General features: G+C 38.8%; 4 protein-coding genes across 11 annotated transcripts; 1 reads left to right on the plus strand and 3 right to left on the minus strand.

Annotated features, from left to right (window-relative positions):
• Positions 1-9,568: 9,568 nt before the first annotated feature.
• Positions 9,569-41,329, minus strand: TRIP11 (thyroid hormone receptor interactor 11). Of its 4 annotated transcripts, none has more exons than XM_084288129.1 (22): positions 41,026-41,329; positions 38,616-38,692; positions 36,828-36,938; positions 35,164-35,436; positions 34,253-34,321; positions 33,382-33,547; positions 32,277-32,642; positions 31,627-31,667; positions 31,059-31,154; positions 30,392-30,598; positions 28,562-29,512; positions 26,483-28,054; positions 23,807-23,947; positions 23,391-23,584; positions 21,713-21,876; positions 21,281-21,384; positions 20,846-20,945; positions 15,879-15,960; positions 15,011-15,125; positions 14,327-14,449; positions 13,526-13,673; positions 9,569-11,481 (listed from the first exon to the last, which is right to left on the minus strand). In XM_084288129.1, the coding sequence occupies exons 1-22, from the start codon at positions 41,162-41,164 to the stop codon at positions 11,273-11,275; spliced, it is 5,448 nt and encodes a 1,815-aa protein (XP_084144255.1). In that variant the 5' UTR covers positions 41,165-41,329; the 3' UTR covers positions 9,569-11,272. The 4 variants fall into 4 exon arrangements, 2 of the variants coding, with proteins under 2 accessions (XP_084144255.1, XP_084144254.1); XR_014618517.1 differs by adding an exon at positions 13,043-13,286 and having other exon boundaries at positions 11,403-11,481; positions 26,483-29,512; XM_084288128.1 differs by having other exon boundaries at positions 26,483-29,512.
• Positions 41,330-44,566: 3,237 nt separating this feature from the next.
• ATXN3 (ataxin 3) lies at positions 44,567-59,799 on the minus strand. Its single transcript, XM_084287396.1, has 11 exons — positions 59,747-59,799; positions 56,090-56,254; positions 55,510-55,554; positions 54,105-54,190; positions 53,597-53,663; positions 51,180-51,267; positions 50,796-50,928; positions 49,275-49,450; positions 48,712-48,835; positions 47,873-47,961; positions 44,567-47,275 (listed from the first exon to the last, which is right to left on the minus strand). Exons 1-11 carry the CDS (start codon positions 59,768-59,770, stop codon positions 47,181-47,183), a joined length of 1,092 nt encoding a protein of 363 aa, XP_084143522.1. The 5' UTR covers positions 59,771-59,799; the 3' UTR covers positions 44,567-47,180.
• Positions 59,800-60,236: 437 nt separating this feature from the next.
• Positions 60,237-63,269, minus strand: NDUFB1 (NADH:ubiquinone oxidoreductase subunit B1). Of its 4 annotated transcripts, none has more exons than XM_084288384.1 (3): positions 63,139-63,269; positions 62,358-62,502; positions 60,237-60,558 (listed from the first exon to the last, which is right to left on the minus strand). In XM_084288384.1, exons 2-3 carry the CDS (start codon positions 62,495-62,497, stop codon positions 60,522-60,524), a joined length of 177 nt encoding a protein of 58 aa, XP_084144510.1. In that variant the 5' UTR covers positions 62,498-62,502; positions 63,139-63,269; the 3' UTR covers positions 60,237-60,521. The 4 variants fall into 4 exon arrangements, with proteins under 4 accessions (XP_084144510.1, XP_084144511.1, XP_084144513.1 ...); XM_084288385.1 differs by having other exon boundaries at positions 62,358-62,499; positions 63,139-63,205; XM_084288387.1 differs by lacking the exon at positions 63,139-63,269 and adding an exon at positions 62,971-63,105 and having other exon boundaries at positions 62,358-62,499.
• A 66-nt stretch (positions 63,270-63,335) lies between these two features.
• Positions 63,336-78,756, plus strand: CPSF2 (cleavage and polyadenylation specific factor 2). Of its 2 annotated transcripts, none has more exons than XM_084287318.1 (15): positions 63,336-63,553; positions 63,926-64,111; positions 65,248-65,407; positions 65,499-65,604; positions 67,155-67,284; positions 68,347-68,462; positions 69,028-69,215; positions 69,644-69,934; positions 70,831-70,931; positions 71,248-71,448; positions 72,092-72,244; positions 73,354-73,579; positions 75,389-75,688; positions 76,619-76,753; positions 76,859-78,756. In XM_084287318.1, the coding sequence occupies exons 2-15, from the start codon at positions 63,963-63,965 to the stop codon at positions 76,949-76,951; spliced, it is 2,349 nt and encodes a 782-aa protein (XP_084143444.1). In that variant the 5' UTR covers positions 63,336-63,553; positions 63,926-63,962; the 3' UTR covers positions 76,952-78,756. The 2 variants fall into 2 exon arrangements, with proteins under 2 accessions (XP_084143444.1, XP_084143443.1); XM_084287317.1 differs by having other exon boundaries at positions 63,414-63,691.
• The last annotated feature ends 61,997 nt before the right edge of the window (positions 78,757-140,753 follow it).

Raw genomic sequence — 140,753 nt, forward strand, 5'->3', positions numbered from 1 at the left:
TTTTTGTCAAATGTTCTAGACAGCATGGTTGAAAACAATGCTCTTTAATCTTGTGACATTTACCAGCTCCCTTTTGAAGCAAGCATTAATCCTTTATGATCAGTTTCAGCCTAAAATGACCTCCCATAAATAAGGACATAAAACTGTTAATACTTCTGGACCAATTCTAAAGTTTATTTCCCTATTTGAGCAAGCCAACATTCAGTCTTTGCAAGTGTCTGCAATACATAAGCCAGCAGTCTCCAACTATGACCAGACAATTCAAAATATGTACTAAAACCTCCCTTAGAAATACAGGACCAAGTTGTTTTAAATTTTAGTATCTGAAGACTGCACCATTTTTTGTGGTTTCTCAGGTTCGTTACTAACTCGTGCACCATGCTGTACATACTGGGTCTGTCTGTTCACCACAGCATCAGGGTGCACGTTAGAGCGGCACACCTGAGGCAGCAGCTCTCCACTCCACAATACCCTAGAAGCATTCCTTGCCTGCTGGGGCACGTGTGCTGGTAAACAATCACTTCACCTCTCCGCCTTCCTCTCCCAGGTGCATTATTTCCGTCACGTGCAATGTACATATTTTGTTTCCCTCAGATTTAGTTGAGGATTCTTTCTCCTTTTTTAATTTTTCTTTTGTCTGCTTAAGCAATTCATTTTTATCCAGAGCAAAATGTTACCCTCTGTAGCATCAAGCATGTACTGCATTTTCCATTAAGACACTTCAGGTTCAGAGCAAACCCAAACAAGTCTGTAGAAATGCCATCTCCCAAAGGGGGTGTTTGAACGTTCACAAGTATGTGCACTATTTTGGTAAGGGCACCTGCCAGAACCCTGCTGATGAAGCCAGAGTAGAAAAACATTTGACATCATAGCTCTCTTCCAGAGCTTCTCTCTTTCCAAGTAGTGGAAAACATTCCCCTTTTAAACATGCTTCATTCTTATGGACGAATATAAGCAAAAACTTCTGGTTTCCTTTTCCAAGAAAACAATCAGCAAGGATGCCTACATTTTTGGATCTTTTCCTTATCTAATAATTTCATGGATATACTCATCCATTACTGTTTTAGACAAATATAGAACTGGCAGAAAGTTTCCTTATGAGGAGAGGGCTAATTTTGACTTATTTTGTACTTAATCGTTTTCCTAACCCCAGAAGACAATTTAAAATTCTCCTTAATGATTTTGGATTTCATTTTGGAGTGAGTGGTCTTCTAGGTGAGATGTATAGTAAAACAGGTGTTTTTTTTTTTTAAATCACACAATTTTCTACCCCATTATTAGAAATTGTCTTTCAATTTCATTTTGAAACCCTTACACTTTACTACACTTAATTTACCTACTCCCAGAGCAAGAATTACACCATTTCATAATTTACCTGTTACAATGGGGTTTCATAAGTTAACCACGCCACTTGGAAATAAATTGGCTACGGAACTGGGTAATAAAACCTCTAAGTGTCACTTAATTATTTTCAGGCTCATTATTTGCAGCAATGAGGACTCCTGTCCCAAAGCAATTCATACAGCTATAGGTGCCATTGCTGCGAGGAATCCTGCTGAGCAGTGATGCTCCTATTACTTGTTAATTCTGCTGAGCATGTGCTGTAGTGCTTACAAATATCTTGCAAAGCAAATATCTTGTGAAGGATGCAGCTTACCACACAGGCTGTTTCTTTCCTTTATCTGCTGTCCTGTGCTTTGACTTGTGCTGGTTGCCACAGCACAAGGAGCTCAACAGGACTGGCATTTCCTCCTGCAGAAGCAGCCTGGCTGTTCTGGGCAGCCCCACTCCATAGTGGTGCTGCTGGGGCCCAGAACCCCAAGCAGCCATCCTAAAACTTGGTAGAAATGGACTCTTCTCCCTACAGAGGTGCTTGCATGGCTAACAGACTCCACTGCTCAAGCCTGATAAAGCGATCAAGTCCCCATTTTGTCCACTATTTCAGAGCAAAATTCAAGAAGCTGAAGTTGTGCCAGGTAAGGAAAACAGAAAGGAACAAAAACTCTGACAGGTTAAGTGTAAAAAGCACTGAAGAGCAGGCCAAGAAAGTTTGAGAAACAAATCACAAGAGACATAAAAGCTAATAATAAATTATTTTTCAGACACACCAAGAGCAGGAAAACTGCCAACAGTCTGCAAAGCCAGCAGATGAATGAGGTATAAAAATAGCACTTAGAAAAGATAAAAGCACAGAAGAAAATTAAGTTATTCTTCTTCATCTGTACTTGCTAGAGAAACCTCAAGATGTTCCCGTCATGGAATTAAAAATACAAAACAAAATATTAAAGGTTTTAAAAAATAGAAAGAAAAAGGATGATGGTACTTGGGAGAACCTGCTGAAAATTGAAGTGCCAGCAGAAGAGGCTTGAGAACAAATCAACAAAACAAAGAGTAACAATTCATCAGAGCTCACCTGACACAAAGTAAGTGTTATGAATTAAATCTGAACACATATAACAGCTGAAATGGTCCTAAGTGTAAAATCTCACAAAATTGTGCTAATACTACAAGAACAAAAGGCACCAAGATATGATACTGCATTTAATAGGTTTCCTTATAGTGCGTAATAAAATACAGAACAGTAAATCTACCACATCAGGCAAACTGGTATTGAATTAGAAATAAAAATAGAATCATTGAACACAAGCCCACTGGGAGCTGAGTAGAAGCCATTGTGACAATCATAATAGGAAGCCACAGCTCACAGATCTCCCAGAGCTTTATGAAGGAGCAGGTGAGTAAGCAGATGAGAAACTGAAGTAATATAATTTACCTAAGATTTCCAAAGGACATTCACAAATTCCTTGTCAGATGCTGCTAAAGAATCCACACTGCTGCGTAATTAGAAGGGAAGGCCTCACATCATCATGTGCTGAGCTGATGATGTTCAACATCTTTGAAGCTGTGAGTACTCTGATTCCATTGGCACAAAATGGTTTCAACACAAGAAGCCTGATCTCAAAGCTGCTGCTCATTAACAAAAGCATGCTGATGAAGACACTCACCACAGTGGCTGGTCCTGGACAGCCCAACAGGGTTTTTGCTGAGCTGATAAAGCCTGGCTCTGGCTGCATATTGTCCTTAACAGCTACATATCTCCTAAAACAAGTTCTGATCCATGATTTATGTTTACCCTGCTACTCCATGCAACAAACTGGCTCCAACCATCTCCCAGCTGGCACCTATAGACAGGAAACACATTTTCCCAGCAAAAACCTGGGAATTTGAGTATAAGAGTTACCGTTTCTTTCTAAACCTAGATTTTAATCTACTGCCTTTGTAACCACCCCATGAAAAGGACCAGTGAGGGGGCACTGACACTAGTAGAGGTGGCTAAGGCTCCCAGGGTCTTGTTACTAAGACGTGTAAGTAGGTCTGCTGACAGAAGGGGAATGAGGGAAGGACCCAAGGCAAGGCAAGTCCAACTGCTTTTTGAAATGGAACTTCAAATCCATCTCCTCTCCTTGGTGCTCTATTTTCAATAGCAGCCAGATGCATCAGTACAATGGACAACTGGGGGTCTAACTGCCAAGCAGAAAGACAAAACTGCATCACTGTGACAGTGTGTGTGTAAGCTTCTTCCTATGAGTTACAGGCTCGACTCAGACACAGTTTGGCCTCTCATCAGGATTTGTTTATCCTTCCAGAACTGGAAGGTTGGCCCTTCAGGTTTTGATCAGTTGGAAGGATTTCTGATATTTCCCTTCTAACGGAAATTTTTATTTCCCTTTATTTCCCCTTTCCAATGGAAATCTTTTCTTTCACACAACTAGATTTATTAGGCACAATTGGCGAGGGCAGTGCAGGCTTCAGGATGCCTGCAAAGCATCTGACTATTAAAAAGCACCAAACAAAGAAGCTGGAGCTGCTCCTTGAATTCAGGAGAACATCACAGCCAGAGTCCTGGGGGCTCCCTGAACCCCCAGTCAAGGTAAGCAGGCTCTGGGCAGCACACCACAGCCGTTGCTCTGTCAAAGTCCCCTAAAGACAAAGGAACCCTCTCCAAGATTTCCGCTTGCAGGTAGCACTGTGTAGGTCCTTGACCCTGAGCACTCTGCAGACACTACTGTTCAGAGGCTACATTTGGGTCCAGACAGATCTGGCAAGCCTAGTTTTTGTGACTCATTTGTTTTTATTTAGAATCCCGTACCCATATTTTTTTTTTTTAGTTTCACAATAAGCCTCCTTTAAGTTAACCAAAAACTGTTAAACACATCTGTTCCTGCTCCTATTGTCACAAATAAGGCAATCTCCTGTTTGCCTACATTTTTATTGGCACCCACTACTTCAGCATACAGAACAAAGTGCAGTCTAAATATTTTCCAATTGTATTTCCAAAAGAAGTTTCAGTTTTGATGAATATTTTTCAGTGTAATATACCACTTCAAGCCACTTGCTTTATTATATTTTTACTCTTGGTACAATTTAGCATTGGATCCATGATATGGCACATAAACTGAAACATACAGGTGAATCAGAATCAACTTGGTGATTTGCTTGTAATTCTGAATAAAACCCTTTCCTTACAAACAAGTTTGACTTAAGACACAGTACTTTAACACCTTGTAAGAGTACTGTTGCAGAAGACAGCCAAATATTTCTGCATAAAGGACAATTTTTCAAAATTTCATGAGGTTGGATCCCCTTATGACCAAGAGAATGTTGAATCCTTCATTTCCCCTCCTATATTCAGTGTCTCATACGCCTGCACCTGAAAATATTCAGGACCACTCTCATGGTCATTATGAATTCTCTCAAGAAATGTTATTACAACTCACATCTTTTCTATAGATTCCCATTCGAGAAATGGCTTTTTTATCCAACCTGCCTTACCTGCTCAAAACCACTATTGTCTCTTGCTGTTGTACTATCTATATATTTGCCACTATTATTTAAGCTAAAAATATTTTTATTGATAATACTGTTTATTGTTCAGGAACCATGTGGATTCTGGGTACCTAAGTTGTATAAAGCAGATTACTTTTATTTACTCATATTAATCCTGCGGCATTGGTCCCCCAGACTGTCTCTCTGGGCAGCGTACAAAAGTCAAATTCTCAATACTTTAGGGAGTATGGAGCTAAATGCATGATAATTTACAAAAGTTTAGATTTGAAGATTTGTAACTCTTGGCTTCCTGTTCTCAGAGGGTTATGTTTAGCAGTTCTTCCCATTCTAGGAATTCATGAGCTACCAACGATCTGCTTTTACGAGGTCAAAATCATTCATTTGACTTTGCTTGCTTGGTAGAAAAGCCTTCACAGAAAGCTGCCAAACAATAAAATACACACTGTTCTGAGTGTGTTATGTGCTTCTTTTCCCTGGCTCCTTAGACTATTTAATTAGTCCATCAACAATCATTAGAAATGAAGTGGCTGTGCTACAGTGCCAGCTATTTACTATTTTCATAATGACATAAAAGAAATGCTACCTAGCTGCCTTAAAACCAATTTGGTCTATGCACCAAATCTGGCCATGTTGTAATTCAATCCATCTTGCATGACCATCTTGACATCCAATGGGGTGAAGCACAGACAGATTTTGCAAATGAAAAATTTAGGATTAACCACACAGAAGTACTGCCAGGATTTCCCTTACCTTGATGATATTGGTTGATATTCAAACTGTATTGGTTGATATTCAAACTATATCCAGACAGCGCTCAGATTTAGGTTTCCTTTATACTATAAAGCTACAGCCATTTCCTCCTTTGTCAACATAGGGCAAAATCCACCCTTCTGAAGCAAAACAGAACACCATGACTGAACCTTGGTGTAGCTACTACCACCAGTGACCAGAAAACAGCTCTAGATGCAATAACATTAGCTATAAAGTTTCCTTATTTATGTATTCAGACAAATTCCGTTAAGGTTCAGAGGTTGAGTTAATTTTTTTTATTTATTATTATTTTTTTTTTTTTTTAAAGAGGGGAAAAGCTCTGATCTCTAGCAGCAGGGATTGTTCTTGCATCTTAGAGCATAATGAACAGTTTTGAATTTGCCGAAATACAATGATCAAGTTTAACAGTATTAATTTACCAGATGCACTTCACTCACAAACAAGTTTTTTGAGACCATGCTACCATCTGCATTATGTTTTTCTTGATCTCTGACACATTTTCTAGTTTAACTAATAAATGATAACAGAAATGTGATGAGAGTAGTCTGTGATGTCCTCCCCCCTTATTTTTACCTGGAACTTTTGACTTGGTGCGAGTCTGCATCTCTCTAGCTTCTACCTATTTCAGGTGTCACTCCATTTTCATCCCTGAACTCCAAGTCTACATGCAAACATTTGAACATTTGAGTTATGCCAACTGTGGTACTATGACACTTGTAATAATTTACAGTTACAGGACGAACTATAAGTCACATAAATTCACATCGAAATAAAATATTACTGTGACAATAGAAATGAAACAATTACCAGAAAAGGAATTTAAAAAGAGGTGCTTCCTATCTGAGTGTAACTTTCCATATACCCGAGAGCTGAGTAGCAAGGGACCTACATGATGTTTCCTCAAAGGAAACACTTGGATATGGTTCCCAATGAGAATAAACAAAATGCATATAGTTTAAGAGAACTCAAAATAAAATGGCTACAAAAAGAGAAAAAGGGTGTTTTCAGTCCACTTATTTAGGAGGCCTGGGAAATATTTTTGGTGATATGGTGAATATTCACAGTAACTGTTATTAGCCAACCATCACAGACCACCAGAAACTCGAGTGCAAGTGATATTAATTTTAAAATCTGGTCTGTGAGAAATTGTCTAATGGGAACCTTAATGCAAGGGTGGAGAAAAGATTAATTTACTGTCAGTGCTCAAGGATGATGTACAACATCTGTGAATACTTAAAAAAGAAATTAGATTTAATGAGCAATGCCACAAGCTCAATTAGAAGGTACAGAACGACCCCAAATTATTTAACATCAGCAATTAGTGAATGAAAAGTGACCTTTTTAACGTATTAAGCAATAAACTGTTATCTTCTAATTATTATTTCCCACAAGGAAAATAAGCCTTTAATCACTTGACACAATTTTATTCTGCTTGACAAAGTATTTGAGAGTTTTAGCAGCATGGTTGTGCTCCTGATTTGGAATAAATTCATCTAAATTAGCCTTGCAATAAATCTAATACAACCAGCAAACAAAGGCACAATTCTTATGCACATAATGCTGATAATACCCTTTAAATATTACTTGCTACAAAATATATTTCAGTGTTAGATACACGCTTTCAGATACTGAAATATATTATGTCATGCTGTTCTATAAGCTTAAGACAAATACAACAGACCAAGGTTCAGTGTTGCTACTGCTGTAAACAACATGCTATGTACAAATTATTTTTCCTCTTTAAATATCAAGCCAGCAGCTGTCTGTTCCTTTATTTATTTATTTTTAAATTGCAGACTGGTTTCCATATTTAAGTTTTGCAGGGCTGCAAACAAATTCAGCAGTATATAATGGCACAAACCAAAAGAACAAAAATAGTAGGCTGCTCATCCTTATACTTTATTTCTAGAAATGTTAATTAGAAACTTTCCATCTGAAAGACAACTACTTAAGGAAACAAACTATTAATTTACTGAAAGGGGGAAAAAAAGGCAAAAAAAAAAAAAAAAGCAAATGCATACTATATTTTTTAATTCCTCAAGCCTTACTCTTAGCACTGCCATAACTGTGGCACACACAGGAGGATATGTTTTAGATATTTATCTTTTTAAACATGGACAAAAGTGTATTGATGCAGACTACTTTGATTTGAATATATAATAAATCAAAGACTTATGTTTGAAAGAGTGCATGAAGCCATTATCCCTGCTATTTCCACAGTATATTAATGCCTCTCCATATTAAAACAGATGTTTGTCTTTTTTTTTTTCCTCAAATACATGACAAAGTAAGAATTTAATTTCATTCCAGTTAAATCTGCTCCTAAACTAGGATATTCTGGGAGGAAACAACATCAAATTTACAAGTATGTCTGATTAAGCCAGTTGAGAAAATTACTCTTGAACTTCTACAATGTAATGTGTCAAGAAACTCATCAAAGCCAGCAGTAACAAGACTATCGTGGCTTAAAACTGTAAGGCTTTCATGAGGTAGGGGATAATGAAATACTTATAAAGTAGTATCTTCCACTGTCTCTTCAGCTGTTTTCAGTCACTGCCCTGTTTTCCTTGTAGCTTGCCTTAGTAGTAACTATTAACGCGAAATGTGCAAGAACATGAATAGGAAGGAATAATAAAATGGAAGTTGGGAACGAACACAGCAAAAAAAATATTTCTTCACTGGTCATTCATTATATGTTGTATGTCTGTGACTAAGTGGAATAATTTAGGAGGTTTTTAATTAAAAAGTACATCATTCTACTATAATAATTACAACGGTCAGTTATTTCTTTCTCTTTGTGTGGAATGCCTCAATGCAGGATGACGTTCATTCATGATGGAAGATGAAATGATGAAACAATCTACAGTAGAATAGAAAATCCCAACCCTTATTTTCCCCTTAGTAGCAAATTTGCTATATCCATTCCTTACTAGAATTCTGTTACCTTCACACTAAAGATATCCAACAGCCCATGAGACCAATAATACGAGCACCACACCCTTTTTCCTCACAAAAACACGATGAAAACAACTGATAAGGAAGAATTTCCAGCTACTGCACCTGCTCATATTCTACAAAGGCTTTTTTTTTTCCCCTTGCTCTGTGTGAAAGACCTGCACAATTAACAGGATAGACTACATGAGTCACAAACTTACATGTGGGAAACTGGCAAATATATACAAAACAGTTGTCAAGCACAGAGTAAACACAAAAGAAAAATCAGAGGAAAAAAATATTTCCACTAATCTTTCAGTAAAAACAACTCTTGAAGGTTTATTATAATCTGTGAGACGGCTTAAGAAAAAGAATCAAGGCTATGTAGTTTACACTTTTCAGTGTGAAAGCACTGGCTGGAACACTGAGTACATTTGATCTCTAACACAGCAATAAAACCCACTGATGCAATTGTAGAATAAGCCCTAGAGCAGAAACCTCTAAGCAAGGCGAATTTTATCATTAGTTCAACACTTCTCCTAGGACTTAAGCCTCTTCTATCCCTCCTATAGAGGATTTTCTCCTCTCCAAAGTAGCCTAGCAAGGAACTCTGAAGTTCTTCAATACTTTTGTGTGGCTTTTAGATTGCCCTCCTCAAACTGTTATAACTTACTGTATAAATGGAGCTGATTTACAGAATCCTGAAACAAGCAGTCTCACCATGTTTTATTTACTGGTAGTTATAAAGCTTCCTAGAAGAGAAATGGGTACATATTAAGTTCTCTGCAAGTAAATTAAAAAAAAATACACTGAAGTTATTAAGATCTGCTCAGTTGTTACATTCAGAGGATAGTTATCAGCATGAGTCCACTTGCAGTTTATAGTATGTAATCCATTTGATTTTTAAATGTGAACGTTTCTTTGTGCTTTGACTTACCAAAAAGCAACTTTGTTCTGAAGCAGCTGCATATCCTCAAATAAACATGATTACAAGAACAAGACTGCATAGAAGCCATCCGATTTCAATTTTCTTTATATTTGTTATAGAAAAAGAGTTTACCCATTCCAGTCCAATAGTTTAAATGAAGATGTACATTTGAAGTACCATACAGAAATGTTCCCAGCAGACACAATTTTAAATTCTCATTACATTTATTACATAATGTAGAATATACTTTGGTACACTACTTGTTGCTGCTATTCTATCAGAAGTCAAACTGCCAAATTTATTACCTTGTCTACAAGGCAGCAAAAACTTTTAAATAAAAATTCAATATGGTCAATCTACTTTTCCAGGGTTGCATAAATCTTCAATGAAGCATTGACATACTGGAGAAAAGGAACTCAAGCAGTTCTCAAGGTAAATACAGTAATTAAAACAAACTTCACTAGATTTCAAGGCAACAAAAGAAATTCACTATTTGACCTTTATATAAATAAATGCAGATTTCTTGCGTTATTTTGGTTGATTCTGTACAAGTTTCAGTGATTAATTTTATTTAAATACAAGTCTTACAACAATTTAATCCAGGATCTCAATGAAGATGAGAAGGTTGACAGTTCTAATATAGAACTTGCACAACAGTTATCTTTTAACACTGACTAAACATGGAATGGCATATAAAAAGGTTTAGAAATTACACATTTTAAAATGAAGATATTTTACCTCAGATTCACTACTTTTGCAAGATGATTTGTATCCTTTAGTATGCAACTTCATCCTTTACCTGCCAACAATGTGTACAAGTTATCACAGCAAAATTTACAGAATAATTGACTTTGGCCTTGGTCTTACAAAGACCTATTTACACATTTGGGATAAGTAAGCATGTTCTTCCCTTTAAATTTTATACATATCTTCAAGCTTTAAGCCTGTATTTGAATCTACAAATTCCAGCAAGATAAAAAGTCCGTCAAATATACATCTTAGAGCATTAGAGTACAGTATCTTTATATATATGAATCTATCTTTTGCTATATTATCCACTCTTCATCACACAGACACCACTAGAAATGAAGCACTCACCTCCACAGTTAACTCCTTGGTGCTGATGAGTTTGACTACTGAAAGCAGTTGTTAGGCTTGGGGAAAAAACCTCTAATCTTTGTGCACAGATTAATATGCCTTAAATGCCCCCAAACATGATCAATATTGTAAGCAAGAGATACATATCTTAATGTAACTAAGTATAAGAAATTGTGTAGCTTGGGGGGGAACTGCAGTTACTCAGTAACCACATTCCCATATATTCACTGCCTCACTGTTTGGAGTTCGTATGATTCATTCAGCACCTCAAATAAGATGAGTTTTGGCTAGGCGTTTTTATTTATTCATTTTTAATTCTGGTTCTTGAAGGTCCACTGCCAATGGCAGATTATTTTAATGGAAAAATGGATCTCAACACCCAAAAAGTAATGCTTTCTATATACAGGTAACTGAAATGACTCAGAGTGTAACTAAGGGTTAAAAATCCTTCAATTTATCTTGTGACAGTCTAGCAACAAAATCTAACCCCTACTCAAAACGAATACCTGCTACCAAGAACGCAGCTCCTTCAATTTCCAAAGCACTGGTTAGTTTGTAATTAAAAGAAAGAAAAACAAGACAATTGCAAACAACTATATGACTTTTTACAGAAGGCCTCACTGTGGTAAATTATATACAGCATAGTGTTCTCATTTTCCTTAAAGTGCTATCATCGTATTGATTCAAAATCATCTATTGTTTCAGGAGGTCTTTCAGTACAGCACCAGCACTGGCATCAGGGGACACTGGCAGTGGCGTAAAAGTAGGCAAGGCATCAGAGATAGGTTTCATAAGCAGGTGTCCAGAACTAGTAGCAGGAGTTATGAGAGGCACTGCTGCAGATCGAGGTGCTAGAAATGGATTTGCATCTGGTCTTCTGCTGATTCCTGAGACTGCAGAATCTGAAATGTAAAACAAACAAAAAAGCCATCACTTCATTAGAAAGTTTTAATAACCCTACCCAATTTCAGAGCACTTGCCATGAAACAAATTTTACAACTGCATATTAGTTTTGCAAACATGAAAATCTTATCTTCTTTCTGTGCACTGCAGATGAGCTCATATACTTATTTCTCTCTCTCTTTTCTCACCTTGAATCACATCTGCCATGGCTTCTTTTGCTCACCATTCCCTACATCTACACTTCAGGTCACCAGTTACACCAAGGCACTTCCAGGACCTGTGCTTGTTGGCAGCTGAAATTTTGCAGCACCTCATGCTATGCAAAAGAAAACCAAGACACTTGCTCTGTGAAATGGAACACAAACACCCTGTGCAGAGGGGTTCCCTTCACCCATGCAAAACCAGACACGGAGTATCTGTCACATTGGCTCCAGCACTATGCCAAGACATAAGGGCCCTTGTACGTGCACTACAACACAGCATGCAGGTTGGTTCCCCACTCCATGTGTACAGGGGAAGCTGCCCCAGGGTCAGGTTGAAGCAAGAACTTAATCTATCATTACAAGGGCTAAGTCACATGTGAGTCTTGACATATCTTTGTTATCTTATTTGTCAAAACGTCACTTTTATTATCTTTGTTCCTAAATGATTTTAATCTAACAATCAACTTGCCCCTTCTCACCTTCCCCCATCAAAATCCTATCTTCCAGATGTAACCTGTTCTCAAGATTCCTACATCAGACATACAGCAGAAATTGAACTGAAATTCCCTTGTCACAATGAATAGTTGGATGAGTGACTTTATTCAGATTTTTTGTTTTAAGAGATCTACAATCATATAAACATCATAACTCTCATAAATGTGTTTGTGTGTAGATACTTAAAACCACTACCATATGGTTTATTTCCAGGAACCAAAAAACTTAAAACACATCAACAAGCCAGAAGGTTTGGCTCATATAGGTAAATTACAAGTACTTCTATAGCTTAAAAGCATACTTTACCAATTGTACTCTTAAACTACAAGGAAGAAGAGTAAAAAGAAAATTAAATTAAATTTTGGTTTATTAGAAAAGTAAACACTGCTTTCAGAGATAAATCGGTATTTCAAAGTAGATGTTTATGCTTTGTAACATCCAACTACTTTATGTGAAATAAAATGTATTTTCAAAGCATATATATATATATGCTTTGAAAATACATATATATTACATATATATTATATATATATGTAATATATATTACATATAGGTTTGGGGATACATGTCATGCATCATTCACTCTCCCCCATGAGTACAGCTGTTACAAGGTTCAAGCAAAAAAAGCTTCTGCAAATCAGCAGGACTGTATTAGAGTAAAGTCCAGAATGCACGTGAAAAATTCAGCACAACCTGGTCCATTTCAACTGATTATTTCAATCCTATATTACTTATATAAAGTACACAGTTCCTTATAGAATCAGAATGAGAGCCAAAAACTATAAATTTTACCATGCAAAATAAAAACATAACTGCTCTCAGCCTCAGAAAAATTGAAGTCAAGGACTCATGCACAGCTTACAAAGATTTCAAATCACGCCAGGTACTTAGCTGATTTTACTTCAGTTCTCTCTGAGTGACCAGGTTCTACATATGCGAGAGGCACTACAAGGCTGGTATTACTTGCATTTTTCACTCAGTGAGACCCAAGCTGATCAACAGGGATGCTGAAAATCAGGGCTGGGTTCACCACTACACCATATGAAGTTGTCTGTTTAGCTTTAAAAGGTGCTGTTAAAGCTTTCCGTATCAAAGGGAATTTGATCCTTCCAGTGTTCATTTTAGGAAATGGGGTATGGTGTGAAGAGAGAGGGTGGCCAGTGCAGGAAAAAAATAGAGAGAAAGAAGAGAGAGAGTAGAACATTGTGGGGGAAGGCACAATGGAAAAAAAAATAAAAATCATACTTCACAGATGAGGAATCACGGAAACATTTAAGTCCTCTCAAAAACTCTATGGTAAGTTATTTATATCTGTGTAAAGTTTCAATATTTCTTTAGATCGTACCTTGTATCTGACTGCTGGATGGAACACTGCCAGCTTTACCAGTTCCTGCTGCTCCTAAAGGTTTTATATCATGAACAGAGAGCTTGGGTGGAGGAAGGCTTGGGCAAGATTCTGTTTCAAGGAATTTCACAAACAATTCTGAAAAAGACTACAAGATGGTACAAGTTATATTTTACATGCTTTTCAACAGAACTTAAGTTAAAAATAAATACATTAAAAAAAACAAAAGCTGTCAGCAGGCTCCAAAGAACTCTGTACTGGTATTTAAAGTACTACTTAGTGAGGGACAACGTAAATTATTTTCAAAATACAAAGTTTTTGTTGTCTCAGTGAATGGCATTTATGTGAAATTCATACAGTCTAAAGATAACACATACACTTCCACCATGGTTCCATTATTGATTTAAGTCAATTGTTTCAAGAAACCTATGATGCTACAGACATCACAAGTACTTCCTGTGTCCACACTCAAGCAAATCACTCCTCCAACAATGCTTTCGTTTGACAAAATGTCTTGAATTAAAAAAAAAAGTGAAATTTAAAGGACAAATGGGAACATTGTCATCAAAATATGATACTATAGCATATAGTCCATACTGGAAGAAGTCATTGATCCCAGGAGCCAGCGGAACAGTAATCAGAGTTTTGTATTAGCTCAACGCTTATGACTGTGCAATTTTCTTCAAGGTACAGTAGGATCGGTACATTAAGCTCAATATACTTAGGAACCAAACTTCAGTACTAATACACAACTGCTCCAGTTCTTTACTCAAACACAGAGAGTACATGATTGATTCTTACACTATTAAAAACATTCTGATGAGTTGGCCTTAAAGGTGTATTAGGGACACTCTTTGACCCAGTTCCTCCACCAAGCCAGCCAGTCACCCATCTTGTAACTCCTCTTTGTTCTTCAGATAGTAACTAGAAGGTGTAAAAAAAAAAAAAAAAAAAAAAAAAGTTAGGAAACAAAAAATAAAGCAGCAGATAAAAAACTGCAAAAACTGTTCTCATTTTATGTTTATCCACTACAAATGATGTGGGAATCCCACAGAATCCTACAGATAAATAAAAACTTCAATTATTATCAAAACCTCATTCTCTCCCTCCTGAAAACTGGCAGTCTAAAATCCTAACTCTTTGTGTAAAAATATAAAAGCCATATTCTTCACAATACCTAGTGGTACATATAAAACTGTCTTATTTTTCTTTAACCAACATATTACAGCTATTATGTGCAACACCATAAAGTTAAATCCTTTCCTTTCTGCATTAGTGTTCCTCGGGAAGACAAAATCCATATTAAATACAGTTATCATGAGATTCCATTAAGAACAGTGTGTCCCACATTAAACAAACAAACAAACAAAACACACTTCACCCCAGGAAGTACCAGGACAGTCGCATTTAGTTTAGTAGCAAGTCATTCTATTTTCAGGTAAGCATACTGCAAATGAAGGAAGCCTAATTTTCAGGAAGCATTACCTGATCAAGTTCTTCCTTTTTTATTCCCAAGATACTTCCCATTAACCTTAACACTTCAGGACGTTTATTTTTTGGAGTATGAAAATGTCCAACAAAGAGATTTCTCATCAGGAGCCTGCAAAACAAAGGAAGCTTGTTACACTGCCTGCTCTGAAGTAGCAGCTGATAAGAGGAATAAATGCATCAGTGTTTCCTTACTTTTACCTAATTTACAATAACCCAAATAAACAAGCCAGTACAAAGAACTAAAAGGGAACCTCACAGATTTCTCTGCTCTCCAAGTTAAAACACTTTTTAAAACAAAGAGCTGCAATTTGGACAAAAGTAGAAATACTCTAAGGCAGTAAGGTGAAACTGAGTTGTACATTACCAGGCTTTGATGCTAGAGACACAATGCAGGAAAATATAGTTTCTCAAATCTTGACTCAGAACCTTTAAGCAGATACTTATGTACAGACCCAAAATAAGACCTAAGAAGGGAGCAGGGGAACTTATTTGCCTATCCTAGGTTCAGATCTAACACAGGGAAAGAACAAAAAGACTGAGAGATCAAATTGCACAGCATCCAGGTGATGCCATTCACACCTTGGTTGCATTGTAACAGATGTTCACTAGAACTCTCCGTTTTCAGAGCTCATGCTATTGAAGTGTAATTCCACTTAAACACATCAATAATATAAATTTATACACATTGGTTTTAATAATCAAGATAACTATTCACAATCACCAAGCAATTGAAAAATGTAAAGATAACGAAAGCACATTACAAGCTTACATACAGAAGCTCAGTTCTGCACCACTCTTACAGCTGTTACATTATCTGCACATCACGCGCAGTAACAGAAATCTACAATAATATGAGACTTACTTGTCCACTTTTCCTTCTGTGCTGTTGATGAGATTCATTAGTTTATTTTGTACATCTTCTAACATTTCTTTTCTGATCTCTCCTATAAAATATTAGGTCAAAGCAAATAAATTTACAGACTGCTTCAAAATGTATTGTTACAATACACACTTATCAAGATATGCTAACACATATTTTTAGGCAGCATCAACATGATTTCTTAAAAAAGTGTCAACTCAGTAAGTGATTATTACCTGAATTCATAAGCTAGAATTTCCAGAACAATACTCAAAGCTACAGTACAGAAACATCCAGAATAGAAATCAACCACATAAGGTCTGATGAGCTGCTCTGTTCCACCTATATCACACAGAACTGGGAAGATGTTCTTGGTAAAAGTGTATATTCTATGGTGGCAATCCTTAATCCTTTTTATAACTTGATTATAAATCGTATGTTGTTATTGGGTCTTTGGATCTCAGTACTTAACCTCAAATACATTCCCTCTTGTCCAATTATTCCTTAGCACAAATTTCTCTACAATTTCTCTAAAATTTCACTAACACAGACTATATGACAGCTTAAATATAGGATACACTTGATTACCCTGATAATTCTCTGTCAATAACTCAGGCTTCCCCTGACCTCCCACTAAACTCAAAAAGTAATGAAGAAAGAGATTCTCCTAAAGGTTTTACTTACTGGAAGCATTCTACAACATCCTGACTCTGAGGATACAAGACCCAAAGTTTTGTCTTTGTAAAATCTGGCTACATTAGAAACTGGATAAAAATATCTGACATTCAGGTCTACACAAACTTACGCAGAAGCACAGAGTGAAAGCTGATAGGAAAAAAACTATTCCCTAACACAGGATTTAAGGACACTCATAACAAAATGCCCACAGACAAGAAAACAGATAGTTACAAGGTACAAAGAATTTTTTGAAGAATTTTTGCTTCAAAACAGCAAAAATATTTTTTTCAGCAAACTCTGGTTCTGCAAGATGGTATCTTTGAAGTTACTTTTTCCTAATAAAAGCACAAGTCTTAATAACATACACAAGCCGAACAACATAATAAGGACCCTCAATGTGAAGACAAACTTGTATAAGCTGCAGTTGTATGAGCTTTCTCCCCTCCCTTCATAATGCTGAATCCTTCAGATGTTTTCAAACCCTATGGAAAAGCCGCTGAATGACTTAATCTTCCTACTATTTCAAAACCTCTTGTGTTCACGTGGATTAAAAGTGCTTCATAGAAAAAGTATACTTTTATTGCATCTGCCTTATAGTTTATTTCTAAAAAGCCTCAACACCTTTGTAGAAATGAGTGGATACCTTATAGCTATTTAAAAGAATTCTATTTTTCTTGAGAGAATGTGGAGACAAGGGAAGATGAAAGGTGACTTTTAGGAATTTTTATAAGTTTCAGATCACCTGGGATGCATGAGAAACATTCCACTCTCATTTCCACGTGACATTCAATCTTCAATAAATGCATGCCATAGCTATGCTGACACAACATGGTTCTCAACACTAGTAACTCCATGAGAACCTGAATGGAGTTTTGGTATATACACAAAGAACTAGGCTGTGAAATGGATACAAACTAATTGTCCTATTCAAATACTCCAGAAATGTAAATGAACTCTTTACTTCACAAACATGACTTCTATAAAGAGTAGAACAAACAAGTGCCATGCTGGGAATGTTACTTAAAATTATGCTACTTTGTAATGTGGTTAAGCAGGTCCCCAAAATTTGAATTAAAAAAGTTCCAATATGTTTATGGAATAACAGCAGTTGCAGGAACATACATGGAGTTTGAGTTATTTGGGTCTCCACAGAATTCAAAGGAATAAGAGTTAAACTACTAATACCAGTAACTTAACAACATGGCACCAGCACAAAAAAAACTCAGAGAAATGGCATCTGAAAAAAAGGTTTAAATAAATCTCATGATGTTGCTACTGCTTTACAGAGCAAGATAAGTGTTTTGTTTTTTTTTTTCCCCAATTAAATCTACAAAATTATTTTTTAAAAAAAGCAATTAATAATTTAAGTGAAATGTTAATTCTAAGACTTTTCTATATTTTTTTCCTGATTTTTTTTTTTTTTTTAAATCGAAGAGGACTGTCTTTTAAGGACAGTTACATGGCTACATTCACCCACAGCGATTACACAACTCTAAATTAAATAGTTTTTAAATGGAATATTTCCTTCTAAAACAGCATCTTACAGTTGAAAAGGACTTAAACACATACTTTCTGTGTGTGAAGAGACTGAATAACAAAAAAGACTTGAGCCAAAATTCAGCACGGGCTGCTGTAAACCAGACATTTACAGCAGTCTCCAATAATTTGTTAACCATTTATGGCAATCTAGAAAACTGCATCTGGTACATCTTATACTTTTCCATTAAAATCACTTCTCCTGCCAAAAAAATCCATAAAGAAATCCTTCAAAAGATTTGGCCAACAAAACTCTGTCTGGGAATGCATTTGGCCAATTTTCAATAAGACACTATATGTTTTCTTGTGTAAATACAGAAAATGGAGTGGTCTCTGTTTCAATAAAAATTATGATTTATTCTACAACAACATTAAAGTGCTGTTTCCTTTATACAACAATCCTGTTTCACATTTTTAAACAAGTAAATTGCTTGCCAATACAGCATGGTTTGATAGAATACTGAGACCCAATTTTCTCTCGCAGTTCAAACCCATTAACTTGTTACCCCCCTGCTTTAATTTAGTTTAGCTATCTAAATTAACCAGTAGGGTTGAGCTACCCATTTAATGGTGCCTTATTTGCCTATGTCAGAATTATTTTCAATCCAGGGTATTTGAAAACTTCTAAGACTTCTACTGTGATGTCTTTAGCAAGACAGAGATATAAAGATCAGTCAATTAAAAATAAATCTACTGATTTGGTACATGATTCATGCAGCAGCTTGAAATTTACTTAAAGCTGTAAAATTCACATGTGAACTCAGATCACTGCTATGATGCCCACTGGGATGCTGAACTTTACTTACACACAACAACGTTTAAGTAAACGCCCTTTCAATTGTGTAGCATAAGAGTGGTAACTTTATATAGAGTTCTTGGTGAAATTGCAACGGCTTTCAAATGACTTTTTACACTAATTACAAGACCACAAACAAGTCTCCTTTAAGAAAACGAAATATATTTCAAGAAAAAATGAATATCAATTAGTTGAATAGGGGCAGAACAAAGAGTTACCACTACATCCATCAGAGATGACTTTACAAGCACCTTCCCACAGCAAGCCTTAATTAAATGATTTTACCCCCATATTTCCTACAGACATAGAGGGAAAAATATGAAGGTAAGAGCTGTTAAGTGACCTGCAAGTGAGCAAGCCTCTGCCCTTCAAACTCCCATTTGAGAGCCCCCTACAGGGAGCAATCAGAAGTCTTCCTCTGGCTTCAGATTAATCACATGTATACAAGTGACAGCTGGACCCTACCCTAACAGAGGATGCTGCAGTAACAGCAAATTGCAACGATCCACAGAAAGAGAAGAAAAGAGAAAGTAGGATTCAGCTAGGAAAATGGAGTAGGAAAATGCAATAAACAAAGAAACTAGAAGGAAAACAGTAAAGAAAGAGCTTAATACTCCCTTGACAGTTGGTACTGTTACTAAGTTCACCCATATCAGAACTATCATGGAACTAGACAGAGGTAACTTTCATTCTTGGTTCAAGGAGATATTCCAGACAGAATTACAGAGCAGGGCTGAGATTTATGTACAGAAATCCAGCAAAATTATTAGTTTTAAGTCCTGCTTTACCAAATGCTACAACTCCTTTGTCATGAAAACTACAATTAATGCAGTAAGAAAAAACAGCTATGTTATTTGTATACCTATTATATCATCTCCAGTTGAGTCTGAGCTTATAGATCTTACGGATGTTTGGTATTCAAATACACTGTACAGAAATTACCCTTAACTTTTTTGATTAGAATAAAGTTTAAGGCCATAAAACAGAAATATGTTGAAATGCTATCAGTTTTTACTAATAGGTTGTTCTGCCTTTTTAGGCTTCTCTATACAGCTTTAACACTAGAGGTGTTTATAAAAAAGAAGACTATGTATCTATCATGGATTTTATGTTTAAGTGATTTCATCATTTTCTTTTTCTTTTTCCCTTTCATTCACAGAATCACAAAGCCACAGAATAATTTATGTTGGAAGGGACTTCTTCAGGCCTTCTTCCAGCCCCTCTACTTAAGCAGTCAGAGAGAGTAGATTGTCCTGGATTGTGTGCAAGTGGGTTTTGAGTATCTCCATGGATGGACACACCTCTCTGAGCAACCTATTCCGTTGTTTGACCACCCTCACTGTAAATATTCTTCCTTTTCAAAACTGTTTCTCCTGGCAGAGTTCTTTACTGTCTGGCTAAGCTTTGTCTTCACATCCAAAGTAATGAAGCTCATCAAATGTCAGAGTACTTAATCTTAGAAGAGTATGAAAGCATCTTTCTAAATATGAGCAGTTAGGAAGCTTATTTGAAATGAGATCTAAAAATACAATCTAAAGATGAGTCCAAGGCCTTCCATGTAATCTCTTCAGTCAGTCTCATACCTGTGCAAGAGCTGCTCTCTCTGCATCTCAACAGCATACACTTTCCCTCTGCCTCAAAGTAACTCCCTCTATGTGAAATATGGTAATTATTTTGGAAAATGTGACAGCATTTCATATTTCACAAACTTTTTACAGAGACACTGAACTAAATCAAGGGCTTTGGTGTCTAAAGAGAAAGCCTTCTCTTGAGAGAGATCACTAACAGAAGGAAAACACCTTTTTTAAAATTGTTTTATAAACTGAGTGAATACTCAAAAGGTGGCACAGAATTACTCTATTCCCTCATAAAGGACATTTTGGTAAATTTCTAAGAACACTACATGTATATTGACTCCCCAGCTACTTGGAATATTTTAAGCAGAGAAAAAAAAAGTTACCTTCTTTCTTAAGCTCTTCAATCTGCTCCTCTTTAACATCAAGTTGCTCAGTAAGCCTTGATGCTGCATCCAGTGCAGCATTTGCCTCTCCTAAACTTTCCTGAAGAGAAGGTAAGAAAAGGACAGAGAGAGAAGCATGAGTTCACTATCACGATTATTCCGATATAACATACATCAAACACAACAGACACAAAGGCTTCAATCACTTGTACTCTAGAATAATTGGACTGTAAACACCCTCAGAAATAGGATATTCAGAGATATGCTACCTTGCTGGCCCTTCTTTCAGTCTCATCCTGTTTCCAACCCCTCAACCAGAGAAGACAAAATAACTATGTAACGCTGTATACTCTGAAACAGTAACACTTAACACAATAGCTCAAAAAAAGTCAAAATTTGCATTAAATTTGTATTCAACTTAATTATTCAACCCACCTGCAGTGATACAACTTTTTCTTCTAAGTTCTCAGCTTTTTTTTTCCATTCTTCAGTCTGTTTTTGGTGTTTTTCTAACTCTGCTGAATACATGGCTTTTTCTTCTAATGGGTTAAAATAAAAAAAAAAAAAATCTCAGTTCATAATAAGTATCTTTATTTTGGGGGATACACAACTGCAAAACCTTAGCATTATCACGTCTGGTTTTCACAAAGTAGAGGTGGAATTCTAGTTTCATATATAGGATACTGACCATTGGTTTTCACAGGGCCAGAATTTTAATGAAGTTTTTTAAAAGACAAAAGCTTCTGAAATTTAAACTACCAAATTGAAAACCAAGTAACTATATGCTTTTAAAAGTACCAAAATATAGTAACTATCCCAGCTGAAAAATGCGTGTTGCAGTCTTTGGTACTTCTTGACAAAACTTACCCTGTTGGAATTGCTCTAGCACCATCTGCAGGTTGGCCAGTGACAACGCATACTGTTTCACTTGGTCCTGTGAGATGGTGAGCTGTAGCACAGTTTCATCTCTCTGCTTGGAAACCAAGTTTAATTGCTCTTGCAAAGATTCGACCTGCAGGCTAGCTTGATGACTTAATGAAAACAAATTATTTACTGAGATAATGAAGGACGTCATCACAGATAAAAATTAAAACACATCAAAAATTAATCTACCTTTAATTTTCACTAAAAATTATAAAAATGAAAACATTTTTCCCCAAATTCCTCTCAAAACCAAAGTAACAAACAAACAACTAAAACCCTAGCAACACATTTTAAATATGCCTGGAAATAAAATTTTGGCAATCCAAAAATAAGAACAAACTTCTGTTTGAAGTGCATTAGAAAAAGACAAAAATAATCTTTTAATCCATTTTTGGAAAAGTATGTTTAACAACAAAAAACAAACAAGAAACCACATACACACCTTGCCTGATTCATTTACTGCATGTATCAAGTTCTTTCTATCAAATATTACTTCTAAAGCAAGTCTCCCAGACCTCAATATATCCATCCTGACCACCACTGAATATTCATTAAACTTCCCATTATGCAGAATTATTATGAACTTGATTTATTCCCATTTCAGTCTTTCTTAACAGTGCATACTAGGTAGGAAATGGGCTACATTTCTTGAAAGACATTTTTCAAGTTTTGGTGAAGAATTAAGAAACATTCTGCCAGTTTTTACAGAGCCTTCTCCCAGCTCTTCAACTTTCTTCACAATTTTCCACATTTTCCACAACAGTCTGCTCAGCTCAGAAATCTCTTTGCTAAGAATGTTGAGCAGAGCTCATTTTGAGCACTTCAGAAGTAGGAAAGACTCCAGCTACGTAGATATATTTGATTGAAATATTTGTTCATTTGGACAACTGCACTAAAATAAAAAAGTAATCTTGCTCAAAGTAACTGACAAGCCTACATTAGAGTCAAGACAGGCATTGAGTAATTTTAATACTTGGGTTTTCATTGTTGTAACTGAAAAATATGATTATGGTAAATAAAAAAAAACACCATAATTAACTCTAGCCTTTCTAACTATGCTACCTACGAGAGCATCTATGCATCTTGCTTTATATGTATGTTAAAGAAGGTTTACAGCAGCATACACCTCTCTATGCTATAATGTATAAGGTAAGGATGGGTACTCCTTTCAAAAGCAATGCACAAAGTACCACAAGCACACCTGTGCATCCAAGTGTATAAAACACTTTCAAATGCACTTTCAAAGTGAATAAAGCCTCGACATTGAAGGCAATTAAGTTAATCTTTTATGCTCTGACATATTCAATTATTCAATTATGTTCAACTGATGGGTTGACGGATTTTTGTTGTTGTTTTTTTTTGTTTCTAGTTCTAAGCACTGTCAAAGATCCGAGATTTCTAAAGTTGCTTCAAAAATTATAAATAACTTCTTGGTTCATAACAGTTGCCAAGGAAATTTCAAATTACTTTCCTGATTTAGAATAACAGGAATTCATATATTTTTGTTTTCTCAGTTGGCTAGCATGCTCTAGAATGCTAATTCAATAAAATAAAGCTATCAGTATCACTCCAGAAAACTGTAAAATTCACAGTGCCACTGCTGGATAAATGAAAAGATCACCTGGCATTCTCCACTGCAGTAGATGAGGACACAAGTTTTTCTTCCAAAACTGCAACTTTTTTTCTTAGCTTGGCCTCCCTGTCTTCTGCAGCTAACACTTCCCGCGTGTAGGAGTCCTCCATTTCCAGAAGGTGATTCCGTAACCTCTCCAGTTCCTGATTTAGGCGCTGCTCTTTCTCACGCAAATGCTGTATCTGTGTAGAACATACCTTAAGTTGCTTGTACTATCAGTTTTCATAAATAATGCAAGCAAACAAAACATCCTTTGAAGCATATTGCCTGCATATTGATTTCAAACATTTTTCACAAGTTACTGCTAACAAAAATAATGCAGAAAATATTATACGATGCAATTTATTTTTTTTATTTTTTATTTTTTTTTATTTCTTACAGTTGTAAGTTACTTGGTGGTATACCTCACTCTGCAGGGCACTGCTCTCCATTTGCTTCTGTTTGAGTGCTACCATAACTTGGTCTCTCTCTTGTTGAAAAGTAACAGCCTTTTCTTGCATTGATTTAACTTCATTTAGCAGTTGATTCAATTCCCCCGTCTTGCCCTGTCGAAGACATAGAGGATTTCAAACACAGCACTCTTACTGAAAGAGATGTATTCTTTGCCCAGAAGAATGGAAAGAAAATACTAATGTAACAAGGAGAAGTGCAAGACACCCATGGCCCTATAGCACAGAAAAACTCCAGAAGAGTATTTTCCCTGAGTGTGATTTCCCTCACACATTACCAAACAAACTAAAATTTATTCCTATAAGGCACTACAGTCACAAGTATACTTCAAACTTTCAGGTTTTCTGCTATGGGTGGAATGTTTTCTCTGTGGTACCTGCTTATTAGGACATGGACATATGAAGCACCTGCCTCGGCACGTCAACTGGCCTGAAGTTAAGATGACTAAACACATGAAGTAACCCTTAAAACTAAGCCATAAGGTGACTTTAGTTCTAGAGATCAGCCTTCAAAGAATCGCAGCAACATCCACCACATTTTCAACTGTCATATTTCAATGAATATTATTTCTCATTGTAAGTGATTTGTTACAGCTTTACATAAAGGATAAGCACATGAAGAAATTTGTCTGTTACCTCCAACTCACGTACACAGCCTAAATAAATGGATGCATTTGCAGTTACTTGAAACTTTCCGGCATCCTTTTTACCATTCGTCTCATATATGAGAGCGGGTATTTTTATTGATTATGTTGGTAAAAAGTAAACCAATCTTTTCTTTCACCATTAATACTTATAAGCTTCAATTATTTATAAATGAAACTGAATACAGGTTTTTTTTGTTTTCAGTAGAGCTGCAAACCTGCACACAAATTTGCTGTTTATGCTGTTATCTTCTGACACCCATACAAAATACATTTGAACACTATTTTTCATAGTTCTCCATGGTGAACACAGAGTCTGCAAAAAGAACTCTGATTTGTGAAGAAAAAAAAAGTCCAGACAATTGTTCCATGCTTACGAAACTGAAAGCCCAAGATGTCAGTGAGTGAAGAGGTCTGCAAGGCAAAGACATGCAACACACAGAGAACCTAACCAGACACTGCAGGCTTCCAGGAGCAGCAGCTACTGGAGTTAGAATAATTAAAAAAAAATAAAATAAAAAAAAGGTAAGAAGGTGTATATTCCTTATTGGCACAACTGATTATCATTAGTCCCAATGATAATTCAAAGCTTTTTTTTTTTTTTTTTAAATAATGTAACTGTAATTTGATACCTTAAAGATTCTATTTTTAATTCCATAGTATTTATTCAGAATAGGATGGGGAAACAACCACTAGGAACAAACAGAGCTAAACATTTATCTTACTACTTAAAAAAAAAAAAAAAAATCCTATTTTTTCGCATATATCAAAGTTGGGACTTACAGATGATAAATTCCTGGATATATTACACTGCACATTTATTTGGTAGTTTGAAAATGCTTTTAAGAGATGTGAAATTTTCTATGATATAGTGGAGATAAAATGAATGCCAGGTTATATTGTAATGGTTTGCATAAACATCACTCTCTGATAACCAGCAATGCTCAGAATTTTGGAAAATAAAAAAGGATGTTAAATGCAGCAAGGAGAAGAAAAACATGACAGGGGAACATTTCTGAGAAAAGACTGAATAATGGAAACCGAAGCCACCAGGATGAAAAGAATGGGGACCTGAAAAGAAAAAGTACAGTGGAAGAAAGATGACATATTTGGAAGTAATTACCAGAAAAGACTGCCCACTAGGACAGATTAAGTTTCAGAGACTACAAAGCAAATAAAAAATATCGATATCCTGGAGTTCTGTTCTTTTCCTGTAGTTTTGATAAATGTTTTCTGTTGCATTGTACTTAACTCCTGTGTTTCAAAAAGGATGGTGATTCACATATTGCTTCCTTAATGCCAGCAGTAGCAGTTCTTACAACATGCTGTTGACCCGAGTATCAACAATGCCACGTAATTCTTTGGCTCCTTTAAAAAAGATTCTTACTCACATTACCTACACAGTAATTCATAAGCCACTGCAACTTTTCTGTGAACACACTTCAAAAAAAAAAGTACCTACTTTTCCATATATTAAATTTGGAAGAGACAACATTAATTTAGTTTGTCCAATGTTTTTATCTTTTTTTTTTTTTCACCAAAGCTTCTGCAGCCATAAAATGACGTGTGAACCCATTCATCTCATAGTGATGCTGTGAAGCAACCAAATCGGAATGACACTTGAAGAAAACACATTGAGAAATTAGTCTTTGCCACCTCTGCAAGTTTGAGCAACATACAGTAAAAACAACGTAGTACACTTAATGAAGAACAGGCAAAAGCCAAAATATTGAGCAGCTGTTCAGTAAATGAGAATTTTTCAAATGAATGAAGAACATGGGTTATGAACACAAAATTAACAGATACAACTGCAAGCCACTCACCTGCTGATTTTTCATTTCTTAACTTTGTGGGGAAGGATTTTTGTTGCAATGCAAAGCAGTAAGAAGCCACAAACAGATTTAAGGCAAATACTTCATGTCTATATATACATGAAAACGCACTACCAAGTGACTAATTTCAAGATAACGAATGTGAACACACATACCTGTTCTTTTTCTTTCAACAACTTCTCAAAAGTGAGAGCTTTTTCCTTCATTGAGTGGGACTCAAACTCTTTCTCCTTCAGCATCATTGAAAATTGCATATTAGTCTCCTGAAGTGCTCGGAATTCTGTTTCCTTTTCCCTACAACTTGCAACTATTTTTTCATTTTCTTCTTTCAGTTTTCGAATATCCATTTCTAAAATTAGATTTCTTTCTTTAAGGTTAGTCACCGCTTGCTTTAAAAGTTCATTTTCATTTTCTTTGTTACTAAGATTTTCACTCACAGAAAGTAACTGATCGCTTTTAGATTTAATCAGTATGTCTTTTTCTCTAAGTGATTTCTGTAAGACATCATGCTTTTCTTTGATCTGCCTCATCTCTGAATCAGTCCCCTCTTGACTCTTTCGTTCAGCCTCTGATGCTGTAGCCACAGAATCCGATAATCGTTGATTGTTTTCCTGAAGAGTCCTAATAGTTGAATCTTTTTCTTGCAACTTTTTTTTCAGCTGTTCCAATTCCTTTTGAAGGAGTTTAGTTTCATCACTGAGCACTTCAGGAGCACTGCTTTGAATGACCGGAGGCTGCGAAATGATGGAAGCCATTGCTACAGATGGTGTTACCAAATCAAGTTTACCCAGGAGAAGATCCTTAGTGTTATGAAGCTGTCCTATGGTGTGTTGAACTTGCGCTAATTCCTGACTAAAACTTTTCAGCTTTTTCTCATTCTGTTCGTAACTCTGAATCAATCCATTATAATCTACCTGCAATTTTGAATTACTATCGCTTTCAACTGAAATCTGTGCTTGAAGTTTGTGTAGCTCTTCTTGTAGGTGAGCTGACTCATGTTGCATGTTCTGAACCGTGGTTATTACCTGTTGCTTCCATTCTTCCATCTTCTTTACTTGCTGTTTTAGTTTGTCACGTTCTTGTAGAAGTTCCTCAAACTGGTTACTGTTAACACCTCCTGGACCACTGTCAGTACCTGTACTGGACGTCTGCAAGACAGTCAATAAGGTTTGGCATTTTTGACTTAGAGCATCTATTTCAATATCTTTTTCTCGAATGATACGGGATAAATTCTGAATAGTTTCTCTAAACATGTCTTGGCTGCTATTTTCAAATCTATTAGATAACTTTTGATTCTCTTCTTGCAACCTTACCAAAGCCGCTTCTTTAGCAGCCACCATATCCATGATCTTATGATACTCTGTTTTTAACTGACTGTTCTCTCTTGTCTTTTCACTTAGAACTGCTAATACTTGCTCTCTTTCCATGACATAAGCTTGCAGCTGCTGCTGAAGGCAAAGAACATCCTGCCGATAGGAAGCTGAGGAAACTCTAGCATTGAGGGCCTGTATTTCTAAGTCTTTCTCTTGGATGATCCGAGTAAGTTTGCCGACTTCATCTTTAGACAACTGATCAATTTGTTGACTCAGAGAAACATTCTTTTCATTTAGAAGCTTAATCTCCATCTCCCTTTCTTTGATACCTTTTACTAGTCTTTCAATTTCAGCTTTAGATAAGTCATGTTTTTCATTTCCATTTTCTCCATTAAGTGTCTGAACTTTCGTTACCTGAAAAAGATCAGAGGAATCAGTCTGAATAACCTGTCTCTCTTTGTGCAACTGAGTCTTAATTTGCTCAATTGTCTTCTGTAAATTTTTAATTTCCTCATCCTTCGCTAAAGAAAGTCTTTCATGTGTGACATTCATTTGTTCACACTGAACTTTAGACTCATCTATTTGCTTTCTTTGCTCTTGCAAAGACTGCTGAAGTTGCACTGTTTTCTGATTCTGATCTTCTATTGTTTTTTTAAGAACTTCTATTTCTTCTTCAAGATTATTCTTTATCACTTTTAACTGCGTTACCTCACTTTCAAGTTCAATAATAATATCTAGAGTTTTAGGCTCAACCATAGGTGTAGATCTACTTTGTTGATCCTTAAGGCGTTCAATTTCTTCTTTCAAATGATTATTTTCCTCCTTCATGATGGCAAGACTTTTGTCTTTTTCTTCTAAATTTTGTTTTAAGACATCCTGCTTTTTTGAAGCTTTCTTATATTCCTCAAGTTCCTGCCTTACCTGCAAGGCTTGATTTTTAAATTTTTCAATAAATTCCTCTTTTTCTTTTATGAGTTCTGTCAACTGCTTTTGCCCTCCTAAGCTAGTAGTCAACATCTCTTTCGTTTCTTGATGGTCACTTTCCATCTGCTCCATGTTCCTTTTGAATTCTGCAATCTTAAAGTCTTTCTCTTGATTCAGTTTAACTAGGCGTTCGTGTTCAAGCTGCAATGCAGTGGTGTCCATACTACGTGCATTCGATAATTCCTGAATAGTTTGCTCATACTTCTGTGCTTGCTCAAAAAGACGCTTTTCAGTCTGGTTTAATTCAGTTTCCAAATGTTTTTTTTCCATTTTCAAGGCCTCCACAACGGTGTCTTTTTCTAAGTAAACTTTATTCTTCTCAGAAATGGCATCATTTAATTGCTGTTTTATTTCTTCAAAGGCTGTTAATAGCTTTCCATTTTCTATTTTGAGATCAGATAGAGATTTCTCCAAGTCTTCATTTATTTGTTTATTTTCTAAAATGCTATTCTGTAGTTTTGCAATTTCTACTTCTCTTTCTTTCAGAATCAGATCTTGACAACTGTAGTTAGCTTCCTGGTTACTTTTTTCTGTTAACTTGCTCAAGGATACAGAAAGCTCCTCCTCTCTTTCTTTTAGTCTCTGCTGCAATTCTTTAATTTCTTTTTTGTTATGTAAGTTACAGTCCTGGGACTTCTTTAATTGTTCCTGAAGATCTTTAATAGTATTTTGAAGCTGCTGTTTACTTATATGCAAATCATTAAGTGCATATGAACATTGGCTTAGTTTTTCTTTCTGACTATCTAACTCCTTAATAGTTTCCATCTTCTCCATTTCCAGTTTTGCTACTTTCTTTCTTTCAAAATCTATGTCAATTTGCAGCTGTTTGGTGATACTATCAGCTTGTGTGTTTTGTTTTGACAGCTGCTCTTTCAGTGTAATCACACGCTGAAATGAACACAAACAAGAATTTATTAGGAAAGGAGAACCAGTAGACTTATGTATTTTGTTTTTATCAACTGAGCAATAAAAATTTGCCTGGAAACAATGTTTCCTACTTAAAAAACAAAACAAAACAAAACACTAAGTTGGCAAGTAGTATCAAGTAGTCAATACTAAATAAATTAAAAACAAATATAGAAGAAATAGATTGCCTTTTGCTGAAAACAAAAACACCATCTCCCCCCACAAGAACCCTAACTACCTAAACCAAGGAACTCAAAGAGAACTAAGAGACAGAACTTTTCACAGAAGTTAAAACTGGTATTCAGTAAACACCCATTACATAAAAACAGGAAGGTTTTAAGTGAGAAACAAAACAAAACAAACAAAAAACCACAACTGAGTATATATCTGTATAGCCAATTTTCAATTTCTCACTTAACTATGTATTAACATACTTGCTGGGATTTATCTCATAGAAAAATATTTTATGTGTTCAATTCTATAAAGTAAACTGATACTGGAAAAACATGTTTTGCTACTATATATTTAAAGGTCAAATATATCAGAACAGTCACAAAAAGGTTTTTCATTCTGTTTACATGTAATCTGTGGCCTTTTCTGCACATGCAAAGAAAAATTAAGTGGTATTTAACCAGACTCCGGAAACTAATACCCATTCTGGATATGCCAGATTTGTCCATAACAAGTGGGTTTCTTGCACTTCAGAACTTCACATCAATATGGTAGAAACGGTGAAACACTGATCCTGACTTTTTTTTTGCCAGAGGTTCATTTATCTATGTGTGAAGATCAGCTTAAAAAACAAACACACGCAAAAGTATCTATTTTCCAAATTCAGTAGGTAATTTTAATGTTTATTACCTGAGTAGCTTCTTGATTCTGCTTGTCTAGTTCTTCCAATTCTGCTACTAATGTTTCTCTTTCAGCAATACTTTCATTTAATTCATGTTCTTTCCTTTCCAAATCTTGCCTTAACTGATTTATCTCTGAATTCTGATCCTCAGAATATGTAGAAAGAATATTCTTATTTTCATGTTGTGCATGTAGCAGTTCCTTCTCAAGTCCCTCCTTAGGTCAAATGAAAAGTATTAAGTATTAGCCTTTGTCTTGACAAAATTTGTAAACTGTTTAGATTCAAAATGGTTTCTTTTTTTTTCCTCAACAGTAAAAACAAAGCATGCATTTTTATGTTAGGATCTCTAGGTCTCCACAAGTAATATCCCAGGTACCGGATAACTGGTATCCACACTGAGCGCATTTGATAATTCCTCAAAAGTTTACTCATGTTTCTGTGCAATAAAAAAGTTATGCAATATTAAAAGTGGAGAAACTTAAAATAGCTGTACACTAAGATGTTACGCTTGACTGGTGTGTTCATCCAACTACAACAATCAATTTAATATTAACAACATTTAAATGAAAAGTAAAACAGTACTACATGCCAGAAAGGTGTTTGAATATTTTAATATTTTTTCTATACAGCATGAAATAGCTAAACAACACTGTCCAGAAAATCTAGGATACATACCTTTTCTTTTTTAAGTTTGATGTTTTCTTCTTTAAGAACCTGTAGATCTGGTGTAAATGCCTGCATATCTTTCCCCATATGAGTGAAACTGTCGGCCTATAAAAATAGAAGGAGTGTTTAAATAGTGGAATACTCCAGGTAAAGATCCAGAGCATTTAAAAAAACACAACCTCTAACTAGTCTTTACTAATAAATATTTATCAGTGAAGGACCATGGATGAATAAATACCTCTATGATATGAACACAGTTTTACACTAAAATATTATCCATCTAATAATTCAAAGGGAAGTTAACTTACAATTAATACTTGAAAAATATGATACAGCAGCCTACATAAGAATGTGATAGGTGCAACTTTACTAGTTTTCTTCAACAGAATATGCTGTGGAGTTTCTATTACTTCTGATTTCCACATGCAATTATAAAATTAATTTAAAACCATTGCCTCCATTACAAGATTATAAATAAGTGTGAATGCTCCAAAAACATATACTGCCAAGAACATGTTTTCTATCAGTTACTACTGTTATGAACCGTTTTGGCTTCTTAATTTAGAAATTACTTTACCTGATTGAAACTTGAAAGTCTTGCTATTTCCTTTTCTGCTTCTATAAAGGAAGACAGAAATAATATAGTTTTACTACTTTCTAAACAATAACAACACAACCCAAAACATCCTCCTACCTTGTCCCAGCAGAACTCTACTGCTCAAAAGAGAATAGTTTCACAGCATTTTGTGACAAGATTGTATTTTTTTTTTTTTTAAGAAACAGTGCTGTAAAAGATTCAAATGCAGCATCAATCAACAAAGTGAAGCAGGGCATTACTTACACAACTGAATCCACTTATGCCAACTTAAAGTATTGCCTAAGTGCTACACTGTGGTACCAAAGATTTTCTACATGAAGACATGACTCTAAAACAGATAACCTACAGTATTTCTTTAAAGACCAGTAACATTAGACTATCAGCTGCCATACATGATTACTACTGGAAACAGAAACCCCCACGTGAATCATGCTAATCCTAATTAGGCTCTCTTTTCTGCTTGCCCTTATCTCAGTGGACAACCTTTATTTAAAGCAGCAGCTTTTAAAGGTACATATTCACTTACTCAATTCCAAATCCTTGAAACAAATTCTGAGCATTAAAGTTGGAAATATGTGAAGATATATTAAAAACACAAACAACAAAATAAACCCACATCATCTTTGTACCTAACAGTGCTTGCTGTAGTCTGACGACATCTTCTGGTAGCGTTGTCTTGGATTGGAACTTCTTCTCCTGTTCTTTCAAGAGAGCATCTTGCTCTGTGACAGAACTTTGAAGTACAGTATAGTCAGATTTTAGACTTTCATATTCCTGGGTTATTTGTATTTTTTCTACCTTTAACAATTCTTGATCTTTCAAAAGAATTTTGTTTTCTTCTTTGGCGGAAGATAATTTCTGATTTAATCTTCTTATTTCATCCTCTAGGTCTTTTACAATTTGCAAGTCTTCTACTTTTCCTCCTTCTAGATTCTGAGCACTCTTTTTCTGTTCACCAGTTTTAGAGCCATCCACAGCATCAGTGCTTACACCATCTAAAAAGCAAGAGAGATCAGGTTTGCAATACTAACCCACTAGCAACTTTTAAGCAAAGTTAATTACACTCCTATAGTACCAAACAAAGACATGATCATCATCAACAGACAACTAACATAAATAGAACTAACATTTGAAGCAGTTATCATGTATGTGAATGATCTGATAAACAGCTCTTCAAGTACTTACAAACTCCTTTGTTCAAAATGGTTTTAAAAGGTGTTGCAAGACACATAGTTCAAGATTTAATTAACATATACCTAACCAGAAAGCGCAGGTAAGATTAAAGACACTAACTTATTAAGACATTGAATCTGTCAGTTTTCTAAAATTAATACAGAAGAGACCCCCAACTGACCTAACTTTTTGGGGAATATGAAGTACCTTCAAGATATAACAAAGGCTCTTTGTAAGAACAACTTCTACAGTCTAATCACGCCACAGACATACATGTGGTCCTTATGGCAACCTTCAAGCTTTTCATCGAGTAACCCAACTGTCAGATGGTACTTCTCCAAAAAATTCAGGCATTCAACCCAACCACATTGAATTAAAGATACCAGGACATGTGTCACCTTAAGTATAAGACTGAACTGAAGTTGAAATGCAAATTTCTAAACATAATCAACTTAATATTTACTACACTGCTACTACATACATATTTGATACTTTAACCAAAATTCACTGCATATTAAACCAGAAAGTAATCTCAAAAAGCAAGCATGTGGTAACAAAGACCTTGCTGTAACTGATTCTCAAGTTCTTCAATTCGCTCTTCATATTCACTCAGCTCTTCTCGATGTCGACGAGTTATCTCTATTAGCTTTTGTCTGTGTGCATCCTGCAATACTGAAAGTTCATGTTGATGTTCATCTATTTCTTGACTTAAATTCTGTTTAAGCTCCTAAAAATATTGTTAGAGAAACAGAATGGTAAAATACAGTACAGAAGCTCTGGAAAGAAACAGTACAAAAGAAACAGAAGTTTTCCCTAGTAAAATCAAAAGATTTATTAAGAGATTTCTCATAGAAAAGGCCAAGTTTTTTTCTAAACATTTAAAAAGTCATTTGTTTAAAAATATATTTTTGCAAACAGTATGCACTAGACAACTACACAATGGCAAATATTAAAAAAGGATAGCATAAAGATTACAGTATAAGAAGTGGATACAGCAGGACATTTCTAATAACCTTCATGGAAGACTTGAAGATTTGTTTTTTGCATCTTCAATGAAAGAAGAGCCAGGTGTTTATGAAAAGGGAGGAAAAACTACTTGGTGTATCTAAAATTCAGTCTCAAGTAATCAATATCTTGTAAAAGCGATTTGCCCTCATAAATGCTAATGGCTTTCTTTTAATCTTAGATACTATATACATGAAATTATATAAACACCCTCACTTTCTCAGAATACTTGGCCATGTTTTGAAATTTAGCACAGCAACATTTCAACCAGTAGTACAAATACATGTCCACATGCATTTTTAAACAGAGAAGATGTAACTGCTAGTGTTATAAACATTTTTAACTTGTGCATGTGCAAAACCATCAATACAAAACCATCAATAATACAGCATAAGCTAGGACTAGGTTGTCAAAGGTGTCATCTTACCTTAATGGTATTTTGCAGCTTGCATATTTCACTTTGTTCAGCAACATTCGTCCCTTGCACTTTGGAAGACTGAGAAAAGAAAAATTACACCTCCATGTGATCACGATTAATACTCGTTTTTCAAGTAAGCACATCCTCTTTTGGTAATCAAAGGTAGAAAACAACAAAGGTAACATGAAGTAAATACGAAGCTTCTAACGTGAAATAAAGTTCAAATCTATGCTGAAAACACACCTAGAAAAGTGTATTTTTTAAAAATAATAATTTTCTATTGATTTTTCTTTTTATTAGATGCAAATGTAAAATTATTGGTGGAGGAGAAGTAGGGACATGACACTATTGCACCTAGTTACACAAAGCAACAGGATTGCTTAATTTTACTCCTGTATTTCCATGTAGAGCAAGTACTATCTCTGAAATCAGGCTACAGTTGAGAAATGATGACTCACACAACAGCCTGAAAGCCTTTCTTGCATCCACAGACCATAAAGTATAACTGACATATCAAGAATTGTGATACTATCTAGTACTTTTGATAGCATCATGTTGTCAATAAGCAGTCGATATCACAGATAGTTAGAAGAAAAGTGTTTCTTTGAAAGGCTCCATAAAAATGAAACCCTGAAGTAGTATTAATATTTTATGTGAACGTTTATGACAAGCTTTTCCTTACTTGACAAATCACACTTGAAAGCATCACAAAAAGGCATTGGGAAAACATTTACGGAATGTGTCCCTAGTCATGTAATGGCAAAAAAAAAATTAAAAAATGACTAAGATCATTAGGTTTCAGCTCTTCCATCAAATCATGTTGCTTCTATAAATTTTACAGCATGAAGTTATAAAGACACCAGAAACACCAAATGCAATGAAAATACTAATTTGGAGGGGAAGACAGAGGGAAGACTCACCTGTGCAATCTGCTTCCAGTGGTCCACCTCAGATTCAAGCCTAGAAACTTGATTGGACAATCTGTTTATTTCCTGCTGAGACCAGATTAGATCTCCAAAATCCATGTCATCTCCTTCAAAACCTGAGGAATGCCTAACCACTGGAACAAAGGAAGCTGACGTAGTAGCTGGTTGCAAACCAGCAGCTGACTGTGATGACTGAGCAGCCGTCTGTACTTTCTGCAATTGTTCCTGCAGTGCATTCTGTCTAGCCTTCAGATGGCTGATTTCCACCTGAACATATAGAATATAATGCATTGTTTCAGTAAGAATATCAAAATATACTCTAATGAAATAATATATACTAATATATATATTATAGTATAGACTATATATATAGTCTATACTATAATATATATATATTACTATACTATAGTATATATATTATAGTATATACTATAGTATATATATTATAGTATATACTATATTATATATAGTGTGTATATATATATACACACTATATATAATATAGTATATACTATAATATATATACTATAGTAGTATTTATAGTATATTAGTATATACTAATAATGAAATAAAATATACTCTTATGAAATATTAACCAACCAAACATCGCCCTCCCAGCATAAATTACTGGTCTCTTCCACTAAAAAAATAAAGGAAGAAAAACCCTTCAACACTCTCCTAATGGAGAAAAGCAGTCTTAGCTGATATGTTACAAAGCATCTCACACAAGGTACATATTAAAAGTGTTAATACTTTTTAGTTAAGTATTTCAACACCTACTTCCATAGAGGTTTTTCAGCAGTCTAGATACCTATGTACTATATCAAGATTCAAGGTAATAGGCTGTCCAAAAAAAAACAATAATAAAATATACGTTTAAAGAGTTTGTTCAAATATGGAAATTAAACTTGGCATTATAAATATTATTTACATTATATTTGATTTATTTTATGCTCAACCTTTCACTATATTGCAAACTTACTTACACTAAGCTAAAATTAGCTGCATGCAATACTCCCATAACTACTCTGTTATATTTTATGAGCAGAATTCTACACATCTCAAAATTCTGCTTCCTCTAGTTCCCCTATGTGTTTACAAATAAAGCAGAAATAAAACTCATTTTGTGTAATATTCTAGGCATAGCGGCAACTGTCTTCATTTAAAAGGCTACAAAAGCTCATGTTATACAGCAGGTGATAAAACTGGTGTTTACACCAAAGTTGCACTTTCTCAAATTATGAAAGGTAGCTGTTTCCTTTAATTGTTACTTTAAGATAAATAATTACAATATTAACAGACAATGTAACTGTTTCAAAGGAGTTTGCTCCCAATGTTTTCCTTAAAAAAGGCAATTGACCTAGAAATACAAAGCAGTTAAAAGTATCATTTCTCAGTGATTACAGAAACAAAAATTCTGATACACACATGATATTCCCAGTTTTCTCTTTCCTCACTTATCTCCTGGCAGCACTGCTTACTTTACGTGATTCAATGAAATTTATGTCTTGGCCTCTCAGTGTCTATATTAATAAACAACCAATCTATAACAGTACATTTACAACTGACACTTCAACTGAAAGGCCACAGACACTATAACAGAAAAAAACAACATAATGCATATTGGACATACTTACACATGTTACTCTGTATCATACCTCTTTCTGTTGCAGCTGATTTCGGTACTCTATAGTTAACTGCTTTACTTGAAGTTCTGCTGCTTCATGCTTTTCTTCTAAATCACTGCAGATTTTTTTCAGTCTCTCATTCTAGCAAAAATGAGAAATGGATGTTAGTAAATTCTGAATAGTTCTTACAGAACTAGAAAAGCAGAAGCCTGCTGAACTGTAAAAAAAAATAAAAAAAAATTATTTAAATATATAGGTTTTTCACATATTTGACTCAAAACGCACAGTAAATCTAACTTCCATGTGTGGTCCTAAAATCACGTTCACACCCATGAACTTGATTTTGTGGTCCAAAAATGGACCACTTTCCATTTTTGTATGACATGGCCGTTTACAGTAGTCATAAGTGCCAAGAAGAAAAATTCAAGGCTGAATTACATGTGAAACTTAAAAATAGCCATAGAGCATTAATGGTAGCTAAGATCCATACAGACCATTATTCTGACATTGGTCAACAGCAAATAACAAGAGTCTAAAAACAGAAGCAGGAAACTGTTACTTCCCCAAAATACTATCTAGCTTTTCAACGCTCTTGAGAGCAGATGACATACACTGAGGTGGTTGGTTTACAAAGAGTCATAAGGCCAACAGTCCTTTGAAGGGCACATGGGATTTGCAAGCAGCCTTGGAAGAGCACAAGCATCTGCAGCTATATCAAAATGACTACACTGACAACAGAAAGAAAACTGCATCAGGGTGGGGGAAACACATTCACCCATCTTTAGTGCCTGCAACAAAAGACACGCTGCCAAGCATGACAAGGCATCATGGAGATCTGCGGGAATATATATACGTGTCCTTCCCCTGTGGTGGCCCATAGAGTGCTGTGCTCTGCACCTGCAGCTACAACAGCCCTGATATAGCACCAACACTTTGCCTCTTGCTGAGTAGGGCTAGCACAAGAACAAGACTTTCTCCAAACCCCCAGAGACAGCAGGCTGGGGGTAGGCAAGAGGTAGAGAGGGGACATCGCCAGGGCAGCTGACCTAAACTGACCAAAGGGATATTCTATGCCATATGGTGTCACACTCAGCAATAAAAGATGGGAAAGGAGAAGAAGAGGGGGCGGTCTCGTTATGAAGACATCTGTCCTCCCGAACAACTGCTACACGTATTGAGGCCCTGCTTCCTGGGACATGGCTGAACATTGCTCATTGATGGGAAGTAGAGGATAATCTCCCCACTTTTCTCCCCACTCTTTGCTTCCATACAGCCTTTGCTCGTTTTACCCCCCTTTCTTTTCCCTTTAATCAAATTATCCTTATCTCAACCTGTGAGCCTTTTTCTTTCCATCATACTTTCTCCCCCTCTTCTTTTGAGGAGTGGAAGTGAGAGGGTTGTTGGTGGAGTTAGCTGCCCGGCAGGGTAAAACCACCACCATATGAAATACAATAAACCAATTAACCCTTTACCAACTAAAATTTACCAAAACTTACAAGAATTTTGCATTTGCAAGCTTTTCACAGCCAGAGTCTACTGCTACAGTACAAGGCCCCACGATGAGTAGGAACAGTTGCAGAATACACCAGTGAGCACAAGATGAAAGCTCACACCACATGCATATTCCTATAAATATATTTGTCCCCCTGACTGTGATGGCAGTTAGCAAAGAAAAGAGATGCATTCTAATGCCACTGTTACCCTTGTTTCTAGTTCTTCCCAAAGCTGAGCAACTTTGATGCAACATTTCATCTTTACCAGAAAAAAAATAATAATAATTATTGTTTTTAATTACAGTAATGTTTCAAGATTTCTTACTTCGGACTTCAGTGCTGCATTAATACTTTCTATTTCTCTGAGTCTGGAATTGGACACATGTAGCTCTGTTGCTGCATCTGTAAGAAAAGGGAAAATTTTCATTTTCATTAACCAACTCTTAATGTGTTGAGCAGACATTACTTAAGAGCACAGCTATTAATAAGTATTTTTTTCTTTAGACCGCTTTAATGTTCATTCCTATGTAAATACCAATAGCTGCTTTTATCTGACCACATTATTTTTCAGACCAGAATCTTTTTGAACCTTATTTATTTCTCCCTCATTTAGTCTTTAAGTTGGATCACAAAACTAATGGCAAAAGTATGGAAATAAGCTTTAAAATAAGTGAATTGAAAAAGTTTTTACTTGACTGTTGTGTGTCACGGAATCAGTTTTTCATTCAGGACTTTGCTCCTGACATGACTGTTGTGCGTGATTATTTCTCAATAATTTCATGTGAAGGTTCAAAAAAAGAATTAGCTCCATAAGGTACACACAACAGTGACTAACTAAATTTAGTCAGGAAAACAAAGAAACAAAACATAACAACAACAACAAAAAGCACACAACAAAACGCCAATCCTTCCTGCCCTTCCATATGGAAGGGGAAAAACCTATAAAACTCACTTTCATTTACAAAGGCAAAACAATCTGACCATACCAATTTATCCAACACACACACACAAAACAAACAAACAAACAAAAAACCCAACACGTTATTCTCCCCCTGGATCCTTGTCCTCTAAAGATCAACTTTCTTCAAATAATCTGTTTACCAATTAAGTAGGACATAGGAGTAGTAAAAATAGAACATTTCCTTTTATTAATGAAACATAATTTATTGGCCATAATGAAACCTTGACATTTTTTGTAAAAACTTGAAATAAATAGAATTGTGCAACTAAATACTGTATTTTATAATTTCCTATGTGATGCTTAACACTGATGCTGCTTAAGTGCTGCAGAGGCTGTGTTACACCCATAAAAACTGTTTAATTGAAGATGGGAGTGTCTGCAATCCACAAACACCTTCATTAGTTTGGCTGGCAAAGTAGCAAACGTAAGAGATAACATTAAGAATTAGGATAAAAAGGAAGGAAAAGAACTACTTGAGAAGCGTTCTTTAGGCCACGTGGTGTATGAAAGTCTTTAGAGAGTGGAACACTTAGATGCCACTGGATTTTTACCTCCCCAGGTCAGTAAGCCTGCTGCCCCATAACAACATACTCTACCCTAAAATTGTTAAGAAATGGAAGCTGTTCACAGCAGCACCTAGCAGTGTCTCCCAGCACATCTGAAAGCAGCTACTGAATGCCAACTCTGTCCTGCATCAACTGAGGCACAGATCTGTGTATCAGAATCAAAATTCAGATTTTAAAACCTGAAAACAAAGACACTAGATGACTACATGGTTTATCAGTGTAAAGTTAAGATTCCAAACTAAATCAATACGGATTTGGGAATTTAAAATAATTCAAAGCATATCCTTCAGAAAAGCAAGAAAAAGGTAACTTCTCGATTAGAATAAATCTCTCTCTTCTAAGCATTTTACACATAGATAAAAACACCCATTTGTATCAGACCACTAGTGTCACACTGCTATCAAGATTTACACAATGCTTGCACAACGTTTCACAGCAGTGGAGCTACGGACAAGGCACAGTTGTTTAAATCCACGTTCTAAGGGGAGCATTCACAAGCTCTCCGTGGTTGGTATCCTTAACACTTAGTTCCGAACAATTGCTTTTTCCAATAAATTGTAGTTTTGGGATGGCAAATAGTTGTGATTTTAACCTACTGATACTTATCAGCATTTTATATGATTGCTTTACTATAAAAATCATAAGTTTTACTCAAATACTCCTATTAGAAAAGCATTACTAAAAACAGAAAGAAAATTATTTAGTCTAGAATAAGTTTATTATGACTTTACTGAACATTGTCCTCTGATGTCTCAGCTGTTTTGTTTTGACTTATTGTTTGTTTAATACCAGCCATGCTAGCCTCTAATCTCCGTACGAGGCCCACGATCCCCTGCTTGGCTGTACAAAACCTGCCTGCCCTGCCGAGACAGGAGTAACAACACCTCGGAAGCCCTGGACCTTCGCCCGTGGGACACGTCAGACCCGAGATAAGGGCAGTGGCAGCGCAGCTCGGCAGCGTCACGGAGCCACGCTACAGCAGCTCGTAAAAACGGCGGCTCCGATAAAGCAGACAAACACGGCGATGACCGCCCTGTGCTGTCATCGGTGCTGGGCGCTCCACGCCGCTCAGAGGCTTCAGACAACAAACCTCTAAAAACAAAAACGCAAACAAAGCGAGCCCAGGCACCGCGCCGGCCGCCCGGGGGGCTCCCCGAGGGGAGGATGGCTGCGCCCCCCCCCCCCCGTCCCCGCCCGCCCCCTCTTACCGCCCACTTCCTCGGCGCCCTCCAGCAGGATGTCCTTGGTGAAGCTGGAGAGCTGCCCGGTGAGCGAGGACAGGCTGCCGCCCACCTGCCCCAGCGACTGGCCCAGCCCCGAGCCCAGCCCGCCCAGCCACGACGCCATGGCCGGGACCGCTCCCGGCCTCCTCCCTCAGCAGCGCCGCGGCCCCGCAGCCGCCTGGCCGGCCGGCAAGGGAGATGGCCGCCCGCTGCCCCCGGGGGCCGAGGCTCCCTCAGCGCAGCGCTGCCGCCCACCCCCCCTTCGCCTCAGCGGCTCCTCCCGGCCACCGCCGGCGCTGCCACCTCGACGGCCGCCATCACGGCTCCGCCCCCGGCACCAGCGGGGCGGCCGCAGGCGGGCACAGCGCCCCCGGGCGGCCCGGCGGGGCCCTGTGAGGGACGGGGCCTGCCGGGCGGGCTGCTGTAACTCCAACCCTGACGGGTGTATGAAGTGCAGCTTTTTTAGTTCGATGTTTACCACCTTTGTATTTATCCATAGTCACAATCATCTAGTAGTCATCCACTTGAGATCTATTTCTATCTACAATAAAAAATATGCGGAATTAGAGTACCTAATTAGTGTACCTTCTATACAAAATTCGGGAAGGTATTAGTACTGTGTTACAGTATAAAACATAAACACATAACTAAATTGGTTTTGCTAATTTAAAAAATTGCTTTTAATAGAGAATTAATTCTCCCCTATTAAGAGAAATGCCAAAAGTAGAGAGCCCAACAACCAAGCCAGCATCTCCTGCACTTTGCAGTGCCTAGAACATCCTTTAACATAGTTCATCCTAAAATAAAAAGTCTGTATGACATAAACAACCCTTCTTTTCCAATCGTCTGTGGTTAATTCCTTTTCAGAGAAAACTTTTAACACGTTTTAAATAAGATGAAGGATGTAATCCAAACTTAAAAATATTTATAGATGATATAAACAGCTCCTGTCACCCTTCATTTTATAAAGCTAAAGAGAGAAAGAAGTCAACAAAATAGCACGGAGTTGTTTGTTAGTTTTTTCCCCCACTTCTTAAAATTATGACTCGGAGGTGTTATGTGCATTAATCTTGAAATAACAAATGAAAAAGAATCAGTGATGAGTTATTAGCAGGAGAAAACTAGCCAACTGCTAACATATAAACATATATACTGATCCAAAGCCCACTGATACCAAATTTGAGATTTTAATGTTTAATGCTTCTGCACCCCATATATGCAAATAGTAAGGTCAAGAGAGAAACATTACACTGTCACTGTATTTATTTTAAAAAAGTCAAATACAACCTTACTTTTGTATCTATTTAAACAGAATTTTCAAACTATTTAACTGCACTACTATTTTCCATTCAAAACAATGACAAAGCATTTAAGCTTTCTGTTTTAAAATGTTTTTAGTATCACATGCTTTATATACAAAAAAAAAAAAAAAAAAGAAAAAATATACAGAAATCTAATGCCAGAAGCATGATACTGAGAGTCTCAAGATGAAAAATCTACTACTGAAAATGAATTCTAACATACAACTGTCAGGCGTGAGAGGAACAAAATTATTCCCTTAGGAAATCCTAATTCCATACTGTTCTGTACATAAGGAGGTTTCATCTAGCAAAAGATAGAATTTTATCAACATTTGCATAAAGACTATCAAAGTTTCCCTCCTTTCTTGCCCAGTACCATTTAAAGAATTACACCTCTTGTAATGTAAAATCGTTTTTATAAGTTCCCCCCTTCTGAATTTGCAGTGGCTGTGCTAGGGGGAAAAAAACAAAGTGCAACACTTATTTATTTTTCTTAAAGTAAATAATGTAAAAGCATTTTGATTTTGTGAAAGCAGGTGAAAAGACAGGTGGACTTTAACATATCCTGAATAACTAGAACTGGACAAGGAGAAGTATATTAAATACTGAAGCATTTCCTCAAATCTCCAAATGCAAGTAAGGCAAAAAGTTTGTATGCAGGTTAAAAAATGAAGTTTATTGTGAAACACTTTGCTTTCAAGATAAGAAGTTGGATACAAGAGAACTACTCATTTGAATATAAAGAATTAAATATTTGGACTGTTTATACAGTTTAAATATATTAATATGAAGACCATCAATATGGTTTTAACTCGAAGAACTGATCATGTGCATGTGGTGAGAATAGATTATCTCTTGGAGTTTAGTTTTTTTTTTTTTTAACAATGTTTTATGAGTAACTATGAAGATTTCCTAGAAGTTAAGCTTATTTAATATAGCACAGTACTGGCTTGTAACATAAACAACCATTTTATGCCTAGGCCCCTAAAAAAGCTTTGTACTTTTCTCGGCTTCTTTTTTGGAATCTTTTAAAGCCAACTTTAAAGCACGTGGTGATAATAATTGTGCATCAATAATATTTACAAATACGAGTTCTGGTGCTCCCTAATTCCTTTCCCCATAATATTTCTCACTAAGACCCGTTTGTACATTTTCAGCAGCATGTTTGAAATAGTTCCTTTGAAATAGTTCCTAAATACTTGAAAAATCTCAAGACTTCTCCAAATAAATGCAACACTTTTTAATTAAAAAAAAAAAAAAAAAAAAAAAAGCCTTATCAGCTTTGTAATAAAAAAAAGCAGCTTGGAAATAACAATACTTGTCTGAGATAGGGAAATAATACTGCTTGTTTATGCAGAAGTTATTTTAAGCACAGTCCACCACCCACCATTTTATAAATCCATAATAAATGAAGTAGTCCGATATTAAAACACAGAGACATAACTTTGTGTTGGTAGTACTCCAGCTGAGAAATCTATACACGCCTTGCAGTGTGAAGCCTACACAGTAATGAAGTATGAAAAAGTATCAGAAGCACATGCTAGCTGAACATTACATTTCAACTTGCTACTTTTGTTTTGTTGGAGATGTTCAAATGGCACAGAGCCCAAATGTAGGAGGAGAGTAAGCCAGCGGTATATCAGATTAGTTCTAAGCCCAGAAAAAAGTGACAATTTATATAGTTCACATATATATAATACCATGCGTAACAAGAACTGTATTCAGGCATGACTGTATTAAAATGCTTTTTCGTGTTGCCTTCATTGCAAAACCACAAAAGCAGTATACAGAATTATGGAACTAATTGTGGAAGGTATCTGGCAAGTATCACTCATTCCCCCCTTACACCTTTGACTTCTACAGGCAGAAAACCACAAATTATGTTGGATAGACTGTGAGGAAAACAGTAAACATCTGTTTGATGAAGTATGAATTTCCCTTGAATATCATATCACAATTACAAAATTGTTTGTTGTTGTTGTTTTTTTTTTTGTTTTTTTGTTTTTTTGTTTTTTTTTTACAGTAAGACTTTGGCCTAAAGCTACAACATGGGGAGAAACAATCTTTCAGCTTCAATAGGAATACGTTCTAAATTAGTAAATATTGTATTTATGAACATAGTTTGGACATGTTGAGACATATTTATCATTAAAAGAATGAACACCATGAAAGTGAGATCAGATTTTTTTTTTTTTATTTTATTTTATTGACAGCTTCTTGGCAGGTCCACACAACTTGAACTTTAGATCTGGGTCATAAAACATGCTCTGTCAAGAATTAGCATTAGTCTTTTCCTTTGGTGCAATTAACACACAGCTTAAATTGTTACCTCTTAACTGCATGACTAGGCAGCTGTGCCAACTTTACCAAACTTGACATTCCTCTGAACATCAGACCACTGTTTGTACAGTGATGCTGTTTCTCCACAGAAAGGAATATGGCTAGCCCTGTAATCTGACTCACAGATTTGTGCTTTTCAGGCACTGTTACTTTATATTCCTCATATATTAGAACACTTAGGTGAAGGAACTTACAAAGTAACATGAAAGTTCAAATCCAAACCTCCATGCTTTAGTGATTACAAAAACATGTAGTTGTCACAGGTTACAGTTAATACAATTCAAGGGGCCTAGAGTATCATTATTATTATTTTTTTTTTAATATGACTGCTATACCATATAGCTACAGAAATATTTATGATATTCTTACAACAGAGGATAAAAGGCTCAAGTTCCAAGAACTGGTATCAAGTACGTCTTAACAAGCTTTGCCAGCCTACATCTACTTATTAAATGGAGAGTCTTATTTCAGAATCAGTTTATGGCACAACAAAGGAAGGAAAGGTAAAGCTGTGGATAATTTGCAAACAAGCAAAGAAATAATTCAGTGCTTTACAGACTCCTTTTCTGTTTTCAGTTTCATATAAATTTCAATCAAATCTACATTCTGAAAAATATAGCATTTCAAAATGGCATTTGCATACATGTAACATTTTAAAGCCATTACTTGGCTGTATTACTTTAATACATTACAAAGATTGATTACGTGCATGACAAGATTCCTTAAAAAGCAAAACTTTAAACCAACTTTAAAAAAGTACTGCTGTCTCATGTCAAAAGCCACATCTTACACATACCAGTGGTTATGGTGACATTATGGTTGGAAATTTAGCATACAGAAAACAGAATTCTGCCCATTCATGTTTAATATTCTAACCTATCAAGAAACCATTGCTGTAAACAAAACTTTACCGAGAGGTAAGAGCCCTTTCATGTACAGTACTACTTGATGCTGAATGTAAATTTCCATCTAACTACCATTCAGTTCATACTAACTTTGTTACTATTGTGTAATGATATAACATCAGAGTATTTTGATAAAGAATTTGGGGTTTATCTTCGAAAGATTATTCTTAAAATGCCTGTGCTAACTGTTAATGCATTAAGTGGTATACAGATTACATACTGTACCTACAACACTTCCATATAATTTATATGTAAACAGAATTTGTATTTCAAGCACCATTTAGGAAAACGAAACTTATCTGAATTGTTGCACTAAGTTGAAAGTCAAGTTTGGTCACCCTATTACACACTCACCCTGGGTATCAAAGCAGATGTGTTACAACCAGTAGAATAAACTATCCCCCATCCTTTGCTCCCCAGTTTCTCAGCATCAGAAACAGCATGATAAAAAATTTTAAGGTGCATGAATAAAGGCCATTCCTGAAAAAGCTGCAACATTCTGACAGACACTCGAGAAATATTTTGGAAAGAACACCCACACAGACATAAATATTCATTCTTAAAAGAGCTACTTGCACAGAGGTCACTTCAGACTGCAGGAACGCACGTTGGATGTGTGGCACTAGTTTTATGGCACCCAAATGTTCCCCATCTCCCTTCTCCTAGACTCAGTTAACAGCTCTTTTATACTGAAAGGCCAGAAGAAAGGGTTGAGCTCAGAGAGGAAAAACTCCAGGAGAGGTAAAAGAGAAAACCTGTTTAACCCATTATGATATTTTTACAGCAAAAAGTGGCATAAACAGAAGGAGCAGAAGAAAAACTAACTAAGCTACTTTAAAAAAGTAATGGCAATGTATCTGCCAAAAAGACAAAATGGCAAAGCAAAAAGCCTACTTTAAACATGGATCTGAAACCTACAGTTGGAAGTGAAAGGAAAACCACAAAGTGTTAGAAGGTCACAAGTCACTGAACATTCAGAAGTAACATTATAATCTACAATACACTGGAGATTTTCTGTTGAATTGCCAAGCATGGATTTATGGATTCAGGTTTCTCCTGCAGAATGGGTCATTTCAAAAGTGGACAGCAGGACCAAAAAGTTGACAAGTTTATGACTCATTCTGAATGACAAGTTATCTAAGATAAACATTTTTTTCCCCATCTCAATTGTTTTCTTAGAATTACTAATTTATGAACACAATTTATTATCTATTTTAGTATTGGTACTGAAGGACATCAGCTGACATTTTTTTGTCCCCTTTTCTGTTCTCTAGATAACTCTTCAAAACAATTTAAATTTGCTTTTTAAATGCAAGTTCCAACTGCTACATATCTACTGTCAGCCACACGAGTAGTTTAAGTAATTTTAACAAGCTACTCTTGTCAACAGATATTCTGTAGCAGGAGTGCTACGGTTTCCTAAATTAGTGCAAACTTTTTGATATTTGTGGATTCCCTCTAAATTCTGAGCTCCAGCCTCCTTTCATTCCTGCTTCCAAAACTCTGAAATGAACCCTGCTCGTGCAACATCCACACAGTAAGATTATAATGGAGACTTAGTGTTTTGACAATAGACGACGGGAAAATTGTGATGTCATTTTTTCTCTTCAGTATTCAAGTGGTTTCTAACAGATTCCAGAGACATGTTCATGGCTGCTTGAAGCATGTCTTCTTCACTCATATCACCTCCTAAAGAAAACAAATGCATATGAATTGTAAGAAATGCACACAGACAGTTCTCAACTGCAGTTAGATGATTTTTTGTTCCTTCTGTTCATACCTACTGTTTCCGCTCACCCTCTAGAAATTGTGGTGTGTTTTTTTTTTTTAATTTTCTTTCTAAAAACTATTTAATTAAAACTATAATCGAACATTTTACACTTAGGTTTCCATGCACAGTAGTTAGAATCGAATCATGCACACAAATTTTGGATCACCAGTACTTAATAGCGACAAAGCTTACATACAGATCCCACCACAGATTACAGTTTCTTGAGTTATGCCCCAGCCAAACTAAGCAACAACAAGCAAAGCCAGAACTCATTGTCTGATAATTCACTCTGAAACAGGATATTGACATTCACAGCAGAGTAGGCTTTTCAAAGAAAGTGATCCTTTCCTTTACCACCAAAAAAGAGTAACAGCTGCGATGCGTAGTCTGAACAGCTGCTGGGGTGAGAAAGCAGGCAGAGGCAGGCAAGGAAAATTAGGAAGCAGTGCATAACACAGAGGTGAAAAATAACTTATAAAAATTTCAGAGTTGAAAATACATTTAAAAAACAATACCTGGGTCGGCTTCCAGATTGCTTGAGCTTATAGCTGGCTTATCTTCTATGTTCAAGGTCTGATCTTGCTGCGGCAGCTGTTGTTGCTGCCTGAAATAATTATAAATTTATAAGAAAAAGTTAATATCAGACTTGACAGTATGAATCCTGAATCCTACATCTCATTGTAAGGAAGGCCAAGAATGAGAAGCATAAGTAGTATAAGCTGCTGTTTGGTTGGATAACACACCCATACTTAAAATCTCTTAAATTGTTTCCCCCTGCTAGCCTTCAGGCTTCTGTTCTCGCAACATTATATTCTAAACTGCACTTTTACTAGAATTTGTGCTTTATCCTCTCATGCAAAATCTAACTTCTCTTATCCGTAGCATTTCTTCCTGGTATTAATTTCCTTCATCACCAGGAAATAGAGACAAGGAAAAGCTATAACAATACCACAATAATGTATTAAGAACACAAAAGCGAAGCACCATCTAGATGACTTCTTATGTGACACTCAGAGACATCACTACCAGAAGTAGTCTTAGAGCAAGAATATTTTTCTTCAAGAAAATGACTACAAAAGTTATCTACAGGATTTCATGTGGAAATACTGTAATGCATTTATTTGCTTCCCTTCTCAAGATTGATATTGCACTCCTAATAGTTGCTCTATTTACAGGTTTAATTTCTTTATAGGAACCGTCTTGGAAGAGCAAAATTCTGGTATGCTATGAAAGCCTGTTAAGAGACAAAAGTTAAGCTGGACCTCAGTCAGAAACCCACCCACAGCCCAAAAGCACTGAACAATAAGACATTTACTTCCCAAATGCAGTTTTAGTTTTCTATCAGCTACTTTACTTTTCAAAATATGCTTGTCTTCTCCTTCGCAGTTCTTCTGAAGAAAGGGAGTCTGTCTGACTGGTGTGTGGTAACTGAGGAACATTTGTTGATAACGAGTTCAAGCACTCACTTCGACGACAACCTAAAATCAGAACAAGACATATCCTATCAGTTACAGCAAAATGAAGTTTGCAAAAAGCATACCTTAAAAAAAAAAGCCCCCTCCCCCCAAAAAAAGAAAAACCACATGCCCCACCCTCCTCAAAGTGACTTGTTAGTGAAATAAGCACCTAAGCTAACTTCACTGCCATACTCTCTCCTTAGGACTGTTTTCCTTTAATCCTACCACCCTTTGCCAATTTGTTCTTGCCTCCTAATGATCAATGCTAACATGAAAGTTGCAACTTTTCAAAAAGCAGGAAGCAAGATGCTACAAGAAAGCCTGGATTATCCTTCCAGGCCTCAAAGCCAGTCTATTCAGAGAGCCTGAAGCATATTGAAAGAGTGGCTGAAAGTGATTCCAGTAGCTGCTAAAGCATAAGCAACATGAACGCTAAGCCAAATTTAAATGAGCACTGCACCTTGCATGCTGAGTTGAATGGCTCTACGAAGATCAGCTTCTTCATCTTCCATATCAATTTCCTGCCTACTTAGAGCCAGGGCTCTTTGAAAATTCTCCTCATCTTCGTCTAACATGCTTGTTCCATCAAAAGGATGGTTAACTTCTATTGCTTGGTCCACATCACTTCTGGGTAGCCTGTCAAGTCAATACATTTAAGGCATTCAGATAGTAATCATACTTTGATATTTAAAGTAAATATTTTGTGCTGATTTAGCTACTTATTTTTAAACTTTGGCAAAAAAAATCTATTGTGCTAATATATTATACAAATATTTTCTCAGTTCTATACAAAACATGAAAAATTGCAATCATAGCCTTCAGCTGTAAAATGAAAATACTGAAACCCTGAACCTATGTGCATATGTTGATGAGAATCTGCTTAATAGGAAAAAGTTCAGAAGTAGTAGTGCTATAAAAGCCAGTAATATTTTTATTTGAACCCACTGCTAGTAAGATAGCTACACCAGCAGATAATAGTGCATGTGGTCTCTTCCTAAGGAATCTTTAATGACTACACTACAGTCAAAGATCCTCTGTAGGCTATACATACTTTTCACATAACTGCCAAGTAGTTTACTGTTTTTATTCCATCAATTCACAACACTATAAATTACCCCTATGAAGTGGAAGAAATAATAATGAACTCATTCCTTTGAAGACAGCCTTATCGTTTTTTTTTTGGAAATCAGTATGCAATTTATTCACAATGAAAATGGGATAAAATTATTTTAAGTAGTACATAACGTGCTCTTGAGGTTTTACATTAGCAGTATTTATCACAACAGAGTAGCACACCACAACATTTACAGGTAAATTATTCCTGACGGGAATGTTGTATTATTATTTATATGATGTGGAATGTATTTATGGGAATATTGTCCTTTTCTAATAATGATAGAATACAATCTTAATTGCAGATCAATTACCATTAACGATAGTTTGGTAAGGTTGGCTAACCTATTCTACTATAGTGGGAAAAATCATAATCATCACAGAAATGTATGAACTGGAAGGGACCTTAAAGATCATCTAGTTCCAACCCCCTGCCATGGGCAGGGACATCTTCCACTAGGTCAGGCTGCTCAAAGCCCCATCCAACCTGGCTTTGGACATCCAAGGACCAGTCACATACAACTTCTAAGGGTAATCTGCTCTTATCTATTCGTATCACCTGCAGAAGCATTTTGGTTTTAGCCTCTTTTTACATGGGAGAGTTCATGACAATCACTGCTATCTTCTAGAAGACTTCTAGACTGTGTAACAAAGGAAAAAAAAAAAGAAAACAAATTATGGTATTTATTGCACACTTAAAAATGCACTATTAGTTACTCCACTAATTTGGTTTCATAGTGTGCAATAGCAGAAAACATTGAACTAAAGGTACTTCTAATTACATCTTAAGAGGGTTGTCTCCATGTAGACATTTATCATAGAAACAAATCACACTGCACATTATTAAAATGAAATCTGTTTACCTTACCTCTGTTCTCTTGACTGTGCTGTCTCTTCCCCAATTAGTTTTGGTCTCTGCACCTGCTGTACCCGAATCATCTGCAAGAGCTGATCAGCCTCACAGTCTGGCAGGTCACCTTTTACTACAAATATGGAATAACCTGAAAAAAATAAATTGTAAGTCTACAGCATTAAGGTGTACAAGTAAGTACTCTAAAATGCACATTTATACGGAATACAATGTGCAATTTATTAAAATGTAAGGCTCTACCTTTCATTATAAGGACTTGGGTTATTGCACTATTTCAGTAACAAAACTAAGAGTAGTTAACTGAACTCATTAATTTCTAATAAATAACGATTATTACCTACTTTTAATTAGTGAAATGTAACATCTGCAAGTTACTATTACCTTCTTGTTGTAATTGAGCCAAGAAAAGTGCAAGATATGTATCTGATATTAGTTCTGGACCCATCAAGAGAGAGTTCAAGTTAAACCACTGTAATTAAGAAAAAAAGGTTTGAGAGAACAAATTAGTATAAAGATTACTCTGTAATCCATTTCTGTACAATGTGGTCATTTTCTATGATGGAATATCCAACTCAGTCTAGTAAAATAAATCAAATTAAAAAATCTTTTGAAGCACAATACCTATACTGCTAGAAGTCTCCCTTCAAATACTCTTCAGCTAACAGGAGATCTGTAGCATGGAAATTATTGCATGTTCTCTCCCATTACTCAACACTAGTACCAGGGAACACATCAAAACAAAAATCTAAATATAACAGTAGAGGAATCATAAATCAGACAAATCTTAAATACTCCATAATCCTAGTTTTAAAACTGTTAAGAGATTGATGAAGGAAGAAATTTTTCATAAATTAATACTCTATCTTAATGCATTAGTAGGTACAGGAAGCAAACTGAACTCTTTCCGTTACATTAACTAAACATGATGTCTTTGAAAACTATGGTTTACACTTGGATAATTTTTAAATTTAAAAATTAAGTGAACTCAAACATAATACATGAATAATATAACAATATTACAGTAGTGGACACCAAAAATATACACAGGTATTTCCAGTTCCCTGCAGACAATTAGTTGGTAATAACACTTCCACTAGGGACAAATATATTCAATAGGTATGGTAAAATATTCTATCTTTAAAATCCCATATATATTACTATCAATTTGAAGAACTTTTTTATACCACACCCATTCAATATTATTCAACTTGAACCAGAGAGCACCATTTCAGACAGCAGACGAATTCTATCTCCATTCTCAAAAAAAAGGCATTTGTCTACCTAAACTTCTATATATGCGCTCATACATTTGCAGTCAGGCCCATACTGTAAGTCACCTCTGTTCCAGGTGAGTATCTACCCTTCTGTCATCGAATCACTTGACTTCTCAGTCAAAAAGCCCCCTTCCCACTGGAGAAAGGTGAAAAAAAAAACACATCACCAGTGTAGGAGTGGGGAAAGGATTGAAAGGTTATGTAAACATATATGACAGACAGATTACTGACAAACTCGTAACAGAGTATGGAGGAGAATGGTCTAGTGAACTAATTTTGGTTTTACTACAACAGAAAAGTAGGTCAAAGCCCTAAGTCTATCTTTTCTGTCTCTCCTTTCTCATCACTCTAGATAACAGAACCTAGTGTAGCTCATTGCTTTGTGTAGCTACAAGCCACACGTACAAGCAAAATACACCCCTCCTCCAACTCAAGAACTTTTAAGCTAGAATGGTATCAAAAATATTCCAGCTGATATGGTTGTATTTATACCAGGGAGCACCATAGCTTTGAGGGACCACTCAGCCTTTTCAATTTCAAATACACAAGAAATGCCTTTAAACAATATCAGCTATACTTTACAACTAAACCAGAACAGTAGTTTGCTTACTCACAGGAATAATTGCATTTCTTTTAAACTGGATGACAACATATGTAGCCAGCACTTAGAAAACCGAATTTGCAAAGTGACTCCCACCCACTATGTTAGAATTTAAGAGCTTACTTCACAAACAGCTTATGACAAAAACAACAAAACCTACCATACCAAACCTACTAATTTATGTTGTGCAGAAGCTTATCCAAAAGCTTAACTGGCTACTGGAAGAACGACTGTACTGGTGTTACAAGAGACCTGCACATGACTTGAGTTATGACGTATGTACCATGCAGGAGTTTGGCCACCCCTTGTCTTTAATAGTTATTTCCTGCTTATCATACTACTGCTTCAGATAGTTTTCAAAAACAGTGAAAAGCTATGATTCTATTTTCCCCAACCTTATCCTTTGGATACCCTTAAATACTAAGGATTATAAATATTCATGAATACAGCAGAACTTTGAACTTTTACTTCCATCTATTGTCCATTTAAACACACAGGCTACTGGCAACTCATTTTTACAATGTCAATAATGCAGTCCATTAAATAAACTTGCATTTTATAGGAATCCTAATCTTTATAAAAGACTTCCCCCTCTTCCATACAAACATTTTTCTGCTATTCTTCATGCAGAAAAGCAAGAAAAGAACTTGAGAGGTCACATAGACTCTGCCTCAGCAGCAACTTCCTATAGGACAGGTTCACTGGGGAATAGATCCTAGGATCTTTCCCTAGGCTAACATTCATGAAAAGCTGCCTGGCATATTTGTGATATAACAAACAATTACTAAAGTCATTTTTTTATTACTACTATTAAAGCAAACTGCAGCAAAAACCTGCAAAAGGCCAACACATGGTCTATTTGCAACCGTTTTTTCCACCCCCACTCTGAAGTCAATTTTTAAATAAAAAAAAGACAGTGTCACCTGTTTTCCTAACTTTCGAACTGTAAACCAGTGTTCCTTATAATTACAAATAAATGATTTTTCATTTCTGTAAAAAGAAAAACAAAAGGTATAGATAAAATTAAATAATACTGGAGTGCATATTAATGTTTAAGTTTTTTGCTACCACTAATTTTAACTTGCATAACAAAATTTCAGTAATACAACTGCTGACGTTACAGAATACTCATACTGCTTTTGTAACTTACAATACTTAGAAAGTTGTCCTTTTTATCGCATCCATATTACTGAAATCTCATACCCGTGATGCCACAGATACTAAGATGTCATAAAGGCACACAGGTGAGGTGCTAATACACACCACCGAAAGAAAAAAAATATAAAAGGCAGAGTATAAAAAAAAATAAACATCAGGATGCAACAGAGCTTGAAACAGTGACTTTAAAGACACAGAACTAAATCACTGATTGTCAGTATTTTTCCATAAAATGAAAGCAGGGTGCTAAAAACAATAATAAAAGAGTCTTACATAGGATCGATCCCAAGCCTCTGATACTCTGGGCTGTTGAAGAGGATTAGTTCTAAACCCCAAACTTTCAAGGCATTGCTTATGACCTGTCAAAAAACAACACTTCTTAATGAGTTAAACCAATCAAATCTAATTTGAGCAACTGCAAACATTTTAGCCACTATCAACACTTGTATTTTTCCTCAAAGTTTTGATTTCAAAACATTGCTGGGAAAACTAGGAATCACATTATTCAAAATGCAATTGTCACGAATTTACATGCTAATATAACACGCCTACCATAGAGGGAGTAACAAAGCTATGATTTAACTAAGACATGTTAATAAACTTACTCCCCCAGTCAAAGCTGTAATTTCAACTCCCACAAACACTAATATCATCATCTCTTTGCTCTCAATGGACTGCTCCGCCCTCCCTCTCTGCTCAGTGCAACGTCATCTTTCTCCACAGTAATAATTTGAAATTTGCGTCACTGGAAGGTCACAGCACCAACTCAGGCTCATTACCACAGGGTTACTGCTAGTGTTTTTAGGTTGACTATCCCAATTCATTTTAAAGAGCTGTCTATCAAAGCTTTCTGATCAATCTGAAGACTTTAAACTTTCTTTTTACTATATGGGAAATGAACAGAAATATAACAAAATCCCGGGCATTGGTATAGCTTATAAGCTTTTCCCATATCTTAAGACATCAAAATTGGTATTTCCTTAATATTTTAGATTATTTCAAAGTCATTTTGAAAGGTAATCAGCAGATTTGAAAATAAAAATTAACTGAACTCTTTTACAAGAGCTCTTTAAGGCTACTTGTGGTAATGCTGTAAGAAATTTTAAATCAACAATTAACCTTCCTTTCAGTCAGCCAGTTACATAGCAAGTGAGCAAAGCAATGAGAGGATAAAAAAAGGTAGGATATATGGGAGTGTTTTTTCCAGCATCAGTACTGCAGTAACACAATCAAGAATACAAGAAATGCTAAACTGTTCATCATTTTTCACAGAGTAGAAATACAGTCCTGCCCTACATCAGACAATAAGACAGAGGCTCTGCTCTCAGGGGATTCTGGAATACTGACAAGCACCTCTCAAAGCTATTGAGACAGCCAAAGGTGCAAAGCTTAGCTAACAGCTTAATTCCAGAAACAAGCCCCAGTTCAGTGTTCAACACCTTTTTTGGTGTTCTGGTTTAAGTATTTCCTATTACTTACTTGTCCATTACACTCCTTAAAACAAAACATAAAACTTCATTTCTACTTTGGCTGTAGAGCGCTGTAAAAATAGAAATGGAGGTACTTCAGCTTCTTCCAATCTGCAGATCACTGCGATAACCCTGTAACCACTGCCATGTGCAAAATCACATATATTGCATATGAAGAAAAAAATCATGCAATATAGAACAACACTTACTTGAATTGAGAAGAATCCACTGTCATCCATATTTACAGAAGGCTGCTGCTCAGCGTGAGATTGGGAGGGAGAAAAGAGAAATGTGGTGTAAGAATAAAAGGTCAGAAAGAATTCAACTTCAAGAATAAATAACTGCAAATACGTAAACTAATTATTTCCTACTCAGTAAGACTGATTACAATACCCAAACATAATTATTAATTAAAACCTCAAACATTTAAATTAGAAATGCTTAGTGCTTAAACGACAGACAGGCATGGAAAATCGTTCCCCTCCCTGCCACTAGTTTACAAAACCATAAGGCAAAATTCTTGTCCTTGCCATGCCTGACCTTCCTACCTGTAAGATGATGATAATATAGCTCTCCCTCCCCCCCCCCTTTTTTTAAAAGGATTACTGTGAAGCTATACTAGTAACATTTAAAAATGACAAATCTGAAATACTTGAATGGAAATATCTATAAACTTAAGAAACATTAGCAAAAGAAACGAACCTTCTATAACCACAAAAAATAGCAAGCCTGTGCTACACAATATTAGATGTCAGGCAAATGTCAAACCTCAAATTACAAAAATTTTACCTGTAAAAATGTTCGATATTCTTCACTAGACACTCCTCCCTCTGCCATTCTCATTCTCTCTTCCTCATCCAACTGCTGCGCAATGGAAGATAACTCAACAGGGCTAAAATACTCTCCTTGTAGCAAATTATTCAGGCAGTGCTGAGCACACAATGAGCCTTCTTGCTAACATTGGAAAAGAAAGAAACACCAAAGCAATGACAAAAACATGTTAATGTTTTGCTCTGAAAAAAAAAAAAAAACAAACAAAAACAAACATTCAATTTAATTCTGGCAAACTTTTCCTCCACTCCCCCCCCCCCCATCACGTTTTCTTAAGATGTATTATAGTGCAACCTGTAGAATACAACCCCAATCCCCACCCCACACATATACGACAGGGTAAACCCACTACTGTATTTACTTCAAATTTATTTTCTTCTAGGAAAAGTGTTTTGAAAAACACTTTTAAAACACTTTTATAAAATTGCCTATGGCCTGACCAAATCACACAAGTACTTTTCAACCAGCAGGATAATGGATTCTGCCCTCTTCTAAACCATCACCATATGAAAAGAGGAAGCTTTTTTGTTCCTCCTCTCTAATTCCCAGTAACAAATATTCTCAGCAACAGAAACTCTTGCTCTTTGTTAAACTTTCCTGTGCACCAGGTGCAGCTATCAGCAATCTGCTCTCCACATGTGGTTAAAGAAACTCAGACCATTAAGACTTCAAAGAGATTAAAAAGTATACATCTACAGAATTTGTTTCCTTCCTTTCAGGTTACTCATTCAGTTCAGGTTGCAACTAACTCCTTTATTGCTCTGAAAGTGATAAGGTGCTGGAAGGGTAGGAAATCTCATTTTCCACATGAAATTTACGAAGAGAAACTAGGTAAGAGAAACTAGTACATACCTACTGGCTGTAAAATCTTGCTGACAATGATGAGACAGCAAGAAAAAAAAATGAATTTAGCACATTCAACACTGAAAATATTTTTTGGATAAACTATTTAAACACAAAACACTTTAGATACTTTGTTTCACATCCAGCATTCTGGAGATTGCAAAAATACAGAATTTTTAGACTGTCAACCCAAGTTAAAAATAAATAAGTTATCAACAGTCATCATTTTGTTGCACAGATTAAAACCAAATCTGAATGACTGCATGTTAGGCTCTACCATTTCATATGTGCAGATAAAATACTGTCTTGTTAAGAGAGAAATTATGGTTTCCCATCAAAAGCAATCTTTCTCTAAGAAATAAACTGTGAGAGCAAGACAAGATTAACATCAGTTTTAAAACGCATCTTTACTCTTTTTTTTAATCAATGCTCAGTTTTATTTATATTAAGAACGTGCATTAAAAAAAAAAAAACACAACAACAAAAACAATTCACAGAATGAAAACCAGCCCCCCGCCCTGCCAAACCCAGAAACTAAGAAGACAAGAGCCTGCCTTGGAGGAATACTCTTTAAACAGCCACGAAAGCAACATACAAGTCACACGCATGAATCTCTCATGGTCTCCCTTACAGCAGGAACCTCAGAAGTTCCCTTTATTCCTGATTACAAAACCATCACTCAATCGATCAGTGAGTTAAAGCTGGAGCAGCTCTATGGCCAGGGTACAATGCAATTTAGAAGCGTCATCCTCTGCAGCTCTCCTCCAGCTCATCTTCTCCCCATAAGAAGTAACTCAAGACACAGAAGTTCCGGTCCTATTTGGACCACATCCCTGCTGCTGGCCATGTGATACAACTAAAGCTGGGGAACCTGCTCAAGAATCACAGGCTTCTTCACCAGAGCTGTACGAAATCATTAGAAAGAAATCAGTAATAGGATACCTTTGAAATGGAGTTTTATTGCAGGCTTAAAACACAGCGTCACTGAAAGGGCCTTGCTGTACTTGTACAGAAGAAGTTCTACCTTGAAACTAAACAATTTCTGTATATACAACCTGGATGAACTATAAGTGCAGAAGAGAAAACTAATCGTAGAGTTTCTAAGAGATGTTACTTTCATTATTTTTGCGCAGAGAATTCTGTATCCTTCCACAAACTGAAATCCTCCTGTTGAAACCTACCCTGATACAAACTGCTGTCCTGCTTTCAGCCTTTTCAACTACTTGAATGCTATCAAAGAAAGGGCCAACTTTTACACTGAGGACTCCTTAAATCCAGACTAATCCCACATTTTTGCAAATGCAACTTCCCTGTTGCAAGTGCCACATTGCTTAGGTCTTTGTTTAGTTGACGGTGTATCAATTTCCTTTATAAACACCATATTTGCTCATCCTTTTTTTTAAATTGAAATATTTTCAGTGTGCAAATTCAAGTGGTGTGTGTATGTGTATACATTCAGCATTTTAAGTGTTTTGACAGGACATGAAATTGTGTGCTTGATGGGAAAAAAAAATACCCCCTAAGAAACAAGGCAAAGGTTCCGGTAAGGCTTCCCTATAACAACAACAAATATACGTATTTGGTAGTCTAATTTAAAACAGGCACACGGGCACTTTAGGAACTGCATAACCAACTTACTAATAACCACTTACATTCCACATTCACGTGAGACAAAAACACCCAGAAAACCCACAACCAAACCCAGCAGCAGCTATAAATGACAACTAGTTTATAACTTGGAACCTAGCATGCTCCATCACTTTGATTTCAGCAGGTTTTAATTCCAAAACTACAAAGAAATTTTACTTTCAAGAACTTGAAGTTTCAGTTCCCATTTCCTCATGCAGCAGGCGAGGCAAGACAAAAGGAAGGTGCACTTGTTTTTCAACTCGTTGTCAAACCTCAACTGGGACTCAAGGTCACTGTAGCACAGGGTGTAACAGCTGAAATCCAACACTTAGCCCCTGAACAGCAGCTGTTTAACATGACAGTGCCTGGCTACCCAAACCCAGCCTGGAAGAACACTCTTCAGGTTCTGCTGATTACAGGAAAGAAATTTTAGAAGTTGTGAAGCTGGCTTACTTTATTCATTAAGTAAGCCAACATGTATCCATGAGAACAGTATACAGAGACTAGTGCTTCCCTTAAGACAATGGAAACATGAGCAAATTACATGAAAAACAGCTAAGTTTCATACTGAGGCACAGACAGCTCGCATTTGGGAACTCTGCTAATTCACGGTAGCTTCCAGAAGCGCGTCCTCCAAAACAGGAAGCTGCCTGGCACCCAGGAGCCCAGCAGTAGGATTTCCTTACCAGCGCTCCATTTCCTCGCTCATTACACAACCCAAACCGAGGCAGGTTCAGCCGAGAAGCAACCAAGCAACCCCAAACCGTCCTGCTCGCCTACACTGGAGCCTCTCTTCAAGGCACAGCGGCGTGCACCTGAGCGCACCCCAGGCCTGCTCCTGAAGCCCCCGAGATGTGCAGGGGGGCGAGGAGCCGCTGAGGGCCGGCCCTGGCGGCGGCTCCCTTCCCCACGGGGCACCGCGGAGGAGGAAGAGGAGGAGGAGGAGGAGGAGAAGCCGCAGCTCCGCGCTGCCCTGCCGGGGGGACACCCTCAGCCCGCCCCAGGACTATGGGGGGGACCCGGAGGCAGCGCGGTGAGGCGAGGCGAGGCCCGGCCGCCGCCCCACCCCGGCTCCTCAGGGAGGGCACCCCCGGCCCAGCCGACTGCCCCCCGCCGTCGGAGCCCCCCCAGGCGCCCGCTCACCCGCTCGTGGAAGATCGCCTCCATGTTTACTGCCAACGGCCGCCGCCTCCCGTGCCCCCCGCAGCCAACCAAAGCTCGCCTCGCCGGGCGCCGCGCGGGCCCCCTGCCGGCCGGGAGGGGGGCGTGCGCTGATTAACGCCTGGTTAATTAACGCCTGGCTAATTAACGCCGGGCTCCCGGCCGAGGGACGCCCTCGGCTCTTCCTACTCAGTCAGGCCTGAGTGCTGCGCGGGGCGCGGGTTAGAAACAGCGCAGCGAGGGCAGCTCCCTCGGCGCTCCGCCCAGCCTGCCTGGGCGGCCACGGGGAAGGAAAGTCCTGCATGTTCAAAAAAAAAAAACAACACCTCCAAAACACAACAAAAACAGCTGTAAAACAACAAAGAAAAATCCCTACCAACCGCCTTTTGGGCCTTTGTTAAGTATCCCCTTGAAATATACCTCATAAATCAGCTATAAACTTCCACACCACACAGAGTAATAACAATGTAACTGATTTTTGCATAGTTTTTTTCTTTATTACATCCTCTTTTTCTAGAGTATGACTTACAGGGACAAGTTTCTCAACAGTTATGGACTTCCTGGACGCAAATTAGTCATATAATTAAATCATCTTCCAAAAAGTATGTTTGGAAATTAAATTGGCAGTGATGGACTTGCAGGTGTTCTTTTCTGTAGCTTTATATAGTCTTAAGATGAAAACCATAATTGTATTTTTTCAATGCTCAAGACAAGATAATTAATCAAGTGAAAATATTCCTCATTTCATCAACAGTCTTTATTTCCATGTTGTTTCTTCACCAGGCTTCAACTCTCTGTGGGAAAAAAAAAAACACACAGAAAAGAGACTAAAATTAGGATGATTTTTGTAGAATAATTTCTAAAATATATAAATTATTCTAGAATACCTTGATTTTGAAAGTTATCTTATATTTTTAGAGGTTTTTGTAATATGCAGAAATAACAGCTAAATGTCACAAGCAACTGCACAGTGCTCATGTAACAGTGGCAAGAATTATATCATCTTACTTTTTTACTCAGAACTAATCTAGGTGACAGCAGAGCTTAAAAAAAAAATCAAACTGATAACATTCCTATGATGAGTCCATGCTATGCAGCATGACTTTTATTTCTGTTAATTGCTTAACCCCATGGTGTAATGTAAAATTAGAACCGATACAGATGATGCACTACATTAAGTTATCTAAATTCTCCCTGAGAAATTTGCCAGCAAGCTCAAACTGTTTACTATATATAATCATACCCTGAAGTGAAGATACAGCAATTGCCAACATAAACATTTGTGTTAATTTAAAAATTCATTACTTTTAATAACAAATTTACACAAGCATTGAGTTAATAAGTGCTGTGATAATTTTAAATTTAAGACAGAAGCTTGCTATTATCCACTAGAATAAAATTCAATGACTGTTTCCCACTGAGGTTTCACAGACAAAATAATGGTTTCCATACTTCATGACTGAGAACTGGCCAGCAGCTAACAATTAACAAGCTTTGGACAGGCAAAGATTTTTGTACTAAAGTGAATATACCTTATTTTTCCAAATTACTTGATTTCAAATCAATAATGAGTTAACTAAAAACTAATTAGGAGCTGAAAAAGATCATATTCCATTTTAAATTGACAAACAACATTAAGATGCAAGATACTCATTCTTCCACCTGTAGAATCTTCAAGGACTTGGGGTTGGGGGGTAGGCAAATTCATACCTACTGAAAATACTTCCCTAACTTGTTAGTTCTTCATGCACTTTATAACTCTGCTTCCCCCAGTTAACAAAATAATGCTAAATGCATGCTACATACACAGTCCCACAAATTTTCTCCTGGCCTATAATCCCCCCCCCCAAAAAAACCCTGTTAGATATTTTCCTTGGAAGTATACTTTACAGTAAGGTTTGAAGTGGTATTTTTACTACAATCCTTGGAGATTTCTTCTTATTAGCGGTATTTCAAAGTTATGTTTGTTTGTAAGAACAGTGCTTGCCACTAACAATACTATACTAAGATTTAGTTAATGGCATGCCATGATAACTACGCTGTGAAGTATGGTTAAGTTTTGTTATTTTAATATGACTTAATGGTTAAGTTTTATTATTTTAAGAGGACTTTTTCCTATTCTTATTCATCTGTATGCGTTTACTTTTTATTTTGATCTCATGTACTGCATCCTTCAACTAAGTTTATTTAGATACAAATCAGTCTTAATATTCACAAATGTTTGCTTTTACCTTGCTTCCACAAATAAAATTTATTCATATCAACACTTATAATTGACTGGTGCAATTGATTATTTTAAATCAGTTATATTGGATAAATGATCAAACAGATAGAATTACACATACTTTTTTTTCACAATTAAGAGCACTAAGATGGGTCCTAATGCTGGGATATTCAGAGGGCATCAGTGACCTACCTAAAACCCATCAGGAATGCTTGCTGAAACTTTTATCCCCCCCCCCCCCAATATTTTGGTAGTATCACTGATTTTTTTTTTTTTCATATTTAAGACTTTTAACAACAGAGAAGTACTTTAACTCAACTTGTCAAAATAACTGAATGTACATATTTAAAAGTCATAATTAAAGCAGACCTTCTATACAATAAGCTCTTGTTTCGGAAGGTTGACAGCTTTTCATCGTTCATTCTGTCCAGATAGCATCCAACCACGAATCCTAAGGGAACGAGGATGTGAACCCAGTGATCACGCACAACTTGGGCGAAATTCACCATGGCTGCTAGAAAGGAAAGTATAACAGGTTAAGAGCTGCTAATACATCTGGAAATGGAGGCTGTGGCGTCCCTGGAATATTTATTTACGCTTACTAGGATCCTACCATAGGATAATAGATATGTGGGCCACTAACAGATATGTGGGCCACCGAACACTTCCTATAGGATACATGTTGTTTTCAGATACATACAGAAGTTTCTTAGAAATAATTCTAACCAGCTCTTGGCCCTGGGAAATAGGATTTTATCCTAAAAAGGGAAGGGAATATCTCTTTTCGGATATTACCGGTGAATCAGTCACACTTAATCGATCAATTTATTCGTTAAAACCTAACCATACATAAGTTTGCAGCTCTGCAGACCATTAGGAGCGCACTGGTTACACCAAATCCCAGAGACGCGCGCTCTATTACCACTAACCAGCCGTATGGGACCTGACAGCTGGAGAAAACGGCTCGTTTGTAGAAACCCACCAAGCGAATTTCGCCGGCCTTCTCAAACCACAACCTCCCAGCCTCAATGGAGATTTTACGAGACACCGAAGAAGTTTATGACCCGTTCCCGGCCCCAGGGAGAGAAAAGGGGAGGGAAGAGGGGATAAGACACGACCCCCCCCCCCCTCGCAGCCCGCCCGCCATTACCGCTCCTCGCCGCCGCCGGGCCCCGCGCAGCGGCCGCACCAAGGGCAACGGGCGGCGCGAGCAGGCCGGGAGAGCCCACCGGCAGCACAGGGAGCGGGGGGAGCCTCCTCCCCCCCCATCATCTCTCCGGCGGTGGTGCCGCCCGTTCCCCTTCCACCTTCCCTCCTCCTTCTCCCCGCCCCTCACAAGATGGCGGTCGGCGGTGCCGGGGCAGGAGGCGGTGGTGGGGGCGCGCCCCGCGGGGCTTGAGGGCGGCCGAGCCTCGAGGCAGCGGCGGCGGCTCGGAGGGCACCGCTGCGGGGCGACCCGCGCCGGGAGCGGAGGGCTGGGCCCGCTGCCGGGCGGCCAAAGGCTCCAGTGCTCTGAGCCGGGCTCCTTCTCCTCCTCTTCCTCTTCTTCCTCCTCTTCCTCCCCGGTGAGCCCCGGCGGCGAGGCGCGGCCCGGCCCGGCCCCTCCGCGGCGGGGTCTGCCCCGGTGGGGCTCCCCTGAGACCCCAGAGGCGCGGAGCTGGTCCCTGCGCCGCTTCTGGCACTCCCTTATTTTATTTTTTAAGGTATATGTCTAATAAACTTCGAAGCTCTCTCTTAACAACAAAAGACCCCCAAGGATCAAAAGCTGGTATCTGGAAGTTAGGGGTTGGCACCTGGCAGCCCTATTGAATGCTATTCACCACCATTGCTGTGCGTGCTGTCAGAACTTGAGAGAAATCTAAGGAAAAGGAGGGAGATCTAAATAAATAAACATTTCCTCTGGATTACATAATAAAATGCTTTCTTCCCCCATTCAGATTAGTTTTTTCTGAGATCAAGCGCTTGGACAGAAAAATGACATCGATTATCAAGCTGACCACGCTTTCAGGGGTGCAGGAGGAGTCTGCCCTCTGCTATCTATTGCAAGTAGATGAATTCCGCTTTCTTTTGGACTGTGGCTGGGATGAGAACTTTTCTATGGAGATTATTGATTCCCTAAGGAAGTAAGTAGCTCAGACACTTTAAATAGGACTTATCTCTTTCTGAAAGTTTTTAAAATGCTAGTCTGTGGTATCTACGTGGTGATGTTATATCCAAAGTTGTTCTTTTTTGCTCAAAATGCGCTTTATGTGAAGGGGATGATACTGCTAAAACATCTCTAGTAAATTTTTTCTTTATCCTAATGAGTAACCTCAATTAACTACAGTTCTCAAACTGTTCAGAGTTTGTTTTGGTTTGGATGTTTCATGTTTTTACATATGTTCTGCTCTGCATCAAGTTTATGGGAGGCTGACCTTGGCTTTAAAGTAATTTAGGATGTTTAGCTAAGTTTTAAATGAGAGGCCTTATTGTATGAAGGCTGAAGATAAAGTGGATCAACTCTTGCCCCTTAATTCAAGTTTAACAAACTGTCAGTCTGGAAAACAGCTTCTGTTAGTATCTCAGTGCTGTCAAGACATCAACCTGTCTAGTCTTTAGTACTGAACTCTTGCATGTTTATAGTGAGCTTTCCTGATGCAGAAATTGTTTGCTGGTAAAAGACTGAAACATAAAAAATCTGTGAAACATAACATATTCTGTGTTTTTAGTTATATATTTTTTTAAAGTAAAATCTAAATTTTGTATACCACTTTTCTTGAGTTATAATTTGGCTTGTTTCAATTTGAAAAAGAAATGTTTTGATTTGATTCTTATCAATATAAAGATTATTGAGACTTGGATCCTGTTATTTGTTTTTTCTCATCTGAAAAAAAGTTGTAGTCTGTTTTAGGTTTTTAGATATATAAACGTACCTGCACCAAAAATACTTTTGACTCTTCAGTTAATGAACTTTCTGGTGTCAGAGTATATATTAAGGTCTTTCTAATCAACAATTTAATGTGAAACTTTTGAAAGTTCATAAATGACCCGGGCCTTGAAGTTACATTTTAAGAACTCTCTTGCATATTTAAGTTCTAACGTTACTTGAGAATGTTTGGAAATATCTCTGACTTTTAGTTATGTTTTTTAAACCTGGAAGAATCTGAATTTTCTTGGTTGGCATTCAGACTGTGCAGTTGTTTGCAAAATAGTCATAGCTTGAAGTGTATAATTACTTTCAGAACTCTTTTCAGCAACTTCTGTTGTCCTTCCTTTGTAGGCATGTCCACCAGGTTGATGCTGTTCTCCTTTCTCATCCTGACCCTCTACACCTTGGTGCTCTCCCATATGCAGTTGGAAAAATGGGGTTGAATTGTGCCATTTATGCAACTATTCCTGTATATAAGATGGGACAGATGTTTATGTATGATCTGTATCAGGTATATTTAAGTTCATACTTTAATACACAACATCATTGATGAGGTAGATGGCTCAAGTTCTTGAACATTCTTTGCTTCTTGTTTGTTGTAGTCCCGCCATAATACTGAAGATTTCACACTCTTTACGTTGGATGATGTAGATGCAGCCTTTGATAAGATACAACAGCTCAAGTTTTCTCAGATTGTGAACTTGAAAGGTAAAGTTGTTCTGTAAGGAACAGTTTTGATAAACTGCTTCTAGGGTCTCTCTTACTTTCATTAACAGTTAAGGTAACTTTTTAAAAGGAGTATGTTTATGAAGGTTACGCATTTTGCAGATCTGAATTCAGTAACACGGTGCCAATCTATATCAGCTGAACACGTGGCATTAGTATTTGTATATGGAGGTGGGTAGAAGTTCCACTTAATGAGGAGAAGGCTATGCCAAAGCATATTTAGGCATTGTTTTCTCCTTTTTTTGTGTGTAACTTTTCTTGGAGCTTGTTCACATGTCTAAAAAATACTTATACCTCAGAGCTCCTCAGTAACACAAAAGAAAGTTTTCCAGAGAACAAATAATGTGCAGATACTAAGTTTTAGCATGTGAATGATTTAACGAGGTCTTTGTAGACTCTGAATGAAATTCAGCATAGCTTATTGCTAGGAACTGTGACATACAGATAATCAGCATTTTTTCACTGTTGCTGAATTCAAAGATCAGAATGAAATGGAAACGCAGTTCTTGCACAGACACACATAAGCTGATCAGCAGCAGCTTGTCTCAAAGATGCTGTATCTCCCAGCTCTTCAGTGCTGCCTGCTGAAATTCTTGCCCTGTAATTTGGCATCCCATTTCTATTTTTCTTTTCCATTCTTGAAAGGCTGCTGACCCTTTTTCAAGGTATTTGTAGCACGGATATATCTGTGCTACCAACTTTGACATCTGATAAGTGTTTTAGTGAACAACTGTGTCAAAACACCTTTTTCATATTTAATGGAAGTGATGTGAAGTTTCAATAGACACATCTAAGAAGATAATGTGTGTTCTAATCATTGTTAAAGCTGTGCAGTCATGCAGTTCTAGTTGGTGTCATGGATCAAAGACAATGAGTAATGGTCATGGTTGCTCTAGTTTTGCTCTGACAAAGATCAAGGCTACCATGAGTGACAAGAGGCAGCCGTGCATTTAAAAAAGTAAGAAAAGCGGCATGTAGTGCTGAAAAGATCAGCCATCCCTCCTGACTGTAGCACGTAGACACCTTTCCTTGGAATTCTTTCACTTGCCTGTTTGTTATTCCGGCGAATTTCTTGTTTGTGTAACTTACTTTTTTTTTTTTTTTCTGAGTATTCAGGCAGTGACTGATAGAGTAAGCATTTTGTGGTGCAGCAGAGAGGGGTCTGCCTTTCACAGCTGACTTGCTTTCCTGGGATGTGTTTGTTATGTAACTTGCTGCTGTTTAGGTCTGTAGTTATAGCAGCTTGGCAATGCCACTGAGTACTGGTGGGAGGTGGCGTGAAGAAGTGCTCTTCACTTTAGTTTCTTTTTCTGGAGACAGAGTAGAAATGAATTGCAAGAAGTGTAACATCATGAAGTTACTGGTTAGATGGCAAGGAGAGAGATGCTACTGATTTTCACTCTTCATTTGATTTTTTTCCAGGTAGTAGTTGTGGAGTTATTTATGTACTTTTTATGTAGAGTAATGGATTTTAGTACGTGTAACATACCTAAAATATTGAGAGGTTTTTAAAAGACGGTTCTTTTTTGTAGGCAAAGGACATGGTCTGTCAATCACACCATTGCCAGCTGGTCACATGATAGGAGGAACAATTTGGAAGATTGTCAAAGATGGAGAGGAAGAAATTGTTTATGCAGTTGATTTCAACCACAAGAGGGAGATGTAAGTTCAATGTAGCTATCTGTATTTCTTAGATGTGTAAGGTGTGCATCATTTTGTGAAATAAATAGGTACGGAAGTGCCTTTCCAGAAATAAGATGCTCATTTCACATGCATTCAGATTAATTGATTTCAAACAAGTGTTAACTCTGGGTTTCCTCATTCCACTCAGATTTATTTATTTGTAAGTTTGAAGCAAGAAACATCTGTATTGTGCAGTTTGGAAAAGCTTTTCTTGCGAGTTTAAGAAGGAAAATAATAACACAAAGCTCATTGTTGCGTAGAAAGCATAGACATTGATAAAGAAAAAAAATGTGTTTTCTTCTACCTTAGACAATAACTGACAGGATTCTTTTCATGTCCTGTCTTCCTTCTTTAAAATGCTTATTTAAAAGAAGAAAGGCAAGAAAATGAACATTGAAATAAGATAATTTTCCACATTAATATTAATTAATGTCTTATATTATGTATCAAGCCAAATTTAATCATTGAAACATAGAATTGTAGAATATCCCAAGTTGGGAGGGATGCACAGGAATGATTGAGTCCAACTCCTGGCTCCACACAGGACCTTCCAAAAATTAAACCACATGTTGGAGAGCATTGTCCAGATACTTCTTGAACCTTGACAGGCTGGGTGCTCTGACCATATCTCTGGGGAACCTGTTCCAGGCTCTAATTTGGGTCTGTTCCACGTCTAATTAAAGTTATACAAAAGAGGCTTTTGGGGAATGAGAAGAGAAGAAAGTAGAAAAATGAAGCTAATTGAAACTGCCTTTGTTCTTACTAATGATCAATTGTAGATATTAAATATAATTTATGCTATGTGTCAACTGCCTCAAAATTACTTGTACATTAGGACTTTGAATCTTTTTAAACATCCTCTTATTCTTGGTCTAAAGTCTTTTCTTTAGGAAGCTCTCTGATTTGTTTATATGTGATACAATAGTTTTCTATTATTGAGGAGTTTGACTTCTGTACATGTAAAAATCTGGAAACTAGCCATCTTATTTTTTTATTGTAAAATGTAAATGCAGAAAGTGAGTTTTGGCCTTTTTTCCACAGCCATCTGAATGGATGTTCATTGGAAATGTTGAGCAGGCCTTCATTGCTTATTACAGATTCATTTAATGCTACCTATGTGCAACCCCGGAGGAAGCAACGGGATGAGCAGCTACTGAGTATGTATTCTGTTTGGGGGTTCAAGATAGCAGTAACAGGATTTATTAGCCACTGTAAATTGTTTTCCTGTAAGAAGCTCACCAGCATCTAAATTAAGAATCTTTATCAAAATTTAACAGATTTTGATGGTACCGATTCTGTAGGCAAAACATTTTCCTAAAAACAAAGAATTGTACCCTATATAAAACTGTTTGAAAGTGGGGTATTTTACCCAGGATCATTCTGTGATTCTGTGATTTGATTACTTAAGGATTTTTTAAATGACCTTTTGTAATGCAATTTTTTTTTTTTTAAGCTCCATTCTACACATTGTATTTATTTATTTTAGAAAGTAATATCAAGACAGTGGGATCTTCAGAACTACCAAGAAAAGTCCAGCTCATTTTAATTTAATTGGAAATGTGGTTTTGGCTCTGTCTTGAAGTTTAATTTATTGCTGAGTTCATTTTGCTTTTGACTAATGACTGTAAGTGTGATACAGGAAGGGTAAAGAAAAACACCACCACCCTACAAACATCGAAGTTGTGGTTTAAAGTGTAAGCATTTTGTTTTAATTTTTTCTAGCTAATGTTTTGGAGACATTACGAGGTGATGGAAATGTATTAATAGCTGTGGATACAGCAGGCAGAGTTCTGGAACTTGCTCAACTTCTTGATCAGATCTGGAGAACAAAAGATGCGGGATTAGGAGTCTACTCTCTAGCACTTCTGAATAATGTCAGCTACAATGTAGTGGAGTTCTCCAAATCACAGGTTTGGTTTGTTTTCATTTTTAAAATGCAATTGTGAAGGGGATAACAGTTTGTATGTTTAAGAGATTTTTTCTTTTCAACAGTTTAACGGGAAAAAAAAAAAGCCAAAGACTGGGTGTTACCTTGTTCTGGAGTTGGTATTTGTCTCTCAGATGTTTTGATCAAATAGGGCAGTATCTAGTCATTGCTACTGTTGTACTGCTTGATACTTGTTTCTACTTTGTTTTTAATCACAAGACTTGTCAGTATAGAGTGTAGCTATTAAAAAGTACTCGTTTCTGTGGTGTTTACACTCAGCATTATTTCTATTATTTTCGCTGAGAAACCTTGATGTAATCACACATTTCACCTCTGTACTTAATATCAGGTTTTTATGTTTTTACAGAGCTTGTGTTCCTATTAATGATTTTTTCTTAATATATATTTTAGGTTGAATGGATGAGCGATAAGTTGATGAGGTGCTTTGAAGACAAGAGAAACAATCCTTTTCAATTCCGCCATCTCTCCTTATGTCATAGTCTTTCTGATCTAGCTCGAGTACCTAGTCCAAAAGTTGTTCTTGCCAGTCAACCTGATTTAGAGTGTGGGTTTTCAAGAGATCTTTTCATTCAGTGGTGCCAGGATTCCAAAAACTCTATAATTTTAACTTACCGCACTACACCTGGAACATTAGCACGATTCCTGATTGATAATCCTTCTGAGAAAGTTATAGATATTGAGGTAAGAATTTGTCTATTTATCTAAAAGTTTTTGTTGTGGGCAGAGTATAAGCAAAACTGATTTTTTTTTTTTTTGACCTGCTGAAAATGCTTGTAGTGGTGGAAAGAAATCTGAAGTAAGTATGTTGCATATATAAAAGGTTAAGGATAAATTTACATAAAAATAGATCCTACATTAGGAAATGCAAATTGTTTTTCAGTGGTGTGGTAGAATTAATACTTCACAGAGATGAACACGAAGTTGCTTTTAAATATTTAAATAGTTAAAAAAAAATAATTATTATTTATTGTTAAACAACACTTCTTACATCTTACAACTTACAGGAGTCCCCTGTGGTTGCAATGATAACTTCAATCCTGATGATGCAGCCTGCTTTTAGTTTTAGATTGGATTGGAAATGTTCAATTACAGTATTAGACTTATTTCTAGATTTCTGTGTTATCCAATGTGACCTGTATTCTAATTTGTTCTGTGGAAAACAAGAAACAAAACTTGATGTTGCTTTGCGTACTAGTATAGCATTTTGCAAGATTCTGTTTTTGTTAGTTACACAAAGGTCAAAAAAAAAAAAAAGCGCTCATTATAGAGTATTCGCATTCAGTTATTGAAGAGAAATGTTTCCTGAAGATGTTTTGTCTAAGGAATTTTTGTAAACCTAATTGATTTTAATACCTTAGAAATGCTTTTCTGTTAGTCTCTGCTAATTGATAACATTGTCACGATATCGCCATGCTAAGGTGCCACACATTTACATATTCTTGTTCTGTATGTGACAAACAAGTTGTGTTTGTCCTTGGTACTTAAATATAAATAGTATCTTACCAGCAGTGTACAGGAGAAATGTTAAAATCACATCAGCTACTCACAGTAATGTTAATTTTTATTCTATCTATAAGTTGAGAAGACGTGTCAAGTTGGAAGGAAAAGAACTTGAAGAATACCTAGAAAAGGAGAAACTAAAGAAAGAAGCGGCTAAAAAGTTAGAACAGTCTAAAGAGTAAGTATGTGGGCTGTTGCGTTCTGCTGTTATTGTTAGAGTTGACATTTGTGTGATCAGCTTGATGTGTCAACTCTTTACAGGGATAAATGAAAATTGTAGTTTTGATAGGTTTGTCTGAGGGCATTGAGGAGTCAGAAATGGTTGTCTTTAATGTCGTTAAGATAGACCTGTTTCATCTGCTTTTTGTGCACAGCTTCTCAGATGCATAAATTGTCTTTGCTCTTAGTGTCTGTTACTGTCCAGTCAGTGTGTTTATGTAACACTAAACCTGAATTAGAAAGAAAATTCTTTTCTTCTTGGAATGCCATTTCAGGGCAGATATCGATTCCAGTGATGAGAGTGATGCCGAAGAAGATATTGATCAGCCAACTGTACATAAGACCAAACATGATTTGATGATGAAGGGTGAAGGTAGCCGAAAAGGAAGCTTCTTCAAACAAGCAAAGAAATCTTACCCAATGTTTCCAGCCCCCGAAGAAAGAATTAAATGGGATGAATATGGCGAGATTATCAAGTATGTAGAGAAAGCAATGATAGTGCTTAGTAACATGTAACAGCTATGAAATAGTTCAAAAATAGAAGTAATAAAAATAGAAACCAGCATTCTCTCCCTTGCTACACTGTTATATGCTCTCCTAAACACAGTAACATTTGAATGACTTCTGTAAAATAGTTTGTGCTAAATTTCACAGGAAGCAGAGCACTGGTTCTTGGCATGAGTTTACATCTCTTATGTTGTATTTTTGCTATGGTTTTTCTTTTATTTTTGAGAGAGAAGACTATTTTTTCTGAACTTGACTTTTTTCTACTTTAAATGACACAATTTTGGTAAATTTACTATGACAGGAAGGAGCATCTTTCAACCTAGGAAAATTTAGCAATATTTGTAATATTTGTGTGAGGAGTACATGCTAGAAACCCTCACCTTGCTAATGTTCTGTAGGATATCAAAACGTTGTTTTGAGATATGAAGGTAATATTTTCCAGATAAGCTGTGTTCACATGTGAAAATGTTGAAGGCAAGTGTAATAAAACTGTTAGCACTAACGATTCTAAAAGAAGTCAGTAGTTATAATGAGGATTACTTGTTTCTATACTGTGTAGAGCTTTGCAGTTACTATAAGACTATTAAAAACAAAATGCCTTTCATCCTTTAGACCTGAAGATTTTCTAGTTCCAGAACTTCAGGCAACAGAAGAAGAAAAAAGCAAACTAGAATCTGGCTTGACAAATGGAGAGGAGCCTATGGACCAGGATTTGTCAGATGTTCCCACCAAATGTATTTCAGCAACAGAATCCATGGAAATTAAGTGAGTGGACTGGCTTTGTTCCAATTTTTGGTAACTTCATAGCTAGGAGGGTACTGTTTGAAAGGCCAATGTGTTGTAACCAGCATTCAGCTGTTTTGCCTTCTTTCCAGAAATACTTGTTCAAGCTGAAACTGGTGCTTTAAGCTTCAAGCGTTTCAAGCGTTTGGGTTTTTTACATTGTGACAATAGGCAGTGGCTATGTTTATTTCTCGTGCAACAAGAGGGTCTTTTGTAGAAGTGCTAATAGGAAATGCATGCCAACGTAATATCAACTGTTAATAGTGCCTATATTTCACATTCTGTTTTGCTTTGAATTCTGCTTGTCACCTGTGTTATATAAAGGGATAATGGGAGAATTCCAGTACTACATGTGTCTCCTGAGTCTATCCTCCAAGGTCTCTGATGCTAGAGGATTCTTTGGAGCTACTGCCGAGCTCAGTGCTTGTAGGGAAATACAGTGTGTGGGTAGGAAAATGTTGTGTATTGTATTGTTTGCAGCTGTGTATGTATCCAGTGAGTCTTGAGCTTTATGAGCCTTAGTCCATGCTATTAGAATAGTGGCGCAGATATTGTACAAATTAGTTTAAAAAGCTAGCTTGAAATTAAAAAAAGTCATATAGGATTCTCTTTTCTTCTCCAGGTTAATCACAATTATTTTTTTTACTAGTCTTTCTGGGAGCATGATACAGAATCTTATGGCTCTTACTCTTAAGAAATATACACTTTGGTCCCTGTTTGAGGAGAATTGGAAAAGGAAGAGCAAATGATACAATAGTTTGTCAGCACAGATAAGGAAGTGTGTATGTATATATTGCTAGAAAGGATTGAACTTATTCACATACTCTTAAGTCATGTTTTGATAACTATGTAAGTGAATTTTGGGAACTTAGTGTTAAATATATGTATGTGCTGATATTTGACAATTCTTTATTTCATTGATCCATAAAATGTCTTGTGATGACAACTTTTTCTGATGTAGAATAATTTTAAAATTTTTCATTTTTTAAATGAAAATTTTTGATCGAACTTTGAGTGCTTCAAAATATTTTATTTAAACTTAAAAATCTGTTATTCTTTTTTTTTTTTTTTTTTTTTTTAATTCAAACTAGAGCTAGGGTTACATACATTGACTATGAAGGACGCTCAGATGGGGACTCAATTAAAAAAATTATTAACCAAATGAAACCAAGACAACTGATCATTGTCCATGGACCACCTGAAGCCAGCCAGGACCTTGCAGAATGTTGCAGAGCTTTTGGTGGAAAAGACATTAAAGTTTACATGCCAAAACTACATGAAACTGTAGATGCAACCAGTGAAACTCACATTTATCAGGTAAGCTACAGGATTTTGTTACTTGTGTAAGTAATGTCAACTGTAATAAAGCTGTACTGGCAGGCTTTCTTATTTGGCTGTTTTTTCGGGAAAGGAGGCACAAAATGCTACATGTGTCCACTTGATTTTGACACTGGCAGCTTTTTTCTGTCTTATGGGTAGGCATTCTCCTTATGCTTAAATGAATGTTACTCCGAAGTGCTTAAACCAAAACTGGAATGTGAGATCAGTCCACCTTTGCCTGTAGTGCAGAAGGCGAAGTTTATGTCCATTGGAACATCAGTTTGCTTTACTTTTAGTAGATACATTGTGTCTGCATGTAAAATACCACTGTACGCTACAACTGCTTGGAACTCAGGATTCTTTCTCTAATCTCAAAAGGAGAATTAGCGAAGAAAAAAGTAGTGCTTGGAGATAAACACGTACAGTCAGGGGCAAGTTAATGTTAAAGAAAGTATTTAAAAAGGTACGTCTGCCTACCACCACCTCTTTTCTGCTCACAAAAAAAAAGTGAGGTAACAATAAAATGTTGCACTTCCTTTAATACATTGTATTTAGTTTTCATTGTTAAGCTCAAAATGAAAAAACTCGGATACTTTGTGTGAAGCATATGAAAATTCATATGGTCCTGATGCAAATTTTGAAGTTGTTCAGAGGAAAGCATCTCACATGCAGTTTAGGTATTTGGTCTTTCATGCCTTCTGTACTTTTAAAGTTAATAGAAAAACATCAGTAGAATTGTTGAAAGAGGTGCTTTTGTGACTTCACAGAGAAAAATCTGTTACCCGTGGAAGCAGAAAGCTCCAGTAACTCAAAATTAACTTGTTTGGAGAATCTTAAAACAGCAGTGTTTTCTGTGGTTTTGTTTGTTTGTTTGTTTTAAAGCTCTGAGGATTGCTAGTGTGAAAGAAATGAGATTTCTGATTTTTCACTAAATATTTGTCTGAATAAAAATTTAATAGCTCCATATTTTGTTTCAGTTTTATTTTATAAGGGGATAATTCAGTCTTCAAAGATTAAAATTTTTTGTTTTCAATTGGAAGCTGTCTGAACAGATGAAGTACATTGGAGACATTGAATTAAAAAATAAATGGGAGTGGGATCTTGGAATCCTAATGTCTGTTGGGTGAATTGTGTTGCAGATAGTTAATTAGTTGCAATTTCATTTGTACAGTTGCAGCCTTGATTCTACTATTGTGATCCTGCACAATCTCATGTGGATAGCAGTCTTTCAGAGTAGGGTTTTAATGAGTTCGAGTCCTGGAATGTGCCAGAGGAATCAGGGTAATGTTTTGGACACTTAGTCTGATATTTACAACATCCCCTCTTGCAATAAAATTTAATTATCATTTTTTAAAGAAGGTTGAATTTTGGAGCTGCAGTTTCATAACCTGAATGTATCTGTGTAAATTTTCCATAGAATTACTAAGGCCAACTGAAGAATCCCTTGGCCACAAAAAAAATCTGATGTTTTAAAAAGCAATGATTGTTCCTGCCATAAATTTAACTTGTTTGTAGTCATATAAGTTTCTTAAGTTAATCATGGAAAAACAAAGGTTTTGTTCTTTGCTTTTTTTTTTTTTTTGGTTTGTTTTAAGTTGACTGCTGATATCAAGTTTATACCATCTGTGTTTTTTAAGTATAGAATGTCTTGTCTTAGAGATACCAAGTTCTTTCTCTTTCCAAAAGACTGAGTCAAAACTGTGCAGAAAGATGGTGAAAGGAAAACTGCTAATTTTGGAAACTTGAAGTAAGAACTCCATGTGTTTTCCATCAAACCAACAGTACTTTTATTTTTGTGCAACCCAGGTGAGGTTAAAAGACTCTCTTGTCAGCTCCCTTCAGTTCTGTAAAGCCAAGGATGCTGAGTTGGCTTGGATAGATGGTGTCCTGGACATGAGAGTTTCAAAAGTGGATACTGGAGTTATTTTGGAAGAGGGAGAGCTGAGGGAAGATGAAGACCTAGAGATGCAAGTGGATATGCCTTCTTCAGACTCTAGTGTCATTGCACAACAAAAGGCCATGAAAAGCCTCTTTGGTGATGACGATAAGGAGATGTGCGAGGAGAGTGAGATCATTCCTACTTTGGAACCTCTGCCACCTCATGAGGTATAGAAACTTCACTGATTTCTTTCTAGTACTTAGAGGTTGACAGTTATGATCTTATTCAAATGAAAGTCTGTTTTTTCATGTTTGGTTTTCTTTTAGTTAAGCCTGCTACTGTTCTTTCAGATTTTAAGCTTTTCAATTAGGATGATCTGTTGCATTCACAAACAGTGCCTAGCACACAGTTACCGACTATCTGTGAATGAGATATTAATGTTTCGTATTTGTAATTAGTACTTGTGGATTTGTAAATCAGTTATTTATTTACTCTTGAGTCTTGTTCTGTTCTGTTGATGCTATAGGAATTACTTCATATACTTGAGTAGAAATACATGTCTTGGAAATTCATACACCTCTGCCTCTAGTAGTGATCTGAGTTCATTAATTTAATCTCTTTATCTTATTTTTTACTCTGAAATGAAAATGATTGCTTGTGTGAATATTATTTCATATTAGATATCAGATATTATTTCATTTTTCAGTGAATGATTAAAATAGCTTCTAATCCTAGAATTACAATACTGTTTTACAGTCCTAAATATAGTCTGTTTCAGGGGCTAGGTAAAAGTGGAGACATCTCTAAAGTCTCTTCATACTTCTGTGACAGTTGTTATGGATCTGTAGTGATCAGCAGTGCAGCTTACTGCAGCTCTGTCCCTGGTTGTCACATGTCTCAGAAGAGATCTTCAAGGACAGTTTTCTATGCAATATATGAGTGCAGAAAGAAATCCTTTATTTACTTGACAAGTAATTTCTATGCTATCCTGTCCTGGAAACATCTTGCTGCAAGTAGACAGAAATACAATCTGCTCAGTTATAGTCCCCCAGCCTGTCCATAGGCCATGCTGTTGCCAACACAGTGTTGAGGAGATATTTGGAAAAATGGAAGACAACAAGTAGCACAAGTGTTAAATTTTTGTATGTTGTTTAAAGGTTCTTGGTCACCAGTCTGTGTTTATGAATGAGCCAAGACTATCAGACTTCAAGCAAGTTCTCTTGCGAGAAGGTATACAAGCTGAATTTGTAGGAGGAGTGCTTGTTTGCAACAATCTGGTGGCTGTTCGCAGGGTAGGTGTTCTGTATCTTAAACTCTTTGGTAAATAATATTCTAAATGAAAATTAAATTTCTTGTTAGTGTAAAGATAATAAACTGAAATATGTCTTTTGTTTCAGACTGAAACAGGGCGCATCGGATTGGAAGGCTGTCTCTGTCAAGACTTCTATAGAATAAGAGACCTTTTATACAAGCAATATGCTATTGTCTAAAGGAGGTTCTGCAAAGGTGTTTTTACTTGAACTTGTAAAGATGACGAGGAGTTCTCTCAGTTTTGACTTTTTGTAGTTTTCTAATTTATACAAGGGAGAAGTAATTCATAAAGAATAGGTAAACTACCCTGAACATGTAAATAACTGCTACTGTCACTCTTCATAAACTTACTGGTACATTCCATGTTCTTGACTCTCAAACTGTTATGACTTGCCATCTCCTACATAATACATTCTAAATGAGTTTATGGCTATGAACTGTTCCTCAGGAAAGGTTCACATTGACAGGACGTGTTCTGGTTTGATAGATTCCCTGCCAAAGAGTACGAAGTCATTCTTCTATGCTAAAATAAGATTAAACATGGAACTGGTTTTTGTCCGTTTTGGAAGAGGCTTGAGTCCTTTTTTGTTTGTTTTAAATTGAGTTCAAGTGGGCTATTAAAAACGTAACTAAAGTTGACTACCTGAATGTTCCCCCAGTGTTCATCTGGCCATGTCTTAATGTTGTTGCTGTCTGCTCTTGTTTGTTCCAGTACAGCATTTCATATTCTGTATGAAGTATTAATCTGCAGGATCAAAAAATTGCTTTGAACAGGTACATTAAGAAGACTGGAGAAAATTGTCAGGCAGCTTAAAATCTAGTGATTGTGTGCTTCTGAGTAACGTCTGTACAAACTTATTGGATTTGCAATTTCTCGCTTTGCAGAGTTATGCCAACTATAAAATATTTTGAGTTCTAATTTTAATACTTTCAAAGACTGAAGCCTTTATCTGTGCACCGCTCTTTGTTCAGAGTGCCATGAACCAAGTTCAAGAAGATCCTTTATCTGGAGATCTGAGTTCATGTGATGTATTTAATGCTTTTGTGCCATGTTTCATACTATTGCACGTTTTGAAAATGGGATTTATTGTAGCTGTTTATGCTGGAAATTGTACTTACTTTTTAGGTGAAGATGAGTACAGTTTTGTGTGGCTGAATTTCTCAGAAATTAATTTATGCATACAAATGGCCTCTTGAGAGTTTCTTTAATTCCATTTTCTTCCATCTGTGAACCACCAGTTTTGGCAGTGGAGGGTTGCCTACTTGTTTTTACATAAAACAGAAAAGTCATATGTGCTCTCTGTGTATATGTTTAAATAACATCTTTGGACAAAGTGGCAAAAAAAAAAAAAGCCCTGTGGGCTATTAATGGTAAGATAATTTACCTTGCAATTCATTTTTGACTAATAGTTTATCTGATCTACAGATGATTTATACTGTTTAAAATAGTAACTTGAAATTGAAGTCCATGCTTAACAAAACAAAACAAAAAAATCAACCAAGCTGCTAGAACTAGATGCTAAAAATGTAAAACACTTGAAAATGTAATGCAAAGTGAGAATGTGTTTTGTTACAGGCAATAATCTTGGCTAGTAATGACTAAACAGCTCAACGCTTCTTTGGCAACAGTATATAAAAAAAGTTTATTTTCTATTACATTGACAACTAGAACTTCTTAGAAATGCTCTGGTTTTGTAGCTGTTTTGGAGCAGTGCTGTGTAAATCTTTATGATACTGGGTGCTTGCTGGTGAATACTATTGTATTACTGTTGTTGATACTAATGAACTTTATAAAGTGCATTCCTTTTTACATAATTGTATTGGCCTTAGAGCTTTTAACTTGGAGGCTTGGGGAGGGCAGAGATCACATAAGGCGATGTGGAACATTGAAATAAAATTTTAAAACCTTTAGGAAATGGAACTAAAAAAAAATTCTGTTCTTAAAAAGGGGGAAAGACAAGACAGCACAATCACAAAACTTTCAATCTTTTTTTTTTTTTTTCATAACTTATTGTTTCAAATTCAGTTAAGTTTAACAAATGTTAGTGTTATTAATTGCTAAATCTCCATGTGTCCTGTTAAAGGACAAAGTAGCGTCATTGCTGAAGAATAAAACTCAAGTATGAGCATAGCAGCTAATTATTCTGCATTAGTCTATTCTGCTTGAAATAGTCTGGTATGAAATGAGACCTAGGAAGCTGATGTGCAGGACAACAGGAGTTGTCTGAGCTCTGGGACAGGAGAAGGCTGGATTTGTGGGCTGGTGAGCAGGAGGAAGGGGAAGTACAGGACATCTGTAGTAACATCACAGGCTGCAGCTGTGCTGTGAGGCAGGTGTGCTCCTTGGCTACACATTCCTTACTTGGAGGCACTGTGGAAGCGAAACAAATTCCTGTGAATGCTACCTAGTCAGCTATCAGCTTTCTGATAGATTATTATTATTTCGTTGGTTTGAACTGTGATTTGTTTTAAACAAGAATTGAACTTCTCTGTCTAATTTTCAGTTACCAGTCTGGTTCTTGCTTGTCACTGAAATGAAATTAATTTCTGCTCACATCCAAAAAATGTTGGTGCTGCCATGGGCTGTAAGCTTTGTTTTTGACTCCTGCATTTTCTCCATAACACCTACAATTTAATAGGGAGTACTATTCCTAACTTTTCTCTCTATTGTGCTTGAGGGCAAGAACATTAACTTCAATTCAAACCTAGCTTTGGTACTCATGACCATTTAAAAAATATATCCTTCCAAGGGTCTTGAATAATTCAGATTCCAAAGCTGTGTTGACACACAGGAAAGGCTGACACTTGCTGTACCCCACCATCACATTTTGTAGTATTTGTGGGTAAATCTTAATTTTCATATTCTTTTCTTCCTATTCCTATACTACCTTTTAATTGCAGTCAAGCAGTGCTTATTTTGGAATAAACAAGCAAGGAGATGCCCTACAACGCCATTCCCTCCCCCCCAGTAATTATTATAGACGGTTCTATCCCAAAACACATTGTGCAGAATCAAGATTGCTTTAGTAAGGCATGACACGCATTAGTATTTCAGTTGGGAAAGTGGAGTGTGTTGCTTGGGGAAAACACTGCAACCACACTTTCAGAGACTTCAGCAAAATAAATTTTAATGTAATGATCTGAAAAATGGCACAGTGTTCTGTTTCATGGCTGTTACATTTTTTTTGTAGTTCTAAAAAGTTGTTGGTGATGAAGATGATCAACAGTCAAATCTGCTATCCAGTAAACAATTTTAGGTCTTGATTTGAAAACTGTGTAAGGAACTGATGGAAGTTTAAAAATCCATTGAAATTTATTTTTTAAAACACTTGGTTTTTAAAAATACTTCAACCCATTTTAGAACTTATCCTCTGAGACTTTCTGATTGTTATGACTCAAGGAGCAAAAAGTGCATCAGTAATATTCACTTGGTAAATGCAACTTGCTGTCGCATGCCTTTTTTGCTGTAAATGCAGACCAGGATAGTTAGCTAAGTCAATGTGAGCAGCACTAGTCTTAAAAAAAATAAAATAAAAATACTTTTGAGGTCTGAAATACTTGCTTAATGTAGAAGGAAAATAGAGAAGCAATACTTTAAATACCCATTAATTGACAAGTATTTTGTCTTACATGTAGATAGAATGTGAAAGCTTGATAAATATGGGAGGTATGGGAGAACTATATTGTTTCATGCCGTGTGCTGTAAATTATATTCTCCTTGTTAGGTTATATATTACCACTGTGATACAAAGTAAAATAAATTACAGCATTTCTGTAGAAGAATGTAGTAGAACTTCCAATAAGCCACAGATCTGTTTTCCTTGAAAAGAAGTGTCCGTAGAAGCTCAAAACGTTATGAAGAAGCTAGTTCAGCATTTGAGCTGTAAGCAGTAATAACCTGCCTGTTGTTGCGTAATCCTCTTAGGTGATGCAAGCTGGATTTGTGGTTCAACAGCTGAATGATAATGAGCTAAGCATCTGCCAAAAAGCATAGTCTGTCACTGCAGGCTGGTATTCACAAATTTTAGTAATGAGAGCAGAGTTGATTTCAATAGCATACTTGTTTTCTCAGATATTACTCATTTTCAGTGCAGGTTTTCTGAAGTGCTGCAAACCTCTCCAAGAGGTATTTCTGCGGGAGTTCCAAACAATTTTGGAAAGATGGTAGTTTCAGTTTAAAAACAACAAAAAAAAAAACAAACAAAAAAAACAACAACACATTTCTGTCTGATGCAGCCCAAGGTTGGTAGCAGTATCCTAAAATTGGGTTTGGAGAATTACATAAGAAAATCAAAAGGGACGGTTTTTCATGTGGTAGTGGCTATGACGCCCTTGCTGATATTTAAGGTGAGGTAAATAAAGCCTTGTATTTATTGTCAAAAAGCAAAGGCATAACTTCCGCAGAAAATTAACTATTCCATCTCCAGCGTGGAAAGGATTTTTTTTAGATACAATTGCAATTATTTCCTTTGTGGCTAATCAGATGTTAGAAATATTTAAGGTGTCAATTACAAAGACTTAACTTTAAAACACAGATATTAAGTGAGAGCTCTTGGAGTGTTCAGTTTCTTATGGATGACGTCTTTGCTGGTACCTTCTCAGAGTTGTCATTTAACTCAGTTGGCCTTTCTGCGAGGAGCCTGGGGTAGTTGTCTCACCAGGTCTAACCCGTAAAATTGTGACACCCAGCACAGTGACTTCCTTGGCTGGTTTACAGCTATGTAAATCAGAACAAAAACATAATCTAGCGTGAGCCAGCTTAAGTCGCTGAAAATGTGCCCTGCTAAGAAAAAAAAGTTTAATAGATGAGAAATTGAAAGCTAAATTTTTATTAGGGCTTGTTTAAAGTTGTAGTTTTATGGAATGCCATTGCAGTTATTCTAATCTGCAGAAACTGCTGCTTCCTCTCATGATGTCTAGTTTAGTAGGAAGAACAATCAGCTGCAGAAGTTCCTAGTCAGGTTTCAGCGATAATACTTTCCTTGAAAAGTATTTTACAGTAATTGCCTCAAAGTTGTTCTCCCCCCCCACCCCCCCCCCCCTTCTAAATCCAACCAGATAAGCTCGATAGCGTGCACATCTCAGTGTTACTTGCAGTGTTTCTCAGAAATAATTCTGAAGAAGGGTGGGTAATCTCTTGTTATCTTTAGTAATACTCAAGTGGTTTAGAAAAATTGCACGAAGGATTTTGAAAGATTTTTGAAATAAATTGAATGTAGATAGAACTTGGTCGTCCATAGCACTTGGTAATTGTCACCTGTTTCTTTCCTCTATCAGTTAGGATGCAGTGGTAGAAAACAAGCCTTTAAGGGTCACTTTCCGATGACATTGTACAATGAGCTATTCAAGTTTTTTAAAAAAACACACAGTTTAGCTAACTGGTCTGCTACAGATGCTTCAGGATGTGAACCTGAAAATGTTTTCATGATACAGATTCTCTCAAAAAAGTGGGAGATAGAACATATGACAACATTGCCACCTATTTTGCAATTTTATTGCATGCCTGGGGCAATGGTTGTAGCTTATCCAAGTAATTGTTTTTATTAGGACAACAATGTTGGCATCTTCTCCTGTTTCCAAGGAATGTGTTAATTCCTTGAGGTGGGGAACCCTGAGCATGATGTGATCAATACTTGATACGTTTTGCTGCTCCTGAAGAAGCAGCGCAGCTGGCAGAGCATATTGCCCGTCACCATGCCAGGCTTGGCACTTGAAAGTCCGCCAGATTGCTTCGTGCTGTTGCGCTAGCCACGGATCCATCGGCAGCGTGCAACAGCACAAAGATAACAGGCATTTCGTTTTTTGCCCTGTGTAGGATTACAAGAGTTAATATTGCATTTAAAGAGAGTCCAGCCTACTTTGTGAACCTAGTAGGTATTTGCATTGCATTACTTGCTTAGGCCAGCCTCCATGCTGCAGGAATCTATAGAGAAATTCTGGTTTTGATGTATCCTGGAAAAATATTCTGTTAGTATCAAGGTTTGGAGTCACTCTGTATAGCCAGCATTTCAAGTTTTATGTAATTTTCTTATGCTTCAGTATTTCTTCCATAATCTCCCTGATTTTACTAATGCACAATATTGCAAATGCAGTATAAAACTAGTCAACAGACTTTAAATCATTTGTGTATCTCTAAACCTCTTATGCTGATTGAAAGTGTTAAGGCTATTAGTATTTTTTTATGTAACTGGGTCTAAATTTAGTTTGTTAGAGTCAAAAACCACTCTGGTATTGCAAGCCATGATCCTAATCTGCTTCCTGGGAGTCGATGGCAACAGTTCTTCAGTTCAGCTTCTGTGTCTGTGAATCGATGAGTTGAGCAGTTAACATCATGTTTGTCAAAGAAATTCATAGCGACTTTTCATAGTTCGCATTTCTCTTCCAGAAGTGTCAAAACACTACTTTTGCTCTTGTATGAAATGGCATTTTAATTACTTCTTGTACTGTTTTAATTAGTTTTCGATGTTTTTGAAATGTGCTCTGAGTTTCGCTGTGCCCATAGGCTACTGCTTCATTGCTGGGAGGAGGGGACTGCTGAAATTTCAGCTTGCATTAAATTCTTCTGGTTCTTGTACAGAGCACACAAAGAAAACAAAATGCTATACTGGAAAAATTGGAAATTGTGTATAGTCCATACCTTCCAAACCTAATAGCTGAAAAGTATCAGAATGGCAGCCTCATCCTCTGAAAGTACACTTGTTTGTTCATTCTGTGTAGCCTGTTTGTACTGTTTTAACAGCTTAATTATTATTTGATTGCTTTTTACATAATGCCATCATAAATTAATGACCTTATTTCCTTTAATATTGTGCGTTGCCTTTGGTCAGTCAAGTTCTGTGGTACTAATTGCAAGTTCTATGTGTATGAGGAATTGCTGTAAAAAGCCAGCTTAAAAAATAAATAAATCTGTATTGGTAATTGAGATATTAAAATGTGTAGTGAAGTAAGTGGTCAGCTTTATGTTCAAGGCAACCATCAGAAAGATTGAATATTTGACTAGTAGTCTTGCTGCTAGTTATGTATATGAGTGCCTTTAAGCTGGTATACAGAAATGAGTTATTCACAGAATTGCTTTTAATACAAAATTCAAGCTTATTTCTTTAATGCATGTGTCTATGATACCAGATACAGCTAGAGGCAGCACGGTGTAAGCTGTATATACAAGAGTTAATAGTTGTATACCTAACAGTACACAACTTGAGTGCTTCACACTGCTGGTAATTTCACTCCTACATTTGCAAGACTATTCAGCCGATTGTTTTTTAAGAAAGAAATAGCTTCCAAATTATATAGTTATTTCTTTGATCTGTGAATGGAATTTTTCTTTGGTTGTCAGAACGTGTGCTCTAACAATTTTGAAATTGTTTTTGAAATAAGCTTCCTAGCTACTGCGGGAAGAGTTGTTCTGTAAAGTTGAGCAGCTTAAAGAAAGTAAGCATCTCCTTGAGGGTGGGGAAGGATATCGGCCTTGGTGTTCTTGATTTGGAAGTAAGGTATAGATGGGATGAACAAGAGCCCTAGACAGTGTAGAAGGTAAGGAGAAATGACCAAAACTAACGACTTTTCAAGGGAGACGATGTTTTGCTTTGCTTGAGAGGGTTATGGATGTCTTGCCAACTCTTATCTATAAATTAGGCATGGGTTTAAGGTTTGGGAGGGGAGACTTTTACTGGAAGGTCTTTCAGTGTCTGCAAGCCTGTCAGCTCAGGAGACGAGCATGGTGTATTATGCTTTCCTACAAGACTTGTTGGACTAAGATATTTACTCTTGTATCTGCTGCATATGCTTTTTTCATTAACTCTTGATAATAGCATTCTGTCACTTAATAATTCATTAGGTTGTTCAACCACTTGCAGTGTGATTAAAAATTTCCCTTAATTCCAGATTTCATATATAGTTGAGCGCGTAGATAATGAAAAATGCTGAAAAATTTTCCTCATATTAAGTGACTTTTCATGATGATGATCAGCCTTTTTTGAAAATCCTTGAGCTTCCTAAATTTGTTTAAAACAATAATAATTTCTTTAATGTATACTTCAGTAAACCTTAATTTCTTGTTGCGAGTGTTCTGCCATATTTTCTGTGTATTGGAGCTCTAAAAGGGTAGATACATGGGTATTGCACTTTGGAAGTCTGCTGTCTACTTGTGTTTGTGCAAATGTAAAATCTCTCCCATCATCACTGCAGCTGCACCTTACTGCGCAGAGCTTTGGCTTGCTTTGTCACTGATAAGAACTGCTAAAGTGCAGTGCTGGATTCGTTATTTGGAAAACTGTCGAGTGAGCTGCTTATCTGTGATTCCAAGATCACTTTTGTCATTGCCTAGCTAATTCATAGCCCTGAAAGTGGTGACTAGCCCAGGACTCTGTGTGAACAGGTGAGAATTGGTGAGCAAGGCATCTTTAATGTCTAGTATGGTTGGACAAGTCTGCACCAGCAGAATGGTGGTGCCTCAAGGAAGACAAGAGGGAAAAGAGGGAACTGGTGAAGATGGGCAGATCCCAATTTTATTGTCTAATTATGCTTATGTAGCATCCACAGAAGGATTATTTTCTGGATCACCAGTTTTACGCTATTTGTGATTTATGTTTATAACACGCAGTGTAATTATCTCCTCCAGCACAGTGTTTTCTGTGTTGCATCTGTACAAGTCTTCTACTCTTTGATCTGCTACAGTGCTTGGGAGAAGAGAAATTACTCTTTTACTAACACAGGTATGTCATTTAGTTGAATAGGAGCCTAGTGTTCCTATGCTACCTATGGAAACTGGAGGATGTGTTTCAAAACACGAGAACCTGACGTCTTTGCTCTGTATCCACTGGGTTTCTTGCACCAGGTCCCGAGATCTTTGCACAATTCTCCCCCTTTAGGAGTGTCTGTTCACTGGTGGGATACAATGGATGAGTGGTGGTCTTAAATGCTTTTGTATAGTAGAGGGACTAAGCTTGAGAGAAGAGTATATTAAAGCAGTATGCTTTATTTTTTTATCCCAGTTTACAAGCCCATATATTCCGACTTTGTCAGGCACCTCAGTGAGTATTTGCAGGACACTGAGCAGCTACCCAAGACTTCTATAAAGCTTTTTACTCAGCAAACAATGCTTTGTTGTTTCTGCTTTGCTAGGCTTTTCAGCTTGTGGAAATGGCAGTTCTGAAATCAGGTGTAAATTGGGATGTATAGAGTCAATAGCTCAGAGGGCTTGGTGGTTATGTCCCTAAACTTGTAGGGTATAGACTGCTGAATGAGAGAAGTTGCTGTTCTTCAGGGAAATGTGAATGCCTGTACGTGACTTGGCTGTACTGGATTTGAATTCTTCACTCCAGTGGGATCTCTTAGGTTAATGGAAGTTACATGACTCTGCATTGCTGCTTATTCCTTAACCTTGTCTGATAAAACTAGTAGAAATCATGGGATAAACATCCCTGTGATCTAGTCAGAAAATCTCTTGCATAGAAGTCATGAAAGATTGTGTTGTGCCATGTTTGAACCATGAATTTTACTCCTAGAACATAACTGAGGGAAAAAAGCTATTGCTTTCTGTCTTGTTTCTGATGAAATGACATTCAGAACTGCTAAAACCAAGTCTTTTCAGAACATTGCATTCCTAGCGATAATGTGGAATTTTCTTTAGCTGTCTTGAATGATAAAACATCAAGGATGTTACAGATTTTTGAGTACTTTGTCATATCCAGTAGCTATAGAAATAATTTATTTCAGAATTCTCTTTGCTAGTTACTATTAGCCACATCAGTAAAGAATATTGTAGAAGATGTTGTAGTTGGAGATGAAAAGTAATTTCTCTTGCTGCAGTCAGATGAAATTAGAGAATTTCTGTGCAAACATCTCTTCTTTCCTATGTTTAAAAAGAAATTCCAATACAAATGACTGCATGTTCAAGTCACTGCTTCAAATAAAATATTGGCAATTATTTTGTGTTTGTTGAAGACATTCACACACCTTCTGTTAACTTTTTTTTTTAAAATTTCTGTCTGTACTTAATGAAAAACTGTATATGCTGGAACTTAATTTCAGTTTACTGAAGGCAGATGTGTATGTCAGCATAATGAGTATTATTTAAAGATCTTTAAGGAGACAAGTGATTTGTATAGTGAGGTTATTTTTAGAAGCTCAACTTTAAAGGCAGGTTGATTTAATATTCCTGAAGCTTTGTTGGCATGATCTGTGCAACCTTTCTAATACTTACCACTTTTTTAGAAGTGTGATTAAGTAAATATGTGCTACAATAACACAAAAGAGTCAGCTGCTGATTGTAACAGTTCAAATGACTAGACCTTTGTATCACCAGTTATCTAATGTGAAGTTTATGTGGTGCAATCAGCTGAAACTGTGCAATGCCAAAACAAAATACTGAGTTTTCTTTGGCTTTTATTCTAGCTATGATTTCATGCAACGCAAAGAACAAAGGTGTTCTTTTGGTATCTTTCTGTATGTCCTATTAGTTGCATTTTGAAAGGACATTTCCAATACCCACTCTAATACCCACCTGAAATAAAAAATAATATGGCTGATGTTACTGAATACCAGTCCTGTGTCATCAACTCATTTGTATGTACGTGACATCTGGTTGTGGTATCTTGTCTATTGTGTCTGTTTCACCAGGTACAGACTCCTTTCCCACCTCTGTGCTATGATATATACAGCACTGTAATGCAAAGTCTGTGCTCAAAGGCTTGGGTGTGTGCGTTTTTCCACCTGTGGACTGAGACTGGAGCCTTGAATGACAAAGCAGGACATGAATGATGTATCTTCATGTATTCATAAAGAAGCTTCTTTGGAAAAGCAGGATGTATATGTCTCTGTGACCAGAATAAAGTCTATTTTCTCGAAAGCGCGTAATCTGAAGAGATTATATTTTTGTGTTTGAAATTGCATTCTGTGTCTGAACAAACTGTTGTCCTTTACAGTCTTTAAGTAGCTTAAAAACTTTCACTTCTGATACCCCACCTAAAAGGGTGTAATTTTTTCCTTTTTAACTCCCCTTTATGCAGATATTTGAAACTTCCTGCAGCAAATGTTGATTTGCTTTCAGTATGTATGTTTTGAAAGCATGAATTCCTTAGCTTGTGTAAAACAAACAAAAGAATCCACAAAAAGGAATTGGACTGAAACAATTCTCATAGCAATAGCAACCTGGTTTTGGTATGTATGCTGGAATATGGAATAATCTGGAATTATGGAACAAATCTGGAATAATTAGAGGATTTTCCACACTTTTTGTGTCAAAGACTGCTGAAATGCTATTCTGCCTAACATTACTTCAGTATATTGACTTACCCGGTGATGTAAGAGCAAAGGTAGGTTGAGGTTTCCTTTTCAATATTAGTAGTAGTACTAGCAGCAGCAGTAGTAGTTGAGCTGTAACAATTTGAAGCTGTGAGATGTGGAGCACCTTGTCGTGTCCCGGCAGCTGGGCTCTGGCAGAGGCCTGGTGATGCACAGGGTTTCAGCGGCTTTGAGTGGGGTGCCCAGTGGGTGGCAGCCATCCCTTGCCCCATGCTGGTGGCAGCTACCAGCTCAGGAATCAAAGGCAAGGATACAAAGATGCAGAGAGGCAATGGAAAAGCAGGAGGAAGGGAAGAGCCGTGGGTGAAGCTGCTGCCACAGCACCATGACCAGCTGCACTGCCCACAGGGCAAGCTGGGAAGGGCTGAGTGGAAATGGCCCTGGTCGTAGGAGGAGAGGAAGGGAAAAACTGTTTATGTGAGTGTGCTCTTTGGTTTGACTTTTCCCAATACTCAGATCAGTGGTCAGAAGTTAGTGTTAACTGGCAGTAAATAAAATTAAGACAAGCTCCTTGAGCTAGGCCTTTGTGTCCCCTCAGCCCTGTGGAGGAAACCCTCTCAAGGCCCACTGATCTGAGGGAGGCGCAGAATTACAGGCTTGTGTCCATGTCTGAAATGGCGCCTGCAGTTTATGTTTAGCAACATTATGGCTCCCATCAAGCAGCATATTTGCTATGAAACCTTCAAGAGGCATATGGGGTATATGATTTTTCCCCAGATAAATAAGTTGGACGGAACATAGAATTTCTTGAAAACAAACAGCTCTTAATTTAGCTGTGCTACTTGCGGTATGGTTAGGCAGGCAGGAGCCAGCTAACATCAAGAGCAACAGAGAAACTTGTCATTCAGGAACAGATACTATCAAAGCGTGAACTGCAACCATATGTGGAACAAACATCTTTACTGTGTCAGGCGTGACTTCTATTTGCTCTTGTTGAGCTCAGCACCGCAGGGCACCGTGTGCTCCAGAGGGGAGGCATATGGAGAGGTTCTGGCGGAGGTCAACCGGATCCTGACTAGGACAAAGGGCTGGAAGCCCGGAGTGAACACCCAAGGTTGAGTAGACACAGGGATTCTGATGAGAGTTGCAAGAGAAAAATCTCCTTTTCAGCTTTTGTTCAGAGCCTTGGACGTGAGGGATCTACCTGCATTTCTGTGTGACCAGATCTGTGGGCTGGTGGGAGTTCTTTGTATTACGGTGTGCCTCACTGACTGGTTAGAATTGCATTATTTACTCTATTGTTAAATGTCAAAGTACGTTAGCTGTGCATCTCTTGCATCTTTCATGATACTGATGCTTTTCTTTGGTATTTCCTTTGGCACATGAGCCATTATTAAACCTATTAGACAAAGAGCTAATATTTCCCTGGGATTGTGGATAGAGAGAAGAGTGTGTTTATGGTGGTGGGAGGCTTTAATCTGGCTGCTGGAAAGCCACAACCTGTTCAGGGGGGACCTCATCCTGCAGGGAGTGGGATGGTGAATTGTGGGTGATGATGAAGTGTGGGATGGTGCTGGCTATGCTGGTGTTCACACACCCTGGTCTGAACAAAATTCCTTCTTTATCTTTTCTGTTAGCAAAGTAGGTACATCAGCTCCAGTGTTCCCAAGAAGAAAGGGGAAGAATACCAGTCAGACAGGGAGAGAAAATATGGAGAAACTATGGATTTTTAGAATGTATTAAATCATCTAGTCATGGCCATTCTAAATGGCCCTTACAAACCACCCATTTTGTTTCGCAACATAAACATAACTGTTTATGCTGATTACAAGAAGAAAAAAGATTGTGGAAATCAACCTGATGGTTATACTGATGGGATACAAGTGCATTTTTATTTCATGTTGTGGTTAGCATCTGAATGGACTCTTTTTCTCCCAATTTCTTTGCTTGCCTTCTTTTTGCTACAAGATTTTCAAATCAGGTATTCCTTCTGATGGAGCAAGTTTTCCAACCTTAGAGTGACAGTGTAGCAGATCATTTGCTGTGGACCAACATCTGTGAGTTACAGTAAAGTTAGAGTATAACTTTTGTCCCTGATTCCTACTGCCACAGCAGGGAATTAAAATTTGGTGAATAAATTCAATGAGGGTGTGAGCCCTTTTCCTGATACATTATTATGTGATGGCTCATGTAGTATTAGTGATCTGATTGTACCTCAATTGTGTGTTGATGTGTATAAAACTTTTCTTAATGAGCCTCAATTTCCTTTGAAAATGGTAGGGGATTGGAGAAAGGGGAAAAAAAGTGACCAAAAAAAGTCAAACTTTCCTTGGCTCTGAAATCAGAAGCTTTAAACCTACAATGGCATACAGGGGCATTGATGTCAGAGCATTTCCCCAGCTAAAAGCAAACACTTGTCCATTCACCCCTTGGGTAAGGGAAATTGTTAGGGAAAAAAATAAAAAAAAAAATCATAAAAAATTGAAAAACAAGGCCACACGGTGTGCGGAGAGTGGACTTAATTGGTTGCACTGGGAAATCATCAAGAAAAGTCCCTTCTTTTGATTTGACTCACTGCAGACTGTCTTTCTCAAGTTGTCACTTGGCTGTATGTATGGTAGATTGAATGGCATCTGTTTCATTTTGCTGTAGAAATATGCCTGAACATATAACGTGAAGTGTTTGGTTGATCGCATTTTTTTTCTAGCGCAACGTCTCCAGGGAATCATCCAATAAAAACTGGCAAGTGCTACTGTTAGGAATAAATGCAGAGCCCTTGAAATCAAATGAAGCTTACATGTAATTATAAAACCCACACAGAGATGGAAAACTAAAGCCAATTAGCAAATGCTATCATTTGCTTCTCTCTGGGAATTTAGCTTGCAGTCTCCACTCCTCTTTGTTAATGCTAAACATGAATGTAGACTTGATTGTTGGTAACGCTATCCTATTTTGCCTTAAGAAATAAGACGCTCCATGCTTCCATGTGCCTATTTTGTGACAGAGGTTCCCCAGATTCTCATGTGTTGGGTTGACGCTGGCCAGCAGCTGAGCTCCCACACATCTTGGTCAAAGCTCCAAGCATGGCACCCTAGGGTTTGCTATGAGGGAAGCGAACTCCATTCCAGCCAGACCCAGTACACATCCTTTGGATACCATCTTTCAAAACGATGTCCTTCCTTGATAGAGGAATTAGGTGCTGCAAGTCTGATGACTGATGAAGATATTAACATCTCTGGCTATCTGCAGCAAGGTAAAATGAGGCTAGAGTGGAGAAAAAAAAAAAAAAAAAAAAAGTAAAGTACTGCAAAAGGAAAAAAAAAAAAAAAGTCAAAGAAAGAGTCAAAGTTAGCTTAACAGCTTTGTGGAAATAACTTACAAAATGGGCCTTAATCAAATGTCATGATGATTAATAAGAGACTTTCTTATAAGTTTCTAAGGATAAATCCAAAGAGATGAGGTAAGATATGAGCACTGAGAAGAGGGAAGGGCTCCTGTATTTATTGCTTAAAAATCAAAGTTGAATAGGAGGCAAAAAGAGAAAGGAGGGTGACAGAGAAAGAAGAAAGCTTACCTGATTAATTCTTCCTAATCATTCTGAAAGTGTGACAAAATATCTAATCAGAAAGGCATTGAAATACTGCCTAGGGAATGGAAGATAATTTTCTTGAGAGATCTAATACTAATTTTCATCTAAAGGTGGCACTAGCCCTTTGCAGTTGGAGTTTTTGTTGAGAGATGGGAAATGCAGATACCAAGAAGCCCTCAACTAATCCAACGCTTACCATTAATCCCAAACAAACCATCATTAGTATCTGGTTTTATCCTGCTAAGTCCTTGCTGGATCGTAAATTATGTAACCTGTGTTTTATTAACACGTAATGGCAGCTTATTATCAGGCCGGTTATCTCAGAAAATGGGAGTAGGAAAATTCAAATGTGCCACTTTCTGTTCTTTATTGTTTGTTTGAGGGATTTTTCATCTTGAAGAAGTGAGCAAATACTTTCTGATTGTTACATAAATAAACTTAAAACTCACTCAGTGTATTGCCTGGCCAAAAAAAAAAAAAAAAAAAAAAAAAGCTGTTTGGAATATTACTTAGACTTTTTCTATTTAGCCAGTATATAATGTTGATAAACATAACTTGAAAAATGGACTACAAAACCACTTCATGGTATGAAGGAACTTGATCTGATGTTCAGGTACAAAAATACATACTTGAGTCTTTTCTATAAGTTCTCTTTCTTGTGCCCTCATACGTTGTTTCAGGCAGAATTAGTGGATTTTGCATGAATAAGATAAAAACTCAGTGTGTAGAGTGTGACTCACTGTGATCAAGATGCTGGCCTTTTTTGGCAGGGCAGGAGTATCTGTGTATGTATATAGCTTACGTATAATGTTTGTTTAAATACAATATTTGTCTAAATATATAAATACATGCATTTATAAATACATATATAAGACTCTGCTTTTACCATCAGGCTTTACCTCTGCTGTTGTTAGATCATCATAGCTACTGCAGCGGTATATAGCCATGAGAAAGGCGGTGAATCATACAGAACGCTAATGAAAGTGTTTTGCTGGTATCTTCAGGAAGTGCAAGCTTAATCTGTCTACTGGGGAAGAAAAAAAAAAAAGTATGCTAACAAAATCAAATCACTGAATGATTTTGGGAAAAAAAAATCATGAACTAACACAGCATTATCTGAATTTTCCTGTGTCTGCTGTTGTCTTTGAGCATTGAATGTTCATTTAGTTTATTTTGAAAAGCTCAGAACAAAAAGTGAAATTAGCTCTTTTCCTAATACTTCCAATGGTTGAATGCATTTGGTGACAGGAAATATGTGATAGGAGGCCTAGAAAATTGGGCATTCAGCACTCTGGGTAATTCAAAAAATCCTGATGTTGCATTTGATTCTCAAATTAACGAATCAAAGAATTTTTTCTACAAATAACTAATTTTGATTTGACCATAATAAGCAGCAAAGCTTATAATGACCATTCTGTATCCTTTCAATCACAAGACACCTTCTTATTCATCTGAGCAATCTGTTTCCTAGCTATTTAGCAATATTTAAAATACTGTTTTTTCTAAAAACGTATATTATTCCAGCATCTAGCCCCTAGTGTGCTTGGACTTTTTGAACACATACCAGCTTGTTGTGCTGGTGTTAAATAGCACTGGGAGAGAAGCAGAAACATCAGATTGTGCTTAGAAGAAAGCAGTGTTAGTGACAGAGGTCTTGAGTATCAAGAATCCTGCAGGGCATGCTTGACTCTGCTATTGACTTGTTTAGATTTCAGTCATATCCCTTCTTCCTCTTTATCAATTGGAAAACGGAAAAGCAAGAGTGATAAAAATATGGCTAGCTTAAAGAAAAGGTTAAGTGATAATTTATTCAGCTGATAAACATCCACATTGTGACACTTCTGCTAATAAAGTGTGCTTGGCTCGGCAGCCGAAGGGATGATAATAGCCCATCATCTCTTGGAAATGAAATTACTCTGGAGGTAAGATGCAAAACGTTAACAGTGAAGGTAATTAACAATTGAGTGCAATAGCAGTTGACAGGGCAGTTTTCCCACTGGGTAGAATTTCAAACTGAACCTGAATATCTTGTGAAAGCCTGTTTCAACTCAGCCTCCTGTCTTGTAGATGGTGGATTTGAAACTGGAAGGACCACGTGAAATTCTGTGTGCTCAGTGCTTGCCATAAGGTAACAATAGTGTGGGTATTTGATCTCCCCTTAGCAGGGGACAAATCCTCAATGCTTGTAGTGTAATTCAGGAGCCTTGGCCTGAGAGATACAAATAATCATTTGTTGCAATTATTTCACCCATTTTTTATATCAAACTAGATAAACTAAGGTGGTGTGAATTGATCTTGTCTTTAAAAATATCCAATGCTCTTTGTTTTTTATATAAACTTTCTTTTGTCTTTTTTTTTTTTTTTTTTTTTTTTTAATTTTCTGATATACGTGGGTACAGGGAAGAATTAAAAACAGCACGGACAGTTAAACCCTTGCACCAGAGCACCGATCAAGTTCTGATCAGTTCATTCAGAAAGATTTATGGCTTAATCTTAAAGCACCAGGACCTGGATGATTCTGGGGCCATACTGAGGAATCACCAAGGATATTCAGTTAAATAGTTAAATTCCCTAATAAAGAAACTGCAGCCAGAGAATGTGAAGTCGGTTGGGGTGTTAGGTTGTTTCCAGCAGGTGGAGTTGGTGCCAGCAGCATGTTTGGATGGCAGTCATCTTGAAGTCGCTGGCAGTATGCAGCACTCTTACATGGGTATGGATGAAAACAGTGTTGTCTTGTGCCAAGTCTTACCAAGGTCTCTGTGTGCCAATGTTTTGTTGTCCCAAAAATGTGGGGTTTCTTTTGGTTTTAAACAATTCAATAAGTGCCAGCAGGAAAAGTGCTAAAGTATGAGTTTATTCCTGCTTACTCTTCTTTCCACTGTCCCAATACTACATGCATTACAATAATGGAGAAGACATCCTATAAAACCCAGAATTCTCCTCCTGGATGGTTTTGGCCTTCTAGTAAAATACAGGAGACATTTTCTTGCCAGTATGGACTTCCAGACAGGTTCAGCAAATGGAACCCACCATCTTGTAAACTCACAACTTTCTACAGATGTTATTTCCATGGGTGTCATACCTATTATGTTTTTAGAGAGTTATGCCATACTCTGTTTTTTACTTTATCTCCTAAGTGTTAAGTTTTCTCTGCACTGGCTTTGACAAGTTGGAATAATGCTGCAGCTGGAGAAAATCCCAAGGTGAAACTCTCAGGGAGGATTGGAGAGCAGCGGCTGTTTCGTCAGCACCAGCAATGCACATGGGCTGTGCTGGGCTGCAGGGAAGAGGTGAGAGCAGCACAGCCCCTGCAGCCGCTATCAACAGGAGACGCGGTGCTATTGAGACCCGTACTGAGCAACACGTGCACGTGAAGTAGCAGGTGGTTGTCTGAGCCAAGTTAAGAAAGATGTGCCTAGGCATGTTAAATCCAGCTCGAATAATCTTCATCAGTGAGGACAGCAGATTTATGTTCCTATGAACAGGCTGTGTCTGAAATAGCGGACAAGGCTCCCAGAAGGGATTTTCACAGGCTTTGGCAGGCGGCCTCCGGAGGGATTTTCACTGGGTGGGTGTTCCCAGAACAGATCGTTCACATTATTTTAAGGGAAAGTTCAGAAATGAAAGCATTTCCCCTCTAGTCCAAAACTTGGCCAAGTGTGAGACTGTTCCCTATCGGGTTCCTGCTCTGCTGACCTGACTGCAAGATGCCCAACAAATGTAGATGAGGGGGGGGAAAAGCTCTCACCATCTAATGCTGGCTGGCTCCGTGTAGGTGTCCAGGGGCTATGTGACTTCTGTATACCAATGTGTACATATTCTGATATACCAGTGAAGCTGAACTGGGTGATGCTGGAGGAATGGTGGGTGCCTTGTTCCCCCATCACAAGCTGGGTGTGCTACCACAAGTGTGCACACCCAGCTATCTCAAGAGCACATATAAGAGCACTGAACAGTGACTCTTCTCCAAGCCCATCAGCACAACCTGAGCAGGAGGAAAAGAAATTCAGCCATGGCACTGTGCACAGAAGCAGAAGAAAGGGAGGGTGTGTGTCCAAATTCTACAGCCTCCCTCCCTCTAAACACATGGGAAACTTCTTACCAGTGGCTGCTTTCCATGGCTCTGTCCCCAGCTGGACACCATTTTCTATGGTGACTATGGAGACAGAAGCTCCCAGCCAGCACCACCAAGCGTTCTTCCTGAAAGAGCCCTGCTCCTGCTGCATCTGCACGCCGTGGGTCCAGCCGGGGCTCTGAGTCTCTGCTGTGCAAAATTGGATCTTGTCTGTGTGGGTCAATGTGATTGACCTGTCAGGCACTTTTCAGGATTGGTTCTGAAAACGCCAGTCTGGTGAGGCAACAGAGACTGTGGGAAGCCAACAGAGTTTGGGAATTGTTAATGCTTTTCTAACGGGTCTGAGGGAATTTATGAAAGACTTCTTCAGCCTAAACCTGGTGGCTGCTTAATCCACTCTTGTCTATATGGTAAACGCAAACAGCCCCTGGAACAAATCCTTGTCATGTGGCTGAGCAGCAGATGGTGTGTGGCCCCATGTCTGCAGCTCCCAACAGTGCAGGAGGTTCCCAGTGCAGCATCTGAGGAAAAAAAATGCATCTTCTCTGAGCTGTGTGAGGCTATATTTTGTTATAGTTTTAGGAAACTTTGTTAGTTTCAGGAAAAAATAAAAAGTTTGTTGTTTTGTTTCTGTAAGGACTCTTGTTGTGCCATCTGCTGCCTTTTATTCTTGAACCTGGCAGGTGCTGCACAGCTAATCAATGGTGAGTGCCTCTGCTTCACCAGTGGAGGTGAGGATCTGCAGCTACTCACCAGTGGTCCTGATGCCTCCAACCTGGAGAAGCACTGACAGGACTCCCCTGCTTCATGAGAAGGGTGGAGAGAGTTTTTCATGCAGCATGGTCCATAATTTTGTCATTGCTCTCACCTCTGCTTTGAGGGTCTGGCACATATGTTGATGCTTAAAAATACAGTGAACCTCAATGCCCTGCTGAGGGAAGCAGATTTGTGTACCTTGACACTGGGGAATGCTGGTTTACACAAGTGCAGATGTTTTAATTCTTAAAGATTTGGAAAATGGGGTCCGGGAGGTTACACTTTATCCATGAGGACTGTTTGGTTCCACATGTCATGATCAGTGGACGTAAGGTGAGAGGGCTTCTGCCACTCTTGCACTCACGTTATCTGTGTTCGTTGTCACTGGCTGTGGCAGAACTACCCCAGGTTTGTAAGTGTGTGGGACACACGGGCTTCTGTTCTGCCCACAGTCACTCAGCGAGACTTGTACTTTAATTTAACCCATTTAAATCCTGATCAGAAACTTGGGAAGCAATGACAGGCCGCTGTGCTCTACCACCCACTGCTGTGGTTTCTCGCAGTAGTTTTATTCCCTGTTTATTTCAGGACAGAGTTAACTGCTGTTTAAGTGAGATTAGTTTTAAACACATTGCTGGTTGGAGAATGCTTCTGGATAATCAGGTAAAAACAAAACAACTGTCAGGCTTCTGAGAACTGACTGACAGTCTCTCATAACAGTGGCTTTCCAAATGAAACATAGATTTTTAGTGAAGTGGAAATATTAGAAAGTGCCTGTACTTGAACAAAAGCAACATTCACATTTTTTTGTTTATTTTTTAACAGTTGTCTTCCTATGTAGCAATTTTTTTTTTTTTTTGCTAGTTTGATCTAACATTTATTAGCTTTTCTCCTAACCACTGTGTGGCCTAAGAAAACTTGCTGGACAGGCCAGAATCTGACAGAATGGTGCTATAGAATTTCTGTCCTTTAATTTGCATGGTAGAAGCCTGATTCCCACTGTGCTATTTCAGTACGAGTCCATAGAAAATTGGCCTTATCTTCTGTTATCTGTACTATAAGAATCCTCCTAAAGGTACCCACATTAGGTGTCCATGTCAGGGTTGTCAAATACTTGGTTTGGATTCTTTTAAATCTGCATTTCAGTTTGTGAACATGCTGCCCAGGGAGGCTGTGCGATCTCCAAATCCGGAGATTTTCAAGCCTCAGCTAGACAAAGCCGCAGCCAAACGGTGCCAGCATTAGACATGGCCCTTCAAGTGAGAGATGAGCCCAAATGGCCAGAGGTCCCTTCCGACTGGCATTTCTGTTCTTTTGAATCTGAATCACATTTATGAGCTTTTCCCACAGTCGTGAAAACTTAATGCTAACTTTTACATGAAATCATGAAAAGATGAAGGATAACACCCTAATGTTGAGACCTAAAATAGCAAGCGTGGCAGTGCTAAAGAACAGTGGTGTCTAAGGTTCATTTCAAACTAACTTGAACACAGTCTCAGTAAGTTTCCAATTTGGCCTTGAGACCTAGCCCCCAAAAAAGATATTTTAGAAGCTTATTTTAGGAACATTGGACTTGACAAAGTGACTGACCTTCTTGAGTGGATCAGGTACAATAAGAGAGATCCATCACAGCTGCAGAACCTTAGGATTCAGCCCTGTTAGGATTTAGCAGGAATAATTCCCTGAGTAACATGGAGCTCCTATGAAATCCCTTGCTCTTTATGAAAGTACGTGGGAAAGTAAGGCTCTGGGCTATATAATGCGCTGCGGAATCACCAGCATAACAATTCTGATCAAAGCTGACACCTCCCATCTGTTTCTATATGCAGTCTGTTCGGCATAAATCATACACAGATGGTGTCGTGGTGTCAGCGTCTCACAGATCATGCTGCAGTCATTGGGTGTTAGCTAGGGCTCAGCTGATGCCTAACTTTGCCACTTTACCCTTAATTGTTGAGCATGTTTCATCCATAGAAATAACCTTTCATCCATCTGAAGCCAACTGCGTGCTGGTTTCCATGGCGTGGGTGGCCAGAGAACAGGTTTTTCTACCAGCCAAGCTGTTCAGCTTCCAAAGCTGCCTGGCTGCAGTACCATTGTCAACAAGTTTTGCAGAGGATCAGGGGTTGGTAATGCATACCGACTCCCTTCAACCCATTTCCCATCTCTGCCACCCACATAGCTCGACTCTCGGAGCAACACATGCTTTCACTCGTTCTTCTTACCAATTTGTTAGCTGGGGTAGCTCATCATCTTGCTTTACTCCACTTGATCCCACAGGGGAAGCAGGCCAGTGGAAGAACAGCCTATCTTCACCTAAAAAACCTCCCATTAGTCAAGGATTTTGAAGGATTGAATAATGATGATGTAGAGCTCAACCCTTATTATTTGTGACTACTGTTGAACATCTGGCATTTTAATAAGAGTTGTTTCTGGCTCAAAATCCAATCAGTTAAATTCTTCCTCTGATTTCTCCCTGAAGTTGCAGCTGAGTATGTTCAACTACATTTGAATGACTAAAGTTCATTTTTCTCCTTTGTGGTTTCCTCTTTGGCTATATCAGGGACCAACTTTGAAATTCAGTCTCTCTGTCACTGTGATTTAGAGCCCAATCAGCAAAACTGGAGCAAGCTCCAAAATTCCTTAATTCTCCTTGAGATTATTGAGAACCAGAGTCTTGTCTGTGTCTAGTTCAGAGAGAGGTTGTTGCATCAAAGCTTGGACGTAAGCCTGGACCCGATCTTCACAAGTGGCTGGGAATCATCTGCACCTCAGTTTTAATGAGACTTCTATCAGATGACTGGGCAACCACTTCTGGCAGTGCAGCTGCGGCTCCGTGGTGCTGAGCGACATTCACTATCGGCAGCTCTGGCCCCAGAGCCTGTGGCATGAGAAGGATTTTGTTGAACGCAGAACAAGTCTTCATTGGAAGAGACAAAACTTCAGGAAATTAGTTCCTCACTTCAGCAGCAGCTTCAGCGCTTCCTGGGTTTCTCTAAAGCCTATGAGTAAAACACCCAGTGAGTGTCAACACCTGACTGTCTTGAAAATCAGAACAGCCAAAGTTCAGCTGCTGTCTTCTCGCTTTGACATGCATGTCAGCGTGCTCAGAAGTGAGGTACCACATCAGTGATTTATTTCAAATAAAGCAACAGCAGACAAAACTCCAAAGCAATTTTCAGCCTGAGTAATCACTGCAAATTTGCTCCAAATGTTGAACAGATGGAATCTGTATATGACTTCTCTGAGTATAAACACAAGCACCCTGTCATATTTCAATTGCTGATGTAACAACACAATGTGGCTCTTTCTAAAGGGAAAGTACATGAATTTGGGGGTCTGATTATTTGTTTTCTCAGCGCAGTGAAAGATCTGGTGTATTCACTTGCAAATAACACATGACAATTGCCAATTGGTTTCACTCCATCCAAATATTTGCTCAGCAAAGTGGTAATATGAGTTCTCTGCAAAAGGTGTATCCTTGATATCAAAACCAATTTATGCTTAATTTGGCTCCACTGTTGCCATATTTGGTTACTTCCAACATGCAGAAGGGCAAGAAAACACTCTGTAGAAGTGGAAGGGGTATGTGTGTCTGTTCCTTGGTTCTCACCTCTTCCTTGGCTGAGTAGGAAGGAGGCATGGTGGTCCTGAAACAGGGCTCTCCTCCTGTTTCCTCACTTGCTCTGTGACCTTAGGAGAGTCTCTTACCAATTTGTGCCTGTATGTGTAAACTGGGAATAGGTGCTTTATCTTCTTTATGCAAAATATTTTGAGATCTGTAGATGAAAAGTACACAAATTAATATTCTTACTGTTATGGCTTAAGATGGGGATTTCAAATGAGAAGAGCGAGGTTCTGTTCTTCCTCTGCCACCTGTGTTCATGACCTTGGATAACCACTTGTAGCAAAGGAGAAATAAGGCGTAAGACCTTCCTTGTTCTTGAGGGAATGACTCGAGGCCCTGCAGGCTTCCTGTAGGTCATCTGGGACAAGTTGACCTGTCCCTTCACAGTTATTCACCACGAAGGACCTGGGCTCTCCTCCCTGCTGCCTCCAGCAGGTGACTAGGACCTCACTTTCCTTATGAATGTGTGGAAACTCCATCGCTATTCCCTCCCTTGTGGCCTGGCTTTAACCTCTCTATATTTTCTTGTTACTCTGAAGGAGATAGGATGTTCCCTGTACCTTCTTCCCATGCACTGGTATGGGTTTCCCAGGGCTGTTTTCACCCCTCTAAGTGCATGGCATCACTACTCCTTCCCCCTCTGTCTGTTCTAGACCTGGGTGATGGGAGCCATCCCAAGCCCCTCTGCCTCGCTGTGTCTCCTGTGCACCAGGGCTCTTTCTTCAGAAAACTTGCACTGCTGCAGATGAGTCCCTTGAGATTTTCCTGGAGCCTTTATCCCAACTCATTATGTACAAAAACCACCCTGAGCAGAAGAGGGACCTAGCATCCAGACAATTGCTGAAGCTGATTGCAGCATCTGCTAGAGCCTCATTAGTACCTTAGCTTTTGGATGTAGTAGAAGGATAGATTTGCTAGCTTCATATGCTTCCAGCGAAAGCTGCTTTAGGCTTACACATGTAGCCAAGAACCTGAAGGAGGATTTAACATGGCAGGCCTATGTGTTAAAGTTTTACATAATGTTTAATAAGAAAACCAGCTGTCATTTGCTTTCAGTCTGACTGGATCTTCAGCAGTTTCCAGTACTTATGGCAAACTTCTTTGCTGCTGGAGTTGCCAAAGGTGTTAAAACCTCATGCACAGCATAATGTTTGGGAATGTGTGATCTTCTGAAAAGTGTGCAGGAATTTCCAGCTTCCGCTCTTTCTTTTTAGATCCTGCTAATATAATCTACATAAATACACAGACATGCACATTTTCACGCCTTAAGCTTCCTTCTACTTCTCTGTGTTAGCCTCCTCCTCTCCTCTTTAATAGATATTTTAAAAGAGTTTTAAGGCAACTCTTTGCCGTTGGCAAATTCTCATTAGCAGCCTCCACTCGATCCAGTTTTATCTGCCTGATTGTTTTTTGTTTTTATTTTAAACTCTCTTCCACCTTGTTCCCTTCACTAGAAAAGGAGAGAAGAGGAAGGATGGCTACAGCTGTGTTCACAGCACAGGTCTCCCAGGGGACTTCTCTTGTGCTTGTGGAAATCAGTTCCTGGAATCTTTTTTTTTTTTTTTTTTTTGCCATCACTGTCACCAAGTCCAGAAACTGGTCTATGAACTTGCTGACTCTGCTCCTGTGAGCTCTGGGTGATCTGATATTTATCACAGGGGCTCGCAGTCTCGCCTTTGAAATGTATCATACTGAAGAGCCGTCAAAATGTTTATCAGTAATAGCGGTAACTGAGAAGTGTGTAGTCTTGGGGCTACAACGGTAATTGCAATACTTCTGCTTTGCCAAGTCTGTCCCGAGTGTGTGTCCCCTCTGACATGTGAGCAATTGCTTTCAAACACACAGATTGTCAGATTTTTGTTGCTCTGATTTTTTCTTTTCTATTTTTTTTTTCTGTTTTGCAGTGATGGGTGGTGTGTCACAGCTCACAAGTCACAGGATGGCCTCTTGATTCTCACATGATAAAGTAAAGGAAATCACTTTTCGTGCCCCAAAGCCCTGCTGGTCTTTGCTTGCTAGGTAACTTTTTTTCAGTTGTGTTCTGAGTGGCTGTAAGGAGCTTTGTAGGCCATGTCGCAGATGTGCCTCAACATCTTTAACTGGAACCTCAACACCCTGAATACTCTTTGATCTTTGCTGGTTATTTCCGTTTGACATGTTGCTGCTGTGAGTTGGGAACTGCTGAGTTTCATCCCACTGTCACTATTGACTGGATTTGATAACACTTTTCACTTTGATACAGCACCTTCCCAATGCTAAGCTAGGTAATTCTGCTAGTTGTGCAGAATTCAGTATATAAGAATTAAGTGAAAGCACATTCAAAGACAGTTATATTCTAAGTGGCAGAAAAGGATGCTTTTGTTTTCTCTCCACTCTTTGTTCTATTGTGGCTTTCTCCATCAAAAATGCAGATTTTGGAAAGTGAGGGTGATAAAATCTTGTGGAAACACTGGTCAGTGGTATGTTCTGGGATAAGCTTTACTTTTGGACCTTGTGTAATGAGATCTGTGGGGAAGGTAGTACTAAATGTCACTGTTTTAGAGCTTTATCTTTCCTCAATATCTCTGGAGGGGACTCTCCACTATCATGAATCTAATTCATACTGCTTGCAACAGGAACAGACTGCTACCCTGCATGTCTTTCAGCAGCAGCTCTGCTCCTGAGGGACAGGGCATGCCTTGTAGGATTGATCTTGCTTAAGTTTTTAAGACCCAGGTCATGAGCAACCTTTTTACCTCTCCCCTGGTGCCACTGAGAAAGCCATCACTTTTTCTCTCCCAGTTTGGTATCAGATGGAAGAGGCTTTACTAAAGAGAGAGCAAAGAAGGGCATGCCACTGGGGACCTGACCTCAGTCAGGATGTGATATTGTAGATGATGCTGAAAGAGAGCCTGACCACTTGAAATATCATGAGATCTGTGTGATGGTTCATAAGCGATCGGCTCATTCATCTGTGTGAAATGTAGGTAAAAAGGTCACGTTACATTTGATTGTATCACTCTTCTACACACACAGTATAGTTTTCCAAACCACGTAAGTTGCTCTGATTAAGTTTTGTCATACGAATAATATTTAGCACCATTGGCGCTTTTTAACTTTCTGCATGTTTTAAACTACTGCAAATTTTGAAATCCTGTCTATTTCATGGAGTTTCACCATTTGAATCCTTGGTTAAAAAATAGATTTTCCTTATACTTACACTTTTGAGAGATGAAGCTGTGCCAGTATGCCTTCACAGATCCTGAAAAAGGTAATTACAGAAATGGAAGTTGCATGTATGCACCAGGAACCTGGGGAGCTGTGGTGTTTTTAGCTGCAAATAGATACACAGCCTAGGAAAGTTTAGTGTGGTGACCCTTGCTAACAAAGGCATGTAGCACATTTCGACCATAGTGAGTGCTTTTCTTTCCTTTCTCATTATAATTGCTATTTTCAGTATTATTTTTTGTCACATCTTCTCAGATGAAACCCCCACTTAGTTTCTTGCTGGTCTCTACTCTCCACAAGTTTATGTGACAATCTTAGTTGGAGAAAGAGAGGCTGCAGTGGAGATAACAGGACCAGAATGCTGCTGGGTAAGTGCCAACTTAGACACGGTGAGAATCTCTCTCCCTTTGTGAAAAATGCTAATTAAAAATAAAATTTATAAAGATTTCTTTTTGTTGTTGTTGTTTGTTTCATTCTTCTGGATTTTGTTTTTATTTTTTTAATTTATTTTATTCTTTTTTTTTTTACTTTAGCCAAGTTTATCTAGATTTTGTCTTTCCAAGGAAAAAAAATATTTCAAAAGAGATGAGATTTACCCAGAGAAGTATTTGGCTGAAGCATACTGTCCAAAAAGTTTTGAAGGAAAAGTTATGGTCAGCTTCAGCCCTTATACTCATAAAGCAGCTGGTCTGAGCCCTAATATCGACTGGATGCAGACTGCAGCAAAAAGCCTTCTTCCAACATTTCTGAAGGCTGCTGGCCTTTCACACAGTATTTTTGTCTTGGTAGTTTCTAGTGTTCGGCAGCTTTGCACGTTACTGAAGCACCTCTCCTTTGCTGTACATCGCTAGTGGCATGAGTGCTGTATCTATAAAGGTAAGGAAACAATCTGCCTCGGAGGATGAAAACCCAAGGCCCAGACATCAGCTGAGGCTGAGTATTACTTGATGAAGGACTCTAGCATGCATTAATGTGGCCCACTACAGCTTTTGTGAATCTCAGAGTGTTGAAGTTCTGGTAAGTGTGAGAGCAGCCTCAGTGCTGCTCTGACTTGACCTGGCTCATGACTGCTCTCAGAAGCATGCTTACGCTGGTTAGATCTTCCCCAAGGGCCCTTCTGCAAGCATTTTTTCCCCGCAGGGCTTGTAACCCGGGCATTAACAGCGTTAAGAGTTTATCTCACTTCTCAACGTTACCTGGAGATTTTTCCATGCAGAGACAATGTGTACCTGCTTCTTGGCAGAGGTTTATGGCTTCCTTGTGTTGCTGGAGATGTGCACAGGTACTACTTTGAGAGTCAGGATCCAGTCTAGAGGATCTGGTAAGAGAGCCATGAGGCCAGCTTCTCTCTGTAGTAAGGAATTTATATTAATGTTTTTGTTTTCATCAAATATATGACTTAGAGTGAAAGGCCACACTTAGCTCATGGTCTCTAGAAACACAATCCAGTCTTTGTTAAGTTGTGAGGTCACTGGTGAGGAAGGTCTTGCATCGCTGATTTCAGACAAGGACAATTTCTGCAGCTGATCTTTGAATAGGTGAACAGATCCTTTGCCAGGCACCCTACACCACATTTCTGAATATTCAGGAACAAATTTAGTAGCTTGATATTTTTCCTAGCAAATGATGAATTATTTATGATAATTAAAGCAACTGTTTTAGTCCTCTTCCCCCATCATCTTGTTCTAAATCATTTCATTAATCCATCACATCTGCTGAGAGCATTAAAAAGTGCAAAAGGAAAATCTAAAACTCCATTGCACCCAAAACTCTGTTCTACCTCGCTGATTGTTCCCTCAGCCATTAGCTGCTTGGTGCCCCAGTTCAGCAGAGAGGGCCTCTGAAAAGATTTCTGTTGTTTTCCAGAAATCTTTCAGTAAGAACAACATCAAAAAGATGACAGGGAACATCCACATATATTATGCACTGTTAATAGCTGTACCCTCTGTTGGCCTTTTTAAAAGCGGCACCAGGTGAAGAAATCTGTGACGACCTGCAACAGAGCAACCTACTTAGCTCTGCTTTGAGGTAGGCCTGTTCTTAAGTAAAGGCCTGCTCAAAACTTTTTACGAACTCTATTCAGCAACTTCTTTTTTTATATCACAGAGAAAGCGTTGGGTTTTGCAAATGTCCTGCTTGCCCGCAATTGCTTTTCAGATTATGGAAAATGGGGCTGTGTGAGAAACTCATTTGCTGTTCTCTGGTTGCTTTTCACGTTTTGTCTGGACAAAATGTGTTTCCTTTGTAGGACCATATGTGCCAGCACATTCATGTCTGGCATGCTCCTGGCTCTGCATCATTCAGCTAAGAACCATCTCAGAAAAACAACCTGAAAAAATCATTTTAGATGCAAAATCAACCCTTTAGTTCTAGATAAGTCCTTTTCCACTGTAGGTAACTAACCTAATAGAGGTTTTAGGTGGATATAACAAAGGTGGGCCTCATTCCTTCCTTTAACAGTAGAAGCCAGGAGTGGCAGAGCTTCTACCTTGTTTGACTCAGTTACATGTCTGAAGTGGGATGGGTTGAATTCAGGTTACTGCCTCATACCGTTAGTGCATCTATACCAGAGTTAAAAACAGCATCACAGAGCACAGGACCCACTTCATAAGCTGGAGGCTGCTCTTGTTATTCACAGTAGGGTTTGCAGCCTTATTTCCTGTCATCTCTCCAAGTTCCTTCTGAAAGCAGAACTAATGTCTTCCGGGCAAGCTTCTGCCTTGTGCTTATTGCCCTCTCCATGCTCTGTGGACTCCAGTGAACTGATTGCCCCATCTCCAACTGATGAAGATTTCCTATTACCCTAATTTTGCCGATAGGAAATTAAGGGAGGGAGAAATTAAGGGCAAAAATACCCGTGAGCTTTGGGGCTCTTTGGGTAGCAAGGTTATCTACACTTTTAGGGTTAGTCCATCTTTTGCTGATACACATGCAGTCTGTTTCAGGGAAAGTGTTTGAGTATGAGGCTCTGTGTCCAAATAGCTAAATAAAACAGCATTCAGTAGTGACCTTAAGCGCTGGATAGTAATTATCCATATCACAATTCCTCCCTGCCATGGTTGGGCTATGCCAGCTGGCAGCCTGTGTGACTAAGGGAAGATGATTCCCCTGAGACCATCCATAGCAGGCAGGATGGAAGATGCTGCACAGCACCTGGCTCCCTCCTCAGCCCTCTGATGTGCTCCAGCAAGCCTTGCTTCCTCAAACTCTCCTTTATGCTCTTATACCATGCTGCATGGCACACATTTCACACACATTTGCTCTAAAATTATCGCTCTGCTGATGGGGTGTATTTAAATCCCACAGTTCCAGACATTTTGAATTAAACACTATTCCCTGTCCCAATAATGTAAAACCACAAAACATCGACTTGGCCCCAGAGGAGATACAAGGCCAAGTCAGTGCAGTATGGATGTGATCCTCTCTAGGTCTCCCGGCCTCAGTCTTGGTCCTGCTACTGTTGAGCACTACGGATGTAGGCAGAGAGGGGGTTTGGAGCCAGGTACCTCTGCTGGGAAGCGGCAGGTGATGGAGCTGCAGACTGGGTCTTGTGTCCGACCTGGAGTTGAGAGAGCTCCTGGTGGTTAGGACAAATGGAGAAGAGCCTCCTGGAGCACAGAGGCACTGGCAAAAGGCTCTTCTTTGGGCCAAGAGAAAAGCAGTTTTGTGATTTAGGCTAGCAGATGGTGTAGCCAAGAGGTAACATCCCAAAGGGAAAGCTGGAGCAGCCATTGCCTGTTGGGATGAGATCTGCACTGCTGGTCCACGTCTGCAGTCTAGCAAGAGTTGCGTGATTCATACGCTCTATTTTAGGTGTCTAAAAGATGTTTAGAGCTTAGTGAAGCAAAGCACATGCTACACAAAGTAGGTAGATAGCTACACTGAAATATACGGCTTTCCTCTTCGTGCCAAGCTTTCTGGGGAATGTTGACAGCCTGAGCCTGTTTTGACCTTTTTTTTTTTTTTTTTTTTTTTAATTGTATTTGGTGCCAAAATTAAATGCAGCAGAAGTTATTTCTGATAATTATGTTTGATAATTTTCCTTCATGCAAGTCTGCAAGGCTTCTTCCTCACAGAAACAAAAGATGGGAAGTACTTATTGCTCTGTAAATTCAGTGGTTTGTGCTTCTCACAACTGCAGTTACACACTAGCAACAAGTTGCTACTGTTTTCTGTCGTTATTTTTGGAACCTAAACATAAATGGTGCAATACATGTAGAAGGGAAAAATTAGCCTACTACTTCAGATTTGCAATGTTTTGAAACCAGTTCCTGAAGCCAGTAGCTCATGTGCTGGGCCCTGGCAATACCAGCAGGAACCGGGTACGTGTGCCTGCCTGCCTTGTGGGGAGCTAGCAGCAAATCTCAGCTGACAGGTCTTGCAAATAAGCCAGGCACAACATCTGTACCTCGCAACCTGTACCAGCCCCAGCGCGTCCATTTCATGTGACACACCAGAAGGCATAAATCTGACGTTTTTAGTAGTAAGCCATTAGCCGTAGGCTCTAATATTTGAAAATAATGGAGACTCTTGTCAACTAATGAATGCAAATTTGGGCCCTGTCAGCAGATCACTGAATGCTAATTCTTTATTCATGGCTTTACCCCTGCAGTGCTGGGCAGCACTGAAGATCCATCTGTAACTGATTTAACCTTTGTGACTCCGTTTCCTTGTCTGCAAAATGGCACTGTGGGTGATAACATTTGCAGAGAAGATTGACTGATGGGAAGAACCAGATCACAGCTGGGGGAACGTGTGTTTGCCCACACAGTGGGCAACCCTTTTCTTGTTCTTGTTTTGTAATGGCCTGTTTGTCCTTTCTTTTACACTTCACACTGGGTTCCTCCAAAGGAAACTAAATGGGAAGGGCCATAAGAGACAGCCTTGTACTCATGTGTTGAGTATCATCTGTCAGCTGACTCTAAAAGAGTTTTCACTCAGCCCAGTGGTAGGGTCAGCAAAACTCATCAGATGTGCCTTGCTCTCTTCATTGATGCAGCAGTTCATTCCCTCTGAATGTGGCCCATAATGTCAAAGCAAAAGCCATTGCCATTATTTTGCTTGTTTCATGAAATCTGAATGAGAATAATGTTTGTGACTTTCATTCAGAATCTGAATTCTGCTAGGTTTGCTCAACTGTTTCATCAGCATTGCTCAAATATTTTTGCAACTTCCTACTGAACCTCAAGACTATAATGAAACCTGAAACAGTAATTTATTTGCAAGCCTTCCAGACAATTCAGAAAATTATCTCCTCTTCAGAAATGCATCCTTCAGGAGCACGGAAAGTAATAGCTTTCCATCTCACTTGCAAAGAAGAATTAAATTTCATTTTTAGTTAGAATTTTACATATTCACATCCCTCCTCTTAAGGGAACTCAATTTGCTAATAACTACAAAGCTTTTCAAGCCCCAGAAAGAAGGCAGAAAAGGCCGTAACAAGCAGACCTTTCCATAGGACATCATGGTTAGCTACATAACATAGACACTGCCCAGACTTTGTGCCTCACCTACAAGAACCCCCTACCCTGCTAGGCTAGCAAACAGCAGTGTCTGGCATTGTATATTGTTTGTATTTATACAAACGTCCACTAACAACTAAGCACTGCATCTACAGAACAATAGAGGGCCAAGACCCCGAGAGCAGCGAGGCAGAATTTTGGTGCCCAGCCCCAAGCCCAGCAGGAGTGGGGTGCGTCTCTCTTTCCTCTCCTTGCTAAGTTCATTCTTAACCTTGGAGGTTTCTGTTACTAAGGTGTTCTGCAGAAGCCTTTAAAAATTATTTTTGCTAGGGAAGGCTGTACTGGGGTGGAGTTAATTTTCTTCATGACAGCCCATACAGATTGCTCAGAGGATTGGTCTGGTGGTGTATTGGGTGTAAGTGGCAAGGGTTTTGTACTGTGGGGGCTTCAGAGGTGGCTCCATGAGCAGATGTCTGGGTTTCTGCCATGCTGGACACAAACAGTTCCAACTGGCTCCACACTGGGCCCACTGTATGACACAGGTGAGACCTCAGCCAAGCTGGTCACTGGTCTGTAAGAACTTATTTAAGAAGGGGCAGAAAATGCCACAGAAAGGGGTAGAGGACAAAAAGAATGAGAACCTGCAGAGGGGACACTAAGATGGCGTGGAGGTGCTTCTGGTGCCAAAGCAGATCTCAACAGATCTGGCAGGGGAAAAGTGGGAGAAAGAAAGAACAGCAGAGAGAAATCTCCAGGAGTGCTCTGGGTGAGGACAAGAGACTGGAGTGCAGCAGAGAAATTAAGATTGGGAGAGCGAGCAGAAAAGGTGCTAGCCTAATGTCTGCCTCCTTGTTTCTTACTACCTGAATCAGTAATTAAATATCTATTTTAGTTGCCAACATATGAAGTTAATTTTTCCCAAGTCAAATTTATTTTGCCCATCACAGTGACTGATAAGTGATCCCCCGTCTTTATCTCATCCCATGATCTTTATTGTTCTTGGGTTTTTACTTCTGTTTTTCTCTCTTGATGTTCTCCCTCTTCCTTCTGGGGGATGAGGAGAGAGTTGAGTGAGCAGCTGGGTGGGAGTTTGACTGTTGGCCAAGGCTAACCCACCAGCGGCAGCATCCTTGGAGCACATCCAAAATACAACTACAGAACAGTTTTCTGCCAAAATTTCTCCTCTTGTGGCTGGAGTGTTTGCCTGTAGCATACACTCAGTGCCTTCCTCTGCTTAAACAGAGCCAAATTCTTACCTCTCTGTATTGGCTGTCTGCTGCTTTGACTTTCTGCCTTGCCTTGGAGCAGGGATCAGGATCTGGGACATCCCCTCATCCACCTGTGCAATGAGTCTGCTCAGCAAGCCAAAGAGTTGTATTCCCTTTTTCTCTCATGGGCTGTTCAAGTGAGTCTTTGGTTCAAGGGCTAATAAGGCAGGGAAATTATTTGGCAAAAAAAGTATTCTGTTTTCTAGGGACTAGAATTTCCTAAAGTGTCTTTGGCACGTAGCAAAGCTACAGACCTCAAAGAGATCATGCGGGCTTGCATCACTGAGATCAAGTCCTCACTCCAAATCAGCCAAAAGTGGTGATATGAAATTGTCTAACCACTTAGAGGGATCTGTTTCTTTCTGGCTTTAAACAGCAAATCTCAGAAATGGGCTCACAGATGACATTTTAGACCAAACGTAACTGCATATTCTTCTTCACATTCCTTGTTGGCTAGGTTCAGACAGCTCTTTGCTTGATTTGCCCATTTCCAGCAAAGTCAGCTCCACTTTCTACTGCTCAGTGGCATTATCTGGGGAGCCTCCAACACCCTACCCATGACTGTGAGGTCTGTCTGGTGCTGACTAATTGACTAATCTGTTCCCCTTTGGATTTAGCCCTTCAGTCCAAGTATCAAATTTGACTTCCTTGTGATTGACCCTAGGCTTAAAAGCAGGTCTCTAGAAAGATGAAACGTGCATGTGTTGTATCCTTTAACTTTGCATGTTACACTGGGACAGGTTGGAGACTGCAGCCTCTGAGTTAACCGATCTGAGACAAACTTTTGCAGAGACGTAACTGCATCTTCAGAGTTCCTTACAGGGTCTTTTTTCTGTACTAATCTCAACACAATCTTTTACATAAGTCAGAAGTTTGTGTTCCTCTTAATCCTAACAAGACACTGCTATTCATGACGCATTTCAATACTCTGGTCGCTATCTGAACAATTGTCTCCTCATGGAGAAAGGCAGATCTTTCTTGTATGACCAGCAGTCCTGGAAAATAAAGCAGACAAGGTCCACTAATAAACTACTTTTGCCATAGCTAGACTAGGAAATACCTCTACTTAATTAGCTTGATGGATTATAAAATTTACTCAAAATCACCCATAGAGGTGCACTTGGGTTCACGAAAAGGCTCTGTGTGTGTGGAAGATTTAAACTGAATCAGTTCCTCCTGCAGAGAAAACAGATGTAGTTGTTTTCTTCTCTGGGCAAACAAACCTGGCTGTAGCCTTATGAGGATATAAATCACTGTGAAGACTTTCTGGGAAACTCAGCAGTGTAGGCTGATGTGGTATCAGCTTTGTGTCTACTTGATCAGCTGTGAAGACAAGCCTGGTGAGGATGTGGTCTTGTGCAACCTGAGACTTTGTCTGTTATTTTTAGGGGGCTGATTTTTTGACTTCTTCATGTCTTCATTCCAAGTTCCTAAGTCGAGTTTAGTTGTTGACTGTAGACCATTAGTTGAAGTAGTAAGGGTCTGTTTTCTATGTGTTTCCTCTGAGTCATGGGGAATTGGACAATAAAGCAGCAAGCACTGGAAGAAATAACCAGAGTTTCAGCCTCATCAGATTAATTTTTGAAGTTGTCTTTTTAGAAGTTATCAAATATTCAGATACTAACAAAACCAATAAAATATATTTTAAACTATTGAGTTTTCTGTTCTTTCAACAGTAACAGCTCTCTGTACAGGTACAAACAAAGAGAGAGATTGGATGAAAACCAGTGCAAACAAGAAAATTAAATTTCAGCCACTGGTGATTGATCAGATGAGCATGAACAGTTGGTCCATCTCTGCTATTATTCTTTCTCAATAATAATACATCTGGCTGACATATTTGTTCTCAGGTTTTCTGTATGGCTTGAGTCCTGTCTCTGGGAATGTGCAGTGCTGAGCAATGCAGCTGATTATCATTTTTTATTTTTTTTTCTAATGAAAAAAAAGGACATCCTAAGCTGTCCTGATAGTGTATGTACATGTTCTGTTGTCCTCTTACCTGACTCTGATCAGGCTACGTAAGGATCAACAAATACACCTGTTCTCGGCCTTTGGCCCAAACCTGTGTTCTGCTCTCTTTAATTTGGATATTTGGGAGAAACACAAAATCTCTGTGACATTAACTTGGTGAGTACTTTTAAGTTGAATTATTTTGAAAGGCAGAAGTAGGCTGGAACTGAAACCTCATGACTGAAATGCTATTTTCCTGGGTTGCGCCTTGCCTAAGGGTAACTTGGACCAACTGCATTTTCAGCTGATACTCAGAGAGTCAGAATTACAGCTGTGTTTCAGAAACGCAGATCCAACATCACTGCTGGTAAGATTTCTCTTCTGTCTTCTTCATCTTGGTTGGTTGAGAACTTCTGTTATTGCCCTGCATATGTCAGATGATAATAAAAAAACATAATTCTCTGCCACATCCACATGAAGCATGTGGAGGATGTTTACTGCCCTTGGGCTGCAACAGTAATTATGTATCATATGGCAAAGAAAGAACCCTCTGGAGACAGGAATTTCCTCTAAAATATGAAGCCTCTGGCAATGCATGTCACCTTCTAACCATGTGCTAATCACATATGTATATATGAACTTCTGCCACATCCAAATTTTATCTGGATATTTAAAAGATTGTATTAAAGCTTGTTCTGATTTAAGTATTAGTTCTTAGATGTTATTTCTGGCAGTCAGTGCTACAATTCTCACCAAACAAGGAAATGCTTTTGACCCAAAGTACAGACGGGGAAACTGCGGCAAAGAGTTCCTGTGTGGCTGCCAGTGGGAGGACTTGGTACATAAGAGGCAGCAGAAGGCCATGCAGATGAATGGCTGTGCAGGAACTGTCTACCCAAGCAGAGCTAATAAGTTTTTACCTGAGGTGTGGGGGAATCGCTGGTGCTTATATGGCTTGCAAAAGAGGAAACCAGGAGCTCTTGTTCTCTGCTCTGTTGCTCTACCTTGTAAACACAGCTTGAGGACCTGGATAGTGCAGAGCCAGGGTGATTTAAATTCATTATTTAAATAGATACACCAACTATATTATTGAATATCAATGAACTGTTTATGTATGAACTTCCATTTGAAACATTACCCGTAATCAAATACCAGGAGAAAAGGAACCTTTGTGTTTTCATTGAGCTCCATTGTTTCATTTTATCTCACAGTAACTAACAGTTTCCCCATCTTATTTCCTTTGTATTGAGCCTAAGATCAAAACAATAACTCTGTTAAAAAAAAGCAATGAATTGTAATCAATTTAATAAACAGCAAAGGAAGTGCTTTGACTAAATGAGAAGCTTTTAGCCACATCTCTGGCTACTCGCCTGTGCATGCTGGCTCTGCTCTGTGCTGCATGTCTCAGTTCCCCTTGGTCTCTCTGCCCTGCTCCGTCCCTGGGCAGTGCAGGGCCTGTCTCACTGTTCTGCCAGTAACTGCTGCTTTTCCCACTCTAGGAGTGTCAGCAGCTTTAGTCTATTCAGCTCACACGAGAAAGGCCTAACTAAATACACCTTTGAGACTTTCCTGGAGCTGAGGGTAAACACCAGAAAAGCAGAGTTTTATTCACTCTTAATCTAAGCAGAACTTATCTAGTTCTTGGTACCCAGCATGGAACATTTCAGTTTATGACTTTTTTCACTTACCACTGCCTGCTCCAAAAGCAAGCAGTAAGTTGGTGCCTGTGCTCGGGCCATTTACTTCCTGGGGCTTTCACATACCAGGGCCACATTTCTGGAATTCCTCCTATAAAGCTCCAGTTATCTGCAAGCTTCTGATGTTAACTATGTAGCAGGCATCAAATTTTACTTTTTGCAGACCAGTTAGGACAATAGAATCAGAAAATCCTGAGCTGGAAGAGATCCACAAGGATAATAGAATCCAACTTCTGGCTTTATGCAGGACCACCCAAAAACCAGACCCTATGTCTGAGAGTGTTGTTCAAATGCTTCTTGAACTCCAGCAGTCTCAGTGCCATGACCACTGACTGCCCTGAGCAGCCTGTCTGTCCTGGTTTCAGTTAGAACAGAATTAATTTTCTTCCTGGTAGCTGGTGGAATGCTGTGTTTTGGCTTAGGATGAGAAGAGTGCTGATAACACCTCGATGTTTTAGTTGTTGCAGAGCAGTGCTTATACCAAGCCAAGGACATCTCAGCCTTTCGCTCTGTCCTGCCAACAGGCAGGCTGGGGGTGCAGTAAGAGCTGGGAGGGGACAGACCCAGGACAGGTGACCCAAACTAGCCAAAGGGGTATTCCATACCATCTGACGTCATGCTAAACAATATATAGGGGTGGCTAGCCGGGGGGAGGGGGCCGGACTGCTCGGGGTTAGGCTGGGCATCGGTCAGCGGGTGGTGAGCAATTGCATTGTGCATCACTTGTTTGTACATATTATTATTATTTTCCTGTTATCACCATTGTATCATTATTATTATTTTGTTATTATTATTTTCCTGTCTTATTAAACTGTCTTTATCTCAACTCACGGGCTTCACTTTCCATTTCTCTCCCCCATCCCAGAGAGGGAGGGGGAAGGGTGAGCGAACGGCTGCGTGGTGTTTAGCTGCCAACCCAGTTAAACCACGACAGTCATTTTGGCGCCCAACGTGGGGCTTCTTCAGCACGACCCACCTCCTCCTCTGATGATATCCCAAAGTATTTGCCTTCTGGCCAGTCCATAATCACTTCCAATATTCCTGGGTGGCTGGGGTTTCCTATTCGAGCCCGCTGAGTAATCAGTGCAACCCACTTGCTCCATGTAGCATCAGTTGCATGATGTGTAGAAGAGACCCTTCCCTTGAACATCCAGCCTAGTACCGGCAATCGGGGTGCTAGGAGGAGCTGTGCTTCAGTACCGACCACCTCCGAAGCAGATCGAACTCCTTCATATGCTGCCAATATCTCCTTTTCAGTTGGAGTATAGCGGGCCTCAGATCCTCTGTATCCCCGACTCCAAAACCCCAGGGGCCGACCTCAAGTTTCCCCAGGTTCTTTCTGCCAGAGGCTCCAGGTGGGGCCGTTCTCCCCGGCTGCAGTGTAGAGCACATTCTTTACATCTGGTCCTGTTCGAACTGGCCCAAGGGCTACTGCATGGACTATTTCCTGCTTGATTTGTTCAAAGGCTTGTCGTTGTTCAGGGCCCCATTCAATCTCATTCTTCTTACGGGTTACTTGGTAGAGCGGGTTTACAATCAGACTGTAATTTGGGATGTGCATTCTCCAAAACCCCACAACACCTAGGAAAGTCTGTGTTTCTTTTTTGTTAGTTGGTGGAGACATAGCTGTTATTTTGTTGATCACATCCATTGGGATTTGACGACATCCATCTTGCCATTTTATTCCTAAAAACTGGATCTCTCATGCAGGTCCTTTGACTCTATTTTGTTTTATGGCGAAACCGGCTTTCAGAAGGATTTGGACTATTTTCTTTCTTTTGAAAACTTCCTCTGCTGTGTCACCCCACACAATAATGTCATCGATGTACTGCAGGTGTTCAGGAGCTTCCCCCTGCTCTAACGCAGACTGGATCAGCCCATGGCAAATGGTAGGGCTGTGTTTCCACCCCTGGGGCAGCCGATTCCAAGTATATTGGACTCCCCTCCAAGTGAAGGCAAATTGTGGCCTGCACTCTGCTGCTAGAGGGATGGAGAAAAATGCATTAGCGATATCAATTGTGGCTTACCACTTGGCTGCCTTCGATTCAAGTTCGTACTGGAGTTCCAGCATGTCCGGCACTGCAGCACTCAGTGGTGGCGTCACTTCGTTCAGGCCACGATAGTCCACTGTTAGTCTCCACTCGCCATTAGACTTTCGCACTGGCCATATGGGACTATTGAAAGGTGAATGAGTCTTGCTGATCACTCCTTGGCTCTCCAATTGACGAATTAGCTTATGGATGGGAATCAGGGAGTCTCGGTTAGTGCGATATTGCCGCCGGTGCACAGTTGTGGTAGCGATTGGCACTCGCTGTTCTTCGACCCTCAGCAACCCCACAACAGAGGGGTCCTCTGAGAGACCAGGCAAGGTAGATAATTGTTTAATGCCCTCTGTCTCTAAGGCAGCTATACCAAAAGCCCACCGGAACCCTTTTGGGTCCTTGCAATATCCTCTTCTAAGATAGTCTATGCCAAGGATACATGGAGCATCCGGGCCAGTCACAATGCGGTGCTTTTCCCACTCATTCCCAGTCAGACTCACTTCAGCCTCCAATACAGTCAACTGCTGAGATCCCCCTGTCACTCCACAAATACAGATGGGCTCTGGTCCTTTATAGTTCGATGGCATTATAGTACATTGTGCACCGGTGTCTACTAAAGCCTTATACTTCTGTGCGTCTGACGTGCTAAACAATATATAGGGGTGGCTAGCCGGGGGGAGGGGGCCGGACTGCTCGGGGTTAGGCTGGGCATCGGTCAGCGGGTGGTGAGCAATTGCATTGTGCATCACTTGTTTGTACATATTATTATTACTTTCCTATTATCACCATTGTATCATTATTTTTATTATTGTTATTATTATTTTGTTATTATTATTTTCCTGTCTTATTAAACCGTCTTTATCTCAACTCACGGGCTTCACTTTCCATTTCTCTCCCCCGTCCCAGAGAGGGAGGGGGGAGGGTGAGCGAACGGCTGCGTGGTGTTTAGCTGCCGGCCGGGTTAAACCACGACACTGTCCCAGTGCCCGAGCACCCCCTCTGGGTGCAGAACCTTTCCCTAACCCCCAGCCTGACCCTCCCCTGTCTCAGCTCCATGCCGTTCCCTCAGGTCCTGTCACTGTCCCCAGAGAGCAGAGCTCAGCGCCTGCCCCTCCACTCCCCTCGTGAGGGAGCTGCAGGCTGCCATGAGGCCTGCTCTGCTCGGGGCTGAACAAACCCAGGGACCTCAGCTGCTTCTCATAAGTCTTGCCCTTCAGACCTTTCACTATCTCAGTTGCCCTCCTTTGGACATACTCTCATAGTTTTACGTCCTTCTTATACAGTAGTGCCCAGAACTGCACACAGTGCTCGAGGCAAGGCCGCACCGGAGCAGAGCAGGACAATCCCTTCCCTTAACTGGCTAGCAATGCCAAGCTTGATGCACTCCAGGGTACTTTTGGCCCTTTTGGCTGCCAAGGCACAGTATTGACTCATATTTATTTTGCTGTTGACCAAAACACCCTAGATCCCTTTCCATGGGGCTGCTCTCCAGCCTCTCCTCCTCCAGTCTGTACGTATACCCAGGGCTGGCCTGTCCCAGGTGCAGAGTCTGACACTTGCTCTTGTTGAACTTCATATGGTATGTGATTGCCCAGTCCTCTAATTTGTCAAGATCTTTTTGCAAGGCATCTCTACCCTTGAGGGAGTCAACAGCTCCTCCCAATTTAGTGCTATCCACAACCCTACTCAGTATGCATTCAAGTCCTGCATCCAAGTAATTTATGAACACATTAAAGAGAACTGGCCCTAAAATGGAGTCTTAGGGAACCACACTAGTTACTAGTAACTGGACAAGATATTGCTCTTGGGGAGGAGGCTGCTGTGAGCAAGGCAGACTGCAATTCACCAACTGCTGAAATTATGCTGCTGATTTGGAACGCCCAGTAGGCAATGACTGGCAATTGTGTCAGCATTGCCTTCAAGATAGGACACAGCCAGTGCTGACTGGTTCTGCCTATTCACTTCTAAAAGCTATTTCTGATAGGTACAAGGCTGCAAGGAGGACCAGCACAGAAAAAGAGGGAAGAATAAAATAAATATGCAAGACAAATGCTTAGCTGTACAGAAACTTCCCTTGGAATTGATGGTGCTGTCTGGTTTCCTCCTCTTCCTTTACCTGCCCTCAGCTTTTGTTAGGGGAGCAGAAGGGATGTACTGTGTGTCCTGCCTGTGCTCTGTTCTTTCCATTCCCTGAGGCAGTTCGCAGTGCTGGATATACAGGAAAGTAGAAAGATGAGTTAAGTCTCACTGTGGGCATTCTTTTGATATCCCATGGGCAAGAAGAACTGTGCCACGGAAGGACAGGCACACGGGCAGAGTGGAACCATATTGCTGAGGTTTTCCTCTCAGGTTATTCAAAGAGATGTAGGTCTTCAGTTTTGGTGCAGGTGTCTTTAGCAGCAATTTATGATTAGGGCAGGAAGGCAAAAAAGTAGGTAGAAGATGTATGAAACATCTCAGCCTCCTAAGAGGAAACACGTATGACCATTATGACCATTCTGTTGTGATACTGCTGTTTGCTGGGCTGAAGCTGCTTGTCCCAGAGGTCTGTGCTTTATGCAGAACACCTTCACAAAGCTACAGGTAGATGTGCTCTTTGCCATAGCCAATGCAAAATGCTGTACCAGTGTATATATCCTGGTTACACAGGTAAAAATATATGTTCAAATGATGAGCATTTTTATTTCACAGCTTCAGAATCCCTGACAGAAGGCTGCCCTCAAAATTCATTCAGGACTCAAATCTGACTATCTATGGACCTCAACACTGTTTTTAGCAGTGAGTAAATGTGATGTTTTTACCTTTCTGGGCAGCTAAACTCCACCACAACTGCTCTCTTACTCCCCCTCCTCAGAAGGAGGGGGGGGGAGCTCTTTTTATGAAGACGTCTGTCCTCCCAAACAACCACTAAATGCAGCGAGGCCCTGCTTCCCAGGAAGTGGCCGAACATCACTTGTTGCTGGGAAATAAAGAATAGATATATTTTTTTTCTCTGTGCTTCCAGGCAGCCTTTGCTTTTTTTTTTTTTTTTTTTTTTTTTTCCCCTCTTCCTCTTCCCTTTAATTAAATTATCCTCATCTCAACCTGTGAGCCTTTTTTTTTTTTTCTTTCCAGCATACTTTCTTCTTCCCCTTTTCTTCTCAGCAGTTGTGGTGGAGCTTAGGTGCCCAGCAAGGTAAAACCACCATAGTAAAAAAAAAATTAAAAAAAAATAAAAAAAGGAAAGGAACTTTTCAGTTTGGCCTCTTTTAAATTAGAACCATATTTATCAGGCCTCAGATATCTTTGGTATGAAAGCATGATTTTTACAGTTTTAAAATGATGAACTCTGACAAAAACATGGTAGAAAATGTCCTTATTACATATTCTCACACAATCTCAGGAGGACACTTGAGAATGATTATAATGATCTATGGAGCTTGTACTCAAAGGCAATAAATTATTTTGGTTCTTGAGCAGAGAGCAGCCAACATTGCATCCTCAAAGGAGGCCAAAGAAGTGTTTTAAATGCTGTCAGTGGTAGTTTTTAATCCACTCAGGACTTTGTTAGTGCTTGCATATTTTGTTAGATATCTAAATATTACAGTGATGAGCAGCAAGATAAAAACACAAAACAAGGTAGTAGTAATAGCTACTGCTGTAATAGATGTAGTTGGGTCAAGGACAGACTAAGTCCATTTACTAGAGGTAAATTGGTAGAGTTTACACTCACCTGGACTTATCTGATCTAACAGACTTCTGTGGTGAGCTGCCACTAAGGCTCTCAGAAAGTAACTGTAGAGGTAGAAGCCCCATCTGCTTTGTGTTACAAGTAGGCATTTCAGAAAAGCTTATTGTTATCTGCATATGTTTCCATTGCACAAACACGTCTCAGACGCACACAAGAAGCAAATGCCTTGTAAAGGGAGATTTTTTTCATTACATAGAAATCAGTTTTCAAAAAAGTATATAAATAACCAACAGAATACATTGAAGGGATAGGTAGTAATTATCCTATTCCTACCTCTTGGTTTTCATGCTGCAGTCTTCAAAACAGTTCTTAAATAAGAAGTATCTATTACCCCCAAGGTGAATTGGAAGTAGTCATGCTTTAAAGCTGCCTAATTACATATTTAACTGTGAGGCTGGAACCTTTCTGTCTCTTGAATGATAAACCTGCCTAAAGTACATATTGACACAAGATACAGTCTCTTAAGTAAATAAAAGACAGCTTAAACATTTTCACATTGGATATTTGCCATTGAGACCAGAATAACTCACAGGGGTCTCATGGAGAACGTAGCAATCGTATGGAAGCAGGAAAAACAGGAAATGAAAGCAGGAGACCCGAATGCAGAAAAAAGAAATATCTTTGTTCAAGGGCCTGATCTAGCTATGCTTAATGAAGGAAAGTGTCTTACCAATGCTTCTGAACTGAATTAAGCTTGGAGAATATTTGAGACGGATTTTGATACTGGTGTTACAGCTTTTAATCCAAAAGGTAGGCTGGTCTGACAAGGAAGTCAGTAACAGACTGCATGGGTTCAGCAAGGGGAAGCCATGCTTGAGCAACCCAATATGATTAAATGACTGACTTGGTAGGTGAGGACTGAGAGCAATAGGTCTTGCCCACCTTGATTTCAGTAAGGCTTTTGATACTGTCTCCCGAAAGACAAAGAGAAGCTGATGATGGGCTGGATGAGTAGACAGTGAGGCAGCTTGAAAAATGACTGAATAGCCAGGCCCAGAGGGCAGTGATGAGTGGAACAGCCTGGTTGGAGGCCAGTAACTAGAGGCGTACCCCAGGGGCCAGTAGTGGGTCCAATCCTATTCAGCATCTTCGTTAATGATGTGGATGATGGGGCAGAGTTTATCCTCAGCAAGTTTGTGGATGATGCAAAGCTGGAAGGAGTGGCTGATGCACCAGAGGGTCGTGCTGTCATCTGGTGGGCACAAACTGGAACACAGGAGATTCTGTCTGAACATCAGGAAACACATTTTTGCTGTGTGGGTGGTCAAGCAGTAGAACAAGTTGCCCAGAGAAGTTGTGGAGCCTCCATAAAGATATTTAGAGATATTCAAAAGCTGACTGGACACAGCCCTGAGCAGATGGCTCTAGATGACCCTCATTGAACATGTGGGTTGGACAAGAAGACCTCTAGAGACCCCTTCCAGCCTCAACCATTCTGTGATTCTGTGACCTTTTTCTGTAAGGTGACTGTGAAGGCAGAGAATGGGCTTATAACTTGATTCAAATTTAAAATAAAACATCTGTGCTGTAGCTAACTCAATGAGAACAATTTATTGGTGTATTTTTTTTCCCCAGATCAAATAGTTTGAAGTGGGTGCATTAAAGGAATGATATACCTGAGACCTTTGGGAGTGAAGCAGCCACCCACAGGAAGAAGAATGCCTAAAATTAGATGTGGCTGATGAACACAAGCATTTTTGTGTGCCAGATTACATGTTATGTAATCATGCTCATCCTTTGCCACCCACAACTTCCCCTGGAAGCACACCTTGGCTTGGGCAACATGAGAACAGCACTGGAGATCTTGCATCCTCCTTCTTCAAAAGGAAAATGTTTAAAGGAATTCAGCAAAGGGTGAATCTCAGCTGGAGCTTGGGGAGGTCCTATGATGCAAGGTACAGCAGGGTACTGTGAGGCAGCCTTAGAGAGGGCAGAGCTGTGCACAGGCACTGAGTAGTTCTTTACAATATTACAGCTCTTCCTGACATGGCACTTGGACTGTCCTCTTCAAAGCACACTCTCCATAATTATATTTTTCACTCCAAAGCTGCATGGAGCTTTGGTATAGGAGTATAATCAATAACCTCTGTCTTTTCTGATGTTTGCTATCAGCTGTGACATGCTGTGTAATATGAAAGCTGCAAGTGCCTGCATCATTTATACTTTAGCTTGGCACTGAATAATCTGATAAATGTCTTAACTTGTTCATTTGTCTTTAGTTTGTCTAAATGCTTCAATCTAGGCTGTGAATTATTTTACTTAGAGAGCATTCCTCCTTTATAAAACAGAGCACCCTGTATGTCTTCCCTCTTAAGTGTCTTTACTATGAAATGGTCACAAACACTAAAGCAAATCAGCATGACATTGTGGAAATCATCAGGTGAATACTATTATTTCGAAGTTACTTTCAGATACTTTTCCCAACAGTATCAGGGGTATATTTCTTGTATTTGACAATGCACATCTTGCTGATAAGTATCTTGCTGATACTACTAATGAACGCACCCCGCATGTAAGTGACAATCAAGGAACAAAGGTCTTGGGAATGATTAACAATAAAAGCTAAAGATAACTGTTGACTTCAGATCAACCTGACCTTTACCAGAATGCGTTTGGCTACAAAGACATGAAGTAACCCCTGTAATCCTTTAAGTGAGGTTACTTCAAACATAAAGAAGCCATAAAAATAGCACTTGAAATTTAAGAGGTTTACAGTGGCCAGCTCCCTAGACTAGGTGTTCTGAAGAAACATCAAAGAAAAATATCCATTACACATGAAACCTGCTTAGGCTCTGGAGGTCATTTAACACCTATAGCACAACTTTCAAGCTGTGGAAAATGCACTTCTCTTTGCTATCTTCTACACAACTGCTTACATCTCAGTTCTGTCTCTCCCTCCCCTTCAATAAAAACAAAAGATCTTATACAACATTTAGGCAACTTTTTCTGCCTTCCTTTCTCTCCTGGGTGCTGTTGCACTCCACTGTAAATATGATCACCGCTCTGCTTTTTCACTTGAACGTTCTGCTTTAACTATGTCAAATCCTAAAGCATGTTCTATTTTGGGAGCAACCTAGCTTTTGGCATGCTTATATATCCAGTCCTCAGCAACCCGAAAGTAGAGTGATGGGTAGTGTCCAAGGCTGCAAATCAGCTTAGCTTGGTTGCAGATAGATATGAGAGAAACACGTGTCTAAAACTGCTTGTAATTTTCTCTTGCCAGGACTTCTTAGAGAGGAAAAATGAAGATCTTAACATATCCCATTGAAAATCTCTCTCATACAGGGTATCTACATCTTCTAAATATACTGTTCTGTGGCTGTTGGTGTAAAAAGAACAGGAAGAACAATTTATACCTTACTGCAATACAGCAAATTGGATTGTGGCTGCTAAGTTCAAGTGAAAGCTTCTTGTATATGAAGAGCTTACAACTATTTGGTTGGCAGAATGCCATATGATCTTATAATTAGAAGGGGACTTCTAGACAGTGACAATTCCTACTTCTCTGCTGGTTGCATGTTTGCAGGTGCAGAATCACAGAGGTACTGAAATGAATAGTAAGGGATGAACAGTGAGGAAGGAAGGCAGGGTGCCTCTGCTCGCTTGTCAGTGCTGCCACTGGCTCCGCATGTGACAGTTTTGTTATGGTAATTTCCAGTCTTATTTATTACCTTGATGTCAAAAGGCTCAGGAATGATGGACTAGGGTCCTAGTGTGGTGGGCACTCTGCAAACACAGAACAAAAGGCAATTTCTGAACCCAACCCCAAGCTTGCCAACTAGTAGTAAAATAAGATCCATCAGGATGCAGACAGCTAAGTGGGAATACAGGGTGTCCAGTGGAAATGTTATGCTTAGTATCAGAGGCAGGAGGCTCCGGCTACCAACAGCCTAGCTAGCTGGTAGCATTTTGGTGATATCATGACAAAAGAGAATTTAAGCATGTCTGTGGAACTTCATAGGGCTGCTATCTTATGTGAGGAATGAGATACAGAGAGAAAATGAGTATTTGGGTTCCAAATATGTAGTTCCTGACATGTGGTCTGGTTAGAGGCATGTGTTGATCCCACTCAGAATGGGTGGGATCAGGATGAGCTAGGACAGGGTGGGAGGCTGAAGAGCTGAGGGTGAAGAGATGAGAAAGAAAACACATTCCTGTAATGCTAGAAGAGGAGAAACTGAAGCATTAAGGCAGAAGCACAGGAAAATGATTTTCTCAGAGGATTTTGAAAGACAGGTAGCTAGCAGGGATACTGGTAAATGCAATCTGCCAGGCTGAGATGTAGCTGGGGCATGGGGACAGAAGATGAGACCCAGAGTGACAGGGGGAGGAGAATGGCAGTGTTATCCCAACCAAACAGGGAGGAAGGAGATGGGTTGGGGAAGACTAGCCCTGTTGATTTCAGGTTAGTGATCCCATATATTGGTAGGTACCAGAGAGAGAGAGTTGGATTTGCACACAGACAGGCCCAGGTGGGATAGACTAATTGATCTGTCAAATATCTACACACAGACAGCAAGTGAATCGCTTTGGCTAGTAACTGATGAGATTACCTGGGAGCAAGTGTTGAAGGACAGTAGACAGTTGAAGATGAAGCCCTGAGAAGGGGGCTCAGGTGTCTGCTGCTGCAGAGGATATGAAGGAAGAATAATTAAGGAGGGAAGAGGAGAATCAGGAATCACTGAAGCAAAGCTATGACGAAAAGTGTGGTCAGCAGAAGCAGGCAGGTTGCAGTGGAGAGGACTGTCTCAGAGTAGGTCCTAAGCTGTGCTTTGAGCCAGACAGTTGGACATCCCGTCCTGCCATATTTTTACCTCAGACACCCTCTCTTTCCTACCACACTAAGTTCTGCTGGACATGTTTTTAGCAGGAGCAGACATCAGGCGAGGCCTTTTGCAGGCAGAGAGGAGGGCCTGTCCCCAAGACCTGAGCTCGGCCAGCCACAGCAGGCAGCAGAAGTTTTGTGGCAGTGATCACAACAAAGGCCTTGCACTTTTCTACCAGCACCTGCTGGAAAGAGCCAGTGGAAGAAGAGAGGGAACAAAGACAGAGAATGCCCAAAACAGAGCTGCTTCCCAGCAAGTATGCCCACAGAAAGCAGCTGTTTTGACCCGGACCAAGGAGAAAGATGAGTGGGCAGAACTATTTGTGGAGAAGTGCTCCTGAAGTGCCACAGAAGGACAACATGGGTATGGACAGAGGCTGAAAGGACAGGTTTGGGACCTTCAGTTTTAGTCCGAGTCCTGCTCCTGGTGTGGCTAGTGAGTCCTTTACCCTCCCTGCCATGCAGCTACCTGTTTAAGGTAAATGCAGCAGTAACTGGATGGCATGAGGTTTAGTTAATATATCTGCAGTGCTTAGAAATCTCTGCATGATTTCTCTGTTCTCAAAGTGCAAAATATTCTTCCCACTTTTCAGAATTTATTTTGGAAACTAGAGATTTTTTTCCACTTCCAGGCTCCTGTTGTTGTTTCAGTTCAGGTAAAAAAAAAAAAAAAAGAAAAAAGAAAAAAAAGAAATAAAACTAGCTCCATGAATTTTAAGAAACTTTGCTAGTCTAAAGGAACAGTCTGAAGACCATGAGGTTGTGGGGGGATGAAGGTCTTTTCAATTTTCTTGCTGAAAGACACCTTAATCTAGGCAAACTTCTTACATGCATTAAGCCAATAGACTTTCAGTGGTTTCCCAGGTTACAGTTCATTAGTGTCTGTATCACAGAGAACCAGGAAGCACACTAAAATAAGGACACTGCAGATTTCATTGTTGCATGGTGCTAACAGAGAACTCGCTTCTTGCACAGGCGATTAGACAGGCCATGGTACTTCAAGTATTTTTAACTTGTGATCTGATGAGAGTTTTAGAAATAGGAGAGCTGACATAAAGGACCAGATGTATTTCCACAGTTTGGAGGATAAGGTGGTGCTCTTCCAAGCTGATGGCGTCTTAACAGCCCCTGTAATATAAATGATACCCACAGAGGGGGAGGATTAGTTTATTCAACACCCTGCTGGGTTTCTCTTTCTAGAGCCTGCATGCTGACAGGTTTTCTGACAACAGAAGGGATATCTTCAGGCCTTGGGGACCTCTGGAAAACTGGTACTGTGGACATCAATCGGGCTGAAACATCTACCAAAGTGTGGTCACAGAAAATAAATGCCCTTAGTGCTCTCACCAGCCCACCCCAAGAAAATACCTCATTCAGCTACACAGCAAACTTAATATGCCATTTGAAGGTCACAGGGAGATTGGGGAGATTTTCTGCATTCTTGTGCATTCAGAGGACTCAATCCTGAAAGGTGCTTCCAGAGGGAAGCCCACGGGGTCTGCGCAGGGCTCCAGAGGTCTCAGTGGCCAACTTGCAGATGCAGTGATCCTGGCACACAGGCCATCTTCCAAGGACCAGGGCCACCAGTAATCAGTCTAGGTGGCCTCTCATCTGCTACAGTCGGTGCCTGTCATACTGCCTAGTGCTGCTTCCTGGCTCCCTGTGCTCTCCTCCCTGGGTGCATCTCACCAGCTGTCTTGTTCTAGCTCCCTGGGGCATGCAATCTCGATGGTCAGTGTTTAACAGTGTCCAGCATTGTGGGAGCCTGGCTGTCAGAAGGTGTTCCTGGGCTCCAGCACAATATAACCCTACAGCAGCAGCAGTAACACAAAGAGGCAGGAGGGGACAGTGCACATTTTGTGATTGACACAGTTGCAAAAGAACTACATAGTGAATATATACTAGGTAGCATGAGACTGACTTCAAAGACATTAACTATTTTAATAATATATTATTAAAAGCTACAGGGAAAAGGTGAGCTTGGAAAATGAAAACTGGTTTCCTCAACCCCTTTCCCAACTGCTCTGCAGAGGAGGAAAAAGGACCTTGGTAGAAACTAGAGTATGTTCCTTCCCCAGTTATTTTCCTGGCTTTGCTGATGGATAGCACAGCTCACTGAAGAGGTTATTGGTACATTCAAACATCAGTTACCTAAGCCTATTATTACTAGAATCTGTGGGCTAATTAATGCTTGCATCAGAAGTTAATGAAGGACAAGAATTCTTTACCGCTGATGGTCTCAGCGAAATGACTGTCTGGAACACATGAAAAAGCTATTGTCAGTGGCAAATTACCATTACAGACAGCTACATGAATATAAATCTCTCAGAGAAGGTGACATGCTCTTTATTTTGTGGGTTTTAATCTGATAGTGTCCCTTTGGTCCATGTGCAGCATCTCCCTGATCCACCCATGTGGCTCCTTGGTGGAACCCTGCACGGTCCAATGTCTCATCATCCTGCAGTTCACAGGGAGCCCTGCATGTTTATCTGCCACCCATGATGTCTTCCTTGTCTCTTCTCAGCCCGATTTTTCTGTCGTGACTCATATTATCTCTAAGCCAAATACCCAGATGTAATGCCAGCATTTTAGGCAACATTACTGTTGCTGTGTGTTCTCAGTACAGTCACTGCCTGCCGTAAGGATTTGTGCTGCACTCGTCTCTGAAGTAGCAGTGCTGCTGTGTACCCCAGGCACAAACTACTTCTCTTTCAAAGGCAGAAAAAAAGTCACCACTGGAGGAGTGACTAACTCTGGATGAATCTAGAAGAAGTAAAATGTCCATCAGCCATTAGCACAAACAAGCCCTGCCTAAAGGTTGCTTGATTTGGTTCTGGGGGCTTGAATAACTCCTTGGGAGACTTGGGATTCTTACTTAGCAAAGGGAACTTGAAGGCATTTTCACATTCCATTTTTTCAGCTGCACTGAGAGTTCTTCAGCTGTCTCAGAGGATTTGATTTGATGTGTTTTAATTTCCACATAAATTGTTCTCTCATACACCTGCTTGTGGGCTGTCTTGGTGACTGAAAGGGACATCCTCACTTTGCTCCACAGCATGTCAGCCATGCTAGGTAGGCCTCAGAGAGGTAAGCCTCTCTGAGCAGACACAGGCCGTGTGCCCTCCACCTGTGCAAGGTACTTCTGTACAGGGTTGCTAACTTGGGCTTTCATCTGGGTGGTAGCTTCATCCCTCTGATGGATGCAGGCCAGCAGGTCCTTGGACATGGACTTGAAGGTACTTTAACTCCCCTCTGGTATATCAGGCTGGATAGGAGTGTGCTTTAGAGCACAAACGTTGCTTGAATTCAGGTAAACTAAGACTAACAGGATAGGGTAATATGAGGCTGGTCAACAGTACTAATATCTTCAGATGGGATTATACTTGCTACTCAGTTTAGAAGAAATGTGCCATAGAAGCTAGATGTCACCAAAAGCTACTGCATTTTTAATTCCTTTTGTCCTCTCTAGAACATTTAGGGAATTGTTATATAAAACAGAATTTATTTTCTTCCAATAAAAAAATGTAATTTTTGCTGAGTTCCACTTGACTGTTTGATGAAATGAATTTCAAAATGGGTTGTGACTACCTGCCTGGCTGGGTGTGAGCTGTTTCTCATCCCATCACGCTGTGGTTCTTCTGAGATTGCTACAATTCTCATGGAAGTCCATAAATCCTGATTTTTACCATTAGATTTCAATTAACTTAAAGTTGTATAAACCTATCAGGGTAAAGGGAGCTCCTTGTTCAATTCTGTTTGCTCATTCTGTTTTGAGTGCATTCCTCTGGTGAAAACTTCCTTGACTTCATAATGGCCATGGTGCATCTGTACCACTGTAGAGCAGTCCATTCTTGCCGTGCATTTCACAACCAAGTATTTAGTCATCCTGATACAGACAGGATAAGTGACTTGTCCAGGATCATGCAGGAAATATGGAGCTGAGCAAGGTACTAATGTGTGGTTTTCAATAGGCACTGTTCCTTGCTGGAGAAGCTGCTGAAAGATTATGCGTAAGAGTTTAGGGAATCCTACTTTCAGGCAGGAGTAGATAAGTGGACAGAGCAATTGGAGAAAAGACTGGCCTCCTGCATGGGCTGGGATGTCTTTCTATCTAAATACTGAACAGCACAAAAGAAAAGAAGGAAAAAAAAAATACATACATATATATATCAAAGAAACCTAATTATAAAAACTCCATAGATTTTCTACCCCTGCAGGGCTGGACTTATGGGAGGACCAGTTTAGCAACACTGCTGTGTAGATAAAATGCAAATCAGAGCAAGATCAGCCACACCATAAGCTGAAATTGTTAAAACCTGTCACATGCTTTAACAGGAGCTTCAAACCAAGATAAACCGTATAAAATCCTAGTGATGCTTTAAAAACTGTTTCATCGTTCAAAAATGTCATAAAAAAAAGGTTTCTTTTTGATAAAAGATCTGGAGAAACAATAGACCGGCATATCACAAAATAGTCAGCTCTTGGATTGTCACTTCTAAAAAGGTGAATGTGTCAGAAATGATAGGGACAAGATGAATGTGCTTGACTAAGGCTGTTCAGGGAGCTCACATTAACTTTACTAAGAGCCGTAGACATGTACACGTGAGCGCATTCATCTGCAAATGCAGAGCATATGTGGTGGAGAGACTGTGGTAATTGGTTTTCTCATGAAAAACAAGCAAAATACACTAATATTTGTGCAAATGCAAAGGCAAAAGGCAAAACAAACAGAATGTGAAAGAAAACATGAAGATATGATGGAGAGTGGAAAATGCTGGTGGAAAATGTCATGTGTATTGGGCCATATGCAGTAATTATGGAGCTTATAAATTAGTAAAATGAGAAACAAAAAAGCAGTGACTCCAAAGGTGAGATTATATATAAATATATATATTATATACTATAAATATTATATATGTGTGTAGTATGATATATAACACCTGCAAATTATTTGATATGATATGATACAACACAATATGATGCGATACGATTCAATATGATGGAAAGTTAATAATTTGCAAACTCCCGACTGGCCTTAAATGGAGAGGCCAGGCAGTGATACACAAGCAAAAGCAGCGGAATTTCAAAAGAGAGTTAACAACTTCTTCAAGATCAAAAAGAGAAACCAGAATTATCACCTAGCAAAAATGATTCATGTAATGGAGAGAAGAACACAGGGAGATAGATTTTGGACCACAGAGAGGATGAGTAGCTTTTACATCAAAGCCAAATAAAAGCTGTCTATTGGGAATACTCAGAAAACCAATGTGAACTCAACAGAGAGCCATAGACATCAGGTTCCGTATTGCCAGCAGAATAAAATTCCCCGTGAAGTGATGAAGGGTATCTTGCAATAGTGTGTTTCCATGTTAGATTCACACATCTAAGGACTGGGAGCAATTCTGAGCCTGTCAGCATTGCCACTAGGAACAGAAAATGGCTCTGGTGAATGTACTGGAGCTGCAACTCTGCTCCTTTTTATAATAAAGGGAGTGGGACAGACAACTGTTGTCTTATCTAGAGCAGCCTTCTAGCATGGAAAGACAGCAACTGAAGATGAACTATGCAAATAATACAGATACCACCTTCTTCTGAGGTTCCATGAGACCAGCTGGCTGAATACAAGATCTTCACAAGTACAAACGAATCTCCATACCCAGGTCATTCTTTCAGAGAATATGTACAGTCACTACAAACACAAGGCAAAAACATGAAGATGGAAGATGGTGACATATTCATTCTCTTGAGATGTGAGCACCAGCTCTTAGACCTCTGCCAAACACAGATCCTGGAGGGAGCGCCTAGCCCAGGACTGCAGAGGCAGACCCAGTGCTGGGGGTTTCCTGCAGTTTCAGGGGACACGCACACTCTTGCCACAAGTAGCTGCTCTGGAAACTACATGGCAGCAAAGCATAAAGGAGCTGCTGTTCTAAACTGAGAGGAAAATGCTCTCTGTTGCTAAGGGAAGTCAGGGCTTAGTTAACTCTATTACTTTCATCACAGCTGATGCATATATATGGATATGGAATATGCCTCATGATACGCATTCATGGAATGATAGCTGTAAGAGTTTATTAAGTCCTTTCATATATAACCCCTTTCATAAACACAATCTTTATGTTTTGCTTTGCTATTTACATTCCAGTAGCTGCCATTCTTGACTACAGCAGGGGGACGTGTTCCTTCCCTGGCTTTAGAGGCTGGATGCTCTCAGCAGCACAGCACACAGCTCAGTGCCAGCTGATGTAGGCTTTACCTGGTCTCTTATGCTTGTGACATTGGGCTGTCCTTCTTCCTGAAGCCACTCTTGACTTATCTTCACAAAGACAGACAAAAATTCTTTTGCATTTTGTAACTATGCTACTTTTAGGTAACAATTTAGCTCTCTCTAGGCTAATGAAGTACCATTTGGTGTAGTGGAAAGTCCGAAGCACCACTATCATGATAACTCTGAATATTTTTGGCTACTAGCCTTGGATTCTCACTCTGAGACAAAATGTACACACATCATAAATATAACTACAATGTAATGGCAACACTTGCCTTTTGCCTCCTTGATACTGAGGAGTTTGTGACTTAAAATAGTGATGTGCTTGCTGTATGGGTAGTATTAGACAGATGGTGTGCTGTTCTCACTTTGTAAGCGTACAGCCTGTATTTCCACAGACCTACGTAGACGAGCACATATCACCTGCTGCCTGGTAGTATGTGAACACAAAAGGTTAACTTGCTAGGTGTACCCTGGTAATTAGAGAACTGTCAAGTGTTTTCTGCACTGCTGGGCTCATTGGTTCATGTAGTTAATTTCCTAGGGTTTGTTACATATATTTTTATCTCTCTCTTTCTCTTTTTTTTTTTTCTTTTTTTTTTTTCTTTTTTTTTTTTTTTTCTTTTCTTTCTTCCATTTAATAATTCTTGCTGGAATGGAGAAATATAACAGAAACTGATGTGCATGTAAAAGAGACTTCCTGCTCCCTTTCTGTTTGTATGTGCAACTTGGAAATTCTCGTTCCCCTCATGCATTGTAGTTGCTGCGTTAATTAGCAGCGTAGCCTATAAACGAGGTCCAGTTTTCAGGGGAATTGTTACATTCCCTTTGAGGTTTCTGCTAACACAGAGACTTATCTCTTAAGTGTCCTAGTTGGTTCTTTGTTACTCTATTTCATATTAAGAAGACAGTCAATTTTGTAAGTCATTCTCAATGGTGGCTGCAGTGATATCACTGTTTGGTTTAAGCACCTTTTCCCATTTAACTTTATTAGGCATGTACAACTTTCCGTCCCAACTGTGTAAGCTGTGTAACAATTGTTTTATTCCCTTTATTTGCAGCTGTGCTTGTCAAAATGTGATTTTTATTTCTTCATTTCTTCATTTTACTTTTATTAAACTTTTGCTCTCTTAGATAAAATATGTAACAAACATTAGAGAGGTATGTAGGGAAATCTACCATATAAACAAGCAGTTTCTTGTTCTGCAGATATGGGAAAACTCTTTACTCAGGAAATTCCTCAGATATACAAAGGGGAAGAAACTCTGCAGTTTCTCTCCACACGCATTCTATTGGTTTTGCTGGGGTTTCTCCAAAAGAAAAAAATATAATACCGGGTAATTACCCAGAAATGCATTGCCAGGGCTCCATAGAAAAGTTTCTTTAATTCCCACTTCTCTAAAACACTGTTGTTAGATAAGCCTCAGGAATGCTCAGAGCACTGAGAAAACATTGAGGCACATTACATTTGATTTTGTATGTTGCCCTATGTACAAATTTATCTAATCAGATGGTGATTTCAGAAGCCTGGATCCATCACAGGTGTTAATATCAGCTGAGGTCTGCAGATTCTTTGCTTTCATCTTTCTCAGCTTGTGTGCAGCAATTTCCAAGTTGATCCAAAGCAGCTATTCTTCCTGGGGTAACTGTAAGGAAGAGTTGGATAATGATTATTGGGCAGAATTCATATATTACTCTTGTTCTTTTTGGCACTCTCTTCTCTTTTCTACAGCTTGTTATGTTGTAAGGAAAAGATTTGATTCCTATTAAGTCAGCAAAAAGAAATCCACTGATTTCTCCAGGAGCTAATACAGGTTCTGTGCCCTATTTTAGTCATGACCTCATCAGGGTCCTGATCACAGCATTTGGTGCACTGAGCAATAAAATAGTGTTCAAATGTTACTCGCTGAAAAAGTTGCTGAACGTATGAACGAATCCTCAGTCTTATGTTCTTTGATATTTTTATAATACAGGGCTGGGCATCATTTAAAGCTTCAATGTACTGCTGGCTAGTGCTGGCTAGTGAGAGCTTTTTGTGGTTGTGTGCAAGAGGTCATGTGTATGTGATGGTGTGGACCAAAGGAAAATATCATCCACGTGAATGACTCAGAGTCTTGTGTATTCTGCAGCACACAGGTCTTGTTCTCTCTGCATCTTCTGCAGGAAAATATTTTAATTCCTACTAGAATTGCTACTGTGAGGCCACTTCTGGAGAAGCAGAACAACTGATAGAGATGAAGAGGCTGATGCCTCTGCCTTGAAGCTACTCTTTGTTTTCCTTTATTGTTGCACAGCCCGTCTAGTCCAACAAAGGTAAATAAGATGTTTGAAAAGGTAAATGCTTTCTTTATACCTTTGCTTTCATAATCATAAAGGTCTCCTATACGAACTACTGAACAAAGCCCTTGCCTGTGACTAGTTTAAAGATACCTGCTATTATCTCTAATCTCTGACAAGTGGGCCTGTGGGAAAGAGTGAAAGAGAGTGATTTATGTGGTACTTCTTAAAACTGAAGGGCACTCGCTGAGTTCATCCCAGGTTGCTTCCATCAGCCTCTGTGTAATTAACCCTCATTAATATCAGTGTGAGATTGAAATAGCCCTCCCTCCCAGTATTGTTATGGTAAATAGCATTTCAGATACTCTTAATTTGGGAGAAATGTTGGAAGCAATTAAGTTTCTTAGCACTACACTACAGCAGGAACTATGGGAGACACTGCATGAACACAGACGTGCATGACTGGTCAAAAATTAGTGTTTGCCTGGGGACTGACTGTGAATATAGATGCTCTCTGTGTGAGCAGCAGGAACAAGGAGCATAATCATATAGAGAGGATGAGAAAAATGAAGAAACAGCTTGCCAGAGGGCATGAAGAGGGACACAGGGAAAGACTTTGGAGGTGGAAGGCTGGCCTGGCAGGTGAGTCAGTTGTGTAAGGAACTGGCTGCTAGTGGCTTGGGGTTCTGATGTGATCAGTGGGACAAGATTTCACACAGTTCTGTAAGTAAATCTAAAAAGCCTCAAATGTAAATGAATGGCTGCATTCCTGAGCGTGTGGAAGAAAAACAACAACAACAAAAAACAATGTACAATAGGAATAGGTAAGCTTTGTATAAATTTTAATAAAAAACTTGGTAAAATCTTTATAGTAGATTTTCCTGTGCATCAGTAATCTACAATATTTGATACATCTGAAGTTAGCAGTGGATTTGGGTCCAGAATGAACTTCTGAAATGTTTGTGAATATGTGCATTTTGCTTTTTACTGGTCAAAACTCAATACACTAAATTCTTGAAGTCGAATGACATCAGTATAGCAGACAGCAGCAAGGTTTGGTAGGATCAGGATTCAAGAGACAAATGTATTTGAATGTGGTTTGTGTACTGAAATGGAAAGTTACTGAATTAAAATGTATAATTGCAAGGGTAATAAGATGAGAAAGGCAGCTTCCAGAAATAGAAAGATACACATATATATATTTAATTTTCCAACTTTCTCTCCCTAACTGCCATTGACAAACACATCCTTGAACAAACCCATGTTTTTTCTTTTGCTTAGAGGGCAAGGTCACAAAGACCCAAAATACATTCCTCTGCAATCCAGCCCCCACCCATCCTCTCCAAACCACAAAGGCAGGTGCTCAGTGATAATTTCGCAGTGTCTATTTCTCTTTTTCAGTTATGGTGAAAATGGCGTGACTAACCATGACAAAGTAAAATACAAGAATTACTTAGTTCCTAGTGTCAATGCTTTAGTGAGAAATAGATTTCACCACTCACGGCATCAGAAATACTAACCCAGTTTCTGATACAACAACCCTTGCTGCTACAGTGCTGTGTGAGGTTAGGCTGCTCAGCAGAAGTGCATATTCTTTAGCAGTCCGTTAAACTTCAGAGACTTTAAGACTTCAGCTTTCTTCTGAGAAGACATGCAGTGGAGGGGAAAATGCCCAGATCATTCAGGAAAACAGCCTTTGCAAAATTCTCTGAGGATATGCCCTCCTAGAGAAGGTGGCTGGAGCTTCCTAGAAAGAAGTACTGGACAAGTCTGTAACCTTCCGAGCCTGGGTTCCCTAATGTCCACTGAAGGCTACACTCTAAGCCATGTGCAAATTCAGACAAAATATGAATGCTTCTTTGATAGTGATTCCAGGTATTGGGTTTCTGTGGGGCAGGAGGGAACATCCTGGGCAGGGGGATAGTACCGGCCGCTGCTCCCAGGCTCGCACTGAATCACAAGGCTGCAGAGCTCACCCAGGTGGGTTTACACAGGCTTCATGAAAAGCATATTGTCCTGGTTTCAGTTAGAACCAGGACACATATAGTGGAGTTACCACTCCCCTATTTCTCAGTTCTGGATTTCCTTCCGTGCTGTTCTTCTGCATATTCCCCTGTAAAAAGTAATAATCTTGCATATAAATTTTAAAAGTAAAGAGTATGAGATAAACATATGTCTTCAGCAGCTCTTTAGCCTTTCTGTGCAACATTTTATCAATCTCAAAACCCAGAACTGTAATTATACACCTGGAGAAAACTCTAGCCATAGTTTCAAAAAGAAAGTACTTTTGCCTGTATGGATTTTTATTGTAAATCAGATCAATTATCATTTCATAAGCAAATATGCATGGTCCTTTATAATACTTCAGCACCCAGGAAAAAATGTATGAAGCCTCACTGGGAGAAACTCCCTGTTAACTTTACAGATCTTGAAGAAAAGACTAAGAAATTAGAAAAAAAGATCATGGAGAGGCTAGATATTTATATAACAGGTACCACGACTCATTAGCTGCTCTAAATTGCCAAAAACAAGCAACCCACAAAACCAAGAAACTACTGAAGGATCAAACTTCTCCAAGTTTCAGGATTGGACCTAATCTCCAGCTACCTGGGATTAGAAGAAGCCTTCCTGCTGAAATTCAACTTCTTCAGCCTTTTTTTGCAACCTCTGGTACTACTTGGTGCTCAAAACACATGCTGGACTGGCCAGATTTTGTATTATTTTCCACCTGCAAAGCCTCTTCCCATCTTTAATAAATTACATTCTTCAGTCCTTTGCACGGATGGATGGTCATTAATACTCTTACTAAGCCTATACACACACATATATATGTACAGTGTGCAAATTACTTTCATTTTCAAAGATATTTACTTGTCAGATCTATAGAATGATCTATTGAGACTTGATAGTGTGTTCATGTTGTAAGTAGTTCGAGAGTGAATGAAACTGCTTCAGCCTCCAGAATAAATATTGCGTGTGACCTAATATCAGATAGAAATTTGATTTCACTTCCTTAACATTCCTCAGGTAGCAAAACAGATAACGCTGAGAAGTTTAAAAAGACAGTAAAGCTAGAGCTAAAATATTTTATCTCCCTCTCCTCTAAGCCTGCTCCTCAATATGGTCTGAGACTGTAAAATGTTTAAATCACTAAATAGCACTAGATTGTTAGAAGCATGATGGCACCTTAGTATCCTTGAGTTCACCAGAAAGATCACAAGCATTAATACCAGCAATTTATTTTATCAAGGCAAAGAGAACAGATTTTCAGTGTTTTGGAATCTATAGTATTTCTTATTATGGCTGATTTCTTATTATGGCTTTTTATAGCAGCCTGTAAGTAAGAAAAATAGCAGCTAGGACTGCTAGGACACTTACCTGCTTTAAGCAAGCCTTTGAGCACTGGTGAGCACACCAATACATGATGCAACCCCTTCCACAAGGTTCAGAGCCAGGGCCACTGCATCAACAAACAGAAAACTGAGTCTGGATGAGGTGTAACTGTACTCACATTCGTTGGTTCAGATACCTGTTGAAACATGGGAAAAAAAAAAAAAAAAGGATCAGACCTTGTGCGTGATTATTATTCTGAGAGTGACTTAAAGTATTTTTCTTTTTCCTGGAGGACTAGCTTGCTCAGAGACTTGATGATGAGCTGAAAGCTCTTTCTTCTCTGAGGAATTGGTCCACAGTCCATCAGAGTCAGCAAGCAGCAACTCAGAAACACAAAGAAAAGCAGAAGGGTAGAGAGATTTTTCAGATAAGAGTTGAAATGGCTATTTGTTCATGAGGGGTACTTGACGTAAAAAGTAGTGACATATGTACTTACTAGCTTTCTGCCTGCCACAAGCAGTGCAGCAGTGCAAGCCCTGAAGGCTGGGGGCTGCTGCGTTCCCACCTCACGCAAGTGGGCACGACAGGACGTCTGCCCTGGCAGCCCCAGCACTTGGCAGGGACAGGCTGTGCTAGGCACAGAGCAGGAGGAGAGCAGGAGGCAGCCTCTCTCTGGAAGCTTCTGATCTGTTCTGGGGGACAGAAACAGCAAAAACAAAACTGTGCCCTTTCACTCAGGTTTCATGGCTAAGTCACTGCCAAACCTCAGCACATTTTAAGGCTGGTTAAATCTTCCAGAATACTTGCTTTTTTTTTTTTTTTTTTATAATTTATTAGAGCTTGGAAAGCTAAGATAGAAAATGCAGTTCAGTTACACAATAGCTAGCTATGTAACATTCACCACAATGATCTATTTTCAGCTTATCAACCATCTTGATAATTTAGGCAGGAATAGTATGATAGATTTCCAACAACAAGAAAAACAAATCACTTAAAACACAGCCTGTCTCTTCCCTTCCTTTGTACAGTCAATGCCAAGAGCATAACTAATTCTCTGAGACTCCTTCGTCAGTCACAAGGCTAAATGCAACTCAATACTTTCTTTTTTAAAGGATTGTGAAACGGACGGAAGATCAGTTTTCTCCAGATAAACATTTATTTATCCAGATAAACAGCTGTACTGTTATCCTTGTTCAAAGAGATTTGATATCCATTTCTTTGGGGGTAGAACTGCATGAATTATCTTTTATCACAAGCCATTGAGTGAATATGTTTTATGATGACCATCACAGCCTGTCTGATGCCCTGATGCTCTGCCAGCCTGTTATGAAGTGGCTCCTTTGCCATCTTCCACGTGTTTCCCAGACAGCTGGGTGTGGGTAGGATCAGCTCCTCAGGATTTGCTGTGTTGGTATTGAGGCCCACCAAACCTCAGTAGACAAGCACCTCCATGCTCCCTCATAGTTTACTGATGTTGTGGGCTATGTGGGCATCTCACATAATGTCTCCCTCTGCCCAGCCATGCAGGAGGAGAGCACTTTCAGCAGTGCATGGTTAAGTCATGGCTTCAGGCTGGCAGGGTCTGGCTTGCCCTCTCCCCACAGGTCCTCCTGATATGCAGGGGTGGTTGTTCACCTGCAAAAAGCAGACTTAAGGCTCTGAAGGAGAAGCTCCACCAGTAATGCTTCCATCAACTTGTGGATCCATGTGCAGAAAAAAAGCAAACACCCCACCACATTGACCCAAGGAACAAGACTCACGAGAAAAGGAAAGTCAGAAAAAACTTGGTTGGTTGCAGGTGTGACCCCTTGAGGAGGTGCTGGGACCCCCTTCCCAAGGAGGGCAGCAGTGGAGCAGATGCTGATGGTAAGCCGGCCACCCTGGGCACCAAGAGCAAAGTGCTCAGCACTCAGTTCAAGTCAGAGCTGTCAGTTTGCTAGAGATGTGTCCTGCTGCCAGTCAGAACAACCCTTTTTTTAATTGTCAAGACAACTTCCAGCTCTTGGAAGAGTTTTAGACATCTCCTGGGACCCTTCCTTGCCACAAGTTAAAGTAAGACGGGCTTGAACATGGTCTGAATGGTCATGGAGAGCAACTAAATTTCAAGTCTCTGATGTTCTATTTCTGATGCTGTTCTGAACAGAACATTTTGTGTGGCATAGCTAAGCATATTGTTTCTGTGGTCAACTTGCCAATGTGTGAAGTGAATATGCTTTTTGTTACTTTATTTTTATTTATTTATTTTTTTTAACTTTTCTTGCTTAACATGTAATTGTAACATTGGATTTTCCTTTGTTACCTTCCCTACAGACAACACGTAGTTCGGTAAAGCTGCACAACCTCACTAGAGATGGCAGAGATTATTTTATGATGTGAGCACTGGCAAAGCCAGTTATTCCTTCCCATGCTCGAGAGAGGTGATTGTGGTACTTCAGGACATAGGGTGACAGACTGACAATGGCATGCTTTTATATTTACCTGCAGGGTTGATTTAATACTCACTTCAGAGCATTGGGCATTGTGGCTTTGTGTGTTCATTTGTATAATTGGAAGGGGCATGCCATATCTAGCGGCACTTTTACTTCCATTAATGCTATCTTCTTTTTCCCATAGCCTGATTAAACTTTGCGAGCACCTCAAATCACAACTCAGCGATGCTCACAGCCCGCTGCTAGCAGTAGGATGGATTTGTTTGAGGAACCTAGCGTTGCTGACCCTTTACAATACCATTTCAGTTCCCTGACCTTGCTGATAAGAGGACTAGCACCGGTGGCCATCTCCAAGGAGCGGTGCTCTCTCCTATGCCAAAAAGGACCCAACGGACTTAAAATTCCGTACACGGCGACCTTGTTTCCCCGTCACAGGCAAAAAGGTTGCCTCTTGTCACTTGTAAGGAAGCAATAAGTAAAAGCACATGCTCAGCAGCAGCACAATTAATTATACATTTTTTAATTTCAAGTTCCCCCAAAGCACGTCTCTGGATGTAATGTTGGACGACTTTCCTTCATGTTCAGCTGCCTCCTCTCTCCACTGTTTCTATGGTAACACCTCTGAAACATTGCTCCTTTCCGAGGAGGTGAACTGCAGAGTGGCTGGAATATCCGAGTGCTTAAATATTTAAATGAAAACAACAAAAAAAGATGGTGGGGTGAGTCAGGCGTGACAGGTAGGTGACACCCACCATCGCTGCTATTAAAGCGGATGGGGGGGTAGCGCTCCTATGCTGTACTCCTACTACAAGCCGAAAAGAGCAGCCAGCGTGGAGGGGCCGGGCTCAGCATGGGCTGTCCTGGTGCTGAGCAGCAGCTGAGCACATTTACACCCAAGGCCAGCTGAAATAGCCTGCTGCTAGCCTTTTCAAGGAAGTGGGAATGGCAAGGAAGTGAATTTGCAGGAGTGTCGTATTTGGATATATTTGCCAGTGATTAACATTTCTTGTTAAAATCAGTAATAATTACTAATTGTCTCAGTATTTGAGTGTGACGTCTGTTAACATGGAAATATTGCAAAAAGCAGTCCTGCCAATGCCTGAAAATACGCCAAAGTTTGCTCTGACCATGACTTTTCATTGACTATAACAAACATCGGTTATCTGGGTTGGAGGAGGCTGTACTGCAGATGTTGCAGCTTTGTAAGCTCAGAGGGGACTCTCGTGGAGGACGTTCTTCCCGAAGTGCTACAGCCACATCTGTCTCTCCCCTGCTACACTGACCCTTTTCAAATTCGCAGTGTAAGACAGTCTTCAAAGTGGACGTAGTGTTGCTCGTGTCCCCGTTTCAGCTTGTTTCACTCGCGCTTCCGATCTACTTTGATTGAGGTTCCTTTGTCTGGTGCCCCAGAGGGCTGTGCCTAATGCGTTTGCTCAGAACCTTCTCCCCTCTCTTGTTGTACCACAGCTCTTCCTTCCTTCCTTCCCTTAAATGCCTCCTTAGACAAACACCTTTCACATCACCAGCCTTCTGAACCAGCCTTCTCTGTTCTCCCCTCTCCTGTCTGATCGTAATGGGGAGCAAATTAACCCTCCTTTCTTGTCCCTTCCACAGAAGACAACATGAAGCAGCAATGAAATAAATGACCTGAATTCCTCATACAAAACACTCCATTGAACACTGTAGCTGCTCACTTGATTCCTCTGATTGCCATTCCCTCCAGACTATCGTTTTACATGATTTTATACACTGAATTTGTCTTCCCAGGGCAAGGTTGTTTTCTTCCTACTCATCTATAAGGGAGCATGATTTCTACTAGCTTTATAGAAATAAATGGCAATAATATTCTCCCCCTTCTGACTGACAGCTACATTTCCTCTTAGCTTTAAAATAATAGATTTTCAATAGAATAAATTTTCCTTTTTGAAAATCTGTGGTCAGATGTGGGGGAAAATTCCCAGCACTCTCTGAGCTCTGCTCACTAACAGTTAAAAAAAGATGCCAGCCAAAGTAGGAGGTGTAAATTTTCTTAATGTTATTCACCATCATTTTATTTTAAAAGCTTTGATAGGCAGTCAAACAGCAGTTTCAGTATCAAGATGGAAATTAAGTTTCAGAGCAAGCCCACTCAACATTAGGGAGAGTTGCTATTGCCTCAGCAAAAGGGAGTGAACAGGCTGACCCGTCAGGGTTCCTCCAAG

The sequence above is a fragment of the Netta rufina genome (genome assembly GCF_964035555.1).
Source record: "Netta rufina genome assembly, chromosome: 5".
Taxonomy (NCBI): domain Eukaryota; kingdom Metazoa; phylum Chordata; class Aves; order Anseriformes; family Anatidae; genus Netta; species Netta rufina.

Bases quoted from the DNA above. Each gene is read 5' to 3' on its own strand.
- CPSF2 (XM_084287318.1), top strand. From the start codon at position 63,963: ATGACATCGATTATCAAGCTGACCACGCTTTCAGGGGTGCAGGAGGAG. The intron at 65,408-65,498 runs GTATATTTAAGT...TGTTTGTTGTAG, and splicing joins TTATGTATGATCTGTATCAG to TCCCGCCATAATACTGAAGA. The intron at 70,932-71,247 runs GTAAGTATGTGG...ATGCCATTTCAG, and splicing joins AAGTTAGAACAGTCTAAAGA to GGCAGATATCGATTCCAGTG.
- NDUFB1 (XM_084288384.1), bottom strand. From the start codon at position 62,497: ATGGTGAATTTCGCCCAAGTTGTGCGTGATCACTGGGTTCACATCCTC. The intron at 60,559-62,357 runs GTCTGCTTTAAT...TTTTTCCCACAG, and splicing joins AAGAGCTTATTGTATAGAAG to AGAGTTGAAGCCTGGTGAAG.
- ATXN3 (XM_084287396.1), bottom strand. From the start codon at position 59,770: ATGGAGGCGATCTTCCACGAGCGG. The intron at 56,255-59,746 runs GTGAGCGGGCGC...TTCCAATGTTAG, and splicing joins AGGCGATCTTCCACGAGCGG to CAAGAAGGCTCATTGTGTGC. The intron at 49,451-50,795 runs GTAAGGTAAACA...TTGACTTGACAG, and splicing joins GCACAGTCAAGAGAACAGAG to GCTACCCAGAAGTGATGTGG.
- TRIP11 (XM_084288128.1), bottom strand. From the start codon at position 41,164: ATGGCGTCGTGGCTGGGCGGGCTGGGCTCGGGGCTGGGCCAGTCGCTG. The intron at 13,674-14,326 runs GTAAGAATCAAT...ACCATCTTGTAG, and splicing joins ATCAGAATGTTTTTAATAGT to TCTTTTTCAGAATTGTTTGT. The intron at 11,482-13,525 runs GTACGATCTAAA...TTTACATTTCAG, and splicing joins ATCCAGCAGTCAGATACAAG to ATTCTGCAGTCTCAGGAATC.